The sequence below is a fragment of the Mesocricetus auratus genome, unplaced genomic scaffold (genome assembly GCF_017639785.1).
Source record: "Mesocricetus auratus isolate SY011 unplaced genomic scaffold, BCM_Maur_2.0 Super-Scaffold_100014, whole genome shotgun sequence".
In the NCBI taxonomy this organism is placed as follows: domain Eukaryota; kingdom Metazoa; phylum Chordata; class Mammalia; order Rodentia; family Cricetidae; genus Mesocricetus; species Mesocricetus auratus.
The window spans coordinates 23,291,557-23,430,873 of record NW_024429197.1 but is presented as its reverse complement, the minus strand read 5'-3'; the positions used below and the strand labels follow the sequence as shown (position 1 = coordinate 23,430,873).

The following is a 139,317-nucleotide window of genomic DNA, read 5'->3' as shown; positions in this document are numbered from 1 at the left end:
CACACAAAGATGATCTCAGCACCTGGGATCACAAGCACTAGAAGGGTATAAAGGATAGGAGCAGGGTCTTCAGTAGTCAGTATCAGGCATTCATTCTCCAGCCACACTGAGGATTGGAAGACATTGAAGTCTCAGGATTCTCCAGTCACACTGAGGAGAGGCTTCAGTCTGAGGTTTGGGAGAGTTGGTCGGTCAGCCATTTCAGTCTGAGGGAGAGTGAGAGCCAGTGCCCAGCTGCTTTGCTTTTCTGATCTTCAACTCGAAGCTTGAACACCAATATCAGTCTTTGGGTCATTTATTTTTCATGTTACAATCAAGTAATTGTCTATCAGGCTGGTCTGTGGGCATGCCTGTAAGGGATTGTCTTGATTATTGATTGGTGTAGGAAGACCCAGTCCACTACGGGTGAGTGGAGGTGCCACTCCCTGGCATTCTGCAGGATTTCTGCTTCAGGTTGTTACATGAGTTCTGGTCTCAACTTCCTTCAACCCTGGGCCATGACTGGGAAGTATAAGATGAAAATAAATGCTTTCCTCCCAGGGCTACATTTGGTCATAGAGTCTGTCACAGCCACAGAAGAGAACAGTGGTCAGTAGAGCTATGAAGCAAGGCAGTAGGAATAAGTCCAAACACATCAGTAATTACAATAAAACATTATCTGCAAATGAAGCATTGGCTCTTCTAAAAAAGAAAGATAATCAACTGTAAAACTATTAAAATCATGACAAATGGTGCCAGGAATGAGACCAACTTGCTAAAATCAATAGCTTTTCTATTTGTCTGCAGTAATCGGTTTACAACTACAACATCAAAATACCTCGGCATAAACTTAAAACAACACGTGTGGGATAACGATGTGACGAACTACCCAATAGAAAAATAAGCAAGGATTATGAATCATCAGCTCACAGGAGAAGAAAAACAACCAATAAACATGAAAAAACGTGCTCAACCTTGCTTGTAATCAGGGGTATGGAAACTGAAATGATATTAATATCAACAGTGAAAAATGATTCTTACTATTTAGTGATGGTGACAGAATGAGGAAGCGGACATTCTCAAGGGAATAAAATTCAGGAAAGCACTTTTGGAAGGCAATTTGAAGATGTTTTATATTCAAATGCATATGTTTTTTGACCTAACCATTCTGCTTTCAAGAATCTATTCTACAGAAATATCTTGTACCCATGCCAAGGCATTCGCTGCAGAATTATTTATAATAATAAAAAAGGAGGGAAACAAATATCCCAAAGTGGAGGAACAATCAATTAAATTACAGCGCATCCATATGTAGAGCGCCGAGGAGCTGCCCCTGTCTCTGCTTGGGTGTGTTTAATATCTCCCCTTGAAGCTGCCCTCCTCCACTGAGGAAGGGCAAGGCCGGTGCTATCCATTATTCATGGCAGCTGTTGTTAGGTAGGCGTCCCTTGTCCTAAGAGAAGGGTGAAAAGAAAGCTTTGCGGCTTCATAAAAGCAAAGACTCTTACATAACTCTTTGATGGGGAGGCTTGGGTCTTTGAGCAGAAGGTGAACTGATTTGCAAAGAAGCCCAAGGCCTGCTGGGAGGAAAGGGATGGTCATCTCAACCCTACTTCCTTGGTAGTTGAAGTTCCCAGACTCCTGATCCAGATTTAGAGCTGCTGGCAGGAAACACACTATGGTTTCCAGTGAACAGAGTGCCAGGAAGGAAAGAAGAGCCTGGGTCATAGGGGAAGCGGTGTCTTCTCTCAGGTGGTACTGTGTTCAGGGAACGACAGCTGACTCTCCTAAGAAAGAAACAGGCTGGGGGCTGGAGAGAGGGGCTCAGAATGTGTATCGTTCTTTCAAAGGACTTGGGTTCAATTCCCAGCGCCCATGTCAGGCAGCCCATCACTGCCTGTAACTCAAGCTCCAGGGAATTCAACATCTGGCTTCCATAGGTACCCACAAACATGGAATTTACTCACAGAGACACACATAACATGATTAAAAATAAAATCTAAAGAAAGAAAGAATGGAAGGAAGGAAGGAAGGAAGGAAGGAAGGAAGGAAGGAAGGAAGGAAGAAAAGACCTGGGGCAGGCAGGAGTGCTTTCTGCTCTTTCAGAGGACCGGGCTGTCGTTCTCAGCACCAGAGAATGGCTCACAATTGCCTGTAACTCCAGCTCCAGGGAATCTGAAGCCCTCTTAGAGCATCAGGTATGCATGTGGTATGCATACATATATGTAGGAATAATACTCATATACATAAAAATAAGTGAAGTCTCAGTATTTTGGTGGTCAGCTAATCTTTGGTAAGAATAGAGTTTCTAGGTTCTAGTTATTTAAGGGAACTTCTGACCAAACATTAGCTGATCATTGAAATAACTGAATAGAGACATCATGATAATGAATTCAGATTTAGACAATTAGTTCAGAGAACCCACTAAATAATTGACTAGTAAACAGCAGTAACTCTGACAGCAGCAAGAGAGAAGGAATCTTATTTCTAGGCTACCATATTATAGTATAAAAAAGTCCATTTTTCACCCCAAAATTATGAGAGAAGCAAAAAAATGAGAAAGTATTTATCAAAATAAAGGAATAAATAGAAATTGTCTCTGAGGAAGCCCAGATGATGGGTTTGCTAGGCAAAGACCTTAACTTGTTGATTTAAAGTATTATTCAAAGAAGCCACATCTAGAAACTAAAGGAAAGTGTGAAATGTTGTATTGCCATCCATAGAACATCAATAAAGAAGTAGACATTTTTTGTAAAACCCCACTAAATTCTTAAACTGAAAAATATAACAATCTGAATAAAAATTCACTAGAGGACACAAACCAGAAACTTGGCAGAAGAAATAGCTAGTGACACTGAAGACAATTTCAAACTCAAACAGAAAAACTGACAATTAGATGGAAAATCAGTAAAGAAATAGATTAAGCAATGCTATAAACAAACTTGACCTAATAGATGTCTATCAAACACTCCATCCAACACACCACATTTTTTTGAGTGTACATGGACTCAGGCTAGACCATATGACAGGCCATAAAACAAGTCTTAATAAGTTTGCAAGGATTGAGCTCACACCACAGATGTTCTCTGTCCATGGAGATGGAGTTAGAACTCATAAAGAGAAGGGATGTGTGGTTTCACACACATAGAGTGTGAAGGACACACTCATAGCTAACCAAGGGACCAAAGAAGAAATCAAAGGGGAAGCTGTAAAATGCTTTGTGGGAAATGAAAAACAACATTAACAACACAACAATTTAAGGATTAGAAAGAAAAAGAGTCTTGGCTAGAGATGGTTTAGTGCTTAGAGCATGGGCTGCTCTTGCAGAGGACCCATCCATAAAAAAAAAAACAAATAAATCTTTAAGAAACAGGCCTTTTATATTAAAGAAGGAAAATAATCTTCTTTGGAAAATTTGTACCTTTTTCCTTTCTTTTTTAAATTTTTGGTTGTTTGTTTTTGTTTTTAGAGACAGAGTTTCTCTGTGTAACAGCTTTGGATGTCTTGGAACTTGCTCTGTAGACCAGGCTGGCCTTGAACTCACAGAGATCCACCTGCCTCTGCCTCCTGATTGCAGAATTACACCCAGTTTAAATTTTTTTTATTGATTTTTATTTTATGTACATTGGTGTTTTGCCTTCATGTGTGTCTGTGTGAGGGTGTAAGATTCCCTGAAACTGGAGCTACAGTTGTGAGCTACCATGTGGGTGCTGGGAATTGAACCCAGGTCCTCTGTAGAAATAGCCAGTGCTCTTAACTGCTGAGCTATCTCTCCAGCCCCCTTCTAAAATTTTTTTTGAGACAAGCATTCACTATGTATACCTGGCTGGTCTAGAACTCTCTATGTAGACCAGGTTTGCCTAGAGATCTGCCTCCCTCTGTCTCCTGAGTGTAAAATTTATTATTTAAAAGTATACATTAAATAAGAAGAAAGATCAGAAATTAATACCACAAACCTCTATCCTTTAAACAAATCTGTAAAAAGAAGATAAAATTAAAACCAAAGCTGCAGAAAAAATGATAAAAATTAAAGCAGAAATAAAATACTTAACAGAAAAATAATACACATGCACTAAATAAATAATAAATATGTATATAATTTGGGGGCTGCAGAGGTGACTCCACAGTTAAGAGTACTTAATGCTCTTGAAGAGAACCAGGTTCTATTCCCAGCACCTGCATGGCAGCTTTGTAATTCCAATTCTAGGGGAATCTGATGCCCCCTTCTGATCCCCTGGTGCATTAGGCATATATATAGCACACAGACATATATGTAGGTAAAACACCCATACATGTAAAACTATTTAAACCCCCAACAAATAAATAAATAATTTTAAAATTAAAGATAAAAAGATCAATAAAATTGAGCCAGGAAGGAAGGAAGGAAGGAAGGAAGGAAGGAAGGAAGGAAGGAAGGAAGGAAGAAAGGAAGGAAGAAGAATAGGGCCTGGAGAGATGGCTCAGAGGTTAAGAGCACTGGCTGCTTTTCCAGAGGTCCTGAGTTCAATTCCCAGCAACCACACGGTGGCTCACAACCATCCGTAATGAGATCTGGTGCCCTCTTCTGGCCTGCAGGCAGACATGCATCCAGAACACGGTCGGTATAACAAATCAATCAATTAAAAAAAAATTCAAATTACTGGCCGGGCGTTGGTGGCGCACGCCTTTAATCCCAGCACTCGGGAGGCAGAGGCAGGCGGATCTCTGTGAGTTCGAGGCCAGCCTGGTCTACAGAGAGAGTTCCAGGACAGCCTCCAAAGCCACAGAGAAACCCTGTCTCGAAAAACCAAAAAAAAAAAAAAATTCAAATTACTAAAATCGGGTATGAAAGTGTAATGAACAGAAGTGAAAACATTATAATGGAATTCTGTAGACAATTGTATCTCCACAAATGTGATGGCCTATTGTGGGTGTGTAGCTCAGGGACAGCGTGAGGACCTCCACAAGAGGGAGAGAAAGGAAAGGAGGGAAGAAGGGAAGCTCAGACCCAGGTGGCTTGACTAGTAAATTCCGTCAGATGCCATCTCTTCCTTGAGATTTTACCTGCACGTGTGCAGTGCCCACTGAGGCCATCGGACCCCTTGGAACTGGAGTTGGAAGTTGTCATGCAGGTGCTAGGAACGCCACTTGAGTTCTCTGCCAGAGCAGTACATGCTCTTAACCGCTGAGCCATCTCCCCAGATCCATGGAAATGCAATGGATCCCAATTCTAGGGGTTGGAGAGATGGCTCAGTGGTTAAGAGCACTTGAGGACCTCGGTTAGATTCCCAACACCCACATGGTGGCTCACAGCCATTTGTAACTCCAGTTCCAGGGAGGCTGACAACCTCTCCCAGCCTCTGTGGGCTCTAGGCACACATGTGGTGCACATACATACAAGAAGGCAAAACACCCTACACACATAAAACATGTATCAAAAACACCCTATACACCTATATCAAAAACACCCTATCCACATAAAACATGTATCAAAATAAACACAACTTAAAAAAGCAAAACTTTATATTTGCAGCAGCATCAAAGTGAATAAAATTCATATAATTTTTTTCAAGACAGGGTTTTTCTGTGTAGCCCTGGCTGTCCTGAAACTTGCTCTGTAGACCAGGCTGACCTTGAACTCAGAGATCCACCTGCCTCTGCCTACCAAGTGCTGGGATTAAAGGAATGCACCACCTGGTAAATTCACATAAATTTAATAAAGACATATGAGACTTCTATGCTGACAAAATTTTGTTGAGAGAAAGACATTCGAACCTTTGGGAAGATATCCTGCTTCTATGGTTGGAAATACCCAATATTAAAATTTCATTTGCCTCTAAATTTAATACATACAATCCCTATCAAAATTCTAAGCATCTCTTCTGCTGAAATTGATAAGATTATCCTAAAATTTATATGGAAATGCAATGGATCCCAATAACCAATCATCTTGGGGAAGAACCAAGTTGGAGGGTTCCCACTTTGTGATTTCAGAATACTCAGCAAAAGCTCTCTGTGGGCTTCCTGGCCACTCTGAAGTAAGCTGCTTTGCCACACGCATGTACACATGTTCTCGCATCCTGGTGATCAGCCTTGCCTCAGGTCCAAAGCAATGGAGCCAGCAACTGTGAACAGAAAGAACGGCGACTGACAACTTTCCTTTGCATATTTAACTTCTCTCCATGCACCCCTCTCCCCCTCCCTCCCTCCCTCCCTCCTTCCCTCCCTCCCTCCCTCCCTCCCTCCCTCCCTCCCTCCCTCCCTCCCTCCCTCCCTCCCTCCCTCCTTCTTTCTTCTTTGTTTACCAGCAGTGAAACCCAGGGTCTCATGCATGCTGGCCAAGTGCTCTACCACTGAGCTAGGACCCCAGCCCTCTTTCATTGATTCTCAAGATTGTTTTGCTATAAAGTGGTTAAAAAGTCTCTAAGAAGCCATATGCCAGGGCCTCTGGGAATACTGATGCTTTATTCCAGTGTGCTGATGGGGGTGGGGTGGGGGATGGGAGTGGGGGATGGGGGGTGGGGAGGTGGAGGGGTGGAGGGTGTTAATACTCTTTTTCCTGTTACTGTCAGAAGAGCCAACAGACAGACGGAGCCAATGGTCCACTCCTCTTACTGTAGAAAACTGGGTCCCTTGGGTCTGGAGTGGCCCAAGAAGAGCATTTCCAGGAATGTTTCAGACTTGATTATAATTCAGCCTCTTCTCCCCTCTGCTGTGAGGACCATGAAGGATACAACAGAAACAGGAACATGGGCTGTGTGTGTGTGTGTGTGTGTGTGTGTGTGTGTGTGTGTGTGTGTGTGTTCAGCCTTCTTGACTGATGACCTCTGCGCCTTAGAAAACTAGTGTCTACCAGCAGAAGCCATCGAGGCAGCGTCATTTAGGCTGTGTAGCCAAATGCCCTCATCATACCTCAGGTCGAGTTTTCTAACTGTCTCTATAGGGGAGTCCTTCATCCTTCTGGGTCCTGGATGTCTTCCCTGTATGGTGGGAAGTTGTAAGGATCAAGCTGTAGGACATTCAAGCTATTGCAATATTGAGGATTTCTAGAGGTACGTGAAACAGTGAGGCACATCCCTTGCCATTAAAAACACAGGGTTAGGGCAAGCCAGACGGGTCAGCCAGCAAAGGTGCTCTGAAGCTATTGACCAAAGTTCTGATGAAAGAAGAATTCCTGAAATCTGTCCTCTGACCTCCACACTTCCATTCTCTCTCTCTCTCTCTCTCTCTCTCTCTCTCTCTCTCTCTCTCTCTCTCTCTCTCTCTCTCTGTCTCTGTCTCTCTGTCTCTCTCTCTCTCTGTCTGTCTGTCTCTCTGTCTGTCTGTCTGTCTCTCACACACAGACACACACACAAATAATAAATAAAATAATAAAATAAAGCTGGGCGGTGGTGGCGCACGCCTTTAATCCCAGCACTCGGGAGGCAGAGGCAGGCGGATCGCTGTGAGTTCGAGGCCGGGCTGGAGCGACAGCCTCCAAAACAATACAGAGAAACCCTGTCTCGTAAAAACCAAAATAAATAAATAAATAAAATAAAAGCAAAGATAAAGGAACTCATCTGTAGCTGTATAGACCCTGCCTTTCCTTGACCACATCTGCAGCGCTATGGACTAGAAGCAGCATACGGGTGGTTCAGTGGCTCTCTGGTCTTGGGTCATCTTGTTCCTACTATTGGACCTGCAGGACGGAAGCCCCTGTGTGCTATCAGACAGTTTATCTTTGCTGTCAGTCCTTACACCTTCGGGGAGAAGCTTTTCCAGGATTCCAGTAGCCTTTAGGCTAAGAAGCAAGCCATCTTGGGGTAAAAAACAATCTTGGGCTAAGAAGGATCTTGGGCTGAGAGCTGTTCTACTGGAAATGTTAGCTCTGATCTGTAAACGTGACATGCGAGCATTTCCATGTCTTGTTTCTTGGCCCAAGGGTTTTGTTGTGGTTAATACTGTGGTCTGTCTATTTTATGCTTCATCTTCTCGGAACCAGTAAAATGTTTAGCTGTCACACATTCCTGGCTCTCGCTTTGCCTGGGGCCAGCTGTGTCACTTTGAGCAACACAATGGAATCATGGGACTTTAGACCAGAGAGAGCTGATCCGACCCCTTCACTGAAGGGAAATGAGGCAGTGAAAGAGGTGAGGAAAAGAGAGATTGAACCACACAAATGTCAAGATGGCCCTTTCCAAGGTCATCTGTGTTCATCTCTGCAGAGTCTGCCTTTCCAGTGTGTAAAGGAAGCCTTAGAGTAGAGGTCCACAGGTTACTCTTAGACACACATGTTCACAACTCTTTTTCTACATGTAAGTCAACTGTGTTATTTAACTCTTTATAGAGATTTCCCCTGGGCAAGCATTGCTATTGAATTTTGTTGTTAGCATAGACAGACATATTTGTGTCCTTTCATGGTGTCAAAATTTACTAAATAGTTGTAAAACAAGCTTTGTTTAAAAAAAAAAGGAAACCAAAATATGCTAGAAAGCTATAGTAATTGACACAGTATGGCACCAGTATAAAGGTAGTCAGGTAAATGATAGAATAAAATGGAGGGTCTCTGGTCATTGATTTTTCAGCAAAGATGATGAGACTATTTAGTAAGGGAAAACAATAGTCTTTTTGACAAACAATGGTGGGCAATTCCTGCAAAGAAATGAATTGGGACCTCAACTCAAAATGGACCAAAGATTTTAATGTAAGAATTAAAACTATAGAACACTTAAAAGAAAATATGGAACTAAGTCTTTATGACCTTGGATTAAACCAGAGCTTATTACATACATATAACATCTAAAGCAAAAGCAACCACCAAATTATAAGATTTTGGTTGGGGAGATGATTTATTGGGTAAAGCATTTGTCATACAAACATGAAGACCTGAGCTGGAGTCCCCAGAACCTATGTAAAAGGTAGATGGGGTAGCATAGCACCTATAATCCCAGTGCTGATGGGTTTCAGGGTAGTGGCAAAGACAGGCAGATCCCAGAGGTTTGACGGCCGGCAGTCTAGCTGAGATGATAAGCCTGGGTCGGTAAGAGATCTTGCCTCAAAAAATATGATAGGGGGGCTAAAGAGATTGCTCAGTGGTTAGAACACTGGCTGCCATTCCAGACGACCTGGGTTTGGTTCCCAGCACCCACATGGCGGCTCACTAATGTTTGTAAGTCCAGTCCCAGAGGTCTCATGACCTGTTCTGAGCTCCTTGGTCATTTCATGAATATAATGCACTGACATACATGCAGGCAAAACACCTATACCCATAAAATAAAAATAAAGGAAATAAAAAGTTGGATGTGTGCATGTGGACAACTCCGGAGCTATGAGGGGTGAAGACAGGAGGACCTTGGTAAGTTGCGGGCCGCCATCCTAGCTCCAGGTTCACCAGAGGTCCCATCTCCAGTGAATAAGTGACAGAGCTGGCACCCATGTGTACATCCCATCCCATGCATCACCCCTACCCTCTGACCCCATAAAAGCAGCCGTGGAGGAGCTGTTGCTGCTGTTGCGCAATGCTGATGGGGAAGAGAAAATAAAAAAGTTTTGGGGTGACAGAAAGCAGGTTGAAAATGACTACTAAGGGATGTGGCTTCAAGATGGTGGATGTCCTGGAGGTATACAATGATGGCTGTTTCAGTCTTAACTAATACTGTAGATAACTGAACTTTGCACTTTAGAAAAGTTGGATTTTATAGTCTGTGAACTATTAAGAACAAACAAATTAACCTGGATGGGCATGACTGTATTCTCAGCATTTAGAAGACTGAGGCACAGAGGATCAGGAGTCTAAGGTTATCTTTGACCACACAGCTTCAGGTCAGCCGAGGCTACAGGACACCTCGTCTCAAAAACAAGACAAAATAGGGTCTGGCGAGTTGGTTTATCAGTTAAGAGCACTGGTCCAGGATTTGATTCCCAGCACCCATATGATAACTCATAACCATCTATAACTCCAGTTCCAGGGCATTGGATACCCTAATCCTGGCTTTCATGAGCGCTAGGCATGCAAATGGCACACAGTCATACATGCAGGCAAACACACACACACACACACACACACACACACAGGAGGGCAGTGTGTTCAGTTTGCAGTCACATTCAGCACAGGATCACCCCTTTTGGTATGAACCTTGGTAGAGTTAAGAACAGCTGACTGCTTTGCTTCTTTGATCTTTCAGCTTCCCCCCTACTATCTGTCTCTGGGTTTTTATTATTCATGCTACGGGAGGGGCGTGGAGAGATGCTGGTTAATGAGCACAGGGACGCAGGTGGATAAGAAGAAAAATATCCAATGTCCTGAAGCACATTAGAATCACTATGATGGACAAATGGTTAGATTTCAAGTGTTCTTAACAAATAAATGACAGGTTTGGCTTTTTTTGTTTTGTGTTTTGGTTTTTTGAGACAGGGTTTCTCTGTGGCTTTTGAGGCTGTCCTGGAACTAGCTCTTGTAGACCAGGTTGATCTCGAACTCTCAGAGATTCTTCTTCCTCTGCCTCCCAAGTGCTGGAATTAAAAGTGTGGGCCACCACTGCCTGGCAACAAGTCCTTGAGGAAATAGATCAAACACCCTGATCTGATCATTGCATGGTGAATGCATGTATTCAAATGTTAAGTGAACTTCACAAATATGTCCAATCTCTTTGAATCTATTAGAATCAGTATGAAAACTAAGTATATTAGATGCATTAAATAAAAGATTATGGAACATATAAACACTCATCTGATCTAAACTGAAGCAGGGAGGGCAGAAGGAAGGAAAAACAGAGGTAATGGCCCATCAGCAATTTGTGTGCTAGGGTCAAGAGGTGACAACCATGTAGCTGGAACCCATAGGAAAAGAGAAACAAAATGTGACAGAAAACATCTGATTCTTATTTAAAGAAAGCTCTGCCTGGAAAATGTTCCACATTTGATTTTAATTTTATGCCAACCCCAGATCCACTTACCTCAGAAACTTTCAAGCTGGATAAATGCAAAGACAATCATATCTGTGTACATGAAAGTCAAACTGGGAGCCAGACAGTGGTGGCGCACGCCTTTAATTCTAGTACTCAGGAGGCAGAGACAGATGGATCTCTGTGAGTTCGAGGCCAGAATGGTCTATACGGTAAATTTCAGGACAGCCAGAGCTACATAGTGAGACCCTGTCTCAAAAACTAGCAAACAAACAAACAAACAAAAAACCCCGTTGAACTTCCCAAGTAAAGAAACATCTTCAAGGGAGGGAGAGAAAAAGGCTCACCGTATGTAGGAGGATACGGTAAGAACTTTCGTCAGCGTCTCATCAGAAACAACAGGATCCAGGAGATAGTGCAATGACGGGGCTCAACCTGCACGGCAGGCGCTTTGCCCACCGTACCATCTCCTCAGCAGCAGCGCCTGCTTTCGCGTGACACTGAGTCAGGTGAGCATGGTTAGCCCTAACACGGGACTTCAAATATGCTGGACAAGTCCTGTATCCCTGAGCTATACCTTGAGCCTCAGACTAAACGAAACAAAACAAACAAACAAACAAACAAACAAGGAACTGGAGAGATGACTCAGTGGTTAAGAGCACTGGCTACTCTTCCAGAGGGCACAGGTTCAAGTCCAGCACCCACACAGCAGCTCTTAAGTATTGTAACTCCAATTCCAGGAGATCCAACACCATCTTCTGGCCTTCACAGACAATGCATGTGTGTGATGCATAGATATACATGCAAGCATCCATACATGTACAATAAAAATAAATAAAAATGAAAAAGAATGGCCTGTTAAAAGCAAATAAATTAATTTTTAGTTAAAAATTTTATTTTATGTGTATGGGTTTGTTGCTTGTATGCTATGTGTGTGCCTGTTGCCCAAGGAGATCAGAAGAGGACATCTATTATTATTATTATTATTATTATTATGAGGTAAGATCTCTCTGTTCCATAGCCCTGGGTGTCTGCTGTCCTGAAACTTGCTATGTGGTCCAGACTGACCTTGTTCTTACAGAGATCTGCCTGCTACTGCTTCCCAATTTTTTCTCATTTTCAAGGGCTATAAAAGAGAAGAAGGAAGAGGAGGAGGGGAAGTGAGAGTAATTAACCATGCCTGACCTATGCACGAGGCCTGAAATATTTCCTAACGCCCTTCCTTGATTTCCAGTGTAAACGCTAGATGAAGCCAGGCTGGGATGTTGGATGTCAGTCATGGTCACTGCTAGCTGCAGGGGTGGGGAGTGTCTTGGATAGAGCATGAGCAAACTTTCTTGTGTGGTAGAAGTATTTAAAAATGAAAACAAAAATGAGACAGGGTTTCACTATATAGTCCTGGAGCTCTACATGTATCAGGTTGGCAATGAACTCACAGAGATCCACCTGCTTCTGCCTCCCAGTGCTGGGATCAAAGGCGTGCGCCACCACACCTAGTTTAATATATTATGACAATTACCAGAATGTATGTTCTTTTCAAATTCATTGAAGTTTAAATATTCTATTCTCTATAAATTTTACTATAAAAGAAGAACTGGAAAGTCTTTTCCCTCAAGAGTTTAATTCACTGACTAAAGTAAAAGAAAAAATTATCTTAAAAAATATGTTTAACTTTTTCCCATAGCTTTCCTTCTGGGTGAGACCGATTTGTTGGATAAGGAGTTTACTTCTCGGGTCTTCTTTGGTATTTTTAGCTTGATTGAGAGCTAATCAAATAAAAAACAGAATTTATAGGGCTTTGGAAATTATTGTTTCCCTGACCGTGCTTTCCAAGTAACAATTTAACATGATTGAAAATAGAAATTTATGTTAGGAAAAATCACAACAGATATTTTCCTTCAGTGTTTGTCTATCTGTATCTGAATGGGGTGAGCAGTATATAATTCACTCTATACTAAAACTTTTGAAAAACCCATGGTGAATTACTTTTGCAACAAGCTTTTTTGCTTCAGTGTGAATTTGGTTAATGCACAGTTGACTTGGTTCTTAAACTGTTCCTATGCTCTGGGACAGTACGACTTTAGGTTTTACGAATCCAAAGTTATGCAGGGCTGGGGAGGGGTGAAGTGATTGCTGTGTGTGTCTGAGGATCGGAGCTGAGATCCCCACAAACAGCTGGGAGTTGTGGCGCATGCCTTTAATCCTAGAGCTGGGGAGCCTAAGAAAGGAGGGCTCTGGGGATCCTTGGCCGGCAGGTCCCGTTGAATCAGTGGGCTCCAAGTTCAATGAGAGACTGCCTCAAAAAATAAGGTGGCAAGGTGGACAGTGATAGAAAAGACACCTGATGCTGACCTCTCTAACACACACACACACACACACACACACACACACACACACACACACACACACACACACACACGAACCCAGAGCTGTGGATGCTTTCTTCTCCCAGAGTTTAATGCAGAATGCTGTTGCCTATATTTATCCATGTGCAGATCAGGAGACATCTTGTCCCCTTCCACCTCTGACCAAATGGGATCGCTAGAAAAGGAACTTTGCTGTACAGATTTTGAATGCTTATGAATTGAGTTATAAAGCAATATAGAAAAGTAAAGAACTGAGAGCTACCAAACTGGCCAAAAATGTTATTTTAGGGATACTTCATTTCCAGACAAGTTTGATTATTGTTTTAGATATCCAGATGGCAATAAGGGTGAAATGCATAGAGGGATGGACTGGCCAGTTCTGTGTGTCAACTTGGCACAAGCTCGAGTCATCAGAGAGGAAGGAGCCTCAGTTGAGGAGATGCCTCCATGGGATGCAGCTATAAGGCATATTCTCAATTAGTGGTCAATGGGGGAAGGCCAAGTCCATGGTGGGTAATATCACCCCTGGGCTAGTGGTCCTGGGCTCTGTAAGAAAGCCATGGGAAGTAAGTCAGTAGGCAGCACCCCTCCATGGCCTCTGCATCAACTCCGCATCCAGGAGCCTGCATTGTTTGAGCTCCTGCCCTGACTTCCTTCAGTGATGGACTACAGTGTGGAAGTGTAAGCTAAATAAACCCTTTCCTCCCAACTTGCTTTTTGGTCATGGTGTTTCATTGCAGCAAGAGAAACCCTGACTAAGACAGGGAAAATATTTTAAAAGCTGACTTAAAGTGTCACTTCTGAGGAAAAGGAAGGAATAAAAATAGTAGCAGGACTCTGAGGGCTGTGCCTCATACATTAAAGACAAATTCCAGGTGCTAGGGAGAAGCCTCTCGGTTAAGAGCTCCTGCTGCTCTTACAGAGGACCTGAATTCAGTTCCTAGTGTGCATATTGGGCGACTTATAATGGTCTGTAACTCCAGCTCCAGGGAAATTTGACCCTTTTGGGTTTTTCAGGTACCTGCTCTCATGTACATATGCCTCCCCACAAATACTTAATAATCTAAATAAATAGTAAGTGTTGTGGTTTGAATGAAAATGGCCCCCATAGGCTCATAGGGAGTGGCACTATTAGGTCTGGATTTGTTGGAATAGGTCTGGTCTTATTGGAGGAAGTGTGTTGCTGGGGGCAGACTTTGACATTTCAGATGCTCAAACCAAGCCCAGTGTCATTCTCTCGTCCTGCTGCCTGCTGATCCAGATGTAGAACTCCAGCACCATGTATGCCTGTGCGCCATCATGCTTCCTGCCATGATGACAAGGAACTAAACCTCTGAACTGTAAGTCAGCCCCAATTAAACGCTTCCCTTTATAAAATTGCCATAGCTATTGTGTCTCTTCACAGCAGTGAGCCTAACTAAGATAGTAAGTAAATAAAGACAAATTCCAGACAAGTAACATGACTCAGTGGGTAAAAATGCTTGCCTGATGACCTGAGCTCCCCTCACTTAATCTGTGTAAAAACCATGGATGTGGTGGCACACAGCTGTAATCCCAGCCTTCCAATGATGAAAGAGGAGGAGGCAGGAGAATAGAAGGCTTGCTAGCCCACTGCCCTTAAGCGTATAGGATGGCAGAAACAGCAAGAGAGACTCTGCTTCAAAAAACAAAACAAAACAACAGGGCTGGAGAGATGGCTCAGTACTTTAGAGTTCTTGTTGCTCTTGCAGAGGACTGGGACTTGATTTCCAGAGCCCACATGGTGTTTCATAACCATCTGTAACTCTAGTTCTGGGAGATTTGATGTCCTCTTCTGGCCTCCTCTGGCACCAGGCATTCAGGCAAAAACACTTATACACATAAAATTTAAAAATCTAAAAACAAAACAAGCAAAGCACCCCCCCAAAAACAAAAAACAAACCAAACAAACAAAAATATCAAAACAGAAAACAAGGTGAATATAGAAAACTTCTTTTGAAAGCTGTCCTTTGATCTCTGTATGTATCTGGTGACCTCAATACACCCACTCAGACAGACATACAGACAGACAGACACACACACACACACAGACAGACAGACAGACACTCTCTCTCTCTCTCTCTCTCTCTCTCTCTCATAAAGCAAATCCCAAGTAGGTTAAAGCAACAGCAACAACACACAAATGTAGTTAGCCCTCCCAAACTGCATGTATGGCTTCAAGCACCCTGGGATTACAGTACTTAGGAAGGAGATATGCCTGCCCCAACATCTCTTCTTGTCTTTGCTCTCTAAGCAGTATTTTATAACAACTGTTCATGCAGTACTTACATTGTAATAGGGATTATAAGTAATTTGGAGATGAATTAAAGTATGTGTAGGTTATATGCAAATACTATGCCATTTATATAAGGGGCTTGAGCATCCGTGGATTTTGGCACCCTTAGGTGGTCTCAGAGCCAATCTCTCACGAAGGCTGACTGTAGTCTATTTCTAGCGATAGCTGTCTGTAGAACCTCTCCCAGTATAGAGTACTTAAAATGCTGGATGAGATACAAAAAGCATCTTTCTTTTTAAAGGCATGGCAATGTTGTCAGGAAAGGAAGGGAAATTATCAGAAACAAGGAGAGAGTTCTATACCAGGAAAATTCCAGCTGGAGCTGGAGTTGCCAAGTGACACCTGCCAGTCTCTGTGGTCAAGCAAAATGCAGAGAGCAGAGTTGAAATTTGAGTCCTCTCAGGGTAGGGAGGTTGGGTTGGAACTCATTCAAGAAGCTGGCTGAGGATAAACTAGAGAAGTGAGGAGGCTAGAGAAGTCCCAACAGCAGAAAAGGCAGCGAAGATCCTGTCTCCCAGCCACAGGCCTGCACTCACTTGCAAATGACGGCGTATTACTGCGCTTTTGTAATGCCTTAAGCCTAAAATTTAACATGATTCTGGGTTTGTAGTGCCCCCAATTGCCAGCAAAATAAAACAGATTTTCCACAGAAGAACATCTTTTTCATAGAGACCTCGGTTCCCACTGACAAACTTCCAAAGAATATGAGTTCATGCACATTTCAAAAATACGTTTATTTTTTTAAGCGGTCAGCACAAGCAATGGCATTTTAAAACAATTTTTATTCAGTTAAGTTTTGAACTGAGTATCATCTTTGACATTTTTGTACACATATGCAATGTGCTTGGATTCACCCTGTTCCCCTCTCGTCACCACCCCCACCCTTCCTGACCCCATCCTTCCTAACCAGTCCCTCTCCACACACATCCTCTTTTCCTTTCGGACTCACTCAGTTTAATTAGAGTTGCTTATATGAGTATGAGTAGGGGGTTATTTATTGGAGCGTGGGACAGCTTAACAATGGCCTCAGCACTGAAGAAAATGGCCTACCTCCCTTACCCTGGCAACCATTAGCAGCTGAGCTCCTCAGGGAGGGGCGGGGCCTCATGACACCTCCTTCCACCCCCATCTATGAAAGGATGTTTAAGACCTCCGTTTTGGGCAGGTCTTGTACAGGTAGGTAACCATAGTTACACGATGCACATTTGAAATATTTTTGTACTTTTATTTATTTCTGTGTGTGTGTGTGTGTGTGTGTGTGTGTGTGTGTGTGTGTGACAGAACAGGCCATGCTTAGGCACATCAAACTGATGAGAATAAAAAAAAAATCTCTTCCAGGGTCCGAGAGATGGACTAGTGGTTAGGAGCCCTTGCTGCTCTTCTAGAGGCAGAGGACTGGGGTTCAGTTGGAGAACCCAGATCAGTCTGATCACATCTGCTTGTGATTCTAGCACTGGGGGATCCTACGCCCGCCCTCTTCTGAACTCTGTGGGCACCGACTCATATGTGGTGGGCTCGATCGCACGGGCGCGCGCACACACACACACACACACACACACACACACACACACACACACACAGACGACATACACATAAATAAAAATAAAATCTTAAAAAAGAAAGGAAAGCGTCTTCCTAATGGCTGAAGAAGGGAAGGGACATGTGATTGTCACGTGGCAATATGGAGGCTCATGACTGATTCTTCAACAGAAACTGTGGATGGCAGAGACAACTGAAAGCTTCCAATCCCAAATCTAAATCCAGTGAACCACTCTTGAGAAACTAAAGTAAAATAGAGGCGTTTCCCGACAAACAAAAGCTTAGCGAACTTGTTATTATGAGCTTTCCCACAAAACGATTAAGGGAAGTTTCAATCTGGGCTTGGCGGCACATGTTTGCCCTCCCGTGCTATTCAGGGCTTGAGGCAGGAGGATTGCTTGAGCTCAGGAATCCAAGGCTTGTTTAGGCAACTGAAACATATTAGTGAGGGGAGAAGGAAGTGTGGGCGAGACAGAGAGAGGTACAGTGGCAGAGAGAGATAGAGAGACCGAGGAGAGACAGAGAGGGAGAGAGAGGAAGGAAAGAAGGGAGGCTTAACGTAAAGTAAAAAGAATTCTAGACTGAAGCATAATGACGCAGGGGAAAATGTAAGGGACTAGGTGGGATGAGGAGAAATGCATACAGATTTCTGCTCATATATATATGTATGTATGTATATATACTATGAAAATATATGTTATTATATATGAATTCTTATATATAGTGTGAACATATATACATGTATATATGTTCATGCACTTATTTAGCACGTGTGTGTGTGTGTGGTGTGTGTGTGTGTTTAAATACAGAAAGCCAGTACTGAAGATGTAGTTCAGTTGACAGAGTACTCACCTAGTAGGTATGAGGCCCTGACTCTGATTCCCAGCAGGGCCTAAACTGGTTGTCATGGTGTGTGACTATAACCCAAGCACTCAGGAGGCAGAGGCAGGAGGATCATAAGCTTGGCCTACATAGGGAGTTCCAGACTGCAGCCAGGGCTGCATCATGAGAAAAATCTCAGAAAAAAATCTAAATCAGGACTGGCAAGTCCACTTAGTCAGTAAATGTGTTGGCTGTGCAAGCCTGGCGACCTGAGTTCAATCCTTGGAGTCCACATAAAAGAAGGAGAGAACTGATTTCACAAACCTGTCTCCTGGCTGCCATACGCACACCTTCACCCACTATAGCAATATCCAAAAATTAAAACAAACAAATAAATCAATAAATAGTGCTTTATGGAATTTAAAATAGACATAGAATAGTTGACAAGAATTATACAGAGAGCAGTTGGGAGAGAAATGGAAGTAAATGACTGTCAATCCCCTTTATTGTTTGAGATGTAATAAAAATGCTAATCTAAGGCAGTGAGTCCAGCAGTCATATATCCTTTAAAATATTATTTTAATTGCAGAATAGTTTTAGAATTGCAGAGAAGCTGAGGGGACAGCATGGAACGCTCCCAAAGGTCCCACAATGAGTTTTCCTCCATCAACATCTTGCATTTTACTACAATTCTGCCATGATTAATGAATCGACATTTTTGGTTTTTCAAGACAGGGTTTCTCTCTGGCTTTGGAGGCTGTCCTGGAACTAGCTCAGTAGACCAGGTTGGTCTTGAACTCACAGAGATCCACTTGCCTCTGCCTCCCAAGTGCTGGGATTAAAGGCGTGCGCCACCAATGTCTGGCTAAGTATTTCTACATCAAATCCAGTTATCAATCAAAGTTAACCATCACACCCATCATTTTTACATTTCCTTATTCAGTGGTTTCTATAGACATAAATGACTACATATAGAAATACATATGAATACACATACCTGACATACATTCATATGTGTATGTACAGGCTAAAGTACATACATACTTTTTTCTTATTCTGCCAACTAGAAGAAATGACACAATAATGTTAGTGCCCACATCTAATGCAATTCTCAAAGAAAACAAGGCTCCTTGAAGAATGGATGACACATGAGACCCTGTCTCCAAAAATCAAAAGAACAGCAGGCAAACAAACAAAAAAAGCCACTCTGAACATGGGGGTGCCTACTACTTTTCTATAGTGCATTACAGCAAAGAATACCTTAAAGCGAAGCTAGGCTTGACAGCACACACCTTTAATCCTAGCACTTGGGAGGCAGAGGCAGGTGGATCATGGCTGTCCATGCCTATCATCTCAATACTTGGGACACTGAGGCAAAAGGCTGGCCAGCCTGGGATGCACAGTTATAAACCAAGGTATAAAAGAAATCATCATGATAGAAATGAATAAGTAAAACCATCAAGTGGGAAAGAAGTCTCTCTTGCACACCAGTTCTGAATGATTCATGTAGATGCTGTGCCCCTAAGGAGGCACAACGCGATTCTGCCCGTGTAAGTATAGCCTGACCACCATGACTCTTTCAAAAGAATGCCACGAGGGAAAGAGGAATAATCTCATAGTGAAGCACCCTGGCAATTCTACCTCAGACCAAGTGAGCATCAACAGAGTAGGTTAGGAGGTGTTCCCCTTCATGTTCCGTGATGAAATTGGAACTTTAACACTTTGATCTTCCCCTCAGACACAGATCATCTGTGCATGCAGGGGAAAAATCCATATGATTCCAATCTAGTCTCGAAAAAAATATCAGATAAATCTGGACTGAAGGACAGCCTACAAAACATGCCACCAGTGCTCCTCAGGACTTCTAAGGATGTAAAAATGAGGAAAGCTAGCTGGGCGTTGATGGTGCACACCTTTAATCCCAGCACTTGGGAGATAGAGGCAGGCAGATCTCTGTGAGTCTAAGACCAGCCTGTCTACAGAGTGAGTTCCAGGATAGGCTCCAAACAAGAAACACTCTGTCTCGAAAAACCAAAAAAAAAAAAAAAAAAAAAAAAAATAATAATAATAATAATAATAATAATAAGAAGAAGAAGAAGAAGAAGAAGAAGAAATAAAAAGAAAGAAAAGAAAAGAAAAAAAGGAAAGCTGGTCTGGAGAGAAGGCAACACTGTTTGCTCTTCCAGAGGACCTGGGTTCAATTCCCAGTACCCACATAGCAGCTCGCAACTGTCTGTAACTTTGGTTTTAGGGGATCTGACCAATACCAATGCAAATAAAATAAAGTTAATGTTGTGCCCAAGTTTCAAAGACCCCCAGAAACTACCAAGGAGGCAGACTCACCAAACTCCAAACTCAAGGCTTTATTGTTTAATCCTACTGGTAGGGACTCCATCTAGCAGGCTGACACAGCAGTCTCCAGAGGGAGAAAAGCACTTCACCTATTGTCAGTATTTAAGGGGAAAAAAAATCACAGAATTACACCAGTAGGTATGGGTTGGATCCTGATTGATTGACATTTGGGGAGCAATTAGGGGAGTTTCCCAGAGTCAGGGCAACTGGTTTCTTAGTATTTTTGATTGGTTGGCTATAGCTGGGAGTATTGGTGGTTTCTTTTCTTCTTCTCCTTTTTCTTCTTCTTTTTTTTTTTTTTTTTTTTTTGAGACAGGGTTTCTCTGTATTGTTTTAGAGGCTGTCCTGGAGCTCACTCTGCAGACCAGGCTGGCCTCGAACTCCCAGAGATCTGCCTGCCTCTGCCTCCCCAGTGCTGGAATTAAAGGTGTGCACCACCAACGCCGGGCACATTAGTGGTTTCTATGGCTTTGTCTGTTACTTGCAGGTAGCCTGTTCTCATTGGTTGGTGCTGGAAGAGAGAATTCTGTAGTTCTCTCTCTCTTGGAGGTGGTTTGTTATCAAACACAGCATCCAAGTACTTGCTAAGTCTAAGAGGAAGGCTGTCGTGGAGTTTTGCTCAAAACGCAAGAACTAGAGGCTAGTGGACTGGATTTGTTCTGAAGGCTTTTCCGTAACCTTTACATTTATATAGTTTCTCTCTAGTATGAATAATAAGAGTTGAATGGGAACTTGAGGTTTTGCCACATTTATACAATTTCTCTCCAGTGTGATTTATTAGAAGTGAAGCCTTTAAGTTTAGTCCACCGCTTTCAGTTAAATAAATTATTTTTTAAAAATGAAGAAAGCTTAAAAAGACACAAATAAATGTACTAGAATATCTTAGGCCAGATCCACAACAGGAAAAGATGTTAGATAAGAATTAAACAAATATAAATCTTTAGTTATCAGTGTATCAGTGCCTGCAATCACACCACTATGGAGGTGGAGGCAGGAAGATCAGTAATTGAAAGACATTCTCAGTGACATGACCAGACTGGGACACATAATGCCTTGTCACACAAACAAATATAAGGAAGGGGGCTAAAGAGATAGATCAATGGTTAAGAACACTTACTGGTCTTGCACAGGACCCAGGTTCAACTCCTAACATCTATGTCAGCTGATGCTTCAGGGGGTTTGATGCCTCTGACCTCCAAGGGTATAGGTACTCATGTACACATACTCACACATATACAAATAAGTAAAACTAAGCCGGGTGGTGGCGACACGACACACACCTTCAATCCCAGCATTCAGTTGGCAGAGGCAGGTAGCTCTCTGTGAGTTCGAGGCCAGCCTGGTCTACAGAGAAAGTTCCAGGACATCCAGAACTATATAGTGAGATCCTATCTGAAAAGAAAAAGTGTCCATGATATTCAGTTTTATTCCAGGCCCATATTGTCGCCACCTGACCAGCTACTAAAAAAGTACATGAGCTCGTGAGCCAAAACAAACTTTCTCTTGTAAGCCATTTCCCCCCCTCAGGTTTTTGTCACTGCTGTAAAAAGTGTGACAAGCACAACAGAGGGGAATAATGGAATAACGAAAAACAACTAGTCTCAACGAAGACAGGGATAGAGAAACAATGGGACAAAAACTAGCAAAACTAGGCAAGACAATGGACAGCAAAGAGCTAGGTGGTGGTAGACCTAAATGTAAAGGGAATGAACAGTAAGTGTGTCAGAAGGAACTAGGCCGGTCACCACTCAAATCTACCCTCTACCTTCTCCATCCTGTTCTACCCTCTACATTTTCCTACCCTGTGTGGACTGGGCCAAAGCGTTCCATTTCTTGCCTATGACTCGTCTCTTGGCTCAACAGGACAGATTCACTCAGAGTCCACATGGGCTGGCCAAAAGCACTGCTTCTTTCTAATTGGTTGGCTCTACAGATATTTCCATGTGGATTTTGAAAACTGTTCACTCCTCTTCATCCCTTCAGGCCTAGGAGTATTAATAATGCTTTGGTTATTAGCTCTGAGTAACTGCACAATGCCCTGTGGGTTCCCTGTACCCTGTGCAAGCCTTCACAGTCTCTTCGTAAATCCTTCCATGAGTTGTAGTAATTTCCATGTTGTATCATCTTTTTTTTTCTTGTTTGGACTCAGACTGACGTTATAATTGTGGAATCTGGAAATTTTCCTTCAAGATGGGATTCCAGCTGATGTATTTGAGGAAGGCAGTCCTACTGCTGGGGAACAATTGGGAAATGGGTCCTCTGCTTGGGTAGCATGTGTTAGCACACTGTGGGATCTCTGCTTAGCAGTGGTGGGGGCATGTGACGAAATGCACCCGAGGGAGAGGGCCTCAGTATAGTGAGCAGCAGCAACCTGCTCTGGTAACCACTGTGGGGACAGAATGGTAGAACCCGAAGACTTCCTCTTACCACCCTACCAAGTTCACACAGGGAAAGTTGCCATGGCGGGTGAGAGAGGAAGAGTGAAGGCCAGAATGCTTGGTGGCAGCAGCTTTGATTTCTGGCGATTGCAGGTAGATAAATATGGCTGTAAACCAAGGGTAGGGGCTGTTTGTTGGGGCTGTGGACTTGTAATATCTAGAAAATAAATAGCCCCCATCAAGCCCCTTACATCAAGACAAGATTGTTGGTAGGAAGAGTGAGTTTCTGGGATATAGGGAGGGAGTACAGGATGCTCCCAAAAAAGGTGTGGAGATGTAATGGGGCTGAGGACTTTGAACTTCTTCTGATGGAACCAGTTCTCCTCTGGATAGAAGCCATAGGATAGCCGGGCGTTGGGCCTTTAATCCCAGCACTTGGGAGGCAGAGGCAGGTGGATCTTTGTGAGTTTGAGGCCAGCTTGGTCTACAAGAGCTAGTTCCAGGACAGCCTCCAAAGCCACAGAGAAACTGTGTCTCAGAAAAAAAAAAACCAAAAAAAAAAAGAAGAAGAAGAAGAAGAAGAAGAAGAAGAAGAAGAAGAAGAAGAAGAAGAAGAAGAAGAAGAAGAAGAAGAAGAAGAAGAAACCATAAGATAATGGGATAATGGCACTGGATACAGTTGCCTAACAAGCTGAGGCTACTTCTCAGGTCCCATCCCGTTATCTCTTGTCACTATCAGGACCACACTGAGGACCATGTGTGGAAGTACAGGGTGTGCTCTGGAAAGACACTACCAGCAGTATACTTAGAAGTGTTCAAACCTGGGCAGACGAGATGCCTCCGTTGGCTAAGCGGCCGCACATAGCACAAGGACCTGAGTGTGGCTCTCCGCCACCCCTGCTAGTTCAGTTTGTGTGTCATCCCCAGGACTTTGAGAACAGAGATAGACAGATTCCAGCAACTTATTGGCCAGCCAGTGGTCTGAACAGACATGCTCCAGGGTTCAGTGAGGGACCTTGTTTCAAAACTAAGATGGAAAGGGTCAGTGAGACAATTCAGCAGGTTAAAATGCTTTCATTCAAGCTCGATGACGGAAGTCTGATTCCTGGACCCCAAGTGGTGGAAGAGAACCAGTTCCTGTATGGTTTCTCCCAATCTCCATATACGAACCATGACATGCACCCCTCCACGCTAAATAAGTACATAGTTAAATAAATGTAATAATAATAATAACAATAATAACAACAACAACAATAATAAATACTATGGAGAGTGATTGAGGAAGACTCCCAACATTGCCCTCTGGTCTTCACATGCATGTGCACACACCTGAATGTGTGCTTGTACCAGGTGTGTCATCAAGTACCGAGGACAAAAGGTGTGTGTGATGCTTGACAGTTGGCTGTAGTGGCATCTTGTCTTGCCAGGGAACTTGTAGTGGTGGCCACACCTTTTGAGCATGGTTTCAGGTGCAGACGTGACCTCTTATGAGGTAGAGGAGGGGCTGGCTCCAGCTCTCTTGAGTTGCAGAGAGCAGAGAGCATCAGAAGAGCAGAGACTGCATCTTCTGGAGCAGGAAGATCTCAGCAGTTATTTATTCTTATTTGTGTAAGCCCTTCCCTAATAAACACCTATTTATCATGTATCTTGGGTCTGGTGAACTCATTTGAACCCCACCTTCAGCTGGCTCTCCAGGTGTGGTCCCTGGACCAACAGTGGCAGTATCTTTTTTTCTTTTTTTCCAAGACAGGGTTTCTCTGTATTGTTTTGGAGGCTGTCCTGGAACTCACTCTGTAGACTAGGCTGGCCTTGAACTCACAGAGATCCGCCTGCCTCTGCCTCCCGAGTGCTGGGATTAAAGGCGTGTGCCACCAACGCCCGGCCAGTATCTTAAGATTTTTTAGACATGCTGAGTCTCAGCCTCCCATGAGTTCTATGGCATCTGAAACTGAGGGGGTGCTGCCCAGAAATCTACATTTTAGCAAACCTTACAGGTGATCTGGTTCATACCAAAATTTGAGAACCATAGACATGATCGATTGTTTGCTTCCATTTTCTTGAACCTTTAGACAGCTCCTCTTTACTGTCATACTAAGCACAGAAAGACTGACAGCTTTAGAACTAACTAGAAAATGCAGAATCTTGGGTCCATCCCCGGCTCGCTGAACAAATCTACATTTATAAACCTCCCCAGGTGATCCAAGCATGCCTTGCAGTTAGAAGAGCCCTGCCCTGATGCAGTGGTTTGCAAGTTTTAGCAAATTAGAATCAGTACTCCTGGGGGCTGGAGAGATGGCTCAAAGGTTAAGAGCATTGGCTGTTCTTCCAGAGGACCTGAGTTCAATTCCCAGAAACCACATGGTGGCTCTGTAATGAGATCTGGCACCCTCTTCTGGCCTGCAGGCATACAGACAAACGCTGTATACATACTAAATAAATAAATAAATAAATAAATCTGAAAAAAAAGTTTAAAAAAGAGAGAGAAAGAAACAGCACCCTTTGGAGCCACTGTGCAGGGTAAACTTACTACATCTCTCTCTAACCACAGCGCACAGGAAGGCATGGGTGACCGCTTCATGAAAGTAGCTGTTGAGTAGCCAGTGAAGATGCTGTTTGAAACACAGATGGGAAAATCCTAGATTCAGGGTTGATCACCAACTTGGGCCTTGTTACCAGCAATATAACAGGTACGGTGTCATTTTGTTGCCTGCCTCTTGCATTTGTTTCCGATGCTGTCTAACAAATAATCATCCATTTAGCACCTTTAAGCAACAGGCCGGCATAGATATCTGGATTCTCTGCTCAGGGTCTCAAAAGAGTGACCAACCAACTAACCAATCAACCAATCAACCAACCAACTGAGGTTTTGGATGAGCTGCATTCCCAGCCACAGCTCAGAGTCTTCTTCCAAGCTCAAATGGTGTGACAGAATTCAATTCCCTGTGGCTAGGAGACTGGAGTTCCTCATGGCTTTGCAGTTTTCTGACAGCTCTTAGACTCCGCCCACATTCCTTGCCACATGGCTCCTCCATTTTCACAACCACCAATGGAGAATTGTTCATGTATTCCCCCCACCCCCTTCAAATCCCTCTCTCCAGGAAGATCCTGGTTTTCGTCGAGGACTTAGCTTTTTACCTTGGGACTACCGGATTCATCTTCCTGTGACTGACTTGGGACCTTTCTTATTTTTATAACAATCTTATTTTACATAACAATCCCAGTTCCTTCTCCCCCATGCCCTTCCATTCCCCTCATCCCCTCCCCCATCCACTCCTCAGAGAGGGTGAGGCCTCCCATGGGGAATCATCAGAGTCTGTCTCATCATTTGGGGTAGGACCAAGACCCTCCCCCTTTATCTAGGCTGAGCAAGGTATCTCTCCATGGGGATGGGCTCCAAAAAGCCAGTTCATGCGCTAGGGATAAACACTGGCTCCACTGCCAGCGGCCCCCATAAACTCCCCAAGCCCCTCATCTGTCACCCACATTCAGGGGGCCTAATTCAGAATTATGCAAGTTCTCTAGCTGTCAGACTGGAGTCAGTGAGGTCCTATTTGCTCAGGTCAGCAGTTTCTGTGGGTTTTACCAACATGGTCTTGACCCCTTTACTCACATTATTGCTCCTCCCTTTCTACAACTGGACTCCAGGGGTTTGGCCCAGTGCTTAGCTGTGGATCTCTGCATCTGCTTCCATCACTTAATGGATGAAGGCTCTATGATGGCAATTAATGTATCATCCATCTGATTATAGGGGAAGGGCAGTTCAAGCACCCTCTCCACTATTGCTTAGATTCTTAGTGGAGGTCATTTTTGTGGATTCCTGGGAATTTCCCTAGTGCTAGGTTTCTCATTAACCCCATAATGGCTCCCTCTATCAAAGTCTCTCTTTCCTTTCTCTCCCTCTCTGTCCTTTCTCCAACTCAACCTTCCAGATCCCTCATCTTCTCTCAGATACCATTTTACACCAGTCAGAATGGCTAAGATCAAAACACTAATGAAAGCTTATGCCGGAGAGGATGTGGAAAAAGGGGAACATTCCTCCACTGCTGGTGGTGGGAGTGCAAACTTGTACAGCCACTTTGGAAATCAGCGTGGTGGTTTCAGAAAACTGGGAATCAGTCTACCTCAAGACCTAGCACTACCACTCTTGGGTATATACCCAAAGGATGCACATTCACACCACAAGGACATTTGTTCCACTTTGTTCATAGCAGCATTATTTGTAATAGCCAGAACCTGGAAGCAACCTAGATGCCCCTCAACCAAAGAATGGGTAAAGAAAGTGTGGAACACATACACAATGGAGTACTACTCAGCAGTAAAAAACAATGGCATCTTGAAATTCTCAGGCAAATGGATGGAACTAGAAGAAACCATCCTGAGTGATGTAACCCAGACACATGGTATTCATAAGTGGATCTTAGTCATAGAGCAAAGGATAATCAGCCGCAGCCCACAACCCCAAAGAAGCCAGGAAACAAGGATCTTAAGAGAGTCATGCATGTATTCCCCTGAGTAAATTGGGAGCATGAGGGGAGGGAGGAGAGTAGCAGGAGAGTGTGAAGGGAAGTGGGGAGGAGAACAAGAGGAACGTTTCTTATGTGGGCAAAAGTTCCTTCACCGAGGCCACCTATGTAGTGCTTGACTGAGCAACGGAGAGAAGGTGTGGCCGTTCAGGGAAGAGACTGCGGGAAGATCTCTCAGAGTCCTATTTGCCACATCTCTCCTCACTTCCTCATTTGAGGGACAATGTTTCTGCCTGAGGTTTCAGGAGTGGCTCTGCCAGATTGAGAGAATTCTGACCAGCACATTCTGTCTAGGTCTCATGCCCCTGTCTGTCCATGTTTTTGAGTTGGTACCATCAATAAGTTTTCTTTCTTTAAAAATTATGTGTGTATGCAAGTTTCTGTGTGTATGAACAACTGTGAATGCAAGTGCCCACAGAATCTAGAAAAGGGTGCCTGATTCCCTGGAGCTGGAGTTATAGGTAATTGTGAGGGACCTACTATGGGTGCTAAAAAAACTCAGGTCCTAGCCGGGCGTTGGTGGAACATTCCTTTAATCCCGAGCACTCGGGAGGCAGAGGCAGGCGGATCTCTGTGAGTTTGAGACCAGCTTGGTCTACAAGAGCTAGTTCCAGGACAGCCTCCAAAGCCACAGAGAAACCCTGTCTCGAAAACAAACAAACAAGCAAAAAAACCAAAAACCAAAAACCAAAACCAAAACCAAAACCAAAAAAACCTCAGGTCCTATGCAAGACCAGAAAGTGCTCTCCCAACCCCCATCAAGAGGTTTTCTTAACCTTTGTTCTGTTGGGGTATCTAACTGGGAGGAAGTGGGTTCACACTTGAAGGACCTGAGGCTTGGTGGTCTTGACATTACTCAGCTGTCAGTTTCCCAGTAACCACGATGCTCGCAAACACGGTCCTCATTGGCCACTGTTGTGCAGCAGTGACACTTTCCTCTTAACTGGTAGGACTCATCAGCCCAGGCCAGAAGAATTCTTTCCCTCTCCTTGTCCAGGCTTCATCTCGGTAGGCTTGCCTCTAGGCCCCCGTGTCCTTAGCCTGAGGGTCTCTTGTCTTAGCTATTCATACAGGATTTTTCCTCCTGGATTTCATCACTACCTTTGGCACCTCTTAGGGCCCAGAGGCCCTAGCTTGCTACAGTGTCTCGTGTATACTCCTCTGCTCCAGCCCACACCTTCCCAAATAGTCCCATTATGAAACCTTGGGAAGGATCCTAATTTGAATATGCCATCTGTTTTCTGTTTGGGCTCTGACTGCTACAAGAACCTATTAGGAGACAGACACAGGGCCACAGCAGACGGAGGTGCAAATATTCCTTATTTTACCATCAAAACTGATACTGGACAATATGGCCTAGGTCTGGTAGTAAGCATGTTTGCTAACACGTCACTCCAAGGTCATCCCTGAAAGGCCTTGTTCCGGTAACACCCGTGGTGTGAAGAAATGACATAGGATTCCCATTTCTCACTGAGGGAAAGATCCAACTGAATGGAGCAACTCCATTCTTTGAAAAGATATGTTTATTTTACATGTATGTGCACTCCGTTTGGATCTGGTGCCCATGGAGGTCAGAAGAGGGCATCAGATCCAGACCGTTGTAAGCCACTATGTGGGTGCTGGGGATGAACCTGGGCTTCTGCAAGAACAACCAAGTACTCTTAACCACTGAGACACAGCTTCAGCCCTGCAACTCTACGCCAAATTACCAGCAGCCAGTTCAACCAGTCTTAACCCCAGGGCAAGGACAAGGAGAGGAGCCAAGAGGCCGAAGACTTAATCTGTGCTGAATAGTTTTATGTCAACTTGACATAAGCTAGAGTCACTGGAGAGGAGGGACCCTCAGTTGAGGAAATGCCTCCATAAGATTGTGCTGTAGACAAGCCTGTAGGGCATTTTCTTAATTAGTGATTGATGGGGAAAGAAGCAGCCCATTGTGGGTGGTGCCATTTCTGTACTGGTGACCTTGGGTTCTGTAAGAAAGCAGGCTGAGCAAGCCATGATGAGCAAGCCAGTAAGCAGCACCCTCCATGGCTTCTGCATCAGCTCCTGCCTCCAAGTTCCTTGCCTTGCCTGAGTTCCTGTCCTAACTTCCTTCAATGATGGAGTATGATGTAGAAGTGTAATCCCAATAAACCTTTCTTTATTGGCTTTTGGTTAGGGTGTGCAGCACCAGCATCTTGAACAGTGAAAGACATTTTAAAGAGTAAGAGGAGCCCACCACAGCAGTGTTCAACTATAGTTCCAGCATGTGGGAATTTGAGGTAGGAGATCACTTAAGTCTAGGAGTTCAAAACTAGCTTGGGTAATATAACAAGACTCTGAGTCAGAAAACAAAGGGGTGTGTGTTAGAGAAAGCAAAAACAAGCAAAGGTTCTTAAGTACTCAGATTCTTCATCATTTAGAGCCGCGAATTGCTTAATTAAAGCACTAATAATCCCACTGAAAAGTAGACAAAAACTGAAAATGAGTATTTCACATAAAAGGAATTCAGGTTTGGTTTGGTTTTGAAATGCTGGAAATCAAACTCGGGGTCTTACACATGCTAGGCAAATACTGAAAATACTAATGGCTTAAAAAAAGTGGAATGATGCAGTTATTTAACTCCAGTAATAATTAAAGATCTGACTTAAAAAGAAGTTTCTGGGGGTGGGAGGATCTGGTTCAGTCAGTAAAGTGAACTTGGATCCCCAGCATTCACATGTAATATGAGGGTTCTCAGCCTGGCAGCTCCCATCACCATTCTCTGCCCCAAAGAAGCACACAGATACTATATTAATTATGAAACTGTTGGCCTGTGGCTTCTCCTTCTTCTTCTTCTTTTTTTTCGGTTTTTTGAGACAGGGTTTCTCTGTATTGTTTTGAAGGCTGTCCTGGAACTCGCTCTGTAGACCAGGCTGTCCTCGAACTCACAGAGATCCGCCTGCCTCTGCCTCCCGAGTGCTGGGATTAAAGGCATGCGCCACCAGTGCCCGGCTCAGCTTGTGGCTTCTTATTGGCTAGCTCTGTCTTAATTTTTAACCCATAACTACTAATATATGTATTTCCATGTGGTCTTGGCTTACTGGGAATGCTGGACCTGCAACTCCTTTGCCTGCTACATCGTGACTGTTCAGCATCTCCCAAGAGAAAAGAAGAGAGCGATTTCCTGTTTGTCCCTGCTTATATCTTGTTTCTGCCCAGCTACGTTACTTCCTACCTGTCTGTACAGACCTCCAGACCTGTATGGTTAACTAGTGGTAGTTTCTGCCCAGTTACATCACTTTCTGGGATCACATGACTATTCCTCTCAGCCTATACTTCCCAGAATCCTCCATGTCTCCTAGCCCTACCTATCATCCTGCCTGGCCAATCAGTGTTTTATTCATCAGCTAATACGACAAACATACACAGAACATTCCCCATCGTCGTGAGTGTCTAGAGTCCTGGGGCTTGGGAGATGGAGACAGGAAGATCCCTGGGGCCTTTGAGCCAGTTAGTCTAGTGGAATCTATGAGATACAGGTTTAGTGAGGGACTATGTCTCAAAATATGAGATGGAGGGGTTGGAGAGATGGCTCAGTGGTTAAGAGCACCGGCTGCTCTTCCGGAGGACCAAGTGTGATTCCTCATGTGACAGCTCACAGCCATCTGTAATCTAGTTACAGGGATCTAATCAGGCATGCAAGTGGTGCGCAGTCATACCTGTGGGCAAACCACCCATGCACATGAATTAAAATAATTTAATAGAAGACTAATAAGCTAGGCATGATGGCACGTAATCCCAGCACTCAGGAGGCAGAGGCAGATGGATCTCTGAGTTTGAGGTCAGTCTTGTCTACAGAGGGAGCTCCAGGACAGAGAAATTCCACCTCAAAAACACCAAGCAAACAAGCAAACAAACAAAAAACCAAACTGACTTCAAAACATCATACCTGTATCCTATTTTAAAACATATGTGCATGAGGGAGGGGTATTGCTGAGTTTAGAGTTTTCACGATGACACCCAATTAGTTAACATTCCATTAGGCTGCCAAGAGCCTTTGTTATTAAGCATGCATATGCAAGAGAGGGAAAGAAGGGTTTCTGGATGCAATCCAGCCACTCAGTAACAGGTTAGAAAGAAAGGATAAAGGACCAGTTACAGGAACTCCCTTTGAAAGAAGAACGCGTGTAACATGGAATAGCAAATATTGTAATATTCTTCTGAGAATATAGATAATTGCTTATGCAAGTGCAAATTTTGTAAAGTGATCCAATTCTGTTTTGTATAATGATGCTATTATTCAATGTATGGTGCATGTGAGATTATTCTGTTTAAATGTGCTGACATTTTAGTTACAGGGTCCCAAATGTAGATGTATCATGGATATTCCTGTATAAATGCTTGGATACAATAGGAGGCTATAAAAGAAGAATTTTACCCAAGATTTACCTTTTTAACGCTGTTACAAGCTGTCATGTATCCGTGTGATATGGACTATTACTGGTAAAATTGAGTATAGTCAGAAAGTTAAATTCCGAAGAGTTAGAAATGTAAGGCTCAATGGTTCAAAAAAATAATAATAGCAGAGTGACACTTGAATGGGGATATTCTCAAATGGAGGCAGCTATAACTGAATACATGGCAGGGTATGGAAATATATAGTATGATGTATGGGCTCTGATTTGAGCATATTGTGTAAAATGATAGGAAGCTAACAGTTCAGAAATAGAAAGTTGAAGAGAAATGAAAACGTTCTTGTACAGGGCAAGACAATAAAGAGCTTAATGAGGAGAGCAAACTAAAAACACTGGCATAATCTTTGTCTTTGAAAGACAAAGATCTCCTGTTAGACATGGGAATTTTTACATCACTCTTGGGTCACCCAGCCTTCCATTGCTAGTTATGTCAATTCCACAGATTCACGAAATGATGTAGATATGTAATCCCAGTAATCCAAGGTTAGATCTTTACATTGCCTAGGTTGTTTTTCTATTGCTGTAGTAAGACACCACGGCCAGGCAACATGTAGAAGAAAGAGTTTATCAGGCTCACAGTTTCAGAGGGAGAGTCCATGACCATCATGGTGAGGAGCACGGCAGCAGGCGGGCAGGCCTGGTACTGGAGCAGTCGCTGAGAGCTCACATCTGCATCCACAAGCATAGAGCAGAGAGAGGATGCTAGGAATGGCTTGAATCTTCTGGAGCCTCAAAGCCAATCCCCAGTGACACACCTCCTCCAACAAGGTCACACCTCCCAAACAGTTCCACCAACTGAGGACCAAGTATCTCATTGAAACCACCACAACGTTGCTTTTTACAGAAAGACTCAGATATTTATTCAAGTGTGCATAGACTGGGAGGGGAAACAGAAGGCTAGTTCTGGGAAACTTGATTTTTGGAAAGAGTTAAGAGAAAACAAGACAGGTAGCCTGATTGATTCCCTAACAGAGGCTCTGTGACAGACACAGTACTTCTTTGTTTTGTCTTGGTTCTGCTCTCTGATGGTACTTAGTCTCCCAGTCTGACTGTCTCTATGAGTGTGGTTTTACTAAGAAGAAGGGAGAGAACAGATTTTGGATGGGCAACCTATATCTATAAGAGATATTATACTGGTCCAGCCTGGGTCAGGAGACTAATTAATGTGACACCCATTGAAGCCTTTGGGCCAAAGAGTTTGTGAGGGTCAGGAACCCAGGTGTGGTTTTAGCTGGCTTTCTCCCACTCAGGGTCTCTTACAAGGCTCTACCCCAGCTGTTGGACACTGGAGGAGGAGCGTCTGTGCTCATGCGATGGCTCTTGGTCATGTTAGACCCTTGCCAGTGTTGGCCCAGTGCATCAACTTGAACCGTGCCATGGTTTGTAATTTATGTGTCTCCTTGCAGATGGCTGACTCATTTGAATCAGAGAGAGAAAACCACTCTGGTTTCTCCGCACCTCTTTTTATAAGGACACTGACCCCATCATGGAATCTTATTTTCACAATCTTATCTACATCTAACTATCACGCAAAGGCCCAGTTCTAAATCCCATCCTGTTGGAAGTAAGAGTTTATGATGGCTAATCTTAGTTACCAACTTGATCATGCTGAGAGAAACATAGGTCATCAGCAAAACACACCTCTGGGTGTGTCTTCCAGGGCATTTCCAGCGTGATTAGGTCCCCAGACTTAATCCAAGGATGGACTCTAACCTGGAATATGAACTGTGAGAGGTGGGGCCTACTTAGAGGAAACAGGCTGCTGGGCTTTGGGTTTGGAGGCTACACAAACCCTCACCTCTTCATTTATTTGTTTATTTTGAGACAGGGTTTCTCTGTGTAGCCCTGTCTGTCCTGGAACCAGATCTGTAGGCACAAACTGACGTTGAGCTCAGAGATCCTGCTGCCTCTGCCTCTGCCTCCTGAGTGCTGGGATTAAAGGTGTGTGCCACACACACCCTTCCCCCTCTTAAGCCTCTCTGCTTCTTGGCTTCTGTGAGGTGAGCAGCCTCTGTTCTGTGCTCCTGTTGTCATATCCCTGCCTTGCTTCTAACCCAAAGCTATGAGTCCAATTAGTTTTGGATCGAAACCTTTGAAACCATGAGACTAAATAAATCTTGTCCCCTTTCTATTGTTTATCTCAGGTGTTTGTCACAATGATAAAATGTCTGACTGACATAGAACTTTGACTTGTGAAAGGGTAGGGGTGCATCTTTGTCATAATAACTACAGATGTCAGAGTTTCTGACATGTAGGCTTTTCTGCAGGGCACTTTACAACATGGCACCTTCCTAAGAGCAGGTGAGCAAGACACCCAAGATAGCTTTTTGTGAGCCACTCTCTGAGGTACCTTTCACCATCTAATTTTTTTGAAGTGAGTCATATATTCAAGGGGAAAAGGGTATCCGGCATCTGGATACCAGTAGGCATAGATCACTGGGTATCATGCTGTAGGATGCTCACTATAGCATCTGAGCAGATAATACACTAAAAAGCCACCATACTGAGCAGTGACAATCTTAAAAACTGCAATCACAGCCCAAACTATACAAATGTTGCAAGGAAGCCGAGGAGACTGTAGCAAAAGCTTGAGATTCTGATGATCCCACAAAGAAAGTGTTAACATAGAAGGTGCTAGCAGGTGGTAAGCATGCATGCAGAAGGTTTTAGCGTTCTGTTTTTATTAAATATGAAACTGATACACAAAATGGGTGCCTATAAAGCATATGCATGTGATAAAGAAGCGTGATGTAATTAGCGTACAGGGTTGTACCACCCAGTCTAAGGGAAGGAAGACAATGACTTTTGAGGTCTCCAGTAGCTTCTATTTCTCTCCCCTCCCAGCACAATCATGCTATGTTTTGTGATTACTATTCAAGTTATTTTTTTAACATAAATTTCCTCATGTGCCACTAGTTTTTCCCTGCCTTGTATAATGGAAGCAGGGCTGGAGAGATGGCTTAGTGAGTGGGTAAGGTGCTTGCTGCTCTAACCTGGTGACCTTGTTCAACTCCAGGATCCCACAATAAAAGAAGAGAATCAAGTTTGGTTTCCAGCACCCATGTCCTGCTCCAGGGAACCTGACAGAGCAGGCACCTGCACTCACACAACCATACTCACACTGACACACACATACACTCACATGCACACACTCACAACACACCCACACCCATACCCATACTCACACTGACACAAACACATACACACTCGCACACGCACACACACACTCTCATGCTCATATACCTACACTCACACACCCATACCCATACTCACACTGACACAAACACATACACACACTGACACACTCACACACCCACACTCACACTTACATGTACATACTAACACTCACACACACTCGCACACACACACACTCTCATGCTCATATACCCACACTTACACACCCATACTCACACCCGCACTCACATGTACACACCTACACACTGACACATACACATAAATCAAATAAGATCTTTAAAATAATAAAACTGGAAGCATACTGTATATACTTCTCTCAAAATTATGTTTCTGATATTTTTATACCATCACAATGTTTTTTTCAGTTTGATCCAAACTTCAACTCCTCAGCTCCACCAAACTTCACATTGCTTCCCTACAAGAGAAACTCAATTTTTCATTTGAGCAACCAGCTTTGTCATCTCTTCTCTGTGCAACACTGTGGGACTTGCTACAACTCATCTACATGTGTCTCAGATGGATGTTTGGCTGGTCTCATTCTTATGTTGTGTAAACTGTGCTGCTGCGAACATCATGGGGCTTGTTCCTGCCACACTGGTGCAAATGGTTCTTCAGGAAATACACCTGGAAGAGGAACTGTTGGATCAAGGGCATATCGGCTTTAAAAGAGCATGCCAAATTGTTTTGCAAAGTAGTTAAAGTGATTTACATTCCTTTCAGCGTCGAGGAAGCATTCCAGTTGTTTTAAACCCTATTGGATATTTGATACTTTCATTTTTGCCAATCTGGATGGTATCAAATGGAATTTCACTGTAGATTTGATTGTATTGTACATAGGCTTGTGAATGTCTCAATACCACACTGGCAGACACTATCATGTGACCAGATGAGACTCTGAACTCTGAACTCTACACTCAAGTTTTAGCTGTCATCCATTAACATTTACAGGTTGTGGATACCGTGATGAAACACCACTCCTGTGCAAATTCACTGGGTAAAAGTTAGACACAGTCGAAACTTGGAATAATAATTTAGTACAACCCCCATGTTGCAGAGTGCTAGAAACTATAGATGACCAAGTTATGAGTGAAGAAAATAATTTGTGGGCTGGGGTGTAGTTCAGTGAAAAAGCACATGCTCCATGGACAGTCGTCTGGGTTCAGTGCCTGGCATGGGAAATAAAAGGGGGGAGGATGATTTTCATGGACATTGTGCTCCTTAAGTATTCATTTTAGTGAATGTTATAAGGGAATTGAGAGGGAAAGAGAGTTGTGTCCATCTAGTTCATAACCCTCTGCCACATGAAGGAGTATGAGAAGGATCACCGTGGGTCCAAGCATTTTGCACGATTCAGAACTTGAGGTGTAGTAGGATTTAAGTAGAATCACCTAGGTGCAGGTGAGGGGTTTACAGTGAAGAGTTGCTAAAGGAACCTCCTAGGTGTCACTCTGGATTGTAAACCTGCTGATTGATTAAAAAGTTAAGCTTAGTTAACTCATCAGACCCCAGTTGAGAAGCAAGCTCCAGAACAAGCCAAAGGTAGTTCAACTGCAAATGGCAAGAAGTCAGTGGAGCTGGGAAGTTTGTCCTGCAGGACAGGCAGAGCTGCAGGAATGGAACCTCCAACCACGTGACTTAAGGATGCGATGGGACTGAGCCTGGTGTCTGTGTGGGCTAGCCTTGGGATGAGGCTGAGCCGAACCGTGGGAGCTGGCTGGGTGCACTTGGAGCTCTCAGAAAGGAGATTGAGATGACTCCTACTTATGGGGGTGTGGGGTATAAATTTCCTTTTTTTTTTTTTTTTTTTGGTTTTACGAGACAGGGTTTCTCTGTACTGTTTTGGAGGCTGTCGGTCCAGCCCAGCCTCAAATTTATAGAGATCCGCCTGCCTTTGCCTCCCGAGTGCTGGGATTAAAGGCGTGTGCCACCGCCGCCCGGCTACATTTACATTTTAAAACTCCTTTCTTTCACTCAGACAAGGTGTTGCTGTGCTGCTCAGACTGGCTTTGAACTCAGTGCCAGTGTCCCCTGTGCCAATCTCCTAAGTACTGGGGATTCTAGGTACACACGATCCTTAAAAGTTTGCCCTTTCAGAAAGTACTCTAGCCAGGTGTTGGTGGTGCACGCCTTTAATCCCAGCACTCGGGAGGCAGAGGCAGGCGGATCTCTGTGAGTTCAAGGCCAGCCTGGTCTACAGAGCGAGTTCCAGGATAGCCTCCAAAACAATACAAAGAAACCCTGTCTCAAAAACAAACAAACAACAAAAAGAAAGAAAGATAGAAAGAAAGCACTCTAGCATAGCTATCAAGAATTTAAGGGGGAGTTGGAAAGATGGCTCAGAGGTTAAGAGCACTGACTACTTTTCCAAAAGTCCTGAGTTCAATTCCCAGCAACCACATGGTGGCTCACACCATCTGTAATGAAATCTCTTCTGGCCTTATGGGGACACATGTAGGCAGAACAACATATGCCTAATAAATAAATGAATCTAAAAAAAAGTAAAAGAATTTAAGGGAGGTTGGGGAAGATGTGCTCTTCTCTGCGACCCAAGTCTAGTTCCCAGCACCTACTTAGCAGCTAATTCTTGAAGATCTGATGCCCTCTTCTGGCTTCCGTCGGTACTGCACGAATATAGTGAACAAACTCACAATAAATTTTAAAAAAGAACTTAAATCGGGCGTTGGTGGTGCACGCCTTTAATCCCAGCATTAGGGAGGCAGAGGCAGGCGGATCTCTGTGAGTTCAAGGCCAGCCTGGTCTACAGAACGAGTTCCAGGACAGCCTCCAAAAACAATAGAGAGAAACCCTGTCTCGAAAAGAATTTAAGCATGTTTTCATTTATGGACTATATAATTCTATATAGTTTTTGTGTGTGAAAGTTTTGTTCCAATTGTTTCAAGAAACACAGGTAGGCTCTGGGCCAGGGAAAGTTCCCAGCTGTGGAGCAGCTGCCCGGGGACAGCGGTTTTCCCGATGCCTTTACTTAAGGACCGTTACACTCTTCTGAGCTCTACTTTTGTTTCACTTTAAGAATTAAGATGATGATGATGATGATGATGATGATGATGTGTTGATGGAATCTTTACTGGCCAGGTTGGCTATCCTTGGCTATCCTCCCATGACCCAATCAGAGGAGAGGAAGATGGCCCTGCCCCCAGTTGCTTACCGCCTTAGGCAGGACTGGCAAGCACTGTAATGGACATGGTTAAAAGAGGAATCTTAGAAGATGGAGACCCAGAGGTGCTTTAAAGTGCGGCTACAGTCCGCGCGTGCGCGCGCACACACACACCCTAACCACAGCGACGTGATGATAATTATGGGTTGTCTAAGTGTGCAATACAACAATAAGCGGCGATTGGCATGACTTCGAAGAGTATTGAAGAACACGAGGGAATGCTAATAGACTGTCGTTTGAAAAAGGATAGGCTATAAAACTATGAACAACATGATCCGAATTTTCTAAGAAAAAAAATTTGCTCATCCAGTAACAGGCTGGCGGTGTGATAGCCGCGGGCATAAAGACCCGAGTGTGGTGGGAGTAGGCTTGTAATCCCATATAAGGAGGCTGAGGCAGGAGGATGGCGGTGGGAGTCCTGAGCCAGCATGTGTGACGCTGTGGTTCTCAAACAGAGCTATTTGCTCACAGCTTTCGTGCGTTACTTAATGAAAAGCTACCTCCTTTTCACCAGGCGATTCGTTCAGAGGTCATCTCCCTTTATTTGAACTGGGCTGGGGCTGCGGTTTCCAAGTGCGCTCCGCCCCCCGCCGGTTGCCTCGCTTCCTGACCCAAGGCCGCGCCCTCGCCTCCGTCTTCCGTCCACATGGCTCCTCTGCGTTTCTCCGCCAACGTTTCCTGGCTGTTCCCGGAGCTCCCCGGGCTCCCCGAGCGGCTGCAGGCCGCGGGCCGCGCGGGCTTCGAGGCGGCCGAGGTGGCCTGGCCGTACGCCGAGCCGCCCCAGGCGCTGGCGAGTGCCGCGCGGGCCGCGGGGCTGCGGCTGGTGCTCATCAACACGCCGCGGGGTGCGCACCGGGGAGGGGAGCGGCAGGGCTGCGGGAGCCAAGCCTGCACTGACGCTGGTTCTCTCCGCAGGAGACCACGAGAAGGGGGAGATGGGACTGGGGGCCGTCCCCGGGAGACAGACGGCCTTCCGAGAGGGGCTGGAGCAGGCTGTGCTGTACGCCAAGGCTCTAGGCTGCCCCAGGTACCCTGCCCTCCCTTGACCACCGGGCCGTGTCGAGAGAAGCTCGGAGGGGAGACACCGTTGTGGGCTAGAACCTTTGCCTGGTCTACAAAGTTGAGTTCAAGGACAGCCTCCAAAGCTACAGAGAAACCCTGTCTCGAAAAACCAAAAAAAAAAAAAAGTCCAGGAGGGAGGAAGTGATGGGAAGAGGCCCCATGGGTGACTGGAAGAGGGCATGGTGCCTGGCCTTGGCTGACACTAATGTGGGCGGCACTGGGCTGCTTGGGTATCGTGCCTTAGATGGTCGGGACAGTAGACCTGGAGAGATGGGTGAGGCTGCTATAGCCAGAGGACATCTAGAAGATAGGTAGGAAATTGAGGGCATGAGCCCCTCCCTACCTCCTTCTCCACAGGATCCACCTGATGGCTGGCCGAGTGCCTCAAGGGGCTGAGCGAGCTGCAGTCCAGGGTGAGATGGAGACAGTTTTTCTGGAGAACCTGAGATATGCAGCTGGGGTTTTGGCTCAGGTAAGAGGTGGAAACACATAGCTAACGTAAGGGACTAAGGTGGTACACAGTGGAGACAGTAGATGAGGTACAAAGCTGAGCGAGAGCACAGGCCAGAGGAACAGAGGAAGCTGCTGATGAGCCCGGGACAGATGTGGGGAGGAGCCCGGGACAGCCTCCATTATGGTTCTAGGAGAACCTCGTGGGACTGCTGGAGCCCATTAACACACGAATCACGGACCCCCGGTACTTCCTGGATACACCCCAGCAGGGTAAGACTCTAGTCCTATGCCATATCCAATTCCTCTTTAAATCACATGTTGCAAAGCCTCATGGCTTTTCCCCTGGCTTTCCCCCCCCAGCGGCAGCCATCTTGCAGAAGGTTGGGAGACCCAATCTTCAATTGCAAATGGTGAGTGGAAGATGGGTGCTTCTTCAGGTCATGTCTTCGGTCTGGGGAGAATTGGGGAGGACACCTGAGGGCTCTGACTGACACTCTCTTCCCCAGGACATATTCCACTGGCAGATCATGGATGGTAATCTGACAGGAAACATCAGGGAGCTCCTGCCCATTGTTGGTGAGGGCTCCCCCTCCCCAAGCTCCTCCTGGTCTCATGCTGGTTCTTATGCTTGTCTCCCTTTCCACTCCTTGTCCCATGTCTCTCTTCATCTGTCCCTAGGGCACGTGCAGGTGGCACAGGTCCCAGACCGAGGGGAGCCAGGCAGTCCTGGAGAGCTGGACTTCCCTTACCTGTTCCAGCTGCTAGAAGATGAAGGCTACCAAGGATTTGTGGGCTGCGAGTATCGGCCTCGAGGTGAGGCTCCTGGTAGCTTGGGGCAGGGGACATTGGAGGGATGGGTGTTGGACAGGGGCTGCCCTTTCCCTTATGGGTCGAGATGGCGTTGCCTCTCTTCTGCAGGAGACACGGTGGAGGGTCTGAGCTGGCTACGTTCATACTGGGACAGACGGGGCCACCCACAGATGGGCCAGTGAGGTTCTACACCTGCATGCTGCTGTGGGGCAGTGGGCAAGGGCCCTGAGGCCCCTCCTCTGAATTAAAGACGCACTGAGTATTTTCATGTGTGTATTTACAGGGGTGGGGGACACACAGTGTCTAATGCTTTTGTCTCTGGGTTAATTCCCTCCTACTGAGAAGGGACACACAGATCAAGCTCAGATCCTCTGGTTGGTGCCAGGGTTGCTGTGGACACAGAGAGCTTCTGAGCTCTCCTTATCTATAGATGAGGAACCAAAGGTCCAGTGGGGGTGGGGGAGGCAAACACTGGTCGCTTGAGAGGTAGGGCCAAGATTAGAACCAGTGTCTTATCAAAAGAGTAAATGTCCAACAGTGATGGCCAAGCAGGAACAAAGACCAGAGGGCCAAGGATGCAGGTGGCAGACAGTGACAAGCTGTGAGCCGGGTCACTAGCAGAGCTCTAAGGGGTGAGTGCTTGCCAGTTCACAGGAAGCCTGGAACTCCACCAGGTGGGCAGGAAGGAGGCTTCTGGATGGGTCCAGGGGCCTAAAGTAGTCCAGGATGCTTAGCAGCTGGGGCGGGCAATCCCTGTTGCCAGCAGCTGCGTCTAGGGAAGGCAGTCCCAGTGGCCAGAGCATAGCAGCAGTTCCTCAGACATAGTCACAATCCTTGGTGTCACTGTATCTGAGGGCTTGGGGGTTCATAAGTGCCTGTCTGTCCTGCCTCAGACAGGCAAGCTTATAGATTCACAATTCAACCAATGAAGCCGCTGGTCCACTTTCTCAGAGGAGGCGAGTCCAGAGGGTGAAACAGGCTGTGTTGATGACTGACTCCAAGTGGTGGTAGGTAGAGACCAGCTGGGCAGGGGGGCTCTCACTGTCCTGGGGCTGCACTGGGAAGGGCTCTCGGAACACCACCGTCAGAGACTGTGGGGAACAAGATGGAGGTGTACTGGTGAGAGATCATGTAGGAAGGACAGGTAGCCCATTCTTAGAAGGCTGAGTGGAGTACTTGGGGAACAGCCTCCATGAAGTCCCATGCCCTTTGTCCTCACCGTCTTTCCCAAGTGGGAATCCAGAAACACTAACACAAAACAGTCGGTGAACTTTTGATTCAGCACCACCTGCAGCAACAGATACAGCAGAAGAGAGAGGGAGACTTGTCTCACCTGAGTGGGTGTAAACCCTCCTGCAGGGCTTCTTACAGAGGCAGGTGGGTGAGGCCTCCTTTTGTTATATCTGATCCTATCTGCGAGCCTGGGTCACTCAGGGTAGTGTTGCCACACTGGGCCTCAATCTGTCTGTCGGAGCCCTGTCAGAAACTTCTAGGGAAGTGAAGGATAGTTCAGACCCTTGGCAGGCCCCCTCCAGCCAGTTCTAGGTCTCCTGCTGCCTCTTGATGTCCCCCGCTCCCTACACTCAGCTCTGGGATCTACCAGAGGTTGTTTCTCCTTGGGGCTACCTACTACCTACTGATGTGACTGTGGCCTATCTCTCTCTTGATCCCGATGGCCACACATCTCATGGATGACAGACTCAACTTGCCCCAAGAACTCAACACTTCCTCTGTCGCAATCCAGCTTTAGCGCTCCCATCGTTGGCACCCCAAATGCCCCTTTGCCTGCCCTCCGGTAGCCTTGGCTTCTCTGGATGACCTGTGGTATACTAGCCAGAGACAAATCCTGTTCCAGGCTCACTACGACTACTCTCTCCCTCACGGTCTTCCTAACCGCAGCTGTGTCCTCAGTTTCCCATGCACACACTCATCCCTGTAGCTCTCTCTCCCTGTCCTTCACAGCTGGGCCTTCATCCCAGCGTGCACAGACCTTCTGGGGATACTGCTGAGACACAGGTCCCCAGACGTGGTGGAGGTGAGCACCTGCCTTCCAGTGGGCTGAGTAGGCATCAAGCCTGGGTGTGTCACTTCTCAGCAATCATGCACTCAGGCTCACTACCCACTACTCAAAAAGGTTTTTTTAGGCTATCATTATGGTCCGACTGCAGCAAGATGACAACGTCAGGCAGAGCTTGTTTGCTAAGCCTGAGCTCCCTGAATGGTTCTGTGGTGTCAGATGGAGAGTGGGGCCAATGGGACTCACCAGGTACTGGGTTCCCAAGTCCGGGCTCTGAAAATGGCGACAGCTTTGGGGGAATCGACTCAGGAGAACCTTGATGAGGCTCTGGTACCAGGAGACGGTCATGGACAGGAAGCAGTCCTGGGGAGGGGCCACAGCCCTGAGCCTACCACTCCAGACTCACCCAAGATGCCTTCCCTCCCACCCCGCCTGCTATGGAACTTCTGGAAGCAATGCTGGCCCTTGTGGAGTCAGTTCTCTTACCAGCTGGGGGTCAATGTCTGCAATGGACTTGGCGTGGACTGCCTCTAGGAGCTCTTCCAGCTCTGCCAGGGCCAGGCGCCCCCCCAGTCTTAGCCGGTCAGGCCCTGGTGGCTCCAGCAAGAAGAGGCGTTTCCAGAGGGTATCCCGCCGGCAGTGACCACCAGCCAGCCTAACCAGCTGAGCCAGTCGGGCCCGGGCCATACCCACTTCTGTGGCCAGTGGTGGGAACAGAGGAGTTGGCCCTGGGGCCAGCATAATTCCTGATGCCTCCCCAGGGCTACCAACCAAGCTCCCAGGAGCCTCTGGCTCAGGGGGAAGCCTAGATGGTTTCCGGAATCTGCGCATGTCAGCAGTGAGCCTTGGGAAGAGTTCTCGTTGGCTGGTAAGCACCACGAAGAACTGAAGCCTGGGGAAGGGAAGGAGCAGGAGAGTGGGAGAGTGTCACACCAATATACTCATGGGTAGGAGTAGAGGGCAATCTGAAAAATGGGTACATTCGAGGTAAGAGATCTGACCTCAGAACATGTCGCTCAGCTTCTCCTTGCTCCTCAAAGGGTGCAGCAGAGTGACAGACAAGCAGAGATACATCAAAGTCATCCTGATGGCGAAGTCCCTCAGAGTCCAGATAGGAGCCAGAGCTGTGTAGTTGGGGTGGGAGAGATGTCAATTCCAAGGGTCTAAAGAAACCAGTCCCAACCTTCGTGCCCAAGAAAACATACACCTTCCTATTGCAAGTGTGGCCCCAACCTCAGCCCTACTAGGTTGTGCTGGAAGCTGCCTCCTAGCCTTACCTGTGCCATGCTGACACCAGGGCGTATTCATTATGTTCTGGGCCACCGGGCCGGGCCATTCGCAATGGCTTCATGTGGTAAGAACTGGCGTGGTCGGCCACATAGTTGTATAGCTGGTGGGCAGCAATGAGTGGGGTGGGGAGCTCCAGTGTCCCTATGAGACAAGTTACAGGAAAAACAGACACTAAGCCTGGGACAAGGAGCCTGAGCTGGGACAGGGGATGGGAATACTAAGGTTTTGCTTCCCTGGGGAATTCCCAAGCTGCTATGGAATGTTGTTGAGATGGGATAAAGAGCTCAGAACAGAGAGCAGGGTAACACAGGCAGGACACAGGCCTTAATTCTGGTATGAAACCTACTGTGAAAAACCTAAGAGACAGTCAAAGACCGAAAGCATGGATGTGGTACAAAGGAAATGAGCCATTCATGGTCCTATCAGGCCAGGCCTGGCCATGTGGCTGCTCTGTTTTAACCTCACTGGCTTGCCCTTCGGCACTGACCTTGGTAAATGTGATTGCGGCCAAAGTGAGGGCCGTCAGGGTGGTGGGCTAGGAAATGCTGCAGGAAGGTGGTGAGGTGGTAGCCATGCCGCAGTACCAGGTGGGCACCGAGCACATGTTGGTGCACAAGGCGCAGGTGGAAGTCGTAGCTGAAGGAGTGCACATGCATCAGGTCCCGGACCTTGTCACACTCCTCTGTGAACAGCATGGACAGCTGTGGGGAAGAGCAGGAGGCGGGGTTAGGGCATGGGAACACAAGCTGTCCAACCCATTCTTCTCTCCTGGGCAGCGAGGACATTTGGCAGCACTTCCTGTTGCTGTGGGCCCAGCAGAACTCCCTCAGCCAGCACAGCTTCCCTGGGGAACCTTCCTATTACACTTTGTAGTACTGTGTTGTGCCTCCGTGTTTATATGGAACTGGGGCCATTTGGGCATTCAAGTCTGATACAGATTTAGCAATGCGGCAAAGGCCTACCATGTATTTTATTTACTAGTAACATTCTAAGAGCAGGGGAACAGACACAATCCCTTGCCTTTAAGAAGTTTACAGTCTAGGCCAGGCGGTGGTGGTGTACACCTTTAATCCCAACACTCGGGAGGCAGAGGCAGCCAGATCTCTGTGAGTTCAAGACCAGCCTGGTCTACAAGAGCTAGTTCCAGGACAGCCTCCAAAGCCACAGAGAAACCCTGTTTCAACCCCCCCCCCAAAAAAAGAAGCTTACAGTCTAGTAGTTGAATATGGAATAATAGGCAACATGTGGAATGAATAATTACAAAGTACTAGAAATTACTGACACAGAACATCAGGCCGAGGTCAAAGATCAGCTGTTCACCTATCAGGAAACGTTCACCTGCCTTTCCCAAGGACAGTACGCTCCTCTGCACTTCATACTGAGAGCCCTCTACCTGGAATGCTCATTTGCCTGACACCAAGCATAACTCTTACTCTTCACTGTAAAACTTCTCTGGAACACCCGGGGCCAGGCCAGTAAGCCTCCTCTGATTGAGTCTATGTGACCACCTGGCTGAATGAACTCGAGGTAGAAGGAAGGCAGTGAGGGAAAGAGGCGGAGATAAGGAGTAAGTCCTTTCTTGATGGCACGCTCCACCAACAGTGCTAACAACGGGGTGTGCTGCCGGAATGGCAGGCTCCATCTAGACACCCGTGGGAGCATTAGGGGTCGACAGAAAACAAACGCTAGAAGAAGCCAGACTAGCTGCGTGGCCATGGTAAGCCAGTCTCTAGGTTTCAGGCTCCTGACCTACTTTGGAGATAATGCAAGATCTCAGTCGGGGCAGTGTGCTGAGATGAACAGACAGTGAGATCAATGTACAGAAACCTAGATTTCAACCAAGTCTTCCACTGACTGAGCTGTGTGTTCCAGGACAAAAGTACTGACCTTCAGGCTCACCACCTGCCTACGAGTAAACTACTTCTCTTCTGCATGGAGTGGGCATTTAATGAACGATGTATCCTGAAGCAGTCTAGACACTTGCACAGGGTCAGCTCTTCCCTACCTCACCCTACCTATGAATCCTAGCGGCTGGGAGGTGGAAATAGGAGGGTAAGGAATACAGAGTCATTTCTGGCTACATAGTGAGTCCAGGACAGCCTGGGCTATGTAAGACCTTTCTCGAAAAACAAAAGAGAAGCCTGAGCAGGGTTAGAGATTAGTGAAGGAGGGATGGAGAGAGCCCAGGCAACTCTGACAATCAGGAAACAGGCTGTCCGAGGAAGTTGGGAGGAAGACTTCCTACCCACAGAAAAGCATGCGTGAGGACCTGCCTAAAGGCAGCTTCCCTTTGAGCACTCTGGTCCAGGTAGGTTCCTGCACGTGAAGACACTATGCTTTTCTAGGTTGTATTATCCTGTGACCTACTGTGGTCAGGTATCTGTGCTGAATGTTCAAAGCAAAGGCAACCATCTGAGTCACTCATGCATTGGAGTTCCCTACAATGGAGAGGAGGCAGTTTTGACAGCACTGAGTCCCATAGATCCTAATCTTTCAGAGGTACATGTGAACTTACAACAAGGTATAGGCCCTGTTGTGACATTTCTGGCAACCTGAAGAGGCAAAGCAAGCAAGTTAGGGCTTCAGGTTGCTGACCTTACTTGCTCCTTGATTAACTGCACGCTCCTGGTTGCTTGGCCCTCCTGGAATCAAGGGCCTGCCTTGAGGCAGACAGACGGGAACATAATAATAATCAAGTGCCAGCGTTGGTGTGTTGGTGACTACACTGACAGTGTCAGCTGTCCCCAGCAGACTAGGTCTTGCATGGCACTGACGTGATGTGTCCGTCACATTATACACTGTGCTGGCCCAGGGCAGGACCATCTCTGTGGTCCTGTAGATCTCTGTTGCTTTTGTACAACAGCTGAATGTAGCTTTGGATTTCCCAGGGTCAGACAGAGTGGTCCAGTCAGCACTTGATCCATCACCTCTATGCCCACCACGTGGGTCATGAAGCTATAGTGCCCACCATATAATGGTGTGGCAACGAGTGTACCTGAGCTCTCTGTCCTCTCACATGACTCTGGCTCCATGACATACCTGAGAGTTGACAGCCTGTCCCATGGGGATTCGGGAACATTCCAGAGCAAACTGTTTGACACAGAAGTAACAGCCCTGAAGAGAGGGTGAGATGAGGTGAGGGGGGCATGAGAGGAAGGGGGAGTTCCTCCCACTCAGGGCTCCCCGCTCTTACCTGGAATGTCAGCTCCATGAGGATGATGCCCCCAGGCAGTGCCCGCTGCAGGTGGTAGGTAGTGACTGGCGTGCCAGTGCTCTGAAGAGAGGAAAAGGGGACGTGTGCTGAAGGCCCGCCAGTCTCGAACCCACACAGCAGAGTCCCTTAGGTTCCTGGCTTTAGTACCGGTAGTCTAGGGTCAGCCAATCAGTGCAATCACTGACGTGGGGTACGGATGGGAGCGCAACTCAGGTTGTTGCTGACTTCACCATTATGTGACAGTGAGTTACCTTAGGGCTCCCCTCAGTCTTGGCTTTAGGGCAGGAAAAGGAGCCACGGCCCTCTGTTCCAAGGATAGCCATAGCCCGTAGCCGGCTGGTGCTGTACAGAAGGAAGAGAGACAAGGTTGAATGAAGCAGGCCAGGGCTGAAGGCTGTGGCATCATTTCACATGGACTTGTTTTACAGGCGAGAGTCAGGCCAGAGGGAGGATGAGCTTGCTTAGAGTTCCCTGGTAAGCATGGCTGGGGCTAGAGTCCAGGTCTAGACTGCAGGGCAGCTGCTGTCTGGCAGGTAAGCTGTGTTCAGGATGGTGTAGGGGTGGCAGTAGACCAGGCATCTTTGTTTGTTACCTGGGAGAGAGGTCTATAGAGGGGAAGGAGAGGATGAGGCATGTTTGAAATCATATTAGGAAATGTCGGATGCCCTGAGGATAGTTCCTCTAAGAGGGAAAAGCGGTTTTCTTTTAATTGGGGAATAGCAACCCCACTGTTCTTGATCTTTTAATTTTTTTTTTTACTTGTGTTTGTGTGTATCTGTGAGTATGTGTGACACGTCTGCACCTGCTTGTGAAGACCACAAGAGCTAGAATTACAGGTGGCTGGAAGTTGTCTGATGTGGGACTGGGAACTAACTACCCTGGGTCCTGTGGAAGGCAGCAAAAACTCCTAACCACTGAGCCATCTCTCCAGCCCCTTCTAGTTAATACTGAACAAGGAGAATGGGAAGCAGGGAAGGACTTTGAAAAGCCTGAAGGAGCTGAGACGACAGACTTGTGCTGGTGGGTGGTAATGGGAGTGCCAATGCTTGAGGAAAGAGAAGGGGGCACATTTTAGGGGCTCACCAGCCTAGAACCATCTTGGGGGGTGATTCCTTTAAGTTCCTGACCTTCATGGTGTCATTTGGGACCAGTGGACTCAGTGCAGCACTCAGAACACTGGCAATTCAGTTACTATTCACTACCTACAGCAGGTACTGCTCAGGGTATCTTTACCATGGAAGTGGCTTTCTGATAGAAGAAATGTTCCATTTAATCCTCAAGGAAGTGCTATTAGACTTAGTGATCACTAAAACTGGTGAGAAAGGGATGCTTAACTTTAAATTATGTTCTAGAAATATTTTTTTTAAAAACTAGCATCATATTTCCTCATTGGCCATCTGAAAGCAAGACAGGTCCCCAGTAGGTGTACTGAAGTCTCTCACGTAAGTTCCCTCAGAGTCCTCACTCTTGCTGTGTACTCCAGCTGCTATGGTCTGATCTGAAAATATCAGCTGAATGTGTGTGGTCAGTGTTTCTGTCAGCACTCAAGGACAACAACTCATTAAATTGAACTAAGTGCCCTTGAATGGATTATCAAGATCTACACAGTGAAAAAACATCATGCTAATCTGGGCGGTGGTGGCGCACGCCTTTAATCCCAGCACTAGGGAGGCAGAGGCAGGCGGATCTATGTGAGTTCGAGGCTAGGCTGGACTCACAGCCTCCAAAATAATACAGAGAAACCCTGTCTCGTAAAACCAAAAACAAAAAAACAAAAAAAAATCATGCTAGTCTTGGTACACACACACACACACACACACACACACACACACACACACACACACACACACACACACAATTAAAACCAAAAGTACAGGCTCTGAATCAGGCCTAAGACAAGAATTGTCAGGTTTAGGTTGATGGATGCAGTAAGAGAGAACTGACGTCTTCCAGGACTCAGGCTGTCGGTACTAGACAGAGAGCTGAGTGTGACTAAGAGTGGTCAGGGTAAAAGTAGGACCACTACAGAGCACCTTGGTGAAAATGGACCAAGGTGAAGAGGTTATATCACAAAGACCAAGACAGGGATCAATAAGACCCACATTCAAAAGCTCAGGGGTGTATGTGAGATCTGCATGAATGGATATATGCAGGCATCTAAACAAATGAGGTGTGGGTAGGCGCAGCTTGGTGGGAATGTGCAGACTGTGTGTGTCCTTGTGAATTTGACAAGCTGCATGAGGTTTGTAGGACATGCAGGAGGGCCCCATGAAACGTGTCTAAGATCTTCACATATGTGTGCCAGTGTGGTGAGCTAGGATGAATATGTAGTATGCCTGAGCTGTCAAAGCAGGGGCCATCTGAAGGAAGGCAGGCTGCAGGGCCTCACTCATGGTGGGTAAGTGGTTAGGAAGAAGGACCAGATTCACCTGCGGGTAGGCGATGGGGGCCGAAGTGGAACCAGCGCAAAGCCGATGCTCTGTAGGTACTGCACGTACTGCTGCAGGAAGGCCAAGCTCAGCTCCTTCAGCCATGGCTCTTCTCGGGCTCCTGGAGGGGCCACCTCCAAGGACTCGCAGCTTGCGGGAACCTCTCGACCTCCAGATCCTGACTCGGGACGTTGTCGCCGCTGCAGGAGTGAAGAATTCAGGCTCTTATCCACTGAAGTGCAGGTCACTGCTGGGGACAGGTCTCTGGGGAGAGAGCTAAGGCTCACCTGCCCCTCAGAGGGTGCAGAAGTCTCTGGGGGTCCATGCAGCCAGGCAGCTGGGTCAAAGAGCAGAGCTGTTGCACAGTAATGCACCAAGCGGGATGACTGCTTCAGGGTCTCCAGCTCCCCAGCCTGGGGACACAGGACAGTGCTCACTGGAACAGTGGCCAAGGAAGGGCCACAGACCTTTAGAGGACGCAGAGGGGGCAACTCACACTGATAGGCATGCTGGCCGGTGCGGAACGCTGCTGCCAGGTTACAAACAGGTTCTCCATCTTCATCTGGCGCTCCAGCTCTGGGGGTGGACGGCATCAGCAGAACCCTTCTCAGCTGACCACTCCCTCCCAGTCTCCCCAGAATTTTCCTTCCCCACTGCCTGGCCCACATTGCTCACCTTTGCGCTCTGTCATCTTGATTTCTAAGAACTGATGCCCATGGTAGGTGACAGGATCTGGAGGTCTGGGCACAGGACCAACTGTGGAGCTGGGGCGAGCAGCTGTGATGTCCCTTAGGGCTTCATCAAAGGGAAATGTATCCAAGGAGAGGGGACCTCCACCACGAGAGGCCCCACTCAGCCGGCCCTGTTCGCGACTCAGTGGGGGGCTTGCATTCCGGATGAGGGTCTCCACTTCCATGGTTGGCAGTAAGAATGGGTTTGGCTCCTGAGAAGGATGGAGAGTCACATCTGGCTCAAGCCCCTTTGACCTTGAACCCTTCCACATCAGGGGTTCCTCTCCTACCACCTGTCCCCAGTCTGTCTCCCATCCCCTGCTTCCTGTAACTGGCACTCAGAGGCCAGAACTAGTGGAGGGAGCTAGGCAGCAGTACCTTCCCATCTCGCATAGGAAAGTCCAGCTGGCCGCAGTGATGGAAGAGTCCAAGCTTCTGGCTGAGCAGGCAGAAGATGAGATGGGCTCGTGCGTTCTGCCACTGTACAAGGCGGATCAGAGCTCGGCCCAATGCTGCACCCAGGTCTGGAGCCCAGTTATAAGTCAGCAGCTGTAGCTAGAGATAGGGGCCGGGGTCAGCGAGGTCACAGAACCCCTCCTCCCACCCCAGTCCTTGAGCGCACACTTACCTTCTTGTCTGTGACCTCTAGCAGCAAGAGCCTTTGCCGGGGAGCACTGCGCCCTGGGCTTCCATCTCCTCCTGACTCAAAGCGCTGCACAGCTTTGGCAGCTACAGGGAGGGGAGGAGGACAGTGGGGAGCTGTGGGTGGAGCCCCAGATCCCACCCTCCCCCTGCAGGGCCAGGGACTACCCAGCAGTCACTGGAGTCCACAATCTCCTCACCCTGCTGGGTTGGTCTCCTCCACTGTGCGAAGTTCCTTCCTAGAAGAAGCAGGTGCCGCTCAGTTGCTGGGCGGGATGCTGGACCCAGCTGCCCTGGGGAACAAGGGCTGAAGATATCTGGCTCAGAACCTCTGTTGGGAGGAAGGAGCGGGTAAGAAGAAACAATTCCTGGCTCCATTCTCTGACCTGTACCTCCTGAGGCCTTGTGCCCACTTCTGCTAACCCAGTCCCTACTGGTTTGGCTTACTGTAGTTGCCAACTTCTGGGACTCTGGGGAAGGAAGGCCATTTCAATGCTACCAGATCTCAAACTCACAAATGCTGCTCAAAGACTCGGACACTGGTGTCTCCAGCCATGGAGATGACTAGAGTGGTGAACTCTGACAGGATGGACGGGAGGAGGAACCGGGACACCATGTGAGTGGAGCTTCTGGACACAGAGGCACAACCTGGAGACAGAGAAGTCACTGCATGGCTGCAGCATGGAAAGTAGGCCAAGGACTGAGGAATGGGAGGGGGACCAGGGTCTCACCAATCTGAACCATGAATCCCATCCAGCGCTGAATGACACGAGCAAACACAGGGTGCAGAGTCCCCACCTCACCCTCCTCCAGCTGTGTTGTCCGGCGTCTGAAAACAGGAGTTAGAATGCCACACTCATAGGGCACACGGTTACCAAGTACCATCCGGGGACTTTACATTGGATATGCCCTAGTACAGACCACACCATACCCACCACTCCAGACCACACCATACACACCACTCCATACCACACCATACACACCACAGACCACACCATACACACCACTCCATACCACACCATACACACCACAGACCACACCATACACACCACTCCATACCACACCATACACACCACAGACCACACCATACCCACCACTCCATACCACACCATACACACCACTCCATACCACACCATACACACCACAGACCACACCATACACACCACTCCATACCACACCATACACACCACAGACCACACCATACACACCACACCATGCCACATCATACACACACAGCACACCCATACCTTTGTCTCTGGGCTCCGGAATCTGGGCCTGGTGCCCGCTCAGATCCACCTGGGGTCCGAACGTTCTCAGTTTTATGACGCCTCCGACCCCGAGTATCTTCTGGCCGGTCCAGGACAATGTCATCAGTTGTTTTGGGGGAACCCAAATCTCCACCTTCTGTTTTACTCTAGCAACAAAGCAGGGAATGAGGATGTGCCATTAGGAAGAGGAGCAGAAATGAGCCTAGAGGGCTTAGAGGCCTGATTCAGGCCCTGATGGCTCAGCCCTGGAGGCTAACTAACCAGCCTGGGTCATTTACTAACTTTCCTGACTCTCATCTTCCTTGTGGGCAAAAGTGCTATTTTAGAGGGTTCCCATTTAGAAACATGAAGGCAGTTGGTAAGCTGGGACTTGTTTTGTTTTGCAAACTCCAATCCAAAGGACAGAGCAGTTTTATCTCAAAAGACAAGTAACAAGGGCGGTAGGGGAGAGGGTTGGAGCAGGTAGGAAACAGTTACAGAGGCCAGCTTCACCACTTCCTCCCATTACCAGCATATCCCAGAAGCTACGGCGGCCAGCTTTGCTGGGTGGGGTCACAGGCTCCCCCGAGACAGGGGCAGAGGGAAAGGTGCCGGCTCTGCAGGCAGGGCTCTTAGTTTCCAATGATCCGCTCCTGAGACTTCCTGTGGACACCAAACATTGCAGGCTCCTGTCACTGATTCCCTTTACAGAAAAGCTCACCCCAAGCCTGGCACAAGTGTCTCAACCCCTACTCTACTGGTGAGTATGACACGCATGGCTGTAGCTGTGCATGCACGTGAGATGAGTCCCTGAGGGTATGTGTGCTGGGGTTAGGGCTGGGGCAGCTGAATGTACACACTTCTGCCACTGCCTCACCTTGAGGGTGTGCAGACAGGTGGTGGGCAAATGAACGTGTATTTCTGATGGGGCTTCTGCTTCTTTCTCTGACCCTCAGTCTGCACCCTTGCCCACCACATGATCCTGCCGTGATTGCTGACTTTCTCTGGATCCAGTATAAGAGTTGGGTTCTTGATTTGCATACCTGGAGGTGTGTCTTCTGCACACAGTGAAGCGGGCAGCAGACGCAGCTCCATGATGGCATCAGCCAGGGCCTGGCGAGCTGCAGCCCGGAGCTTCTCCTCTAGCTGTACAATGCTAATGTTCCCCTTTTCCCACACATCCAGTCGCAGCCTTGGGGACCCATCCTGAGCTGGAGGGGAAAATGGAGGTCACCTGTGGTGGCATTCCACCATGATCACCACTTCTAATTTTTTTTTAAGATTTACTTATTACATATACAGTGTTCTGCCTATATGCCAGAAGAGGACACTGGATTGAATTGTGGATGGTTATGAGTCACCATGTGGTTGCTGGGAATTGAACTCAGGATCCCTGGAAGAGCAGTCAGTGCTCTTAACCTCTGAGCCATCTCTCCAGCCCAGATCACCACTTCTGTCTTCATAGCATTGATGGAACACTCCGTCCCAGCAGGCTGTCTTACCTGAAGAGCTGTCCAGCATGTTTGGGCAGCGAACGACCTGAGTTAGTTGCTCAAATTCCTCCTCTTGTAGTGGGTCCGGAGGCCCCGGAGAAGAAGGGGGCCACATTGCTAGTGAGATGGGTGCCCCTCCTTCTTCCACAAAGGCTAGAGTGATGCAGGCAACTCCTGTGCAGAAACCCATGGGAAGGCTCAGATCTAGTACACGCACACAGCCCCTCCCAGTCCCCTCCTCAGCAGCAAGGTTTCCTAGCCTGAAGGTGAAAAAAGCCTTTCTTACACTTGGTATAGCACAAGGCCTGAGCCCAGCAATTTACCTTTGCCACCGGTGCCCTGTCCCCCAGGTTTGTTATACAAGTAGATATCCAAGTCGGGCAGGCCACCTTGTGGTGGGAGTGGGTGCTGGGGAGGAAACAGCCATGAGCACTAAGATGGAGGTCCATGGCGGGGGAAGAGGGAGCATGTATGCATGGGAGCTCCGGAAGACACAGGCAGGCGGGTGGACCCAGGCCCAAGGGCAAAACCACAGATGGAAGTATCTATAGAAAAGTGACCGTCTGGGTGCAGGGAACAGGGTACTGAGTGTGGAGGGTGAGGGCACTCTCACTTGGAAGTGGTTCCGGCTGTTGCTGTCTGTGTACTTGGGCGAGTGCAGGAAGGTGAGTAAATTCTGACGGAGGTACCAGGCCAGGGCGGGAAGCCAGGGTCTACAGGATGGAGGCAAGGCTAGATGCAGAACTTCCGAGGGGAGACTTCCAGGAGGCTGGATGAACTGCATTAGAAGAACAGAGCTGAAGGTATGGCTGTAGGCTAGACATCCCCGGCACCCATGGCTGGATGCAAAAAGGAGGCTGGTGTCAGAGAGGCAGCTGACCTCTACATCAGCTGGGGTCAGCTTGCAGTTCCGAACCAGCATGACTGTGATGACATCCAGTGTGGCCTCATCTAGGCGCCGACGCAGAACCCTCACCAATTCATCTGTGATTTCAGGACCTTGACCGAGCCATGTTAGAAGGGTGGGGGAACTGTTAGAGCTTTCAGCCATCCTGAGTCTAGGCCTTAAGTCCCTGACCACATGATGGGAATGGACAAAACTATGCATGCCAGCTAGAAGGGAACCAGCACAAAGTTCTTGTTTTTCGGGCTACTCAACATGATTCTGGACACAGACATTTTGTCTAAGGTCCTCAAAGTTCGAATCCAAAAAGCGGTAATTTTAATACCACCAATCCCAGAGTTGTGTTACAACTACTAAAAAAAGAAGTGTCCTAGTTAGCTTTAACTGTCAACTTGATATAGCCTACAGTCATCTGAGAATGAAGTCTCAATTGAGGGACTGCCCAGGCTGACTGGTTTGTAGACTTATCTGTGGGAGATTGTCTTGATTAGTAATTAGCACAGGAGGACCCAGGACACTGTGGCAGCACCACCCTCTGGGCAGGTGGTCACGGGGTGTGGGGGGTGTGGGGTGTGGGGGGTGGGGGTGGAGAGGGGGGGAATTCTAGTTGAGCATGGGCTGGTAAGTGAGCCAGCACCAGCATGCCTTCATGGCTTCAGCTTTAAGTTACTGTTGAGTTCCTGCCCTGATTTCCATTGATGATGTAACCCGTAAGCTGAAAAAAACTCCTAAGTTGCTTTTGGTTAGTGTTTTTTCCACAGCGATACAATGTAACTAGAGCAGCATGTGACAATTTTAGCCTAAGATCTGGTCCACATCACCTGGGCACCTCAGGTTCAATGCAGCTCCAACTGATCCTACCATCTTCACCCAGCCCATCTCTGGTCTCGGGCCAGGGGACCCAGCAGCTATTCTGCGATTGTCTGGCCTCTTCCCATACCACACCTCAATCAGGCTGTCTTGTCTCACCTGGTTCCTACTCAAGGCAAGCCCAGAGCACAGCAAGCACTGGAGGAGAGAGTCCAGGGCAGACTAGGCAGCTGCAAGATAAATACTTCTCAGAATCCTTACCTGCCTGTCCTACACCGTGCACCAGCAGCTGGATATGTCTGTCCACTTGGCCCACAGGGCGAACGGCATCAGGACTGCGGCTGGAAGCCATGTCCAGGGGAGAACGAGGACCCTACAGGGACAACAATGGTCAGGGTCTAGCTCCCAGAAGCAAAGGATGAGGGGTGCATGGGAGCAGCAGGTAGTGGAATGACACATGCCGAGACATCCTCAGAGTAGATGGGTTCTTGGCTTCTGGACAGAGCTAGGGATTGGGGCAGAGAATCCCCTTCCCATGGTCGGTCACTGCAGGATGTCTCCAGAAGTCTAGAAAAGAAAGGCAAGGTCTTTGGGCATATCTCCTCCCATGCCATCCCTGACCCAGCCTTTAACCCATGTCCTCAGGGTACACATACCGAAGGTAGTACACGGCCTTCGTTGCTCGCTCTTGATAAACAAACATATTTTTCCGGTTCACTACAGAGAAGGCGTTGAGCACAGAGCGCAGGGCCTGGATAGCTGGAGGAGTAACATGGGGTGAGGAAACTTCTTTCCCTAGGTCTCCCACTCCTGCCTGCCCTCTCATGCCAATCACATACCCCGAGAGACCCCCATGCTGGGTCCCATCTTGAGGCGTGAATGGACTCGGATCACAGTTCCCCATACAACGTCACAGGAGAAATGGCCTGGGACAAACTGCATCGTGGCTGCTAGGTATCCTCGGGGAGCACAGCTCTCATCAGCAGCGTAATCTGCAGAGGGGGCAGCATAGGTGACAAACAGGATATCCAGGCCTCAGCCTCCTTACCCCAGACTTCTTACTCCTGATCCCTCACCCCTGACATTCTCCCAAGGAAAGGTAAACATGAGTAGCAGAGATGAGCTAGGCACGGACACATCCTGAGGAGGCTATGGTACAGAGGCTTCTAGGACTGTCTTCAGGAGACTGGAAGGAGTTAAGGAGGGACATCAAGAAAGGCAATTCTAAAGGCGAGGCCAAAGGATCCTGGCTTATCACAGCACATGCCAGTGGCCCCGTAAGTACTGTCTTCACCAAAAGCTGTAGCATACCTCATCGAAAGAAACAAGCTATGGATGCCTGTGCATACTAGCTGCAGAGTGAGGGCAGCATTCCTGTGCTTTGAAGGAAAGGCACCCCAGCAGCTGGTATAGTAGTAATCAAGGGCCATGGGCATAGCCCAGCACCATTTCATCCTTGTCATCCTTCCAGGGGAACAAGGAACTTTCTTTAGGATGAAGGAGCAGTTTGATTCCCCAGAAACACTACTGACAGGGGTCAGCAACACACAGACTACCCAAGAGAATTCGGGCTCTCTGGCCCAGAATGCAGCTCCTAAAGGCTTCAGAGAATATATGGAGACTAAAACAAGGAAGAGCTGTGCCTAGGTTCGGACTGGTCTCCCATGCCAGACTGCCCAGAGTCCTGATGTGGAGTGCTTGGTTGTCTTGGCTCAGTCTCAATGTACAGAAATGGCTCTCAAAACCACAGCAGTCTGCTAATTATGGGGTATCTACTTCTATGCAGGGAAACATCCCAGGATATGCTAAGAGAAATACTCCTCTAACAATGGTCAAAAGGGTGGAGAATATTAAAAATAAGGCGTCTCAAACCAGAAGGGACAACTGCAGAGGTCATGACTGGGCTTTTCTTCTGTGGGCTGGCATAAGCACTCATGGGGTGCAAGAGAGGGAAGCCTAAGTGTTGAGACTTTAATTACTACCCCCATTAGTGTGTTCCCTTCCCATAACCAGAAACCTCAAGAAACCCAAAGAAGCCTGGTGCTGCCTGTCTGGAAGGACAGCCAATCAGAAGACTAACTTTGCTATAGTGTCTCAGACTCCTCCCCTCTGTCTCCTCCCTGTGGAACTGGCTGCCAACTTCTTACTCCCCCACACTCTTCACTTGTCTATTTCCCTGTTGGATTAATGGTGTAGAATATTTTTTAATGATGCAAAGATGTGCTGCATTCTTTTATTTGCATCTGTTTAACTCTGCAAAGCTGTGTTACTCTGGGGCTGGAGAATTGGCTCAGTGGTTAAAAGCACTGTTTGCTCTTCCTGAGGTTCCAAGTTCAATTTCCAGCAACCACATGGTGGCTCACAACCATCTATAACAAGAGCTGGTGCCCTCTTCTGGCCTGCAGTCACATATGTAGGCAGAACACTGTAAACATAATACATCTTAAAAAAAAAAAAAGCTGTGTTACTCTGCCTGCCTAAAACACCTGGTTGCTCTAATAAAGAGCTGAAAGGCCAACCCCTAAACAGGAGAGAGAAGCAGATAGGGCTGGGGGCAGAGAAAATAAATAGGAGGGGAAATCCAGGGAAGAGAGGGAGAATGGAGAAAAGGAGAAGAGTATGTCAAGGGCCAGTCACCTAGCCACATAGCCAGTCATGGAGTGAGAAGCAAAGACAATACATAGAATAAAGGGTAAAAAACGTAATTAAAGAGAAATGGGATAATTTAAGTTAGAAAAGCTGGCTAGAATCAAACCAAGCTAAGGCCGGACATTCATAAACTTGAATAAGTGTCCTTGTATTTATTTCGGAGCTGGGTTGCAGGCCCCCAAAGAGTAGAAAAAGAAAAAGAAAAAACAAAACAAAAACCAACTACAGGTTAAGATAAATATTTTGGGTATCAAGGCAAAGCCATGCCATTATGAAATGAGGTCACAGCCTGGTGCTAACCATTTTTTTATCCATTATTCTTCAGCATTCTCCAGGTATGGCTTTCCCCCGACTAAACAGAAGCAAGCTCAGTTCTGAACCTCATTTTGAAGGTCTTTGCTTGCCTCTCCCTTCCTTCAGTCACTATATCCACTTTCTCTGCTGACCTACTTGAAAGAGCAGTTGCTCTCTGCCTCACTCTGCCTTTTCGTCTGGCTTCTAGTCCATCTCTCCACTGAAACTGCTTTCTGTAAAGTCAGTGATGACCTAGCAGCAGCCAAATGCAGGGATCCTTCTCTTTCTAGTCTTGCTTCCCACGAGAGGAATGGGTAAAAGGAAGGGCAGAGACACTGCTTTGTGAGGGAGGCTCCTGGCTGTGATCATACCATCACTGGGCAGGGGTGCCCGCTGACGGGAATGGAAAGGTGTCTCGCTGCGCCATAGATCTTCTTCACTCTCGGCCACCAGAAGGGAGTTACAAACATGACTGTCATGAAGGTCCTGAAGAAGCAGTCGCTAGGAGAAGGAACAAGGTGTCAGAAAACCGAAATATCTTCTACTAAGTGGGTGATGGTCAGGGGTGATGAAAGGCCGCAGAGAATAACCACTTTTACGGAGGTCCAAGGTCAAAAAGAGTATCAAGAGCCCAGCCTGGACTACCTGTAATACACTGTATCAAAAACAAAAGTGAAGTAGCCAAGGACAGTCTGCCTCAATACTGCGTCAGCCTTGCATGCTGCAACCTGGAGAACAGCCTATGTTGGTACTATGAAAGGTTATTTCTAGGCACTGTGGAGTGAAAGCCAAGGAACAGGTTTCTCATCAAGGAGACACTGTCAAATCTGCATGGAGAAAAAGGTGATACAGGCAGCTTGGGGAGTCAAAAATATAATTTTGAAGTGGGAAAAAAAAACAAAGAATGAACCACTCAAAAAAAAACAAAACAAAACAAAAAGCCACCAATGAAGGGTAGCAGTGATGAGGGGGCCATGATGAGAGCAGCAGTAATGAAAGAATAGTGTCCTGCTGGAACAGAGCTCAGGGCTCTGACAGCAAACCCAGCGAACAGTTGTTCCTCATGAGAATCTGGTTACCATCTCTCAGTTCTCAAAAGTGCTTTCTTCAAGAAGTCTTCCCAGATACCCAGGGTCACAGACCCGTCAATGCGCTCCCCTAGCAGCCTCTGCTTCTCTGCTACAGAGTCTTCACAGCTGACATGGAAATCACCCATGGACTTTAGTTGTCCAATGTCTGTCTGGCATTTTCTTTTTTTGGTTTTTACGAGACAGGGTTTCTCTGTATTGTTTTGGAGGCTGTTGGTCCAGCCCGGCCTCGAACTCACAGAGATCCGCCTGCCTCTGCCTCCCGAGTGCTGGGATTAAAGGCGTGCGCCACCACCGCCTGTCTCTGGCATTTTCTACACAAGCACCAGAGTCAGGGTCCCTGTGAGTGGTTCTCACTGACTTCCTAATGCTAGTACATCTAGGAGTCATTGACAGGGAATGAGACCCTTCCAGTTTGTAGGGAATTGGGGGAGTAACAGTTTTCCAGAACTTGGGGTGTCAAAGAAAAGGTCTCTGTCATTGCTTAGCCTGACACAGACCACCAGGTTCTAAAAGTTTGGTTCCTAGAAATTCCTTCCTCTTCTGCTCTGCCTGTGCCTGAGTCCTGCCCCTGGCCGACTTACCTGGTTGACCTCTCTGCAGATCTCCCCAACGCGCCTCACCAGGAGTTGCTGCAGGTGGCGACACTCAGTGCCAGGCCCACCATCCTCCCGAATCAGGCTCCTAAGCAGAGAGGATGGATATGACAGAAAATTGCAGTGGGAGGAAGTCCTAAGTGGGAGGGAAGGTCATGGTGCTGGGGCCAAAGGAAACTCTATAAAGGAGTTAAACGTGGACGTAAGAGGTGAATTTGTGGGAAAGGGGAATCTTGGACATTTCTAGCAGTTTTGGAGGCCTAGATTCTATGCTTGCCTTGCCAGCACCCTCATGGAACTACACTGAAGCTCCCACCATTCAGCATCCCTTGTTTATTCTCAACTTTGGTCAAAATGGTGGCCTTCTCTTGTGCCCCCTCTGAGAACGGTATTTAGTGAGTCCTGGCTGTCACTTACTGTGACTCGGGCAAGTATTCAGTTTTCTGTACTGTTTCCTCACCCACACTATTGGACAATACTATGTAGAGTTCTTATGTAGACTGGATAAGCTGATCCCTGCACATGCTAGACAGGCACTTACATGTTACACACACTTGCTCACTATCAGCCATCACTCTGTTTTTCAAATATCAACTTCTGGAAACTTTATGAACTGTAGATGCTTGTACGGCTCAGGGAGAAGTCATGATCCCCAGCAGCTTTTCAAACCCACTGAGAAAGTCAAGAGTACCAGAGATGGTGGCGCACACCTCTATTTCCAGCACTCAGGAGGCAGTATGGTCTACATAATAGGTTCCAGGTCAGTTCTATCTCAAAAATAAGTGAATAAATAAATATAAATTTAAGAGGGATGTACTTTTCCTAGAAGATGTGGGAAGATCAGGAGTGGGCCTCAGAAGATCCCCCAAAGCTCTCAAGATCCCTGCCCCAAACCCAGACAGGGTTTCACTGTAGCCCTGATGACCTGAAACAATGTAGACCAGACTGACCTCAAACTTGTATAGAGAGCTTCCTAACTCTATCTTCCCAGTGCTGGGATTAAAGGTGTGTGCCACCATGCCTGATCTTAGGGATTTTTACCAACCCGGAGAGAGGTACTGTGTGAATACGCACAAGAGGCTGACAGCATCTGGGAGCCATGGCTTGTACATACCGAGCATGTGCGTACACTTCCACACGATCCTGCAGGATCCTGACGATGAGCCAGAAATCAGGCAGGGAGGGCCCAGGCAGGCCTGAGAGTGAAGGCTGTGGAGGTACTGGTCCAGGTGGAGTCCGAAGTGTGAAGGGGGCTTTCTCACCAAGGGTCTCACTGGGACCCTCACTGTCTGAGCCACTGCTGCCACCATCATAACCTGTGTCAAATGTGCTCACATTTATCCCATCCTTGGCCAAGCCTGAGCCATCTGAATCTCAAGAGCATCAGGCTTGACACTCTTTTAAGTAAGTCCCCTCTGACACACCTTACCTAGACCTATGCAGCCCTAAGCCCAGCTGCCACCAACTTGGGCTCCTCCACCCCCACTCTGAGCTTACCTAGGTGGTCTGAATCCACACTGCCTTGACTGGACATAAGGCTTAGGCCCCGGGTAGGCCCAGGCTGACTTCCTGTATAGAGAGGAGAAATGCCCGGTGTATCTCTGGATCCTGTGGAGGACCTGCCAGCAGACGTGGAAGCTGGGAGAGACAGCTATGGCCCCTAGACTATGCTGCCCATCCTCTTACCTCCCTGTGACAAGCTGGGCAGGCTGATGAGGGGGGCACCTTCAGAATCCTCTAGGGAGCCAGGGACTTGGGGGCTGGCTATCAGGACCTGAAGAACAGAAATCAGAACTGAGGTATAGTGACATGCCAACTGCCACACCTTTGGTCTTCAGGTCAGACTTACCTCCCCTTCAGCGTCTTCAGTCTTGTCTTCATGGCTGTGCCAAGCCCAGGCTGCTGGAGGGGGCTCCCCATGGAGTCCACCTGGCTGTTGGCCAGTTGCCACAAAGAAGAAGCCACTGTCAGGATCCTCAAGGAGAACATGGCCAGGGAGGTGAAGGCGTCGGAACTCCTAGGGAAGGAGTCAAAATCATGGTTTAGGCAGGATTTCTCATTTGACACTTTGACTACCATGGAAGCAGATGGTAGCATCACCACTGCTGAGGTAAGAAAAGAGTAAGTGACTTGACCAAATTCAGCAGGTCCAAAAACAAGGTGGGAAGCTGGTTACTGTCCATGGAATTGGGCTATCAGGCAAATGGGGGAGGAGCAGAAGATATGGCAAGGAGATACAGGAAGGGAAATTCTGTGGATTGAAGTTAAAAAAGGGCCCTTCTTTCTGGGGTTCAAGGAAGGATGATCCCCCAGAGAACCATTGAGTGTTCTGAGAGTGGCTTACCTCCTTGAACTGTGTAAGGGAGCGCTCTGGCCCAAACACGAAGCTCAGAGGAGGAGCTTGGCGAAGGCAGGTAGAGCGTCCCGAAGAGCTATGAATGTGGGTAGCTGCTCGGTGCAGGGCAGGGCTCTGGGGGATGCCCCCTCTTCGGAGTGCCCCTACCATCTCATCTTCTAACAGCCAGCGGATCTACAGACAGAATGCAGGTGCAAGCCCTTGCTTATTGGGACATCACCTCGACCCCAAACCAAAAGATACTCGAAGGTAGTTTGCCTTATAGCCTGAGAGAAGCCTGCCTTAGTGCTAGCATAAAGCAGAGCCTCATCTCTTTTACCTGACTGAAAGGGTGTCGGGTAGAGCACGGAAGGAGAAGGCACTTACCTCACTCATAGTGCTTTCAATAGCCAGTCTGTGGGGTGTGGCCAAATTGGACAGTCCTGGGTGCCTAAGTGGAAGAAAGGTTTATAAACTAGTTTCCCAAGAATGAAACTGAGGGGGAGTGAGAAGCTGAGAGGGAGATAAGGATGTACCTCTCTTCTTCTGGGGGTGGTAGTGGGGGCCCTAGGCCATCATCTGACCTTAAAGATGATGGCTGCCCGGGGGACCGTGGGAATGAAGCACTGCTCTCCGATGTTGACCTAAACAGGGTGGGAGCAAAAGTCAAAGCTCAGGAGCTCCTATCCTCCTAGGGTTTCCCAAGGTCTCCCCACTCCCTGAAAGCCCAGAACCTGCCAGGCTCATAGCTGTACCGGTGGTGCTGAGGGTCCGAGGTTGGGGGTAGTTCCACTTCCAGGGGCAAGGTCAACACAAAGACATCGAGAGTGATACTGAGGTCCCTCAAGGGGACTCGGCCTCCTACTGGGGGTCCCTCTAGACTGGAAAGCACCTGGCCTGTAAGGGAGGTAAAATTAGGGGTTCCTGGGTATCCCTGAAAAATATAGATTCCCAAGTTCTAAGTGATACCAAGTCATTCTCCTAGGTTCTCTATCTCCCCTGTCAAGGGCGGGCAGGGGACCTTTGGCCTTCCTCTTGGCTCCTCCAAACTCACCCAGGCAGGTGGGCAGGCTGCACACAGGCACTGAGCTGTGCTGCCCACGCAACCGCACGGAGCACGTGAGATGTAGGAAGAGGGGTGGCAGGTCATGCATGAGGCTGTCAGGCCCGAGGGGTGAGTCACCCCCTAAGACACTGAAGGAGTCTTCATCGGGGTTCACAGTGTCTGCATCTGACAGTGATGCAGAGTCCAGCCCAGCGGGCCCCAGGTCTGGCTCGCGACTCTCACGGTATTCCACCTCCAGCTCTGGATCGCTTTCGGTGACCACACAGCCGGCAGATGTGTCCCCTAGCAGCACAAGACATGTGGTCAACAGGAGAGGAGAGCAATGGGGACCACTGAATCCTAGCTTGAAACAGCCATCCTACTCTGACCCAGTTACTCACATACCTTCCTCTCCCACGAGCTCAGCCTCTGAAAACTCCAGGTCACTGACTTTTCTGTCGACAGTGTCTCGGGGTCCCTCATCCTGGGGAGGAGAAAAGACAGGTAATCAAAGCAGGACACTTAGGTGTCAGGGAACCAAGATCCAAAAGGACTCAGATAGGCTGGGGGTTCCTGGGGCTCCGGGTTGGGGCCTGAGGAAGGAAAGGAAGAAAGCGTCTCACCTCTCGCCGACTGGATGGAGGGCAATAGAAGAAGTAGTGGGGATTGGAGGGTACCGTGCGGAAGTGGAGACGACTGATCTCCAGGAACTTCTCCTGTTGTGGGTTTAGAAGGAGGCTATGTCAGCCACCCCATACAGGACACTACTCTCTTCACTAGACCAGGATACACGACCATCCTCAACCCACGGAGAAATCTGAGGGCTGCAGAAGCAGGACTCTACCTTCTTCTGCTCTCTCCCAAGTTCCCACCTGGATGAGGCCATGAAGGGCATCGTGTGCCTCTCCTTTAAGCTGGCAGACATCTGTCAGAGAAATCTCCAGGCCAGGGTCTGGATTCCCAGGGACACGGGTGCTCTGAAACTCAGGCTCACTTAGGTCCTCAGTCTCTATGCTGGGATGGGAAGGACCGTATCGTTGTTAAGAATCACCAAGGGCTAGAGCAGTACACATCTGTCTCTCTCAATAGGGTGTCAGAACAATGGCTTGGGGGCTGATGAGGGGAATCAACCCTCTTAGAGTAAGGGTTCCACCCCCTTCTGACTCACATCACTGGGTGGGAGGGTAGTCTCATTCCGCATAAGTGGAGAAGAGGAGAAGCAAAGCTTGTTGGAAGCAAGTGTTCACTTAGAGGGGGCCATGGAAAGTGGGGGGCCTGGGATTCCAGAGCACTCACTGGGGTGGGGTCCTTGGCACCCTCACTATTCTAGTTGTTCTTTCCTCAGCAGCAACGCACTGTAGAAGCTGACACAGCATCAGCCTTCCTGCCTCTGTCCTTCCCTCTAGCCTTCCCTCAGCAAGGACCCATGATGGCCCACTGTGGGGACTCAGTAACCAACACACAGTTTTGTGCTAAACTGATACACTCACATTGGTTGGGGAAATCATGATTAATATGGGAGACATCACTTCTGGGAAGGGGTTAGCTCTAACCCAGCTAATCAGACCTACTAAATTAGGAGAGATGGGATATGCTTGAGAGGAGACTGATGTCAAAGCCAAGGGGACAAAGCTGATGCACTGGAATGAAGCCAGTGACAAGTACACCACCGCTTCTAGGGTGCACCTCTCTAGACTGGAAGGTCTGGCTTGTGGGGACTTGATCAATGTGTCTCCTACAACTCTGCTCAACAGCCTTCAAGAATAATCCTGACCTGGACTCAGAAACTAGAATAGCTCGTTCCCGGGGCTCTGGTCCTTCTTCGATGCTACTGCTGAAGGGTCCTGGACTGAGAGGACCAGGGCTTGGAGGTGCATGAGGCAAACCCCACGGATGGCCACACAGTGCAAGCAGAAAAGAGGTGATGTCTATTTCTTGCAGAATCTCCTCACACGCATCTACAGCTGTCAGCAAATCCTGGCAGGTCACGCTCTGTGCTTGCTGTAAGCTTCGGAACAGCCCTAATGGAAGTGGAATGGGCCACAGGGTCAGCTCGGTCACTGCCCTTCCAGTCCTTGACCCTGTAACCCCCACAATTCCACCCTCAAGAGCCACATTCCTTGTTTGTAGGATATTCCTGCTCACCACGGACATAGCACCGCTGTGCATGCTCCTGCAGCAAGGCACAATGGGTAGCTGCCTCTTTATATCTGGGCTCCATCCAGGCTGAGGATGCGGAGGGGTGGTCCAGGTACTGAGTCCTAGGAACGTGAGGAAAAACAGAGCTTGGCAGACTCCCCTAAGTGATACCTTGGCCTCATCAGTTATTTGAACTCCAGGGTACTGTAGAGACTCTTAGCAAATGCATTCATGATTGGGGGTGTTCTGATGATTTGCTGGAGTTCCTCACTGACCAATGACCTGTCTGTCCACACCTGAGTGTGTACCAAGCCTTGGCTGGAGGAAGCCAAGAATCACAATGGAGTACACTCACCGGAATATGAGATCTCGTGGTGCCTGAGGAGGCTGCAAGCCAACCATTTGTTCCCTCAGTGCCTCCAGGGAACAGCTATAGATGTAGACAGGACACCGGGTCCGGGGTCCATCTGTACACTCTGTCTGGGGAGCCTGGCGCCCGCCGTAAGCTGGTAAGTCTGGGCAGGAGGGTGGGCTTGGCTCTCCTGTGTCCTGGGCACTGTCTGTGAGGAGAGGTATTCATGGTCTTCACATCCTCTACTGGCTTCCCAACCCCAACCTACTTAGCCGACTCCAGGCGGCAGCCTTACCACTAGCAAGTGTCACACTGAGGATGGGGACTTGGGACTGTGTAGCCTTAGCCTCACTTCCTCCTAGGTCTTTCAGGCTGGGAGCTCCGCTCCAATCCCCAGATTTAGGCTTTGTTTCTTCTTGAAAAGAACCCTCCAGGCCATAGGCAGTCAGATGTTGGACATCTGAAGAGGAAAAGAGGGGCACCTCTCAGCGCTCTCTGGTAGGCTTCGGAGGGAGCTCAAGGGTTTGTATCAGTGGGATCAGTAGGAAGGTCGGTCATTGGTACCTGAGAAGGTGGCTGGGAGAAACGTCAGAAACACATGCTGGGGGCTCAGAAGCCTTGCATAGCAGTGCCACTGAGGGGGCTGGGCAGAAGTGGAAGGTCTGAGAATTCCAGGAATGCCTACACTCTGTAAGCGGCAAATAGAAAATAAGAGCAGTTTACAAGGGACTATTCCAAGTTCCATTCCCCTCTGCCACCCTGACCCAGTTCCTCAGGTTTAGTGTGACAGGTCCAGACCAAAGGGGAATGACAGCACTGTCAAAGGTGACAGGAACTGGGCAGAGGTGTGTGGTGATGGAGGGGTGTAAGCATGGTAAGCGCTCAGGGAGAGACAGTAGAGCTCACCAGGGTAGGAAAGGTGAGGTCTCCAGTGGCCTGGGTGCTGTTGCCTGCTTGATCCTTTGGGACCGTGTGGCCCCCCACTAGAGGACCTTCCGGACCTACAATGGGGTAGAGATGGTGGGAAAGGGCAGGACCAGTACAGAGGCAGGGCTCTGAGGTGAAGGGTGGGGAAGGAGCTCAAAGATGGAAAGCACTCTGGGGGAGGGAAAGGCAGGGAAGTGTGGTATTAGGAAAGCGAGCTCACCTGGATCACGGCAGCTCCGCCGCAGGACCTCACTCAAGAAGGCAGCCTGGTCAGCAGGGGTCAGTGGGATCTCCCGGTCACTCAGCTCCTGCCCCAGGCAGCTGTGCAGCAGGCACAGCACCATGTCGTTGGTGGGACAGGGCACCTCGGCGAGAGGCACACCCTCCGGCTCTGCCCGACACACACTCTGCTCAGCAATGCTGCCAGTGTCCCCGGCTCCACCCTGACCAGCAAAGCCCTTCCTGCAGCCTCAGCCTCAGCCGCCCTCTCACTTGCTCACCATTGACCCCTGAGGTGAGGGTGAGTAGCTCCCAAGAGTACCCACCTCTGGAGAGCAGAAGGAAGAACATCTGCAGCTGCTGGCACTGAGGCAACAATCCTAGCAGGTCAAAACGGAAAGGGATCTCATGCACACAGGTGTCTCCTCCTTGGGCCAGTCCTAGGAAGGAACAGGACACAGTGAGAGCCAGATCCCCTATCTGTGGCTGTCTTCCTCCATCTTACTACCCCGCTGCACCCTCTGCACTGACCATCTGAGACCCGAGGCTCTGGGGGCACAGGACCCCACTCCTTGCTCTGGCACAGCTGTATCAGGTATTCGAAGGTCAGCAGGGAGCCTATGCAGGCAGCATCCCGGGGGTGGAGCTAGGGGAGAGACACCAGATGACAGGACTCGTCCCGTCCCAGCTCCCACCTCTGGTCCCAAGGAAGTGCACAGGCTGCAGACTCCAAGCAAGGCATAACCTGGTAGGAGGCAGGGGACAGTTCTGGGGTCACTCACCGCTTGAGGGATCTCAGAGTAGGTCAAGTCCTGCAGGTGTTTCCAGCTTTCGGGGCCAGGTCCCACTCGTCCATACTGAGGCTCCACCCACACCTCGGTGACCAGATTGAGCTCTGAGTCCCCCTCTAGGGCCTCCACCTCCACATCATTGTCATCATCTGTTGAGAAGCTGGAAGAGAAGGGGTTCTAAGCCTGGAAGAAGTCCAGCGACAGCCGGGGGCAGGAGGGATGAGAAGGCAGGCCCGAGGATAGCCGCATGGCCTGTGCAGACAAGCGTCTACTCAGCACAGACCAGCTAAAGCAGCAGCTCTCTGCTCTGGTTTAGGATAGAGGTCATATTAGAGTATGGTGGCCAGACAGTAAGGTGACCTGGGGGAGGGGACTATGCAGAGGTGGTTCCCAGAGGTCTGAGTCTCACCTGTCTTTAGTGGAGGTGGAGTGTGGGGGGAAGAGGATGTACTGGACAACACACGTGTGCTTCTCTTCAGCTGCAGCCTGCCCCAGTGGTTCATTCTGTGGATAAATGGGAGATCCTGGGCAAAACCCTGTCCATGAAGAGGTCTGCCTTGCTTCCCGCTGACTGTGGTCTGAGGCCTTGGTCCCTTGATCTGGTGAGCCAGTTTCTAGCAGTCACCAGCCGGTGGAGAGGCAAGTGTCCCAAGGTTCTGAATGTCCTTGAGGTTAGTTCCCAATGGCAGGCACATACCTGAACTGGAAGCTCCAAAACCATGTTGATGATTCCTTCCCCACTACAGGCAAAGTGGAATCCTTCAGAGAGCCGGACCCTGAAGCCCCCAAAAGGCAGGGCAGAACCAGAAAGATGAGGAAAGAGATTAGTTTAGTGCTCCCAACTGCCCACCTCCCAGGAGCTGTCATGCGACCTAGTCCACTGGAAGCCCGGGCAGATTAGCAGTTCCCTAAAGTGTACAGGTCTAAGTAGGACCGGAGGCCAAACTTAGCAGAGCTGGGGGAGTACAGAGTAGGAAGGCAACAGCGTGAACTCTGTATTCACAATGGTGCTTGCAGATGGGAAGGGTCTGGCTTAGACCACTGTCCCAACCCAGAGCCTACACTTGTTCTCTCCTGCCCTCGACACCCTGCTGGGTTGGAGACATACTCAGTGAGAACAGAGAGGAGCTGGGCGATGGCGCTGAGTGGCAGGGTGGGGGCCAGGCCTGATGGGACACTCCACAGCCAGCGACGATGGTAGAGGTAGCGTGACAGCGATGCGAGGCTAGATGAGGCTGAGCGGCCTGACACCAGGGGCAATGGGCCTGGTGGTTCCAGTGTCAGCAAGAAGGGAGCCCTGTAGTCCAGGGGTAGCTTCTCATACCTGGGAGACAGGGCAGCTTCCCAGTTGGTTTCTGCTCACAGCTTCTCTGTGCTCCAGGCCTCCTCCCTACCCTCTATACTGACCTGATGAGGAGCTTGTCCAGTGGTTTATGGAGGACCACAAGGCAGGGCCGGTCAGACAGGGCCTGCTGTGGCCCCAGTGTAGGGGGTGACTTGGAGGGAGAGTTTCCCCCACCAATGCCCCCCAGCCCTTTTCGTTTCACCTTGGGTGTCGGCTCCTTACTTTGCACCCGGTGAGGGAAACGAAGGCGCAGGATCTCTTCCTGCAGGCCTGACACAATCTGTGGGGAAAATGTAGTCAGATTCCCTTCCTCCCAACCCCTCCAGGTCTGGGGGAAGGGATTCACAGTCAAGGAGAGAACCTTCCGTTTCATGTTCCTCAAGCCTTACTTGGTCTCAGGGTGCCCCTCCTTACTGAGCCAGGAAGGCTGAGGAATCAGTTCATAGACGCCCCCATAACTCAGTCAGATAGTCAGTCAGGGCAGTCAGAGTCTAGATTACCTTATGCCGGGCTTGGGCTGGTGTGCCAATTGGAAACCCCAGACGGAGAACCATGCATGGGGTCTTGGAAACGATGCGGACCATGTAGAAGGAGGACGGGGGCTGGTCTGGGCCGCTGGGGAGAAATGGAGCAAGTGAGCAGTCCTGAGCTGCAGTAGATGAGGTGTGGAGAAGGGTGAGGACATACCACTTAGCCCACCTGGAGAGCAGCTTGACGTAGGAATAGCCCTCGACCAGCACAAAGCTGCTCCAGTCTCGAAGCAGAGAGGTGAGTGAGGAGTGGGAGATTCTGCACTGGATGGTGCTATAGCGCCCATTGCTGCCCGGGGTGTGCAAGTGCTTAGGGAGTGGCCTAGGGACAGGGTGGGAGAGTGAGCTCACACCTGCCAATCTCTTCGAGACCCTGAGGTCATGGAAGCTGATGAGTGGGAAGGCTTGGCCACAGTTGGCACTCTTCCCATCAGCCCCATCTTGTTCCTCCATCAGAGTCATGGCCTGGGCTTGAGGGTACCCACGTGTCATGCTCCAGGATTAGCACCAGGCGATGCATGTGTAGCCATCTCTGCCATGAATTAGCATCCATGGAAAGCACTGGCTTCCAGTAGGCAGCAAACTGGGCATGGGATGAGTCGGAACCGCTATGCTGAAGGGAAAGCACCTGGGGACAGAAAGGCCAGCCCTTGGAAAACATTTGTAGAGAAGCAGAGTACAACCTCTGAGAAGCAAACAGTTACGGTAAACTCAGTTCAGGGGGTGGTCAGCATTGGATTGTGGTTAAAGGACACAACCAGCCTGGGACAAAGGCAAAAACTGGTTTTCAGTCTGAAGGCTATGTTATAGACTGTATAGCCCTTTAAATCTGACCCAGCAGGAGGACAGAACCTGCCTCCCTTATATTGCTGACTTTAGAGGAAAACTGCTGAGAGCTGGCAAGATCTAATGATGAGGCCATTGCACACTCCCATGGTCCATGTGCTCACTGTACCAGGCTATCAGCTGTAGGCTGAGTGGAGAGAGCCCAGAACTGAAGTTGTGATCTTCAGGAAGTACTCAGATCTCATGGCTGGTGGTGGTTGAAAAACAGGTAATGGGTAAATAGGGTTGAAAAACAGGTAACATGGAGATGGGCAAGGGCAATGGCAAGGGCAGCTTGCTAGGATATCATCACCCAAACATCCTGCAGAATGTCCATCTGCTAGGATGGTCTGCTCCTCTTTTTCTATTAGTTTCCTAGGGTCTTAGGATGCAGGAAGAGGAGAGATGCTTTCAAGACCAGAACGGTGGTGGTTCTGGTCTCCAGCCTGGAAGGCAGGAAGGGTCTACAGTTTCAGGACTACTCACTGGGGTTGTGGAGCCAGGAGGAATGTAGAATAGTGGCACGCCACTCTTGGTGCTGTCTGGAAGTGTGAAATGCTCCGGCACTGAGGAGAAGGACTGGAGGTGGGCGAGCATCTGATCTGTCTGGTTAATGCTGCAGAACAAGGACCAAGCCTGAGCTACAGCAAACTGCCGGGGGCTTCAGAGAACCCTGAACAGGAGCCCGGTACACTGGGTCCCTCCCAGCTCCCAGAGCCACAAATGTGTCCTTCCACACAAGTGGAGTGTTGCTCATTAAGCGGTAAACTTACCTCTGTAGTGTGTTCCAAAAACGGCGGATAACATGAGTACGATACAGTGAGCGAATAGGTTGTCTTAGTGCACAGGACACATCATGTAAAATGTCATAGCCACCTTCCATTGTCACTTCTACCCGTGTCACTCGAGGGCCCTCGGGCTCTAGGGGCCAGGGTGCCACAGCCACATACTCAATGCGCATATTGTGTTTCCACAGCAGCACAAGCTTCACCTCCAGCTGGGACCCCCCTGCAGGGGGCAGGAGGACAAGTGAGGGTTAGAGAAGCAGGGCTCCAGCCTGAGTTCTAGCCAAAGCCTCATTTAGCTCATGGAACTGGTCAAAGTTCTAAACACAATTCTATCCATTTCAGAACCGCAGCCTGCCAACCAGTGCAGAGGGAAGTTTGCAGGAGGAATGTGAGAACCAAGCCCAGGACACCATATGCCCTCAGCCGTCTACCCTGGGCAGGAGATGGAACTGGGAACTCCATGCTAAGAGAACTCGGCCTGAAAGTACCTCAGAGCCCCCTGTCTGACATGACCAGCAGAGTGTCTCATGGGGACACTTAAATGACCTACCTGGCAGGTCTGCACACGTAAGTGACCAGAAATCTGTGAAACTGTAGCAGGGTCTAGTGACCCCTACCTTTGGCTAGCGTAACCTCTCGGACACTGTAGCCCTCTCGCAGGCGCACAGACACAGTGCTGACCAAGTCGGCCGGCACCTCTTTCTCGGTGTGCTTCTTTCTTCGCAAGGCCAGGGCAGGGTTGCTGCTTGCAGAGACCAGGTGCTCGTTAAACAAGCGGTGCTGAGAGCCTGGATGAGGATGGGGAAGGAGTCAGTGGTGATCTGTCAGCTATGGATATATGGGGGTGGGCGCTACACTGAAATCACTATGACAAAAAGTCCCAGAGAGGCCAGCCCCAGTTAGACTACCCGTCCTCCCAGAGCCAAGGCCATACTGTCTCCAAGACCATTCTATATACACCCCTTCCCACACCCACAGGCCTGCCTCTTACCGCAGTAGTATTCAGGGTTCAGGGCTTCTCCACTGCGCAGAAAGGAGTAGAGCAGAAACGCCCGGTGGTAGACAGTCAGACCCAGATTGCCTGGCTCAGGGTCAGGACAAGTGGACAGGTAGGAGCCAAATGTTGCCATGGCAATGAACTTCATCAATTCCACATTGGGCACATGGCCAAAACTACAATCGTAAGAGTAAACTCCTCCGACCTGGAGAGAGTGAGCAAGTGAAGACCCTATTCCACCAGAAGACCAAGAAGGGGCAAACAGGAGAGGGAAACTACTGCTCCTGCGTCCCAGACACTGAGAGGCAGTGGGCCACAGTGCTCCCAGGATAGACCACCACCCTCTACCCTTCAATCCTTCCATCTAAACCCATGCCAGATGGCCATACCATCCTCTGCCCTCCTTCCTCCAGGCCAAACACTCTTCTCCTCCCTCCTCTACAGATTTTGGCAACTGCTCTCTGGCTCTCTGTCAGTACACTTCTAACAAAGTGCTTCTTAAACTTTAAGGTGCATAAATCACACGTTGGGGTTTTGTTAAAGCATGTCTGGTGTGGGGCCTGAGAGCCTGCATTGAAAGTAAGCTTTTGGTAATACCAACAACACAGCTGTAGGTCAAACCACCTCTAACCTATAAGCCAAGTCAACCTATTTTTTGTAATGAGGATTTGTGAACAGCTACGCCTATTCACTTTGCATTTTGTCTGTGACCACTTTTACACTACTACAGCAAAGCCAAGCAGCTATGGAACAGAGGGCCCGCAAAACTTACACATTTACTGCCTGAGCTCTGTAGAAAATGTTTGCAGACCTGCTCTACATGACTCATTTAATTCCCTGGCCATTCAGTTCCTAACCTTCATCTCTATTCCACACACCTGCAGCTGTCTACACATTGGTCCTTGGCTTCACTTGGAATGAATTCATCTTTGCAATTATAAATTGCCACATCCCATAGTACAATACCCCTTTAGCTTCCTTCCACCCTCTTCCTGCTGCGCTTTGACCTCATTGAGATTGCCTGCCAGGTCTTTGGCCTCTGCTGTCTGCAAGTCTATCAGCATCAACCCGACCCTCATTTCCCAACCCAGCCTGGGCCCTATGATCAAGCAACTCTGAAAACATCACTGTCAAATATCTGACCCACTATTTTCTTCTGTTCCTACCTCAGAACCCCAACCAGGACCACAATATCTACACTGATGCCTTAGTGAAGGAGACTGTGTAGCCTGCTCCATATCAAAGCACAACACACCACCCAGCTACTTCTTCAGGGCTGTCCTCAAAACAGTCCCTTCTTCCCAAGGCTGGCTCCCCCTCCTGATGCATTTACTGTCACCTCCTATTTCTGAGAGGAAGCAGAATTTGTCTGCACTTTAGCTTCTAAGTTTCAGTCTCCAAGAGAAAAATGACGCTTGTTCATAAAGAATCGTCCCATCTGTTTCTAGAGCAAATGTTTCCCTGTCAGTTTAGGGGACTTTACACTATCAGATCCTTTTTCTGTTTTTTCCCCTAATTCTTAAATTCTTCTCAGACACCATGACCCCTTAGAACTATGAACAAGCAAGCAAAAAAGCGAATTAAAATACACAGAAGTTTTCTCTCTCCCAGTTAGAAAGGCTACCGTTAAGAAAATCTCAAATCCCAGTAAGGACACTGGGAGAAGGGGACCCTTATGCACTATGGAAATCAGCGTGGAAAGTCTTCAAAATCTAAAAGTATAACTTCCATATGACCCAGCTTGACATGGATATGTTCCCCAAGTCAACACACCAGAGACACCTGTGTATCTATGATCACTGCAGCCATATTCACAAAAGCCAAGTGAGACAATCAGCCTAGGTGTCCAATAAAAGATGAATAAAAAAATATGATCTGTATACACAATGGAATTTTTATTTGTTTAATGTACATTGGTGTTTTGCCTGCAGTTATGTCTGTGTGAGGGTGTCAGATTCTCAGGAACTGGAGTTACTGAAAGTTGTGAGCTGTCACGTGGGTGCTGGGAATTGAACCTGGGTCCTCTTAACCACTGCGCCATCTCTCCAGTCCCCACAATGAAGGTTTATTCAATGATAAAGAACTAAATTATGTTGCTTGTAGGAGGAACACTGATCTATCTCAAGGTCATCACAGTAAGTGAAATAAAAAGCCAGACGCAGACAGACAAATATTTCTGTTCTTTCCTGGATGGATCCTGATTTTATGCAGATAAATAAAATCATCTGCATATCTATGATAACATCAAGGAGAAATGACACTGGGGAAACAAAGGGCAAGTGTGAGGTGGGAAAAGGTGAGAGTTCAGGAGTGGATATAGCCATAGTGGATATATGAAACATCTACCTATATGACAATGTCTACGAAACCTATCATGATGCAATGAACACATGTCAATTAGATGAAAGAACCGTAAGTTTCTACCTAAAAAGCAAACTAAACCAAAGAGAAAACACTGTTCTTCTACCTTCCAATTCTTTTTGGCTGTTCCTGTTCCTCACTTCAGCCAAATTTCTCACGTCAACATTTGTCCTCACCTCCTTCTCTTCTGCCCACTGCAATCCACACTTCCTGTAACGCCTCTTCACTGAAATGGCTCTAGAACATTCCATGTGACTTCCTAATCAACAAGTTCAAAGGGCACTTTTCATTCCTCAGTCTACTTGATCTCTCTGCTGCTTCTCACTAAGTTGACTACCCCTTCCTTCCAAACCTGACTTCTCTGACATTACATGGCCCTTCGTACCTTGTTGGTGTTCCCTGGGGCTCTTCTGAGTCCCTTCTCTCTTCTCAATTAGCATCTGTAGCCTGACAAATCTACAATCTCTACATCTCAACTCCTGCTATTTCCTCAGGACCAGAATCTGTGTCCCCCAATGCATCATCTCGCCCATTGGATACTCTCCTTTCGCAGATGAATCCCACCTAGAGAGAAAGCAATTGCCCAATGTCATAGAGCTAATAAGCAATGCCAAGGTTCAACCTGGCAAAGTACCTCACTGCTATGCAGTACTGAACTACAGGCATGTCTAACACCTGCACAGATCTGAGTTTGTCATCTTGTCTTTAATCAACCAAGCAGTAAAATGCCCTTGTAAAACATAAGCCCAACTTTCCTTCCACACAACTTCATCACTCAGTGAATTATACTTTAACTTCTTTACATAGCAGAATCAGTTTTTCACACCCTGGTTATGCCTACCCTCAGGCCTTGCTTCTCATAGCTCTTGCTCTCTGCGCTGCAAGTCCATCCATCTAAATTAGTGGTAGTGTCCTGAGTAGGCCTTCCTTTCCTACTTTGGTTAAGCTAGTATGAGCTGGGTTTTCTGACCCATGTAATAAAGCAATAACTAAGTGGGCAGATGGGATTACACCTCACTCAGATTTCCAAGTTTCCATTCTTTTCCCCACAGTGGTAAGAAAAGGGGACAAATCCTAAGGAAACCCGACAACAATGAGAGTCCTCTCCCACCACTGTCACCTACCCTGCTCTAGACCTGGCACCTTCTCCCCAGGAAACCATGTCATCATCTTCACTTGGGTAATCTCGCCTGTAAAAAAGTAATCAGCCATTCCTGACTTTGAGAGATACCCTGTTTCCCACTCCTCCTTCCTAGAAAGTCCTCACCTGCACAAAGGAACAAGCCACAGTGCCACTGCGGAGCTGGTTCAGTAGCGTCTCGCACACAGCAACATCAGGAACACTGGTGACTCCGTCTGTGATCACGATGATACCTGAGACAGGAAATAACACAGCCCTAGAGACAATGGCTACCCCAGTCGAAGGGAGGCCCAACTGCCAGTGCCCTGAAGACCTCAGTGCCCACCACCAGCACAGCTTACAAACTCCCAGCACCTTCATTCTTGACCTTTCCTCCTGCCCCCCCCCCTTAGGTGCTCCTACACCACAGGTGTCCTGGATGGTCTCCTTCCCCTGGATGGTCTCTAGTAGTGCTGAGGGCACTGGGAATACACATTAGTAAGGACTCGCAGTTTGCAAACAAGGAAACAAAAGTCCGGGGCTCATTAGTTCTGGGGAACCTCAATCTTTGTCAACAACCCTCTACCCTTTCTGAACCCATTTCCCACTTACACCAATATATCTTCTACTGACCTGCACTAGAATTTGAGGGCAGTAACTGCAGCGCCAAGATGCCCTGACGAATCATACTGACCAGCCCAAGATCAGCTGTCACCATGGAGACTCCTACCTTCCGGCCCAAGGACTCCCCTGATTCTGGGGACTGGTCGTCTGCCTGGCCCAAAAGTACAGAAAAGGAATGGGAGAGATGGCACTGTTGCCCCACCTACAGCAAAATTCCATTTCCCTCTCTGTCTCTCTGGTTTGGTGCAGGAGACTGTACCTGGGGCTTCACACGTGCCAGGCATATGATCTACCATTGAGTTTACACCCAGCCCTCAAACTGGAACTCAGAGTCCAGTACTGCCCATGTGAGACAGGTATAATCCTAGGTACCCCAAGTTCTAGACTCTTCAGCTAAGCTCTGCTGTGTCCTCATGCCCGGCATATGCTAAAATGTAGAACCTCAGACGGGAAGGAAGCAAAGCACCCGATCAAATGTCACACTCTACTGAGGCAGTCTCTCCACCTTCCACCAAGAAAGGCCCCCTTCCATATTTCCCCATCACTGTTCTCAAGTATTTCACAACTAGCCAAATACACGCAGTCATCGGATGCTATTTGCACAGCCACTTCTACTCTCCAAAGTAATGAGGCAGAGCACTCCAAAAAGCCTAACAGCTTTACTCTGATTGTGTAAAATGCTAAGAGAGATCAAAGCTGCCCATGATCACGTCCAGATCCAGGACTGGAGAGAAAAGAAAAGAAAAGGCAAACAAACAAAACTCCACAGGCAAATGGCCTTCAACCTTTCTCCCAGCATGTGGTGTGGGCATTATACCTGAGCTGCCTTTCTTCAGCAAGGAGCCGGTCTTGACTGTCACTAGTGCTCTAGCCCTGGCTCACTCTGCTCGTAGCCCCTTTCTGCTCTCTCCCCTCTACTGGGCTTTCGGCTCCTCCTTGCCCTCAGTTCTTTCCTACTTACCTGGCTCTGGGGCTCATACTGCTGCTGCAGCATGGTGGCTACCTTATCCTCAAAGAGGCAGAGCTGCTCATACACCTGCTGCAGGAAGGCCTCCCGCTGGGAAGGGTCCAAAAGGCAGCCCTGCACCAGAACCTGAGAAACACAAGGGCAGGCTGATGGGCTGGGCAGGGAGCTGGGCACTGTATCTCTGTTCTTCTGCACATCTCCCTTCTGGGAGCTCTGACTTCGCACCCCAAGTCTAACTTCACATCCAGAGCCACCTCCTCAGTCCACTCCAGCACCCTGCATGAGGAACACTGCACTCCTGCTCAGGAGCTCAGGTCACTATACCTTAATCTAGGGTCACAATGCCCCTCTGTCTATAGTCTTATACTCTGGGCTTCTTATTCCCCCATTCCTTCCCTAGGATCTTCCAGTACCTTCCATGTTGGGTTACAGAATGCTATCTGTAAACTTCTACTTCCCTGCCTGGCAAAGTCATTCTTGTTCCAATTCATGCCCTCCTACTCCTTTTTCTTCTTGGATATATTTCACACACAAGCTATTCTAGACCACTTCTCTGCTTAAAGTTCAAAATCCTTATTCCCCCTCAATGAAAATCCTTTCCTTCCTTTTACCCTTAGCAGATAATTCCCACTCTTCTGTAGGGAGAAAGGAAGTCAGCTACTAGGAACTCCTACTATAGAGGATGTGCTACTCTCCATGCCTCAGACAGTCACCCTTGGAGGATGCCACAGGTGTACACCTGCCCATGCCCTTGCTTTCTTCCTCAAGGCCCTGAAGAGAGGCTTCCTCTTCCTTCCCCCCCCAAAGCCAATCTCACCACCTTGAACCTTTCATGTCTCATTCATTCTCTGTGGGCTCTTTCTTTCTAGTTCGACCATGAGTAGCTGTCTCTCGCATATGGGCCTGAAGTCCATATGGTGGCCTTCAGCATCCCTTTGCCCTCATGCTTCCCTGCCCTCCTGTCAAATAACTACTTCTGCTTCTTTGTTCCTTGTTCTTGACTGGGACTAGGGGCGGCAGTTCTCCAGGTGTGTGAGCTGGCAAACAGAAGGAGAAATGTCAGGACCTGGAATCATAGAAATATGAGAATGTGCTCCTTCTGTTTAGGACAATAGGAGACTGAAAGACATCTGGACAAAACAGTACATTTTCACAGCTGGAAGAAGTGGTATACACCTATAATCCCAGCAGGAAGACAAGGCAAATTGATCAAAAGTTTGAGGCCAGCCTGGGCTACATGTTGAGCACTGGGTCACCTTGGGCTGAGATCTTGCTCAAAAGATACCCCCTCAAAATAAATAAAGTTGTCATTAAAAATCCTATTTTTTTTAACATGGGATAATGTTCTTATTATAAAACATAGGGCATGAGCCATCTATTTGGAAGGTACATGATGGTTTTTCCTCCTCTTTTGGATGAAGAGATATGAGGAGGGAGGATTAACCCACTTAGACTATAAAGGAAGTCTATAAAACATTAACAATACCTTTTGGGTATTATATTATGGCTAGGTTTTGTTATTCCTCTTAAGGTAACTTTCAAATCACCTTCAGAGGACACATTAGAAATGTGATTTAACTTTTTTTTTTAGTTTATGTATGGGAGGTGTAGTTGCAGAAGCTGGTTCTCTCCTAGCCTATAGGTTCTGGAGATCAAAGTAGGTCTTCAGGCAAGGTAGCAAGAATCATTTAACCAGAGCCACCTCATTGGTCCTTAATGCTTTTTTCTTTTGGAGTATCAGGACTCTGTTTGCAGCAACTAGAGAGAGAAAGACCCTCTCCTTGCCTACGGTTGCTGTCTCTGTTCAGGCCTCACCCTCTTTCCCATACTTCAGCTATCTCCACAGCCTGTTCTCCCCTCTTTCAGGCTCTCCCCCAATCTGCCTTCTATACTGGCCACAGACAAGTGACTTTTCCTTCAGTACAAACCAAAACTTTTGTCGTTCCCTTCTACCTATGGCTAACTGTTTTAACTACTGGTCCCTCTGACTGAAAAGCCCAGTTCTCCTTGTTTGAATCATTAACTTTACTTTTTCCTCGTGCCTCAGTTCGTGTTCCAGGACTCGTGGCTCAGGCTTACAGCCTCAGGTATTTGGAGACTGAGGTAGAAGTAGGACGGCATGAGGTGAGAGGTATACAGCGAATTCACAGCAGGATCGTATACACATATGAGCCAGGAATGGAGGCACATGTCTGTAATCTTAGCACTTGGAAAGCTGAGGCAGAAAATAAGAGTCCCAGGCCAACCAGGTCTATTTAGCAAGATCATATCTCAAAAAAAGACTCAGCTTACATGGGTTTTATCGGATGTTCCCTATTGGTATTCTCACAGTATCTATGCCAAAACCTATCAGTGCCCTTACCACACTCAGTTGAAATTGTCTCATTTAATATGTCTCTCCTCCTAAGCTCTTAACTACTCCATTAGGACAGAGACAGTATCTGGTTTATCTGTGCCCCCAGGACTTAGCCTGGACATGGCATAGCTCAAGCTCTAGTCGGTATTTACCAAGAGGAATAGTATTTAAGTGATTACTTGACTTATCTATAGAGGCTTGCAAAGCCAGGCCTTTATCTGGAGATACGAACTACAACCACCAGTTAACGGCCATGCTAGGACACACCTGAAACTCGGGCAGAGGGCTGGCACTCCTGCCTTGAGACCTGGCAAGTATCAACTGTTCTGTTAATGCTTCAGACCTTTAGGTGCTATTCTTGGCATCTAACTCTCAAAGAAAATCTGACTGCTGAGGGTGACGCTATAGCCATGAGGGACAGTTTCAGTGACTTGAGGGTGGTTACGAGTAGATGAGGGGAAACTAGGCCAGTGTTTATCTAAGCCAAAACCAAGTATTTCAGTAACAGACTTGAACATTTTTGAAAAGGAGTGCTTTGTGACAGGCTGCTCTGCAGGCGGAGAAACCTTTAATTCCTTGTGCAGTAGGCACTGCACCTGACAATGCCCAGGGTCCTTAGAAAATGACCCTTCTCTGTCATTAAAATAAATATGTTTCTGGGGATTGTAACAGCTCAAAAGTCACAAAAGTGTCCTAAAAGACTGTGTCCTGGGCTACTGACAGGAGTCAGCACAACAGAAATCACGTCACAGAACTAAAGGAGCTGTGTGTGGGTGAGGGTTGGGATCCTCACCAGGTGTGTGTGTGTGGGTGGGGTGAAGGCAAAGAAAATAATCAAGGGCCAGATACCAGACATGTACAGGATGGGTAGAGAAGCATGTGTCTAACCATGCCAACTAACCAGAGGAAAGCTCTTCCAAGACCCGAGCAACAAATCTAGGGCAGAGACTTGCAGGAGTAAATATGATGCTTGCCCATGAAGTCTGCAGAGGCTGGAGCTGGTGCTCTACTAAGAAAGCATGCATCAAGCCCTAGGTGGCTCACACCTGTAATCCCAGCATTTGAGAAGTGGAAGCAGAATTCAAGGTCACCTTTGGCTACACAGCAAGCTCAAGGTCACCTTGAATGGCATGGGACTCTGTCAAGGGGGTGGGGAGTGGGAGATGTCTCAGCAGGTAGATACTTGCTACCAAGTCTGAGAACCTGAGTTCCATCCCTGGAACTCACAGGGTAGGAGAAAATTGACTCCCACAAGCTGTCCTGACTTTCACCAGCAAGGTGTAATCACACAGACACACTAAATGTAATGAGAGGGAGAGAGAGAGAGGACAGAAAAACTGAAGACCTGGTATCTGGGTACAAACAGTGAAGACAGGATAGGCTCTGTCTTAATAGGCTACCAGAAATTCAGGCTGCAGGTACAAGCTTGGAGAAAACATACACTACCTGGTGGGACTGCAGGCCAATGATGGAGGAATAGGCCTGGATTGTTACATAGATCTCAGGCTGGAAGTCGATGCAGGATCCAGGCACTCGGAAGGGCCGAAGCAGCCCACCCAGACAACGGGACAGAGCATGGAAAACTTCATCGAACAAGATCTCCCCTGTGGAATCATCCTGAGGGCAAGGAAGAGAGAGATCTGACAGGGGTGTCCAAAGCAGCTCTAAGCAGAGTACAGAAACAAGCAGGTGTCCAGGGCCAGCAGGACCCCTCTCTTATGGTCGACTGTGCCCGTGGACACAGACAGGCTGTTTTTGAATGCCCAACATTCATTCATTTGCTTGTCTTTTCTCCCAGCTCTCTCTCCTCCTCATTCCCATGCTGTCTGTGTTACTATTTCCCTCAAACCACTTACCACAATGCCAGTAGATGGGCTGAGGTCCAGCTCAATAACAAAACGATACTGCCAAGCCAGGAAGGTGACCCGGGTGGAAGGGACAAGAAGGAATGGCCTTGGGACCACTGGTTCATCTGGCTGCCAACCAGGGGGCAAAACACTGAGGACTTCCAACTCCTGCTCAGACTGAAGCTGACAAGATGGAAGGGAAAGAGAGGGTCGTGGGCAGGAGAGATGACAATGGCTCAGTGCTTAAGAAAGCTTTTGCTCTCAAAGAGAGCACCTGAAACCACCTGAAACTCCAGCTCCAGGGCACCCGATGCCCTCTGCTGCTCTCTGTGGGCATCTACACACAAGTGACATACACTCACACACAGACACACATGCGATACATGTGATACATACTCACAGACACATGTGACACACACTCACACAGACACACATGTGACACACACTCACACAGACACACCTGTGACATACACACACACCTGTGACATACTCACACACAGATATACCTGTGACATACATTCACACACAGACACACATGTGACATACACTCACACACAGACACACATGTGACACACACTCACACAGACACACATGTGACAGACACACACATGATACACACACAGACACGCACATGACATACACGCACATGGACACATTAGAAAAAATTTAAAAGAAGAAAGTTGAGAAGAGTTTTCTTTCTTCTCTGAACCCTAGTTTAGCTAGGTCATAGCTGTGAGGCTACAGAAAAAGCACTCAGCCTCTTTAGCATCAGTGCCCTCACCTGTAAAACGAACACAATCCTAGCACCAACCTCAAGTGCTGCCGTGCAGTCCAAGGGAACCCTGAATATGAGTGCTCCCTAGACCTGCCTCCTATATCCAAAGTGACCCTCCACTGGCCCCACCTTCAGTAAACAGCCACACATCCTTTGCCTCACTAGCTAGGAAAAGAATGAACAAATTCCCCATAAGGGCCCACTGCCCCTCCCAGCCTTAGAGCTCTTAGGAAAAAAAGAAGAGAGATCCATCTGGGCCATGCCCTCACCTCCCACCTGTTACCAGGACATACCAGGAACTCTTGGGGTGTGGCCTGAACAGTTTGATGCAGATGATTAAGGAACCAAGCCAGGCGAACATTTCGGGAGATTCGATAATCTTTTTTCATTAACAGAAACACCTGCCCAGCTTCTTCTACCTAATGAGAGAGATAAAAGGGGGGGAAAAAAGAGGACACTAAATTCCCAGTACATACACATCCCATGCAAGTAGCTTACCCAAGGAGCCCACACAGTGACAGGAAAGGTAGCAGAGGTGACATCTATCCTAGTATTATGAAAAGTGCTCCCAACACAGACCCCCACACAGATGAAGGGAACTTACCTTCTTAGTGTGTCCACAAGAGTTTATCTTATGAACCATAAGCTCCCAAAGGTAGCAGAGGTGCTTTGTTCTGCTTTTGTGGCCCTGTGCTTGGCAAACTGATTTACAAGAGACCCAGCAAGTATCCAATCTGGTACAGGAACACTTGCCAGTACCCTGACCCACAGAAGACATTAAAGAAACCTTCATTGAGTTCGTTTAAGGGTCCTGAGTGAATGAAGCCTCCTAGGTGTTATATCAAGCTGCTGTGGGTCACATGCTCCACTCACGCGCCTATCAACTGTCAATGCTTTGGTTCTTTCCCGTGAGCCTTCAGAGGTGGTCAGTTATAGCATCCTCATTTTTCTCCTATACAAACCCCTGCCAAAGATGCCTCGGGACACATTATTTTGTCCACACAAATACGATAGCAGCTGTACTCTAACAGGAAGAAACCTGCCATTTTGTCAAAGCGGGAAATCTGATTAAGCTTGACTTCTTGGTTAGCAGCTTTTCTGTTTTCCCCCAGGTTTTACACCATCCCCACTCCAAGCCTTTATTCCCAATAGACCAACTTACCTATCATTCACAAAAACCCAATAATCACCCTAGTCATTATGCCGTTACAAACCAAATAAGCATGCTAATGGGTAAGAATGTGGTTTTATGACAGCAGGAACAACAGCTACTGCCTGGTCCTGTCTTGGATCTCAGGAGGATGGGATGATGAAGGCCCAGCAGAGCTGGCTACATGTGATGACCCAGATGAAGGGCAGAGACAAGCCACTGCATTACTGAAGGCCTACATTTGAGAACCCAGCTTCACAATGTACAGCTTCCATTTCTTTCCCTTTCTCTTGCTTTCAGTGCCGTTTTGAATGACTGATTTCTCCAAGGCCAAACTGAAGTCTGGCTCACCCGTCAGTTCTTATAGAGTCATCTTGAAAACAGAAATGTTTGCCTAGCTTTCTGGGAAAATTCCCCTTTATCTGTGATTCTCTGATTCAAACATTTCCTAAACCTCCTAAGTTGTCATACATTCCAGATGTTACTTTATCAGAACCAGAAGGCTAGCTTAATATAATGTAAGCATCTGGAATGTTTTTCAAAGTGGGATTCAAGCACCAGCTGCATCAGAATCACCGGAGTTGTTTGTTAAAATGTACATTTGATTCCTGGGTACCATCAGAGATCAAATGAATTAAGAGCTGACAGAGATCAAGAATCTACATCCTAACTAGCTCCCTGGGGGTTTTTCCATATTATTGCTTGAGAATTTTTAATTAGTTATGTTTCACAACATTCACATTCATATGAAGCTCCAAGGCCTTAATCCTAACTTCCCTTGAGTCTGATGTGCCTAACTTTTGAAGCAGTCTGATAAACAAGACAAAGCAGGCTTCTGGATTCAGAGACCCAGATTCTAATGTATTCCATTATAAGTTACCCTTGTGATCTTGCAGGTTACTGAAAATTTTTTCCAGGCTTCAATCTCTTTATTGTAATGGCAAGATAAGGGTATCTTTGTAGGGGTATTGCAGTTAAACAGGGGAGGCAGGTACAATGGCAGAAGAAGGCTATCATTGTTTAGAATATTCATTGAGGCCTACATACCATTTATGACAAGCTGAATAAAGTGCTGCCAGGCAATGCGCTTCCTTTTTTCTGGGTTTTGTACTAGGGTCTTTCAGATTAAGGGCCAAATTATTCTCCGAACCTTTTCTAAACCATGTGCTGTATTCCACAAAATAATGTAGATACCACCCCTCCTATCTGAAGCCCCTCACCATTATAACCTGAACCTGTAGCATGACCTCAAGTTGAACTGTCTCTCTCCCCAGTCTCAGCCCCCTCACCCACCACCACAGTAAAAGCAGGCATTCAAGGGTTAAGAGCACCTTGGACCAAGCACTGTGAGTTTCTTCATTTGTGAACAGAGATAACAAGAGTGACTACTTCATGAGGACTGTCTGCATTATATACTCAGAGAACTTAAACTTCCTGAATTCCCCACAAATGCTTATGGGAGAAGGAAGCTAAGTGCCTTACTAAACCTTAAACATCCTCATTCGCTCCTCTGCAGCTATTACAATCCAACGTCCACTTACTCCTCAAAGCTAAGGAGTGTATCAGCCTCACAGTAGCATGCAGAACAACTTTGGGTTCAGAGCAGCACTCAATTTTCTCTCTTGGGAGCCTAACATCTCCAAATGTCACCGTTTCTTCTTGGTATTGTTTCTACACTACTTGCTGAGTTTTCACGTATGTAGTTTCTTTATCACATTCACAGACATACACATTGTGTACTCATACACATGCGTACATATATGCATACTTTGTGTGTGTACGCACACAAGCACTTGTGTCATACTGCACATGTGCAGGTCAGAGGACAACTTGTTATGTCTAGGGCTAGTCACCCATGTGGGAGTTCTAGCCCTAATACTAGCTGTGCAACTGTGTTTCTTTTAACAGCTGCACCTCAGTTTCCTGGGGGGGGGTAATGGTGTTCACCTTACAGGGTTGAAAACACTGGTAACAGCCATGTGCTCAGAATGATGGCTGGCATGCCGTGAGAACTCAGCAAGTAGCCATGCCTATTTGTATCATTATATATGTCCATCACCCTTCCCTCCTAAGTATTCTTGTGTGGTCCTGGACATTCCAGTCAAATCTAAGGTCTTGTTTCCTTCTCAGGCCCTCGAATTCGGCTAGAATGAGTAGTCCTAAGGTATCTTAGCATAAGGCACCTCGCCCACTGGACTTTTCAGTTTACTGCTCTGCACACGACAATTAAATACTGCCAGATTCCCTACACGAATTCTTCTCAGCTAAGAGGTGCCTTATCTCACTTAACTTGTGATTCCCCAAGCCACACCGCAGAACAAACATTTTTATAAAGAAGGAGACAGGATCTGGGAAGTTAAGACTGCTATGGCGGTTGCAGGACTTTTCCAAAAAGCATGGACTCTAAAGCGAAATCAACTCATGCTATTGATTACATTCCAGTTGACGAGATGCAAAAACCCGCAAAGTCGGTCAGTTTCAGCGTGGCCCAATGAAAATCGCAACTAATAACCCAAACACGAAGTTTGGTCATTACAACTATCTCTAGATCTGTGGGTGAGAGATGAGAACCAGGATGACATCTGAGTAAACAAAACAGCTACGGCCTCCTCGAGGCTCCGGAGGGTGGAGGCCGCTACACGCCTGCCCTCGGGCCTCGGTCCCGCGCCCACCCGCCCCTCACCTCTGGCTCCGGGCGCTCCGAGGCCATCACACAGCCCTCCCGCGCCGGCCCGGGCCAGGGAGGATGCTCCACTCCTGACCTCTGACCCAGCTAGCACTGCACCGGGCAGGAACCGGAAGTCGTAGGGATGGCCGTGTTCTGAGTTTTCTGATTGGTGGGTACAGACGGCAGCGCGAGAAGCCGGAAGAGGAAGTGGTTGCGCCAACCGGGCCGTGGCAATGCAGGTGAGAAGCCGGTTGGGCCTCCCAGCCGCTAGCCACCGGCTGGACGGTGGGCGGGTCGAGGACTCTGGGAAGTTGGAGCTGTGAGGATAGGGCCGAGGCCTCGGCTGTTTGGGGAAAGGCGGCGAAGCGGGAAGGGACCAGGACAGCTGCGGGAGGCGCAGGGATTTAACCCGTTAACGCGAGAGGGTCAGAGGCGGGGGTTAGGGAGGAAAGGCCAGGCCGATTTGCTTGACTGTGTGAAAGGATCGAATTGGCATTTGGGAAGGCTCGAGAAAGAAGTGGGCTGGGACCAGTCCTCGACCTAGACTGTTGGACACAGGCGTAACAAGGCTTCAGAAGGCTAAAGGGATTGTGGGCTTCCAAGGACGAAAACTACTAAGCTTTTTGTAATCCGAGGCTGTGGGTGGAACTTAGTATCCAACCTCATCATTCACATTCTCGGGTTTGCAAATCAGCTTTGCAAATCATTCTTCCCGGCTTGTAACCAATTGCTTAGGGCGCAGAAGTGGAGTAAATAGACCACAGATGATCAAACGGAAACCCTCTGCAAGTCAGCATTTAAAATTGTCTAATGTCCAGAAACAATGTGTTGGTTTCCTCGCCTTTGTCTTTCATTCCTCAGCGTGTTGCACCTGGCAGTCCTACAGTGAGTGTTTATGGGTCACCCGAGTTTACGAAAGAGACACTGGAAAACTGGCACACAGATACATGAGTACACATTGACTCAGCAAATGTTAAGGATAAAGGACCAGTTGGGGAGGGGAACTACAGAGCTGGTATTCAGAGACAGCCTCAGATTCAGGCAAAATGTGACACTCTCCAGAGTGTGTTGAGAGTAGCTGCACTTACACGGCAGAGAATAATGGTGTGCATGTACTACAGAGGCTCCCATGAGATAGAGAACATCAATCAAGTATGCCTTCTGGCCTTATATGCTGACAACAGCGCCCCTGTTAGCGTGGCAAACCTTTCTAACATGTACTGAACTTTCTGAAAGAAATGTGGCAATACTAACTCCACAGAGTGACACAATACACGAATACTCTATATGCCCAAGGGAAGCAGAGTTAGGACATCAAGCAGCAGTGTGGTAGGGAGACTGTCTATTTTCCAGAAAAGGCTAGACTTAACAAAGAAGATTGTGCTTTGGCTTGAGCATCTGAAGATCTAAGAGAATGTTGACTTTTAAGAGAGGCAAGGCTGGGCGGTGGTGGCACACGCCTTTAATCCCAGCACTCGGGAGGCAGAGGCAGGCGGATCTCTGTGAGTTTGAGGCCGGGCTGGACCGACAGCCTCCAAAACAATACAGAGAAACCCTGCCTCGTAAAAAAAAAAGAGAGAGGCAAGCCTTTTGAGCTGGAGAGGGAAGAGAATGGAGGTGAAAAGATAAAGGGCTAAGTGATACAGTTCTAAGCCAGTTTTGTTATGAAGACAAAATCGTGAGGTCATAAGCAGAAGGGAATTAGGTCTGGTGCAATGTTCTTATTGAAGGATCATAGTGTAGGAGGATGATAAAAAGAATCAGTTGGTAGGAGGACTTCAGGCCAGGTGAACAGGTTGAAAGATCTAAGGGTTGATGCTGTCTGTAACCCAAATACCAAGATAGAAAACAATTTAGCTTTTCTGTATATGTCACCTCACTCGTATCTGAGTAACCACACACACTGTTGATGCAGAGGGAGGAGAAGCAGCTTGAGGCATCGTTAGACGCACTGCTGAATCAAGTGGCTGATCTGAAGAACTCACTGGGGAGTTTCATTTACAAGTTGGAAAACGAGTATGACCGGCTGACCTGGTAAGGATTGCTAGGGCAAGCCAGGGAGGGAATCCATGGGTGGTGGGGCCAAGCCCCCTGGCTGACAGGACATCTCCAGTGATGTAACTATTTATCAGTTTGCAAATATCCTTCTTGATTTGGCAAGAACTAGGTTGCACAACATTGACAAGTATAGTTTGGCGTGAAGCCTCCATGGCACGGAAGTAGAGAACTGCCCAGTTTCCCAATGTAGGCTGTTTCGAGGTTTTAATCCTTATGCTTTGACTTTGTGAGGAGGTGTTCCCCAAGTGGAGGACCATTAAAGCTACATTCGTGCTGGATCTCCTTCCACAAATGTGGCTGAGTCTGAGATCCACCCTACTCTGGAATGATGGATTCTGTTAACTAGCTAGAAAGGACGCTTTTATCCCACTTAAACAATTTTTAGTTACCACAGTGTAACCGCAGTTTCTGTTTTCCACTACTTCCAATCCTAGTCAAACAATGAGTTGCGCCTGGCAGTGGTGGCGCACACCTTTAATCCCAGCACTCCGGAGGCAGAGGCAGGTGGATCTCTGTGATTTTGAGGCCATTCTGGTCTATAGAGTGAGTTCCAGGACATCCAGGGCTACACAGAGAAACACTGTCTCCATAAAAAGATAGAGTTGCTTTTTTTCTGTCTGTGTCAGAAATTGAAAGTGTGTTCCTCTTTCCCAACTCCATGATCTCTGCTAGCAAATCTGGTTCTTGCCTAGGCTAGTCATAGTGCTGTGAGTCTTCTGGGGGTGAGTCTGGGTGTTCCAGCATTAGAACTTCAGAGATTACTTTATAGGGAAAAGTAGTTCTGATGACTTCCTACCACCCCCAGGCCCTCTGTTCTGGACAGTTTTGCATTGCTCTCTGGACAGTTGAACACTCTGAACAAGGTCTTAAAGCATGAGAAGACACCACTGTTCCGTAACCAGGTCATCATCCCTTTGGTGCTGTCCCCAGACCGAGATGAAGACCTCATGGTAAGTAGGAAGGATTGAACCGGGGAAATCAGGTCCTTAAACGAAAGTCTGGTATACAGTTGTTGATTGAACCCTGTGTATAGCAATAAATGTAAGGGCTGCCATTTGGAAGACTTGCTTTTTTGTCCTTCTGGTGACAGGAATCACTCTTTCTTTTTTTTTTTTTTTTTTTTTTTTTTGAGGCTATCGGTCTAGCCCGGCCTCGAACTCACAGAGATCCACCTGCCTCTGCCTCCCGAGTGCTGGGATTAAAGGTGTGTGCCACCACCGCCCGGCAGGACTCACTCTTAAATAATGTTGTGAAAACGAAGGCCATGTCAACTAAGTCCATGACCTTTCTTTTCCAAAAAAAAGTCAGTTCTGCCTGCCTGTGACTTTGTTCAACCAGTCTTTAAAATGTGGGGTTGGGAATTTAGCTCAGTGGTGGAACAAAGCCCTGGTTTGGTCCCCAGAATGGGGATGGGGAATCACAAAAGACCAGAACAAAACAGAAACAACAATAAGAAAGTTGCAGTGTGGTTGTGGAGAGTGAAATTTATTTTGCCCTATTCTGATAGAGTGTATCTGAAAAGACAATGCCACAGAAGGATACATTTGTGTCTCAGGTTGTATTGTCTCTGAAAATGCACTTTCCTGTGGAAGGGAAACGGTTAGAATCAGCTTACTTGGATAGCACAATAGGATCAATACAATCTGTGTTACAGCGGCAGACTGAAGGACGAGTGCCTGTTTTCAGCCATGAGGTCGTCCCTGACCATTTGAGAACCAAGCCTGACCCTGAAGTTGAAGAGCAGGAGAAACAGCTGACAACGGATGCTGCCAGAATCGGTGCTGATGTAGCTCAGGTTGGACTGAGTCACTGCCCTGCTGCCCCATCCCCATCTCTTCATAAGAAGCAAGACTTTACCAAGCCTGTGTAGTAGGAGTATGTGGTTGGTTACAGCTAGGCTGCCTCTGGAAGGGCACAAGGAAGATGCTTCCCCAGAGTCATTACTAATCACTACATCAATCCCTGTGTGTTACAGAAGCAGATTCAGAGCTTGAATAAAATGTGCTCAAATCTTTTGGAGAAAATTAGCAAAGAGGAACGAGAATCAGAGAGTGGAGGTAAGGAGGGATGGTTGGCAAAACAGAGTGAGCACTGTATAAGATCACTAGAATAGCAATGATTGTCTAATAAGTGAAGTAAGAATGAAGTGCTGGGACTGGCAAGGTGGCTCAGTGGGCAAACACACCTCCTGCCAGGCCTGACCTAAGTTTAATCCCTGGGGTCTATATGGTGGAGGGAAGTACCAACAAGTTGTCCTCTGACCATCACACACAAAATAAGTAAATACGATTTTAAAAAAGAAGAATGAACTGGCAAGGAAAGGGTCTGTATCCTGTTAGTGTTTTGTGTTTAAGACTAGCCTTAAAGCAAATGGAAGAATTAGACAAAGTGAAAATTAAAGATAGGTATGGAGACTTTGAGCTCTTTGATGGGGCTGGAGGGATTCTAGGTGTTTCTGCAGTCACAACTGTAAATCCTGGTGGTCATCACTGACCTCCCAGCTGCTGGGTTTGGTCCAGAGTGGAATACACACTTCAGGGTTCTTGCTTTTTTTTTTTCAGGCCTCCGACCAAACAAGCAGACTTTCAACCCTGCAGACACCAATGCCTTAGTGGCAGCTGTTGCCTTTGGGAAGGGGCTGTCTAATTGGAGACCTTCAGGTAGCAGTGGTCCTGGCCAACCTGGCCAGCCAGGAGCTGGTACAATCCTTGCAGGAGCCTCAGGATTACAGCAAGTTCAGATGGCAGGTGCTCCAAACCAGCAACAGACAATGCTTAGTGGAGTCCAGATGGCTCAAGCAGGTCAACCAGGTAGGGTGACATGGGCTGACTGCACGAGTGTGGGAATGAGCTAGATTAAGCCTCCTTCAACTCCAGCCTTGGAGACTTTCCTCCTTGCATTGTCACTCAGAAGACATTTAGAAGCTCTTCAACAGGTACTAGAGAGTGAAGAAGAACCTTGAATAGCAGAAACTGGTGTGGCCTTTACTTCCATCTCAGACTTTTGTCTCAACTGTCCTATTTATTCTGGATGTTAGTGTGTGTCTCTTAGGTAGAGAAATAAGTGGCCAGACCTTGATCAAGACCATTCCGTAGGTAATCACGGATCAGTACCTGGCAGTTTTCTGGGATTCTTTCCTTGCACCCTGTCTCTTGGTCTTGACTTCCTACCATCACTTATGCTCATTTTTACTTACTGTGAGAGCAGTCTGGAGGACTGCAAGGAGCAGCTGCAAAGGTGTCTCTGCAGGCTGTCTAGGGAAAAGGACAACAGAGAACACAGTACTCTTTACCTGTGACATTGAACAGGGGCCGCATAGACCACATGTCTGTCTTTTCCAGAAGTAGATGAGTAGAAGCCCATGGGGGAGGGGGGCTTTTCAGACCCCTTCTCTCTTCTTTCACATCACCCCTTCCCTCCTAGATACCTTCAGTGAGGGAGCTGGCTGAAGAGCCACAGCCTGCAATCTGCCATCCAATCAGAAGCTGCAGAGGTTCTGAGATATAGGAGTTGACAGGAATCTGAGAAGCTGCATTTACGATTTGTTGTGAAAGTTTACCTTGCTTCAGATGCCTTTCTTTGTGTTACTTTTAGGGAAAATGCCGAGTGGAATAAAAACCAACATCAAGTCAGCTTCAATGCATCCCTACCAGCGGTGAGTGTGGACAGCAGCCTCCACTCTCAGGTGATCTGTGCTGAATTGGGCAATGAAATTACTTTTGCTCAAGGCTTACCTAGATGGGTACAATAAAAAGAACACAGGCTTTCAGCAACAGACAAATCTCAGCTCCACTGTGAATAGCTGTGCGACCTTGGGAAAGTGACCTAATTTTTCTGAACCCGTGTTCTCATTTGTAAATGGTGATAATACCTACCTCATAGGGTTGTTGTGAGGATTAAAATGAGAAAATGATTGTAAAACACTTAGCATGGTATATGAAATACTGGGTCTTGAATAAATGATAGTTTCTTACTTTTCCATCCTGCTATTCACTGTCCTGCAAACAGAATTTACTGTGATTTATACAGCTCCATGACATTGGCAAGCTAATGGATACAGGATCAAGTCATCTGGGAATCAGGGCAGCCTGTATATTTTGGAGGTGTATTGTTTCTGTAGCCTCTGCTGTCTAGGTTCCATCCTGCTGGCTCCATCCAAGCTGCAGGCAAAGAGGTTTCTGGGCTGTGACACTGTCCACCTACAAGTCTGATGAAATCAGTTCAGCTTTTACCTGGGAAATAGGTAAAAGTACCCATCTTTTACCCTGCTCTGCTTATGAAGATGTCTAGGGACCAATAGGTGGGAGATTTCTTAGGAGGTGGCCCTGTCAGGCAACAGCACACATAAAATACCATCTGCCACCTTTGAGAGGAATTGGGCTTCACACTGTCATTCATCAGAGTTTGTTCGTCCTCACAGTAACAGCTTCTCCCTGTTTCTGTTCTCTTCTATTTTACTAAACGTGTGGCTCAGATAAGTTCCAGATTGAAAGTGGGAAGGGCAACAGCCCCATTCACCTTGCCTGCTTTTGTAGAGTTGAACTGAAGTTTTGAACAGGCAGCCATGTTGCCTTTCTCAGCGTTCTTTTGTGGGCAAGGGCAGGGATTGAGTCAGCAGAAGTGGACCAAAGGGTTTCTTTGTTCAATAAAGTTATTTAAATTGATTTTCACTGGCTCAGGGTTGTCTGACTGAAATTTATGAATGATCTACCAGGCAATTCTAATTTGTTCTCCTTAACGTATTCCCTTATCTTTAATTTTTCTTGTATTTAAAACACGAAGACTTCCTTCCAGCTGCACTGTTTGTGCTCTCTCCTGTCACACACTAGTGCTCTTGTCTTTGGTCTTTGTTAACAGATTCTACCAGGCTGTGGCAGCAAAGGCCTGGAAAAGTGGTCATCTGTTGCTGGTCTATGGAGACATGAGTGGTGTTGTCAAAGCTAATTGACCACAACACCCTGCACCAGGGAAGTCCTGTTAACTGCTCTGAGGCAATGCGAAACCTTTTTCCCACTTAAATTGGCTGGCCCATTAGCCCATCCAGGTGTTGTTTATCTTCTCATCTTTTCCCTTCCCACTAAACATCAAAGTAACTGGAGTATTGAATAGAATTTAACTGGACATTTCCAGACTCCTCAGAGTATCTTGGTGCCTGCTAGCCTTTACTCCACCTGTAACCAACCCTGGGAGTCTTCATTGACCCAGCTGAACTGACTTCATTCCCAACATGCTATTGAAATGGCTTTCTTGTCCTCCAAGAACAGCAATATCTTCCTGCTGCAGGAGGAACATTCAGGTCTCACCTACACCTCATGCCCTTAAGCAAACGCTTCGGTGGTGGAGGCATCCATACCTCTGTGGTTAGCTCAGGTAGCACAGGCTGTCATTTCCACCACCTCCTCCCTTCAGAGCTCCAGACATCTCAGCATATAGACATGCTGATCTCCCACTTTGGGGCTCATATACCAGTTTACCCCACAATGGAAAGAATGTCTGGAGTCCCTACTTCTTGGTCTCTCAGGAGGAAGTATGTGGAGTTACCCATGAAAAAGACAAAACTGTTTACTTGCTCAGACTTGGGTTTTGTAGATGATTTGCACTACTCTAGCATTCCTATTTCTGACCATTGTCTCTGCTTGGGGAATACTTTCTGCTGCATTTGGGGCCTTTGGACAAGGAGATGAGATGGACAGAGGTCTGCTCCATTGTCTCCCAGGTTTGTTATGGGATGGAGAAAGCAGCAGCAGGTGTGAAACGTTGTCTCCCCACAGCAGTTTGTCCCACTGAAGGTGGAAGCTTATAGAATCAATGTTAAGCCCTAGGAGGTTGCCTAAGACCTCTCTCTCTAGTTCTGCCCTGAGGCTGGGATTCAGCTATTGCTGATTGCCCTGGTCACCTGTTTTTTCTGTTCTTCCAGTGTGAACTGCAGTCCTACTTAACTGCCTCACCATACTCAACTGTGCTAAGATAGCCAGATGTTCCTTGTAACTCTGTAGAGTGCCAGCACTAGCTAGGTACAGGCTAGAGAGGATGTGGTTGTCCACCTCTGACCCTGCTGCTGAAAGGAAGAAGCTGAACTCAGCAGGAATGCCCCGATGTGAGGCCGAGCTCTTTTCCACCCCCTCTACACCTCCCCCAAGCAGCTGGAAACAACTTCTCCCTTTGTCTGAGTTTCTTGTACAGAATAATCCTCCTTATGGACAATGTATTCTCTGTGTCCTGTGGACACAGAAGCCGTGTACGCTGATCCCAGCACTAGGCAGGACGGAGGCTGAAGTCTTCCAAACACCCACCCTGCTCAGCTCCATTGATGTTCAGTGGAACTACTAAGGGTTGGACATTTTTTCCTATGTGCTCCAGATTGGAGTCGCAGCAGAGCCTTTTGTGCTTGTCACTGGCTAGTAGAATGACCAGGAGTTGTGCCCTAACGTGTTAAGCACCAACGTGTAGAGAAAGTTTTGATGTGATTTCTTTCCTAAAGTCTGGAATGCACAGAGGCTAGCACTTAGAAAATGACTGATGTGACTTGCCTGGCAGGCTCTGGTGCTCCATCGTGCCACATGGACATCAACATGTACTCTTCCAACAGGACACACTTCTTTAACAGTCTCTCTTGTTCCTGTCTCCCAGTGTCACTGAGGCAGAGCCTGGGTTCCTCTAATGTGGTCTCTTGTTATGACTCACATATCCTCAGATTGTGAGCCACTACTTGGACACTTACACTTACATGGCATAGACCAAGACTGCTGAGTTCCTTGGGCCTCCCTTACCTCACCTGAACGACCCCTGTGATCTTTCTAGTCTGGCAGTCTGATGTCGACTCATCAAGGCCACCCCTGTGGGCTTTGTCTTTTGTTTTATTTTCCTTACTGCATAGCTATGTTACTTGAATAGGGCCAATTTCCTAAATTCCTCAAACCTCCTAACGTTCTCTGTCATGAACCTTCTTCTGGAGCAGCGGTTTCCAACCTTCCTAATGATGTGACCCTCTAATACAGTCCCTCATGTTTCGGTGACCCAAACCATAAAAATCTTTTTGTTGCTACATCGTAACTCATTTTGCTAGTGTTAAGAATCATGTAAACATCTGTTTTCTAATGGTCTTAAGTGACCCCTGTGAAAGACTTGTTTGACCCCCTAAAGGGGTCTTGACCCACCACAGGTTGAGAACTGCTGCTCTAGACCATGTCCCTGGCACTGTTTTCTAGCTTTCATGCCTTTCTCGTGGAGATGAATCAAAGAGGTAGCGAGGTAGCCAAGCGTAGTAGCACATGTCTTTAATCCTAGGCAGGCGGATCTCTATGACTTTGAGTCTAGCCTGGTCTACATAGTAAGTTTTAGGATAGCCAGAGCTACATAGTGAGACCCTGTCTTGGAACAGACAAACAAACAAAAGAGGTGGTGAGGTGGCTGTGGATTTGAAGTTACCTCTCACTCTCAAAACATCTGTCTCCTTTGAAAAAGATAAATGTATGGAAATTATACTTTGTGTAACTCTGAAATCCCTGCCTATGCGGCCCATAGTTACTATAGCTTCTGGATGTCTAAACCTAGTCATCCTTCCTTTCATACCTGTTCTCTAGTTTTCCTGGAAATAATCTAAGCCAGGAATATGGTAGCATCCTAACTATTTTTCTTATACGTTCCCAGCTACCTCCCCTATATCCACTGCCAAGCTCTGTTAGTTTGCCCAACACCTAACCCATCTGCACTAAGTTGCACCTTTGGCCACCCTCAGTGAAAATATTATTCAGACAATATCTCTACATCTACATCTGGAAACTCCAGCTTCTCTTCCCAAAAGCTGCCAGATCTTTCTAGACTGCAGATCTGATCCTATTACTCCCTTGCTTAAAATATTTTTGACAGTTCACTCCCTATATTTCTCAAACTGGGGTTCACTAGGGAGTTAGTAGGGACAGTGTTCCAGGCATAAAAGCCATAGGATTTTCATTTTACTTGAGGGTAATTGAAATGCAAATATGCAAATCCAGTACGTGTGTGTGTGTGTGTGTGTGTGTGTGTGTTTGAGAGAGACAGACAGACAGACAGACAGACAGACAGACAGACAGACACAGAAACACTAGGAATTGAGCTCAGGGCCTCATGCATAATAGGCAAGTGTTCTATGGTGATTTACATTCCCAGTCCTCTTTTTGGATTAAGTAGGTAGCAAATCAACAAGATAAGCCAGAAGACAGGCAACTAGGCCAAACAGACTTACTTGCCTTTCCATAAAATACAAGCCTCTTTTAAGTAGTTCTCTCAGGCCTCCATTTTTTTCCTGCTACTTTGCTTTATCATCCTGTCTGATAAAAAGTCAACCATATTTCTCTTGGAGGAGGGGGTTAAACAGGTTCTTATCTAATCTAGGCTGGCTTAGAACTCTTAGCAGTCCTCTTGCCTCAGCCTCCTAATCACCATGCCAAACTCCCAATCAATTTTAAAATCTGAGCTCCCATGTTACCTCTCTGTGAGGCCTTCCAGCATCCCAGCCTGTCCACAATTCAGTGCCACTCCCATCAAGAAAGGCCAGCTGCCTCCTCTTTTATGCTCCCCGTCTGTACCTTGTACAAATGTCTTCCAGCTCCTGCTGCACTTTATTGCCCTTCAAGTTCAAGCACCCTGAATTTGTCACAGTTTTTTCATGTGAGAATGTGTGGTCTTTGGGAAGATAATGTATTTCTGGCATCCCATAGCATGTGACCCATCATAAACACTACCTATGGAAGTGTTGCTATTATTTCTATTCGTTTTTTGGAGTGGTAATATGAAATAACTTTGGGGTGCATGCTAATAATTATAGCACTTGGGAGGTAGAGGTAGGAGGATTGCTGTAAATTGTAGGCCATCCAGGACTACAAAGCAAGACTGTCTTAAACAAACAAACAAATAAGAACTACATATATACATGTATAAATATTTGTGCATGTGTATATATTTGTAATGCCATGTTGCTTGGATTTAATCCTAGCCTAGCACCTTACTAGCTATAAAGTACTGGGACATCAAAATATTTGTGCTCCATTTCCTTATTCCCATAGATATTCTAGAGGGTTGTTTAAAACAGTGCCTGACAATAGGAGAACCTTGATACATGTTTGCTGTTCCTAGCTAGAAATCTGCTCCCTGAAGCTACTTGAATAAATGATTGACCAATCCCTCTAGGAGGCCATAAACTCTTCCTCCTGCCACTCCCCTATGTTTATGCCTGGAGAGCTGCCCTCAGAGACGCCCGTTGTATGAGTTTCATTTCCAGGGTCTTCTTAGCAACTGTACAGAGCTAGCAATGGACATTTTTTTACACTAAGTTGCCTGATACTGTGAATCAATTTTTATCGTTTTGTGATTTATTTCTCCCACCTGTTGCTTATGCTCTTTTCCTTTTTTTTTTTCTTTTTGGTTTTTTGAGACAGGGTCTCTCTGTATTGTTTTGGAGGCTGTCCTGAAACTCACTCTGTAGACCAGCTGTCTTCGAACTCACAGAGATCTGCCTGCCTCTGCCTCTCTGCCCCTCTGCCCCTCTGCCTCTCTGCCTCTCTGCCTCCGGAGTGCTGATTTAAAGGTGTGTGCCACCAATGCCTGGCTATATGCTCTTTTCTTAAGCTCCAGTTTGGCCTTAAATTGTATCATTGGAAAAGCTCTCTCACCTAAGATGTCCTTTTTCATTGTTTCTAAATGGGGTCTCCTCCCTGTCCTAACCAGCTGTCTGTGCTTCTGAAACGCAGGTTGGACTGTGTTTTACTGTGTGTCAGAGCCAGAGCTCCACAGTTCTTGCTTCCCCTCCCTTCACACTGCCCCTGTTCCTTCAGACTGCAGTTCATGCATCCTCTACCATTCACACCGCTTTGCTGTGAATGCTCTCAGCTGCAGCCATCAGGGAACTGGGAGTGGGCGCTGCCCCCATGGCTTAACATGCTCTGCTCATTCAGAATGCCATCCTCCTTCCTGCTCCACTCCTTGTTCACTCAATGGACAATTCATCCTTGCAGTTCAAGTGTCACCAGTCCTGAAAGTTCTTAGTGTGTCCTCCCTGAACATCTGACCATCCTTAAGTAGCCTCTCCTGTATTCTCTACACAATTCCATGAGAGCAATTTTTTTTAAAGATTTATTTATTTATTATGTATACATACAGCGTTCTGCCTGCATGTATGTCTGAACACCAGAAGAAGGCACCAGATCTCATTACAGATGGTTGTGAGCCACCGTGTGGGTGCTGGGAATTGAACTCAGAGTCTCTCGAAGGGCAAGCAGTGAGTGCCTTTAACCTCTGAGCCATCTCTCCAGCCCCATGAGAGCAATTTTTATTTTAATACAATTTATTCTTTTAAGTTCAAATCCTGGCCTAGATACTTGGTCCTTGTATAATTTTAGACAACTTATTTCATTTTGAAGAAACTCAGTTGCCACTTCTGTAAATAGGAACTAATTTCAGGATACTTTCAGCCAACTATATTTAAGTTAACCCTTTAAGGAGCTATAATTTTCAACAGGATGCAGGCCGAGCTTCTTACAAGTGCATACAAACTCTTTAAGCAAATAGCACTCAAATGCTATTATTCTCTTATTCTCACTCCTAAGAAGTCAATGTTACCTAACTAGACAATTCTGATTACAACATTGCAATTAAGCTATTTTAACTTAAGAAGAAGAGAGGGGGGGGGACATAACTCAGTGAATAAAGTGGGCAGAGTGCTAGCTAGCTGTGCAAACATGAGGATGTGAGTTTGGATTTCCGATGTCTATAGTCACCTGTGATATCAAGGTTGTGAGGTGAACATAAGAAGGTCTCTGGAAGGGCTGTAGAGATGGCTGAGAGGTTAAGAGCACTGGCTGCTCTTCCAGAAGTCCTGAGTTCAATTCCCAGCACCCACATGGTGGCCCACAACCATCTGCAACTCAGTCTGGTGCCCTCTTCTGGTGTGTAGACAGAACACTGTATATATAATAAATAAATCTTTAAAAAAAAAAAAGGTCTCTGGAGCTTGCTAGTTAGCCAATTTAGTCCTTCAGTGAGCTCCAGGTTCAGTGAGATACCCTCCCCCAAAAGTAAGGTAGAGGACTAGAGAGTTGGCTCATGGTTAAGAGCACTTGTTGCTTTTGCAGAGGACCTGGGTTGAATTCCTGGTACCCATACAGCATCTCACAATTATCTATAACTCAGTCCCAGGGATCTGCACATAGATCCCATACATATGTACAAGCAACAACACACACAGTCAGAAAATAGAGAGCCATGGCAGAACATACCAGACCTTGACCTCTTGCCTCCACATGTTCACCCACAGGACCATGCACCCGCATATGTGCATACACATGTAAACACACAAACCCACAAAAAGAAAAGAAAGGAGACCCACCTGTACTTGGGCTGTGTGTGGTTTTTAGATGGGCTTAGGGTCTGCCAATTTGATCTCTGCCTCTCTCCATTCTGTTTCATTAGGATTCCCCTTGTGGAAAAACTCTGGGTTTTCTGGATTAAATGCTATTAGAGGCTTGGGTCTGGGGTTTGTAAGGGAAGGCATGGAAGTAGTAGGTGAGGAATGCCTTGAGAGAAGTGAAAGCAGGGATAGCCCCAAACTGGAGCTGCCATTGTTTGCTTTCTGTGGTGCCACCTCTATAGAGAGACCTTGGGCCTTGTTCTTCTGCATTCACAGTACTAGGCTTCAGATTGCCTGTGCTGTGTGTCTTTTCACCTCAGCCTTGGAATGTCCCAAACTGCATTCATGTTCCATTCACTCCACCCATGTTATAGAGCTTTCATCAGGCCTGCATTCTCTCTGTTCTCTCCACCACTGATGTAGGTCAGACATGTGCCACATCTGTGCTTCTGAATGGGTCCCTGTCTGGCCTCCCTTTTTCTGCTTTCTTTTTAATAATACACTTACTGTGGCAGGATGTCCATCAAAGTACTAGATGGATCATGTCAGCCTTCCACTCAAAAATCTTCGAGGGCATCTCTACATAAATAACTCTTCATTTTATTTTTAAATCCCAAACACTTCATGACTTCTGGCAAACCTCCTTTCTAACCTATGTCATATGAAGACCTTCTGCTCAACATCTTTTAGACAAAAAGTGTCCCTTGTAGCCCCCTATGCCTGTCCTGTGCTTTCCTAGGTTCATTCCTTTGTGTGTTTTCCCCAGCCATGCTCACTGCACAACCTTGAGCTGTGTCTTCAGCCTCTCTGATTTCCCATTTCCATCTAAGAGTGGATGGTGGTGCCAACATTACAGGAAATCAACCATAGGAGCACAGGAAAAGCACCTGGCCTCCGGCTGTCCAGAGAAAACACTGGATGAAAAGGAAATTTCTCTTTGCCATTCTGGATCCTTCTCACAAATATTGCTAATTCTTTTTCTTCCATCCTAATAGCCTGCTTGATTTGCTCCCTACTAGAAAGCCCCTCCTTCCTCCTCAGTGTTCTTCTCCTCTTCAGTCTCTTCAGTTCCATGCACACTGAATGATACCCACAGTGCACGTCACTGGCTGCCCATTTAGAGATCAGACCTCACCCCTGACCTCAGGGCCTCAAACATGCTTTCAGATTATACATGAAGATGAGTGTTTGCATGCAGTCTCTCCCTTTTGTCATCCAGATGTTGTTCTAGTCTCAGACACCTTAACCATCATTCCAGTTTCCTCTAGAAAGAACCAGAAATCTGGCTGGGGCCCAGGGGGCCTGCAGAATGATTAACTGGAACAACCTTCACCCGTATCTTTGCACCCGTGTCCTCATGTGTGCAACCCCTCTCTGCTTCTCTGTCTGCTGCTGTATAAGAAGTGCCCGTTGTCTTTCACAAGATGGGATAGGTAGGGGCTTGACACTGCCTTAGAGACATGAGTCCCAGAGTTTTCCTCCACTATTACACTCGCCCGTAAACAAATGGTATACCTTTTCCTGCTCACACTGTCATTCCTGCCCAAACAGCTTGGTAGAATTCATACAGGTGGTGGCTTTCAGGCTGAACCATAAGGAAAACATCGTTGTTTTTTTTCCCCTTTAGGGCAGTGGTCCCCAACCTTCCTAAAGCTGTGACCCTTTAATACACTTCCTCATGCTGCTGTGGTGACTCCAACCAGAAAATTATTTTGTTAGTACTTCAGAACTGTAATTTTGCTAATCTTATGAGTCATAATGTAAATATGTGATATGTGACCCCCAAAGGGGCAATGACACACAGACTGAGGACCACTGCTTTAGGGAAAAAGAACAGAGAACATTCCCGAGTAAGGAGTGAGTCTGTTGGGGTGGGATGGAAAGGGAAGCTGTCGTTTCCCTTCCTGGGTGCCGGAAAGACTCCTTCGAGGAGAAGGCACTATAGCTATTGGACTGGGCAGGCTTCCCCACTCTGTTGGGATTTCCTTCTTAACTATCTTGTGAGTTCACTTCCTCCAGTTTGTCCGTCTACTGCGGGTTTGTTTTCCCTCTCATCCCCAAGGCCTTGCGTGTAGCTTTCCTGCACATCCCAACCTGTCCCGTTTATGTCCACGCTCCTAACCTCCTAAGTTCACTGGGAGCTCATACACACCTGCAGTCTCAGCCCTCAGGAAGCTGAGGCAGGAAAAGAGAGAATTCCAGGCTAAGCCTAGGCTATAAAGTAAGATCCTGCCTTTAAAGGGAGGTGCCTCAGCTGGTAAAGTGTCTGCCACTCAAAAGGACTTGAATTTGATTCCTAGCAACAATGGAATAGATCAGTGTTGTTACCCTACACACACACACACACACACACACACACACACACACACACACACACACACACACACACACACACCTTTATAAGAGAAACAAAACAAAAACCCTAAACCCCGAGTCTCTGATAAAGAACACCACCATGCATGGTCTCCAATGGGTGGGGTCATCATCTGTGCCCAAGAAGCCTGCCCAATGCCTGCAGTTTTACCAGACTTTTATCATTTCCTAAAATATCTAATCTTATTGCCACTTATGCTTACTGAATGCCTCGCCTTCTGCTGAAGGGAAAATAGGCTCCTTTAAGAAACTCCCTCACTCAATTTCATCCCAATCTATTGACAGACTGCATTTCAGTCTGTGAGGTGTTTTTCTTAGCCAACCCCAGTCGTGTGTGTGTGTGTGTGTGTGTGTGTGTGTGTGTGTTCCTGGTGGGTCCCATTGTCTCTTTCCGTACAGTCTATAAACAAATTCCAGCCCTTTCCTAATAAAAACAACCATTAGTATCAATTTAGAAGCGAGAGACAGGCTCCTCCAGGTGATTCCTGTGTGCAGCCAGGGCCAAAAATTATAAACAGAGGCTGGGGATGGCCACACATGCCTGTAATCTTAGCGATGGGAAGATTGAGGCTGGGACAGGAGGACCTGGCATTTGGGAGCCTGGGCTGCATAGTGAGAGTCTGTCTCAAAATGTGTGCGAGTATACACACACACACACACACACACACACACACACACACACACACACACACGGGTGGGTAGCATAGGGGTGGCTGGAGCCATACCAAACTACTTAAGCATTTCCAACACCTGCCACATGTTTTGTTTCTAGACCATTACACACTTCTCTGTGTCTCAAAGGCTCTCCCAGGCTGCTAGTAAGTGTTCCTTAGTGTTCAACTCAAGTATCAATTCTGAGAAGCCTTTAAGAACTGCCACCCCTCCCCACCTTTTGACTAAGTTCTCCTCTCCCCAGAGCTTTCATAAGGCACTGGGTCTCTCTCTTTGGGAAGATTCACAAGCTACTATGTGTTGTTCATTTTTATGTATGTCTACTCTCCTAGGCTGGAGGCTTTGCAAGAATCCACTGGCCAAGGAGATGCCATTTGGTAGACAAGGACTGTATCAGATACTGGAAGATGCTTTCCTGTCAGGAACAGGCTAAGAACTGAGTCTTTGAATTCGTTCATTCATGTAGTCAGCCAACATTTATTGAGACATTACTTTACCCATTTATCAATGTGACCCAAATAAATACGTGCACATTTGAAGTTTCCTGTTTGTTTGACTTTGGAACAATGTCATCATCTTCCTATTGCGGTTTCATAATGGATATGTAGTTCCAAATCTCTTAGTAGAACTTTCAGAGAACCTTATGTATTTGTACATTGTTTAGGAAAGACCTGTTAAAGGAGCACTCGTTAATTCACATACAAACACATATTTGGCTGCTGTGTTGGACTGCTTTTTACCTTGTCTATCAGTGGTAAGATAGAGTGCTGAGCACTTTACATGGGTTATCTCCTTTAACCTAGCTGGTAATTCTATCAGTTAGGTACTATTTGTTCTAATTTTTAGGAGGTGCCACCATGTATCCACAATCACACACATATTAACTGGGACATTTAAACTCAGCTTCAGAGTCAGGTGCAGCCTTAAAGCTGTTCAAGTACATATGAAAGACATTAGGGCTTCAATAAATATTAGCTCAACAACACTGCTCTCAAGGGAAATGTAAAGATGTAGATTCTTACTATTCCTCCTCTCTTGACTCTGGGTCTTTTGGTTTCTCCCTCTTCCCTTCCATTGTTCTGCTCATTTTAACATCCAATCAACACACGGTGTAAGAGCAACTAACTGAATGGCAGGCAATAGGCCCATTTATGGAGATAGAGACATGACTAAACTACGAGCTCCTGTTGAAAAGAGCTTGGAGTTGGGAGAGGTACAGAAAACTGCATGATAGTAAACCAGAGGCAGGAGTAATTGCTGCCTGGAGATCTGACTGTATGTTGCGCTGAGCCAAGGGAAAGGCTTGAGAGTTGGAGGCAGTCCCATAGATCAATATATGTTTGTATGTGAATTTGTGAACATTTATTTATCAAGTCTTTCCTAAGCATACATGCAAAGCATCATTCTGAATGCTCCACTGGGAGGTCTTGGGTAAGATCCATCATGGATGTTGACTGGAAGGATGCTGACATAATTTGATGGCTAAAGTGCAGGCTGTGGCTTGAGAACGACATAGGTAGATTAAGACGACCAGGGAGATTAGGGGTTTAGGGTACAGTGCTTAAGGAGACTGGACTTGGAAGTAAATTCTTTGCTGTTCTTGTCAAGAGTAGGTACTAACAGATAATCTAAGGTATGCTCAAAACTGTACTCTGGCTTTTGCCTCTTACCAAGCTCTAAGATGACCTTGCCTAGGTAGTTACATCCACCAGTTATCAATGTATTACCCTTCTTAGTCACTGCCTTTCCTGAATCCCCCAACTTGATACTTATTTATAGCATCCAGTTGTCCAGGCTGTAATTGGATCATTATAGGCAAAACAGATTTCCTATCACTGAAACCTAGTCTAGTAACTTGGGCTACCTGGTGAGGAGTCAGGTAGTGTTGAATTGACAACTAAATAGAAACCCCAACATCTGTCTTCCCGAATCCCATCACGTTCCCGTTCAGGTCCAGGTTTTCTCTCACCTGATCTCTTTCTAGTACCTTGTACCAGGACTGTAAATTATGTTAAGTGCAGAACCAGAGCTTAATGTGGTTTTGTACACTGTAGATGGAAGGTAAATGTCTGACGAAAGAGATGAGCCGCCTCAAAAATCTTGTGTTCTTCTGCTTCTAGAATAAAAGCCAGCCTCATGTGGCCTCCAGGATCTACTACGTTGAACTACATCAATTTCACTTGCCTTCCCCTCACCCCCACCCACTACCTTGAAGGCTAGTTTAGACAATGATTCACAGTTTTTGCCTGGGGCCACTTGTATTCTCCCATCTCCATTCCAGGAAATCCTCTCCGAGGCTCCTAAAGCTAGGACTCATCCAAGTTTATAGGCTCTGAGAGGCATGCTGGTGGCAAGCTGCTGCCTCCCGCTAAGGCCTCCCGCCACCCCAATCAGCCCTAAACAGGCACAGCTGGCCCTTCTCTGCCCCTGCTGGAGAAGCCTTGAGGACATGGTTGAACCCTGGAATTTCCCCCGAGTCTTAAGCCGCGCCTGTCGCAGACAGCAGATGAGTGTGTCCTCGTGCTGGGCTGGACAGAGCACCGCGAATGAGACCATGCAGGCTGGACGTCAAGGAGGAGCTGGGTGCGGGCCAAGCCAGTCATCAGCGGGGCAGGCTAGGAGATGCGAAGGAAGGGGTGGAGAGCTGGGGCTGGGTGTGCTTCCTGCCCGGGGATCTGGCGACCCGCCCCTACTCCCGCCCTGGCGGCCAGGCGGGTGCTGGACGGCCCCTCCTGCCTCGGCCAGCCGCCCAATCAGCAGGCGCCCCCCCGCCCGGCCCGCCCCCTCCCCCTCTGGTGACAGAAAGTCGGCCCAGCAGATGAGGAAGTGGCCGGCAAGCGGCCCTGGGGATCTCTCTCCGGCCCTGATCCCTCCGAACCCTCCGCTGCTACCTGCCTGGTTCCCACTGGTGAGTGTGGACGTTCCATGGCTCCCCACGTGCCAGCGCCCCCTACCTGGCTGGCCGGGCTAGCCCTGCCCTGCCCGCCCTGCCCTGCCCTGCCCAGGCTGTGGGCGAGGCTGTTCTTGGGGCGAGTGGGTGGGAGGTCCCAGCTACTGGGGCTGGGCCAGCCCAGCATGCTCCCTCCCACGACACCTTGGCCCCTGACCCCCATTTGCTCACACCTGGTTCTTTTCCAGGCCCTCCTGGTCTTGCCCCCTCCTCTCCTTTTCCTTCCTTCCCTTTGCCGGTGCCTTTTTTCATTTCCATCCCTCTTAAAGGAACTGGCCGCGTTCTACCGTGGGGGGGGACACACCCGGGTTTCCCTCAAGCCTAGGGAGAAATCCTTCCAAGAAGTCTGCCTCCCTCCTGTCCTCCAGGGTTCCTGTGTGCTATGGTGTATGTGGTGATGAGGGGGGTTACTGGAGGAGGTGGTTGCGGGAGATAAGAACTGGCAAGCTCACATGTGTCAGAGAGGAACTGTGTGTGAGAGCACATGCCTAAGTGCTAGGCCCCACTCCAACCTAAGCCACAACAAAAGTGTGACTATGTGTGCAGAAATGATTAGTGTCGCTCTGTGTGAAGGAGGGAGGTGTGGGTGAGGCTGTGCTCTCTCCCCTCCATGTGTCTGTGCCTGGTGAAGTGAGTGCCGCTGTGAATGCAGTCCCTGCCAGGTGTGACACTTAGGAGCCTGGCATGCCATAGTTCAGTTGGGAGGCTTGTTTTGGTTGTGTAGTCAGCAAGCTATGCATGGATTGTCTGTGGATGTGTGCTAGCACCTGGGATAGCGTGTATGTGTCAGGGGTGGCTGAGAACGGTGTGAGGCAAGTGTGTATAAGTGTGAGGGTACAGATGTGAGGGTAGTTTGAGCCCTGAGAAAGAGTGATGGAGGGCACCTGGAGCACTTGGATTGTGGAGCAATTGCCTGATCCCTCCGGGACAGAGTCCTAGATCTTTCCTGGATCTAGGCTGTTTCTGTATTTAAGCCTTCCTCTGACATTCCTTCCAACTTTGAGGAGGTGGCCTGGCCTATGAGGATCCCTCCCAGAGGAGGGAGGATTCCTGAGACCTCCCCCACTCTTCCACCTCCTCACATACCACTGGTGTCCTTACCCCTCCCTGGAAGGGAGGGTGATGCCCATTCTCAAGTAGGACAAACAGAATTTGTGGCTGGTTTGGGAGAGAATGCTGGGTGTGGATTTTTAGCAATTCCTCTGGCCAAAGTCCTGGCTAGAAGTTTCCGGAGAACGTACAACAGCTTATCTAAGTGACGAGTTTGGGGCCATTCTTGGCTTTCTCAATTCTGGTGGGTCCTGCTCCTCTAGGCATTGACCTGTGGCCTGGACCCACCCTCCACCCCAAGCCCAATGTAGCGGGGGCGGGCAGAGGGCGGGGCTGCTGCAAGATCTAGTCAGACAGGTGGAGCCGCCAGGGCAGGAGTCTCAAAGAGCCAGGCTCCTGGAGTGGAAGAGAGACAGGAGAGAGCACTGGAGGTGAGAGACTGGAAGGCAGGGGGAGGCTGGAGGTGAGAGCCCGGAAGGCAGAGGGCATGCCTGGGGAGACTTGCATTTAGCTAGGGACGAGTGGAACCCCAGGCTTGTTCAGGTACTGGACAGAAAAGACCGACCTTGGAGGCGGGCGTCCTGGTAGGGGACAGAGGGGAGATGGGAGCCTTGGGAAGGAACCAGAAGGACTTTACTTGGGAGAAGGGAGAGTAAGAGAGGAGAGGCTGAAGGGAGAGTCGCTGGAGAGGAGGACTGCTTGCCAGGAAGCATGAGGAGGTTCACTGGGAAGATGAGCTGCGCTGCGAAGATAAAGGCTCCAGCAGGTCTCATTACCCGGAATTCAGAGTTCCCGCATAGAGGAAGGGAGGGAGCCAGAGAGGAGGGGAAGGTGTGGAGAGGAAGGGTGGGACAGCTCTCCCGAGACAGACAGGATGCTTGGGGAGCAGATGCTCTGTCCAGACTGCCTTTTCTCTCAGTATGTCCCTGCTCCCTGTGGTGGTAGTTGAGCCTTGTGTATGCTAGGCACATGCTCTGACTGAGCTATGTTCACAGTCCTATCCTTCTATCAGGGAGGCATCAAGAATTGTTTGATTCTGTGTCTTGTCTCTGTGGGCCAAGTGTGGGATGGGGGCATGAAGTGATCCCTGTCTGATGCCCTCTCCATCTCTCCTCAGTCCTTAGCCAGGATGGAGGCTGTCACGAACTTGTATCAGGAATTGATGAAGTATGCAGGTAAGCTGCCATCCATAGCCACACCTTCCCAACTTCCCTGGCACCCCCAGGATCTAGGGCTATGTCCTAATGAAGCCTTTATGAACGACTTCACCCTTTTGTGACCTGATCTCATGGCTAGGCCTGGAAAGGCATCTTGAACCCTTCGACCCTAACTCCTTGGGCTTCCTGTTCACAGACCCCTGGATCCAGAACTACCCTCTGATGGGGTCACCTTGCTAATGACATCCTGATCTCATGGCTAGGCCTGGAAAGGCATCTTGAACCCTGCGACCCTAACTCCTTGGGCTTCCTGTTCACAGACCCCCGGATCCAGAACTACCCTCTGATGGGGTCACCCTTGCTAATAACGTCCATCCTTTTGACCTATGTGTACTTTGTCCTCTCACTTGGACCTCGAATCATGGCTAATCGGAAGCCCTTCCAACTTCGTGGCTTCATGATTGTCTACAATTTCTCACTGGTGACACTCTCCCTCTACATTGTCTATGAGGTAGGCTGGAATGCCTAGGTTGTAGTTTGTCTGCAGAGTAAGGGTTAGGGCATAGGGCATGGGCCAGTGCATGGCATGTCTACTTTCCAGAGGTTCATTTAGAGAAGATGTGAGGTTACTGGGAAAGGGGAACTCTGGTCTAATCCATTCTTTTTCTTAGTTCCTAATGTCTGGTTGGCTGAGTACCTACACCTGGCGCTGTGACCCCGTAGACTTTTCCAATAGTCCTGAGGCACTTCGGGTAAGTAGGACCTTAGGGTAAGTCATAAGCAACCTAGATAACGGAGCAGTCAGAAAAGACCTATGTATGGTTGGTCAGTTAAGAGACTTTGGGTATTGTGTAAAAAGTATTAAGACTGGTCTAATTTCTCACAGATGGTTCGAGTGGCCTGGTTCTTCATGCTTTCCAAGGTCATTGAGCTGATGGACACTGTGAGTAGTTAACAGATATGAGAACTTGGGGGTAGAAAGGAAGGCACTGGCACTCAACCTTTCCTCCACTGTTCTCTCAGGTGATATTTATTCTCCGGAAGAAAGATGGGCAGGTGACCTTCCTACATGTCTTCCATCACTCAGTGCTTCCCTGGAGCTGGTGGTGGGGAATAAAGATTGCTCCAGGTGAGCAGTAAAGGCCACTGGAGAGGAGGGTGGGCCACTGGGAGCAGAGGATCATCTCCTGACCCTGTTTTCTCTTCGCCTTAGGAGGAATGGGCTCTTTCCACGCCATGATAAACTCCTCTGTACATGTTGTCATGTACCTGTATTATGGATTGTCTGCCCTTGGTCCTGTGGCTCAGCCCTACCTTTGGTGGAAAAAGCATATGACAGCCATCCAGCTGGTGAGGGGCCTGGTGGGCCTAAAACCAAACCACCAATATTTCTTACTTCTTTTATCCAACCAGTCTCACCCCATCCTTCCCTTTAAAGCCTTTATCTGTTTCTATCCTCCCGCCTCCCAAACCTGTTCATAACCCTTTTCTTTTTCTATCCCAGATCCAGTTTGTCCTGGTCTCGCTGCACATCAGTCAATACTACTTCATGCCCAGCTGCAACTACCAGTATCCTATCATTATCCACCTCATCTGGATGTATGGCACCATCTTCTTCGTGCTGTTCTCCAATTTCTGGTATCACTCTTACACTAAGGGAAAGCGGCTGCCCCGTGCTCTTCAGCAAAATGGAACTCCGGCTATCACCAAGGTCAAGGCCAACTGAGACGCATGACCTAGATATTGCCCACCTAAGTGCCTCAGGACTGCACCTTGGGCAGCACCCACCAGTGTCCTCTCCACCTACACCTATGACCAGGACTCACGTGGTCAGGACTGAGTAGGAGGACTGGCTCTCCCCTCCCACAGCTGGTCTACAGGGACCACTGTTCCCATCCCTTCTCCCAGTCAGCTCCAGGGATGTGGCCTCACTGCTGTCTGCCACCAGAACTGGAGGCTGAAAGGGCTGGACACTTACTTCCCCCTCCCTGCCTTAAACTTGGGAGAGGAACACTCAGGGCTGGCCCCCACCAGGGTCTTGTGGCCTTTCTCCTCACACTGAAGAGGTCAGCAATAATCTGTCACAATGGACTCAGGCTCCTTTTCACTCCACACTGAAGCATGAGCTTCTGGGCCCAAAGGTCAGGATGGGCAGCAGGCCTGGCAATACAGGCTGTGTACTCATTTGTGTCTTAATTAAAGTGACAGAGGAAACCACTGAGATTGTGTGTATGCATAAATGGAGGTGGGGCGCACAGCTTATTAGAAGGGATGGTGGTGCAGGCAGTAATTCTAGCTGTTGAGGATTGCTGAAGCAGGAATCGCACAAGTTCAAGGTTAGTCTAGATCCTGTCTCAAAATAAAAATGAAGCTCAGTGGTAAGGTTCTGGGTTCAATCCCCAGTACCACAACATGTTCCCACAGACTTCTAGCTCTAATTAGAGTAGGGGCAGCGCCTAGGAAGGATGCTTGGGACACAAGAAAGGAAGAAATAGCTTTATTAGAAAAACAATAAAACAAAAACAAAGAGGGGTCTGTTTTCAACGGATTCCTTGATGGATAAGGCTACTTTTAGCTACACTGGCTTTCTCCCTCTCCTTACGCAGGGCAGGGTCCAACTCAAAGCAACGCCACAGCCGTAGAGTCTCATCAGCTGCTGCTGATGCCACTGTGGCCCCATCTGGACTCATGGTAAGACTCAGGACTCGGGCTGTGTGACCTAGGGTAAGAGCAGTGCATGAGTAGAGACACACAGCCCTCTACTTTTGTTACTCACCTTGAAATAAAATTTGAATACCATAAACTCACCCTCTTAAATAATTCTGTGGTTTTATTGTATTTATATGGCTGTGTATCGTTTCAACTAGTACCATGACATTCTAAATCATATTTCCCATCCTTTCCAAAGCCACTAGCAAATCCAGTCTCTACATTTACCCATTTCATATAAATAAAATCATACACTACGTAGCCTTTGCCACATACCTTTGAGCTCAGCCACCTTGGCCATGGTTGGGTACTTCCAAATAACCAGCTGGTTCTGGGCAAAGCCATGGCCTGAGATAAGTTCCTTATAGTGGGAAGACCAGAGGATGGAACACACCTGTGGAAAAAGAGTTGTCATGGGCATGACATACAGCCTGGGCTACTCAGAACTGAGTCCACTCTAGCATTAGGAACCCTACCCGGTGCTACAGATTCAAACTTAATGGCTCACAGTCATTAAAAAAGCCCCTTAAGACAAATACACCTATTTTATGGAAGATAAATCCACCAGTAGAAGTTCATAAGCTGCCCAAAAGTAACTCCAACTATGTGACTTTAGAGCCCATGCCTGCAGTGAAGGCTGAGTATGAGGGATTTAAATGAACAGAGGGGAAGCTGGAGTTTATACAGCAAGGCACACACCAACAGCAAGAGCCTCAAATGTTCTAATGGATTTGGATCATGTAGGTTGTGGGAGTCAACAGGTTCTGGCTTTTTTTTTAAGACAGGGTTTCTCTGTATTGTTTTGGAGGCTGTCCTGGAACTTGCTCTGTAGACCAGGCTGTCCTCGAACTCACAGAGATCTGCCTGCCTCAGCCTCCCGAGTGCTTGGATTAAAGGAGTGCACCACCAATACCTGGCAGGAGTCACAGTTTTAAGAACAGTAAGATACCATTCAGACTGAAATACTTGGGAGACTGGAAATGCTTGGGAGCCTGGGCGTGGTGGTGCACTTATCATCTCAACACTTGGGATGCTGAAGCAGGAAGATCACTGCAAGTCTGAGGCTACCCAGGGCAAGACTGTCTCAAAAAAAAAAAAAAAAAAAAAAAAAAAGATGAGACCCAATGATGAGGGGACAGATATGAATGATATTCCAAGATACAATTGTTCTCTTGAGGAAGATGAACAATTCTAGGAGGTTCTAAGTAGGATCTGCCATTATGAAGCAATACAAGAGGAACAATAATACACTTCAGAAAGGCAAGTGAACTGATAAGCTTAATTTGGGACGTATGGAGGAGGTGATATTTGGAGGACCTAGAGTTGGAGATAGGTCAAACTTGGAAAATGGTAACTGGAGAAAGAGGATTGAGTTAGAAATTCAGAAATCATTATATATAGAGATGGAACGGAATTGGTTGTTCAGAAAGGTCACATAGAACATACCTGGAAACAGAGGTTAGAAAAAGTTACATCAATAATCACCACAAAAACTACCTGGGAATGGGCATCCACAGCACTCAGACAGGCCCCAGAGCAGACGTTCCAAATGCGAATGTGTCGGTCACTGGTGCCTCCTCCTGTTGCCAGAATATTGGACTGCCAGGGACACCACGCAACAGCCTAGGTGGGACGGACAAAAGCTGGGTCAAGAAGCTTTGTTAAACCCAGCCTTATCCCTACCATGTCACCTCCCCTTAACAGTCCCTAGTTGATAGCTGAGTTTTCAGAGACCTCAGAGCTCAAATGCTTTCTTACCTTGACAGCACCTTGGTGTTGAGTGAATGTTTGCAGGGGAGCCCAGCCACTTTCTCCAGGACCGCTCGGCCACACATTGACCACGTTATCATTGCCACCACTTGCCAAATGTCGCCCATCGGGAGCCCAGCGCAACCCACATACTTCCTGGCTATGGCCACTCAGTGTGGCAACATGGTGCTCTGCTACCCGGACATCGTGGTGGTGAATGTGGCCAGAACGTGAACCGCTGAAAGAAGGAAAGAGATTTAGTTCTGAGGCAGCACAAAAGTCATGTCAGAGCCACTTCAGATCTGGATGTGCCCTCAACGGCAAGAGGTAGGCAGAAACCAGTTGGCTACACACTAGCATATATTACTGACCTGGACAGAATATAGCTGTTCCAACTCAGAGAGCTTACTCGAGCAGAGTGACTGGTCATGTTCCGAAGCCGTTTCTGCTGCTGTACATCCCACAGCTACAGAGGCAGGGTCACAGGATCAGGGATTGGAGCTAGGCATCAACATCCTTCCAGCTGGGCTACCTCCTCCCTGGGACTGATGACAACAGAGCCCTAAAACAGGTACCGGTCTCACCTGCACTTCAGCGTTACTGGTGCCCACAGCTAGGTAGTTGCCCTCTTTGATCCAGGCCACAGAGGATATGTAGTCCCCAGGCTGCTCCATTTGCAACAGCTGCAGGATTTCACCAGAACCAGCATTCCATAAGTACACACTGTTGTCCAGTGCCACCGCCAGTACATTTCCAGAGCTCCAATCCACAAGGTTCAGGTCTGCCGGAGGCAGAAAGAAAGGAACATGAGGTCCTTTGTTGGACCGGCCCATTCCCAGGCCATCTTTCTCCATCCACAAAGACAATGATGCACTTACAGTAGTCATTTCGGATTTCAGGGGCATCAAGTATCCTGTCTGGCAGGGAAGGAATATATCGGCAAGTCTTCCGGCTGGAGCCCGGCGTGGCTTTCTGGCTGTAGAGTACTTTCAGTCTGTTCTGGTAGCCTATGGCAACACAGTGGGTCTAGACCTTCAAACTGATAACACCCTTGCCCTTGACTTTATGAAGGAGAAGCAGGCACATGTCTCCCTTAGGAGGGGCTGACACCAACCTTCTGGGGCATTCTGAGGTTTTCCACTGAGCCTGAGGATCTTGGCTTCCTCTACATCAAAACCGTTCAGGTTCAGAGCCCAGGCTTTCTGATGCTCCTGGCATAGAGAGGTGGTGGTGAGGCAAACCACTATCATTCCAGGGACACATAAGGTCTCATGACCCCTGTGGAATCCTACCTTCTTGGTGGGCGTCTCCCCGTCTTCAGGCTGGTTCTCCTTGCTCAAGAGGAAGCTGGCCACCTCCATTTGAGACGCACTGCGATGGGGGATATAGCGGTCACCTCCAGGTTTGCTAGGGGTGGTCTGAACCTTGGAATTAGATTTGCCTGGATCAGGGAGAGAGCAGACAGTCTGTCGAGACTCCTGGAGGGAGCTCCAAAGCCGACTCTCAGAGAGTCTATCTCCCTCTCCCAGCCCCCAACTCACCAGGAGTTCGGCCCGGGGTCCGGCCGGCGCTGTGAGATCTGTTGGCGGCCCGCATGGGCGAGGGGGCTGGGCCGGTGGCTTCCTTGGCTTTGCGCTGCCAGCGCGCAACGGGTGCATTGGGGATGGGCGCGTCCAGTTTAAGGAGAGAGTGCAAGTCGCTCTCGAACACGAACTGCGCCATGACAGTGTCTACAGGGGCGAGAGGCGACCAAGTTCGGGACTGGGCTGGGCTTCTGGACTCCGCCGGCCACAGTTCCCACCAGTCGGGCACCTCCCGGTACGCGGCCTTCCCGGGCAAAAACCCCGGCTCCTTACAGTTCGTCCGCGAGTCTGCCGAATGCCTCCTTTTCCCGACCAGCTAATGGCACGCCGGGCTGTTGTTCTTAAACTCTCCGCTGCGAGCAATCATTGGCTCCTTCAAAACTCAACCGTCTTAACCGTCGTCCTCGCCCATTGGTCGCTACGCTGGAAAGGGGCGAGTCTTCCGGGGGCAAATCTCACGAGAGTGTGGCGGCCCAGCATTGGGAGTAAATCCCGAACCCACCTCCCGGAGCTCAAGTCCTATCCCCAAGCGGAGCGCGTGGGCGGGGCCTGCGCTGCCTGTCAGTCCTCGGCTTCTGCTTGACGTCTCCTTGACGTCTCTCCGGCTGGGACCAAGCAGTTGGGGGCTCTGAGAGCCTGAGAAAAGTCACATCGAAGCCTGCGTGTGGGTGGTACTTAGGTTATATATACAAGGGTAAACTCGACGCTGAGAACCCGAGTGGTTAGAGACCCGGGGCAGGTGGCAGTCTGAATGGGGAGGCGGGGAACTTGTAGGGTGCAGCCCGATAGCCAGAAACCCTGCTAGGAAGGAAGTATGCGTTTGTGCGTGCGTGTGTGGTGCTTCACAAAACACAAAGTGAGGCTTGTAAACATTTCGCCAGATCGAATGTGATGAACAGGGATGGATTATGGCACTTGGGAGCCAAGGAATACCACAGGTCACAGTAATCTTAGCAGCTTACAGCCTTGCTTCAGGGAAAGGTTTCCCCACTGTGTCAGCTCTGCTCCTGCAGGAGAGGGTTTCCCAGCTGGGGATGTTTTCCCAGTTTTGCTCCGGCAGGAAAGGGTTTCCCAGGCGAAGTTGCTACAGTTCAGCTCTGCTCTTGGGAGAGTGGAGAGCGAAGTGGCGAAAGAAGGTCTCACCCAAACCTCATTCAAGAGATTTATTGGGAGGGAAGAATCCAGGAGAGTGTCCACTGCGGCAGAGGACAGCCAGGCAGCACGAACAGTTAGTTACAAGCTGAACAGACACAGGGTTTATATACAGCTTCTTGGGTTTAGGATGGCTAGATCTCCTGCTCAGGGATTGGTTAGTTTTCTGCACAGGGTTAGGGTCAGATTTGGCTCTGGTTTTAGGGCCAAAGTGTGTTTCTTTCTCTGGTCCTTTTTAGCCCTTTGGCTCTAGATTTAGGGTCAGGGTGCCTTTCTGTCACTGACTCTGATGCCAAGGACAAAGTGTGTTTCTTTGGCACTGGTTTCAGGGTCAGGGTGCGTTTCTTTAGTTCTGGTTGCAGGGCCAAAGTGTTTTTCTTTGGTTGGAACCTTTTCCCTACAAGGCTGATGGAGGGGAAGTGTGTGTGTGTGTGTGTGTGTGTGTGTGTGTGTGTGTGTGTGTGTGTGTGTGTAGTGTTTAAAAAATATCGGAATTCCATCCTTTCTGTCATGAAGATTAGGTTAGACTGCTCTTGGGGACATCCTATGGCTGACTCTCGTGAGGCTTTGGATTCTTGAGAATCTTAGAGATTCTGTCTTACTTGGGTTGCATGCTACCTGCCAGTGAGCAACAACCATTTCGTTTGTTTGAGACCAGGGTCTCACTATGCAATCCAGGCCTGGAACTCAGATTCCCTGGATTTAAGGCGTGTGCCACCACACCTGGTTCAGAACCAGGTTATGTTGATATAAAAACTAAGGCCCAAGGCAAGGAATTTGCCCAAGGACATGAAAAGAGGTTGGCAAGAATCCAGATCTGGGACCTGGAGAGGTGGCTCAGGGACTAAGAGCTACTTTGCTGCTCTTCCATACCACCAGAATTTGGTTTGTCAAGCAGCACACAACTTCCTGTAACTCCAGCTCCAGAGCATCCACCTCGCTCTTCTGGGCTCCATGGGAACTCAGCTCACAGGTGGCATATACTCATGTAGACACACAGACACACACATGCATAAAAATAAAATCTTTTAAGGGAGGAGGGAGACTAGAGAGATGGCTTAGCTGATAAGAACATTGAGTGCTCTTCCAGAGGACCCAGGTTTCAGTTCCCAGCACCCATATAGCAGTTCACAACCATCTATAACTCTAGTCCCAGGGGATGCAATGTCCTCTTCTGGCCTCCACCAGCACAGGCATGCACGAGGTGCACAAACATCCATGCAGACAAAACACCTATACACATTTTAAAAAAGATGTCTTCAGATCTCCAAACCCATGCCATCGTGCATCTCTTTCCTCCAGTAATAATCTAAAAAAAATATTTTAAAAAATCCAGGCTAAGCTGGGCAGTGGTGGCGCACGCCTTTAATCCCATCACTCGGGAGGCAGAGGCAGTCGGATCTCTGTGAGTTTGAGGCCAGGCTGGACCGACAGCCTCCAAAACAATACAGAGAAACCCTCTCTCGTAAAAACCAAAAAAAAAAAAAATCCAGGCTAGGCAGTGGTGGAACACGCCTATAATCCCAGCACCTGGGAGGCAGAGGCAGACAGATCTCTGTGAGTTGGAGGCCAGCCTGGTCTACAGAGCTAGTTCCAGGACAGTCAGAGCAACACAGGAAACCCTGTCTCTAAAACCAAACAAAAAATCCAGGATCCAGCCGGGCGTTGGTGGCGCACGCCTTTAATCCCAGCACTCGGGAGGCAGAGGCAGGCGAATCTCTGTGAGTTCGAGACCAGCCTGGACTACCAAGCGAGTTCCAGGACAGCCTCCAAAGCCACAGAGAAACCCTGTCTCGAAAAACCAAAAAAAAAAAAAATCCAGGATCCAAGTCTGGCTTCCAATTAGTTCAGGGCTCTAATGAATGGATATGCTCAGAGGTAAAACAGCATTAATACAAATAATAATGAATGCCACTGATTGAGCATCTGCTAATTGTTGCATTAAAGCAGTTTACATACTTTTTTTTGGAAACCATGTTATCATATATCCCAGGGTGGCCTTGAACTCCATGTAGCTAAGAATGGCCTTGGACTCCCATTTCCCCACTTCCCCCACACAAGGTTCTTTGTAGCCTTGACTGTCCTGTAACTCACTCTAAACCAGGCTGGTATCAAATTCAGATGCCTCTGCCTCTGGAGTACTGGGATTAAAGGCATGTGCCCCCACATCTGGCAAATACTCTGAGCTCTTAAGGCAGATAAATAAACTGTCTTTATTTTATATATAAAAAATTAGGCCAGAGAGTCAGGCATGGTGGCACATACCTTTTACACGTGAATCCCAGCACTTAGAAGCAGAGACAGGTGGCTCTCTGTGAGTTCCAGGACAGGTAGGGTTAGGTAATAGACTCTGTCTCCAAAAAACAAAGGGAAAGAAATTAAGTGAGAATGAAGTAAGAGATGTTAACAAAGACACCCCTTTGCAATCCCAGCAACATGCTGCCCAAACGAAGGAGTCAGAAAAGACAGTTTGGTCCATAGGCTAAGGTCACCCTGATGATGGCAGAAGAATCTTCAGCTGTTAGTCTAAGCTCACTGTTGTTTCTAGCTCTAAAGCACTTGTTTTTCTCTTTCTAATTACCATGGAAAACTAGAGATTTAATGCCCTAAAGTTCCGAATGGTGAGTTCCTGAACCTCAAAAAACGTAGAAAAGGTGGCCTAAACCGGGAGGTGATGCATGCATTTAATCCCAGGACTCAGGAGGCAGAGGCAGGCAGATCTCTGTGAGTTGGAGGCCAGCCTGGTCTACAGAGTGAATTCTGGGACAGCCAGGGCTACACAGAGAGAGCCTTTCTTGAAAAAACAAAACAAAACAAAACAAAAAACAAACAAACCCATGAACCTTACAATTATGATATAAACTAGTTGAGGGAAAGGTATGGCCACTTGAGAAGCAAGCCACTGGAGATTCTGGGGAGAAGGGAAGGGAAGCGAGTGCTTGGGGTCTGTTTAAAAGAGACTGCAGGCTGGGCGTTGGTGGCGCACACCTTTAATCCCAGCACTCGGGAGGCAGAGGCAGGTGGATCTCTGTGAGTTCGAGACCAGCCTGGATTACCAAGTGAGTTCCAGGACAGCCTCCAAAGCCACAGAGAAACCCTGTCTCGAAAAACCAAAAAAAATAAAATAAAATAAAATAAAAGAGACTGCAGAAAACAAGGCAGACTGTGAAGTCTGCAGGCTCAGCCCAGCCTCTGAGTGTGCTACAATTTCCATAACAGACTACTACAAATAAGTCTTAGATGACTTAATACCTCACACTTCTGAGGCTAGAAGTGCCAGGCCAAAATGTTGGCAGGAATGGTTTCTTTGGAGGACTCTGAGGAAGAATCTGTCTTGCGTCTCTCCTGGCTTCTGGTGATTTGATGGTGTTTTTTGGAGTTCTTGCCATTTTCTCTCAACTTTCTCCTTTCACTATGTCTAAATTCCTCCCCACCCAGAGTACCAACCATACTGACTAATTTTTAACTAATTTTGTGTGTAATAAGCATGTTTGAAAAAAAATCACATTTGAGATACTTAGGTTTGAAACTTCAATATCTGGATTTTGGAGACAGGGGATACAATTTACCAATATCCTTCCATAGAACCCAGACAGAGACCAAAGCTCTGGGAAATCATCCGATACATACTCTGTGAAACAGCTCTGTGGATCAAGGTAGAAAAGGATGAAGTTGTGGCAAACGGTGGAATACAGTATATTCATAATTCATCCCCCTGCCACTTGCAACGAATCTCTATTCCAAGAGAATCAAAACTAAGCGTTTGAACTCTTTACTCCTCTGCTTCCTCCTACCAAAGGCAGACTGGTCTTGTAGTTATTCCCTCTCGATCTGATGTCTAGGGTGGTGCCAGCGTTGTTATTAGCCCCATGGTACAAGGGACTATTCCTTGATGGTTCTCTTGTATTAAGCTTGTCAAATTGACTGGGAGTGGTGGCACACACTTTTAATCCCAGCTTTGGGGAGGCAGAAGTAGGAATCTCCAATCCAGCCTGGTCTACAAATTGAGTTTCAGGACAGTCAGGGTTGTTACATAGAGAAACCTGTCTTGAAAACACAAAACCAAAAAGCAAAAACAAAACAACAACAACAACAACAACAAAAAACACAAAAAAACCAAAAAGTAAATCTGGTGCATGATTTTGATTCCAGAACTCAGGAGGCAGAGGTAGGCAGATGTGATTTTGAGGCCAGCCTGTTCTACAGAGAGAGTTCCAAGATAGGCTCCAAAGCTACACAGAAAACCCTGTTTTGAAAAAAAAAAACAACAAACCCAAGATTAAATAAGCTTGCCAAATTACCCAATTTGTCTATCTGTCTCTGCCAAGATCCTGACTAACAAATTGGATATATTTGGAGCTAGCAAAGACCCAAACATGATAATAGTTGATTGAGAAATGAATGGCTTAGAGGAATCCGAAGCTTTAGTGGTTTGAGTTTATTTACCATTGTATAGAAATGACTTTAAATATGAAGCAAGTTGGCATGGAATTAAGACAACATCATTCAGAAAGATTTCATTAATTTAGATAACATTTATTGAAGGTCTATTACCTATCATGCTCCAAACAGTATTCAAGGTGCCAGGGAAAAGAACAAATCCTTGCCCTCATGGCTCACTATTCAGTAGCAAGAAATATATATGTAAAAAGTCACACAAAACCTGATGGGTGCTATAGTAGAAATGTGGGCTGGAGACAAACTTTCTAATGGTCATCATATAATAAAGGCCAGAATAGGATATTGAGAAGAAATAACTAGGATGCTAGTTGAGGTACATTAAACATATATCTTTCCCAATGTGGCTATTGTCCATGTTCTGTAGATGAGAGGGAAGGGCTCAAAGGCTTTCCGCTATTTGCTTAAGTTTGCATAGCTAGCAGGTGTGAAAGGTAGGCATACAACCTGGTTCTATCTAACTCCAGAGTTGGTTCTACTGCTGGTATGCTCAGAGAGGCAGGAGCAGAACCAGGGAGGAGGAAAATGCTGACAGATCAAATAAATAGATGATTAACAAGACCCTATGGATCTCATAATTAAAAGGCTTGAAGTGAACTTGGTCTGCAGTTTCATTAGCAGCATAAAGGGTCAATAGGAGATGGGGAAGTAGAAACTTTTTCCCCAAAGAGGGATTGCAGGGCTTGGAAACTTTAGTTCCAGCAGGCAGATCTCTGTGAGTTTGGGGCCAGTTTTTTTCTATATAGTTATAGACCATCAGGACTATATAATAAAACCGTGTCTCAAGAAAAAAAAAGGCAGTGGAGCCTTATATAGTGGCTGTGGAAATGGTCTCTGGATTTGTCAATGGCCGTATAGAAAGATCAGTGTTATAGAGCCCAAGGAGATGGGTAAACAGAATGGATGGTGTTGGTGTTAAGGATGGACAAGGTAGTATGTCGGGAGCCCTAGATCTGTGGTAGCAAGAGGCTGTTTTCAGGGCTGCTGCCAATAGCTTAGTGGCAGGTAGGAATGGTTGGCAATATGGGTGGTGCAGCAGGACTCCGGTTCAGCCACGGGTGGACACATAGTCAGGGGCATGGTTCTCAGGCAAGGCTGCAGTCCTCGGTAGTCCATCTGAGGCTGGGAGGGACACAAGGGCAAAGGCGTCCTCTCTGAGGACTTAGGTAGGATTTCCAGGAGGCTGGGTTCCACTTCTTCACAGGTATTAGTAACTGTGGCTTTAGGCTGAGAGAGATGAGCAAAAGGAGCTAGTTTAACCAAACATGGCGCAGGCCTTTAATCCCAGCACATTTACAAAGGGGAGGGCTGGAGGCAGAGGCAGAAGGATCTCTGTGAGTTTGAGGCTAGCTTGGTCTAAATATCAAGTTCTGGGAGACCCAGGGCCACACAGAGAGACCCTATCTCAACAAAACAAAACAAAACAAAAAGCAAAACCAGAAGAGCTGAGTTGCTGGATTGTATAATAATAATTAGGCTAAGGAGTAACACCTAGGGATAGTAAATGTCTAGGCGAAGACCATGAACAAGTTGCATTGTGGGAACAAGAGTCATTGGTGGTGGAGTGACTGGGGGAGGGGAGGGGTGGGGTGTACTCACAGGACTTAGGGCTGCAGTGTCTCTTAGGTACTGGCCTAGGACCCGGTGTAGGTCTGGAAGGGAGGGCCACACAGCATGCCTCAGTCTTCTATCAGAGAAGGAGAGAGAGGAATATGACATCGAATTGGGAGTGATGAGAGGGCCACCGAAGTGGGACAGCGGGGGAGGCAGTGAGACAGAGGTAAGTTCCAAGAGTCAGGGGCATAGTCAAAGCATGCTGGCCTTCTCTGAGCAATGCCCACAAGAGTGCCACCTTCCTTCCCCATCATCCTGTATTTCAGGTCTGTTGCTTTTTATTCACTGAATATTCATTGTATTGCTATGTCCATTTGTTCTTGTCTCACTCCACCAGAACACAGGCTTTGTGAGAGCTTGAAGACTGCCTGTTTCTACTTCTCTATCCCCAGCCTTGAGCCCACAGTTGGTGCTTAAGAAATTGCAAGACTGAAGGAAGAAAAACAGCAGAGCTTATTACTATGCTACTGCGGAAGATGGTCTGGGAAGAGTACAAATCAAGGTGTATTGGGGAAACATCCAACTCTGTGGCCCCGGATTTTCATGTTAAAGTGCTTCAGCCAAAGGTGTCTGCATTTTCCATGACCTTCACCCCCATCTCCTGGGAGGAGAACAAGCTTTCTGATCTCAGAAAATAACCCTGAATGCCTGTTAGCAATACTACTTCCTCTTCTCCACATTTTTTATTTTTTTATTTTTTTGCGTGTCAGATATGGCTACCTTGAATAGAGGCTCCATTCCAGTTTGCTCTTACATAAAGGCAGATTAAAAGTTCAAAGAAAGTCAGGCATGATGGTTCATGCCTGTAATCCTATGACTCAGGGTGGGGCAGGGTTGAGGGGGGGTGAGTTGAGGTACAAGGATTGCAATGAGCTTGAGGTTGCCCTGGACTATATAGTCAGTTCCAGGACAGCCTGGGATACAAGTAAGATCCTGTCAAAAAAAAAAAAAAAGGCGCATTCAAAGTGAGGTCTGGAGTCCAGGAATAAAAAGAATCAGCAGATAATACCAACTGAATGACTGAGGTGGTACGGATTTTATCTTTAGGTTTATAATTTCTCCTCAGCCCTCACATAAATGAGTCATTCATTATGACATTTATTTAAGGGCCTTCTACTTGGCAGGCACCATGCTGAGGATTTACAAATGACCAAGTAAGGTATGGTGGGGAAGACATGTAAAGAAATAAAGGCTGGGCTGTGAGTATAGGACAAGGACAAAGCACGTGCTTAGCATGTGTGAGCCCTGGGTTCAACACTTACACCAAAACATAATGAATGCAGGGAAACACCATGGGAGCACAAAGGAGCAGCCCATGAGGGGAGGTCAGGAAAGGGTAAGAGTTAGTGAAGAAAGGCATTTAAAGCGGGTAGTCAGTCAAAGAGGATATTCCAGGCAGCAGGACCATTGTGTGCAAGGGCATTGAGCAATAAAACAACCTAACTGTGGATACGTCAGGGCTTTGGCAAGGCTTCTTATACAGCATAAACGACTGTGGAATGAACTTAGAGCCTTGCTGGATTCTATTCTGGGGAGCTACTGAAGGAGTTAGGCAGGTCACCATGGTTTTACATGCTTTTAGACACGTTTGTGAGGAAGAGGAGAGAAGCACTGTTTCAATGAGTCAGGTAATGTGCGGGGCCAGAGAAAGAGAGCATTGTTCGAGCCTTTCCTGAGGTGGGATGACCAGACCTCAAGGTCAATTGGATGGGGTGGGGATGGGAAGATGCGCACGCAAGAATTCTGATTTGTGCTAAGTGAGCATCCAGGAGGTGGGGCTGTTGGAGGTGTCCACCAAGTGGGCAGGCTAGAGTGTCAGGAGAAGGTGCCACTCCCAGAGGAGTGCAGGAAGCAGCTGAAGTGGTAGGTGTGGATGTTCCATGGACCCTGGAATACTTGTTCAGAGGCCACTGGCCTTGCAGAGACCACACCCCATCACCCTCTTGGCTGGGGCGGTACCTGTAGTGCGCAGGAAACTGCCACTTCAGCAGCAGCAGGCCGAGGAGGACACTGAGGCACAGTACCAGGAACAGAGCGGTCACCAAGGAGATCCAAGCTAGGAGGCGAAAAGCTTATGACTTCAGCCGATCCTCGGCCCCGCCCGGGGGCGTGCCGACCCCAGCCCTGGCTCCACCCTCAGTCTTCCAAGCACCCAACAAAGCACTGAGACACAGGGGGCTCCGAGGCCCGCCCATCGTCCCTCCCATAACAAAACCACGCCCTTTAGGCAGCGTTGACCGGCTTCGGCCCTGCCCATCCTCACCAGTCTCGGAGCCGGTGTCCACCCTAGCTGGGGGGGACCAGGCGCTCCAGGGTCCTTGGTAAGTGGGGCCGTTGAGCCTGGCGCGCAGCTGTAAGCTGTAGCGAGCTCGGGGGCGCAACTCCAGGGTCCCTCCCTGGGCCCCGAGAGATGGCTCCAGCACCTGCGAGGAAAAGCGTGGAGGGGTCTGAGCACCCAGTTTGGAGCGGTCCGGGATCTGCACAAAGAGCCTCATCGGCAGAGGTGTGCAGGATCGAAAGCCCTGCCTGAGATCACGCCTGGGAACGAACCCCGGAATTTATAAAGCTGTGTATTCTGCCACAAGATGTGGGGACCCGGCTACAGGCGCTCACCATCCCTACTGGTCAGGCCTTGGATACAAGCTCGAGAACCCTCAGAGCCATAGACCATACCACAAGTACTATAGCGCAAAGGACGCTAGATTTGCGCTAGGTTCTGGGGCTACAAACACTATTTTGTGCAAGCAGGGATACTACTATACACTTAGCAAACATTTGAGTTGCTTAGGATATGCCAAGCATTGAGCTAGACGCTAGAGACAAAAGTAAATGGAACAGTTTCATCTGAAGAATTAGGCAGATAATCAATTAGTGCAAGGCATCATGGGAGCACAATGAAACAATTAATACTGCCTAGTTTAGTGTGCCAAAAGTACGATTGGTCAAAGGGAAAGCTAGAAGTGAGGAGGGTTTAATACTTTGTTCAAATTACTCGTTGATAAATAGGAGAAGGGAAAGTGAAAGGAGGAATTAAGGATGCTTCTGGGTTCAGGTCTTGGATAAGAGGCAGAGCCACTGTCAAAGAGATGAAAGAAATAAGCTTGAAAATAAAAATAGCATATAAACTTTATAAAGTTTAAGTACAGTCAAAGGAGTAATGCCAAGATAGTGGTCAGCTTTGGTTACTATGCAGGGCGACTGTAGGAGGCATAAGGATTTAATGGAGTTTTGTGAATGCTATATGTAGATCTGGGTAATTGACAATTTGGCTACATGTATGGCATATACATGAAAATTGATGCTATACTCACTCAAGGTTTGTGTATATTATTGTATATGAGCTATATCTGGTAAAAACAGTACAACTGAGGAGGAAAATGAATTTAGCTTTGGCTACATTGCATCTGATCTTCTGGGGACGAAGCTGTTTACCAGAGTTGTCCGATAGGAAAATATACATGTACATGTATATATGTACACGTTAACTGATAATACAACAATTTTTGTGTATGGGGTACCTTTCTGTATGTCTGGAATTTACATATTAAAATTTAGATTTATGTGTATGAATGTTTTGTCTTGGTATGTGCATCAGATGTGTACCTGATGTTCTCAAATTCCCTGAGGAGAAACTGGAGTTAGGGATGGTTGTAAACTACTGTGTGGGTGCTGGGAACTGACCCTGGGTTCTCTGCAGAAACAAGTACTGCTAACTTCTGAGCCATCTCTCCAGCCCTTATACTTAATTTTTACCCAACTCTAAGGCAGGTAGCTTTCTCCCCATCTCACTAAGGAGACTTCAAAAATTTAGGTAATTTGCATGTGGAGCTTAGCCCTCTTTCAGTGTGGCCTCTAGAATGATAAAATTGGGGTTGTTAATGTGTAGTTAGTGTATAGTCCTTAAAACCGTAGGGCTGAACTACTCACCTAGGCAGAGCAGATGTATTTATCAAGGAGAGAGTGTTTTGCATGGGATGCTAGTAAGAACAACATCTCACGAAAGAGTTGGGAAGGAGGAGCCAGGGAAGAAGAGATAAAACTCAACGAGAGAGGTAGGTAGGAGATGAGGGAAGCTGCTATCTCACAGGCAAAGGAAAAAAATTAATTTAATGGCTCTGGGATGGAACTAGGGCTGCTTGCATGCTGTGCCACTGAGATACATCTCCAGCACAGAGAGAGAACTGTATGAATGGAGTAGCCCATGGTGCCACATGCCCAAGAGGGATTTAGATACCAGTTGAATCAGATAAGCACAGGTGTACATGTCTAGATACTGAGACAGAGGCAGTGTTGGCATGGGGAATGCCATGTGCAGCGGCGTCTGTTACTTTATGGTACCTTCCAGTCCTCATGGCCTTCTCCAGTGTATCGGAGCTGGTAGCAGGTCTCTTGTGCTGCCCAGGATGACTGGTGCTGCCACTCCAATTCCAGCCTCCCACTGGAGACCTCCCTCCAGTGCAGACTTGGGGTGGGGAGGAGCACTGCAGGGGGTTTCAACAGGAACGGCTAAGCCCTTTCGTGCATTAGGAATCATGTCATCAGGGCCATGGGTCAGAAATGTCAGAGCTGACATAATAATAATAATAATAATAATAATAATAATAATAACAATAAAGACACAAGCAAAGATGGAAGAACATAGTCTATAGAGTTCAAGTCTTAGCCTATCAGATTTGGTGAAGGTGGGAATCGTATGTGAATACAGGAAGGAAGGTTCTTACCAGCCTGGTGGATCCAGAAAGGTGAGCCCAGGTAGCTGTGAATGTCACCTTGAGCTGTGGTCACCTCTACAAGGATGTGAATAACACTGTCATTTTGTGACGGGAAGTGACATCGGGAGAAGAGAGCAGACTGTGACCCTGGGCCTGTTTCCTCTTCCTCTTCACATTTTTCCCAGGTGGGATCCCTAAAAATCAACTCAAGAGAGTCATTAAAGCAGGCTCGCCCCAGATACCACTCCTCAGTCTTCCCAACACACAGGCACTGTGACCTGCATGGGTTGTAAGTGAAGTCCTCCCTCTGTGCTTCGGGCCTCTAGGACTCTCTCTGCCTTTATTTCATGAGGTCTAGTCTCTTTCTCTTGAGTAAAGGGCAGACACTCGGGAGGCAGAGGCAGGCGAATCTCTGTGAGTTCAGTATCAGCCTGGCCTACTGAGCTAGTTCCAGGACAGCCAGAGCTGTTACACAGAGAAACCCTGTCTTGAAAAACAAACAAAACAAAACAAAATCTTGAAGGAGCCCTCACGTCAATGGGCAAATACAAAAAACAAGGGCCATATTTTTCTGCGTTGAGCACAGGTTGACTGGAGAGATCATAGCAGAGTTGCTAGCTGGGAGGGAGGGTCAAGGAATGCTTCCTGGCAGAGATAGGGTTTACACTGAGGCTATAAATAGGTTAGGTAGAGGAACAACTTATTCCAGGCACATGCTGTGCAGACATAAAGGGAGTAGTATTGTGCTATGGGGGAAAATTCTCTTTATTTTTGTTTTCTTAAACTTATTTTTTGCCTTTTAAGACGGGTTTTCACTGTGTAACCTTGGCTGTCCTGAAATTCATTCTGTAAACCAGGGATCCACCTGCCTCTGCCTCCCCAGTGCTGGGATTAAAGGCATGCGTTTCTACCCCTGGCTCCGATTTGATTTTGTCACCTTAATGCACACATGGATTACACCTCCACGTTATGAAAATCTGTGAAGTCATGTGTAACAGTCGGGCATTCTAAAACTTACGACACTACAGTAGATTTCATTAAGATTAGTGGGAACTTATTAAGGGTTTTCAAGCAGGGGGTGTTCTGTTCATTTCCAAACTTCTAGATCTCTCCAGTTCCTGTGTGAAGAACTCTTTTTAGAGAACAAGTGGGAGATGATATCTTCCCATACTGGGAATTGAACCCAGGACCTTATGCATGTCAGGCAAGCCCTCTCTTTACCAGATAATCTATCTCCCCAATATGATGGATTGTAACAGGGCAATGGCAGCGGCACAACTTTGGGCAGATAATAGGCACACTTAGTGTGTAAAATGAGCAACATGGTAACAGACTGAATTCAGAAAAGATGAAGGATCAGGGAGGTGGGTTTTGTTCAGATTTACTAGATCACAGATCACAGGACATTGAAGTACATATATAAGTAGTAGGATGTCATGACCAACCAGTTTCACAAATATCTTGCAATCATGGGGAACAAACTGAAGGTGAATAGAATTGCCAAGGGTGTTCAACCTTTTGATAGTACACATAAAGTTTGTGTTACATATAAAGTTCAAACGTGACACCACACAACTGGGTTACAAAAAACTGCATGTTTTAATAAAAGTAAGTTTATGATACTGTGTTGGGCCACAGTCATAGCTGTCCTGGGCCACATGCAGCCTTTGTGCCCTACCAATGTTGGACATGCCTGCTAGGCTGTCTCAAGCATCCAGATGAGGTGATTAAGTCTGAAGGAACTAAGCCATTCCCTGCAGAAATTAAGAGAGGGTGGGACAATAAAAACACTCATTGAAGAATGAAAGAACAGAGACAGGGCCTGGAGAGGATAATGTAGGCGAGTGAAGAGGACCCGCAGCGGTGCTGACCTTCTGCAGGTTCAGACTCAACCAACAGTTCAAGTCTTTTCTTTTTTTTATTTTTTTTTGAGACAGGGTTTCTCTGTATGGCTTTGGAGGTTGTCCTGGAACTCTCTCTGTAGACCAGAGATCCTCCTGCCTCTGCCTCCAGAGTGCTGGATTAAAGGCATGAGCCACCAACACCCGGCCGACAGTTCAAGTCTTACCTGTCTGTGGGGCAGCACCGTGTCCTGCTGTGGTGGAAGAAGCCTTTGGAGCTAGTGTGGTCTTGATGCTGCCACTGGCAGACAACCTTCTTTAGATCCAAGGTAAAACACTGAAGTCCAATTGCCACTGCAGTCAAAGGAGAGGGCCATGCGTGTTTACGCAGGAGAGTCCTTACATTGTCTCTACACACAGAACAGAACATCCTCACCTATTATTTCTTCTCTTCTGAACATAGTTGTCCTGTGCAATGACAGGTTTGAGGTGACAGCCATGACCATGGTTCCCAGCCTAAGCCTCCGTGGAGATTTTTCTTAACCCCTTCCCTATCTCTTCATTCCTTTACTGACCCACCTGCATCTCTTGGAAGGTCCACAGTCACAGGAAAGGACCAGGGTCCCCAGGAGCCACGAAGGGAGACCCCATCCGGTTGACTGCGTAGCTGGAGCCAGTAGGAGCTGCCAGGCTGGAGCCCGGAGATGAGACAGCGTCCACCCTTCACTGTCAGAGATGGAGCCTGGGGAGAAGAATCCTAGACTTGTTTCTCAGCTAAGATAGCCCACATACCTAGTATTTGAACCACTATGCAAAACTCTACTCCTTGCTGTATAGATACACACACAGAACAGGGGCTGTGTTGACAAATTTTGGGTTGTGTTTAGGGATCTTTACAAAGTCTCAATTTGGAGATCTGAAAGCTTTCAATTATGTTAGTGTGAATGTTCCAATGTGGGAGATCCCTAGATAGGGATCCTGAGTCTACACTGCTAGACTCAAGCTACTCAGGGTCTACACTGGCTCCTCAAAGACCAACCCAGTCCAGGATCCCCTAAGTATGACTTTTCTTTTCCATGTTGGGGTAGGAAATAGAAGGAGGAGTAGAAAGGTAAAATACTTCTCCAGTTGGGAAGGTTTTCATTGGTCCATGGTGTTGGGGTACTGTAGGCTGAACACATGGAGTCTGGTCAAGAGCAGGAACTGGATTCAGCATCCACAACATAGGGCAGCAGGTTTCTGTGGAGAGCAGCTGAGTGACTGAGGGGCCAGTGGAGTTGCTGGGGTCCGTGGGGCCATAGCGGAGTTCATGCCTCAGGAAATCACTGATTTCAGGAGCGGGGGCCTTCCAGTGGATCTGAAGCTCCCCCGGTTGGCTCCCACCCCTGGCCGTGATGATACTGGGGGGAGCTGGCAGGCCTGAGGGCAAGACAAGGCACATCAACTCACTGAGTGCCCGTCTATGGTTCAACCCATGGACTGCAGAGAGGGGCGCTGAAGGCTGAATAGAGCAACCCTGGATTTAAAAAGAAAGACACTGGTTCCCATTTCCAAGGAGGAGCGGGCGGGGGAGGGAGGCTGCCTGTCCTGTTCTCCTATCCTCTTGAGAACAACGAGCTCACTATGGTGCAATGGTTTGTTAGATTTGTGCGTCTTAAGCCAGGGACCTCTTTTCATGTCTGTCTCCTTGTCACCTGGCACACATTGGGTGATCTGACTGTTGAATACGTGAGTAAATGTATATGCTAATGAGAGGAGTAAGGTATTCTTGGTGTGAAATGATTTATGGAAGAAATATAGTTCTGGATGCCAAAGGCTTGGAGGAATAATAAGGGGTTCTGAGATGCTTCTGGGAATCTGATAGAGAAGGGTACCCACAGTGCCCTGAAAGACTACAGGCAGTCTTGATTCTGGGAGCTTTAGCAGGCACAAATGGGGCGGCAGTGTGACAGAGATGCCCTTACCTACACTGTCCACAAAGAGTACCCGCTGGGTCAAAGTCTGGTTGAGGAACACATTCTTCAGCCAGAGGTGCAGCGGAAAGAAGAGGCGAACTTCATCCTGGGCTGGAAACCTGCACACGTATCGGGTTCCAAAGGTAGCCACACTCTGGAAATGCAGGGGACATGCACGGGGCTTCTCTCTGTTGGCACAAGAGAGGTTCTACCGATACAGATATCGTGCTCATCCTTGATGACCCAGGTTGAACCCATGCCCAATTTCTGTCTCCATTATGGTCATTTTCTTCTCACTGCTTGCAGTAGGTGAGATTAGGAATTCTGAAGGGCCTTGAGGTGGGCGATTTATAGTGTGGTTATGTATTGGGCATGTATTTGGAGTAATTCTCTGATAGGGCCAAAGACAGGGAAACTAAGAGTGTGACTCAGCTAAACATAGGGACAGATAAATGGGGCTGGGGCTCAGTCCAGAACCTACCCTGGGTAGGCATACAGCAGCTGGTATGTGCCACTGGGTGCTGCCTCTTCCTCATCCCAGAAGCAAGTGAGGTCCTCAAATGTTTGGGAGAAGCAGTTCAGGGGCTCTGTGCCCAAGGCCAGCAAGAAGACATCTGAGAAACAGTTGGTGAGTTGGGCTCTAGATTCTTTCAATCATGTTTGTGGCTCAGAGTAGGGGACCAGTGGGAGTCTCTTACCCTATATCCCCTCCCAGGGTTCTTCATCCCCTCCCAGGGTTCCCTTGGCCTGAGCATAGATAATCTCCACCCTCTGTACACCTCACCTTGACTGGTAACTTGTGCCTGGTTTGGAGGAGGCAAGAGGAGGCAGGAGGTGACCATGAGGAGGGCCCAAGAGGGCATCTTCTCCGGCACTGTGTGCCTGCCTTAGCCCATCCTCCCTTCAGGAAGCTGGGCCCCAATCCCCTCCCGGGCCAGCCCCTCAGGTTCCTGTCAGATACAGCCCCACGTCCTGTCCCTGTCTCTGCCCCTCTGGGGCCCATTCAGACCACACTGGGGCCAGGGGCCAGAGGAGGGGGAGTGGGCAGAAAGGTTAGAGGAATTTGAAAGAGAAGACATGAGCCTTCTGTTGGTAGAGACATGGTGGTATATATTTGCCTGTGAATCAAAAGGAGACACCGTGTGGGTGTGTGAACTACTGTGGAAGAGTATATGGCCATCAGAACAGTGTTAACCATGCTACAAGTGCTGACTCAATGTCCATACAGCAGTCTTGTTTCCATCAGGAAGATGAGAAAGCTGGCATGCAGCAAGGTTAAAAGGTTACTTAAGGTCACATTACCCAGTAAGATGGAAGGCTCAGAAGATCACACTTCAGAACCCAAGTGCTCAATGGTCATGTCACACTCTTGGGAGGTCAGGAGTGCAGAATCCCAGGTCCTCCCTAGACCTATTCACACAAACCTTACATTTACCAAAATCTCCAGATGATTCAGTACACAGTGAAGCTTAGAAAGCATGGCCTTCAGTATTTCTGTCTGTCTGTCTTGCTCAGAATGAGGAATGCTTGCATCTCAGTTCTTTGGATGTGCCTACTTCATTTCATATTGGGCAGGGTATGTGATCTCTTTATGGGAGTCAGGTCTTCTCCTGATGCTTCCTATACTGGTTCTGAAAGCTCTGGTTCTTGACTGAGGCCAGAGATGGATTGGAGGGGAGGAGCCTGTGTGACTATGTTAATACCCACATTAATCTCTTCCCCTCCATTGGGGCTCCCAAACTGAGTGCTTTCAGTGTCACCTTCTTTTCTTCTTCCTAGTAAATTAATTTTATCAAGCAGAATGTTAGGAGTTGGGCATGGGAAGACATAAATCTTTCAGAGTTTCTCTACAGTCCTCTTTTTTTTCTGGCACTATTTCCTTGTTAGTTGTACTGAGTCAGTTAGTCATCCCTTAGTCCTACTAGCTCCCAGGTCACAAAGGTCAGAAGTTACATTCTAAGTGCCCTCTATCCTCTTCCCAAATATAGAGCTACCCAATCTCAATCAAGTCACGTGAGAAGGGACACACACAGATTTCTGTGTTCACACTGTCTCAGAATTTGGGTAAGAGGTAGACGCTTATGACTGACTTCAAAGTTAGCTATGACTTCACTCTTTGGCTCCAGATTTGGGTAGCCAACTGCTTATTTGGCTTCTTCTCTGCTTGTGTGTCTATAATATTTAATATGCCCAAGCTGTGATGTATGCCTATAAGTCCAACTCACAGAAGGTGGAAGCAGTAGGATTGTGAGTTTGAGGCCAGCCTAGACTGCATAAGGAATTCCAGATCAGTCTTGACTGCCCAAGGAGACCCTATCTCTAAAAGCCAAACAAATGGCCAGGCTTTGTGTGGTTGCTTGCCAATAATCCCAGTTACTTGGGAGACTGAAGAGGGAGAATCACTTGAGCCCATGAGTTTGAGACTAGCCTTGGCAACATAGTGAAAGAAACTTTATCGGGGTCAGGAAAGCCTGGTGTAGTAGTACACATCTCTAATTCCACAACTTGGGAGACAGAAACAGGTGGATTTCTGTGAGTTGAAGACCAATCAATCTGTTCTATAAGTAAATTTGAAGCCAATCAGGGCTACATAGAGAGACCCTGTCTTGAATGGAAGGAAGGAAGGAAAGAAGGGAAGGAAAGAAGGGAGAAAAGAAGGAGGGAAGGAAGAAAGGAATGGAGGAAGGAAGGAAGGAGAGAAGGAAGGAAGGAAGGAAGAAGGGAAGGAAGGAAGGAGTAAGGTCTGGATTCTTGTTCCTATCCCCAAACCTATGCCTCCCCCTCACCATCTTGCCATCTTTGTAAATGGCATCACCTACTCAGTGTTCAAACCCTAAACATTAGTACTTGATTTTTTCCTACATCCAGTTAATTAGCAAGTGCTGTGACCTGAATCGGCACACTTTTACCCCTTCCAGCCCTCTTATTCTATCCTCTATTTGGCTCACCGCACTGGCTTCCATTAACTCCTTGGTTCTAGTGGTCTACCTTCTTTCCTGTATACCCTGCACAACAGGCAGTTGCTGTCATGAGAATAAACAAAATAAAAAAAGAATTTTTGTTTTGTTTTATTATTAGCATGTGAGTGTGAAATGTGTGTGTCACACATAGTATGTATGTGGAGGACAGATGATAACTTTTGAAAGTGGGTCTCACCTTTTAACATAGGATCTGGTGTTTGAAGTCAGGTCATTACTTTTCCAAGGCAAGTGGAACTATCTCACTGGACCCAGAGTGGTATGTTTAACATTGCTATCCTGTATCTTCACTCCCCTATTAAAATCCCTGGACAAGCTCCCATAGCATTTAGAATATGTTTCAAGTGCCTCCTGATGGCCCACGAGGTCTTGACTGAATGGGCACATGCAGACTTGACCTTCACCTCCCTGCACTGCCTTCTTCATTCCCGGCAGCTGCCGTAACCTCATTGTGGCTCTCACCCTAAACTCATTCCATCCCAAACTGTTTGCATCACTCGATATTTCTCCTTTTGGTCCACGGTGTCAGCTTCTCTTGGTTCCCTCCTGCCTTCTGTAGCAGTCTTCCTGCATTCTCCGGTTCCTTCTTTTTCTCTTAAGTCTTGCTGTCCCTACACATCCTTGCTTGGCTCTTTGTGTTGTCTGAGTGATCACACTGCTTCCACTCTTTCTAGAAAGCAGCAACTCCCAAGACCTCATCAATCTTAGTTGCTATTAAACATCTCTGTTCTTCCTGGAACTTCAAACCCATCACGGAGAGGAGGGAGTCCTGTTCATACCACCTGCTGCTTTTTGTGGCACAAATCCTTCCACCACAGGCCGTTTGAGGCTCCCAGATAAGATGCCATTGAACAGAGGGGTTGGGGAGAGAATTGGCTCTTGTGAACCTGAACCTGTGTTCTTGTTCTCTATCTCCCTATCGACACAGATTTCCCAACCGCTGTCAGTTTTACCAAATCAGAAAGTCTAGGTTTAGGTAACTCGAGGCTCTAGGATTCTCTATCTCTCCATCTCTTTCTCAACATTATCAAACATCGTTCTGAAATGATTCCATTTATATCAGCACATCAGAACACTGTTTTTTCTCTCTCCTTGATCAATGTTATCTTATTTATTTAAAGTTGCTTGCGTATCTGTGTGTGTGTATGCATGTTCCTATGCGTATGGTTACATATGTGTGCATGTAGAGGCTCAGATTTGATGTTGGGTATCTACCTTGGCCACCCTCATTTTATTGAGGCAAAATCTCTAGATAAACTCCATCATGTCAATTTCAGCTAGTCCAGCTAGCCAGCTTTCCCCAGGGATCCCTTGTCTCTGTTTCTTAAATGCTGGGACTACAATGACCACACCTGCCCAGGGTCTTACATGGGTTTTGGAGATCTGACCTCTGGTTCTCAGCAAGGGTTTTATCCACGGAGCCACCGCCCTACCCTGTCATTGTCATTTTAAGTTTGCCATTCTGATAATCTACAAATGGTATCTTCTTACACCATGTCTTTTCTGAGGTTCAAATATTCTTAGATTATTTCCTTGCTTAAGATCTTTTCAGAGCTCCCCAGGTCTTTATGCTTGTCCTTCCATGCCAGAACCCAGACCCTTCTCACCATTGCATCAGCCATAATTTGGATCTTTCCCTCCTAATGTGCTATTTTCTGGTCCCTAAGTCCGGTCCAAACTGAGGATTCTTCCCATTGTCACGGCTTCCCCAGGCACAGAACCTCCCCCACTCAACAGCTTATAGGGACTTTCTTTGTGTTTTCAGACTTGTTCTCAAGTTCTACCTCTTGGGAGACTTTTCTCATCTTCCAACAACTTGAAATGAGGGGGCAGGCTAACTAAAAAGGAGGGAAACAAGATGGCTCAATTAAAGGCACTTGCCACAAGTCTGAGGACCTGGATTAGATCCCTAGGACTCCCATGGTGGAAGGAGAGAACAGACTCCCACACACTGCTCTCTGACATCCACATGAAAGCACACACACAAACAAATGCTTTTTAAAAGGATGTGTGTGTGGAGAGACGGCTCAGCAGTTAAGAGCACTAGTTGCTCTTGCAGAGGACCAGGGTTAGGATTGTACCACCCACATGGTAAGTAGCAACCATCTATAGTTCCAGGGGACCTGGTATTCTCTTCTGGTCTCTGACATAACCCCCAGACCCCGCGCTCCTACATACAAATGAATGAAAACAAAACAGAAATTCAAGTTCACACTTCTTTCAGAGGCCTCCTTTTCTGTGTGGTCAGGAGCAATGTTATGGGTCTCATTTTCAAATGAGGAGGGCATGGTTTTGATAAGAGGCCGTAAGAGAGATAAGTTTACCAAACCAGGGGGGCCAGAGGAGTGGGAGAACCAGGCTGAGGAGGAAGGCCAGTAGTGAGACATTCCAGTCGAAGCCCTGATCTTCAAAACAGTGGTGCCCACTCCTGAGATTTGAGTTCACTCTACTCTGTGGATGCTGACTTTCTTACAGCATGTCCAGTGAGAGCATCCTGTGCCCAGAATCTTACATCCTCAGCAGCCTGGCAACAACAGAATAGACGTCACAGCACCTGTGGAGCTGAGAGTAGACAGCAGCCATGGAAACTTTAGCAAGGGCATCAGACGAGGACGTGAACCTCGGGTTGGTCTCCGGTAAAAGCAGAGGGACAGGGAGTGATACCTCACACAGGTCATCCCAAGTGCTCAGGAGACTCAAGTGGGAAAATCTTGACTTTGGAGGCCAGTCTGGATTACATAACATGTTTGAGGCTAGCCTGTCTATATAAGGAGTAACAAATTTAAAACGATTTTTGCATTTTTAAAATTTTTATTTATGTATATGTATGTATGTGTGCCCATGAAGTCCAGAAGAGTATGTCAGATCCCATGGAACTAGAGTTATAGGCAGTTGAAAGCCACCAGATATGGATGCTAGCAACCAAACTTGGGTCCTCTATGAGAGCAGCAAGTACTCTTAACCACTGAGCCATCGCTACAGCCCTGTATGTAATTGCAAAAGTGACCTGAAAGACTGTGAACTTTGAGAGATTTGAGAACACGTCTTTCCTCTTGTGGGGAAGGGAAGCATGTGCTCCGGGCCTTTTGCTTCTGATTTCAGTCATTTGTCATTAAGATCCAGTGTTCCTTGGCTTTCGCCCCATTGGAGCTTTGCCTGTTGGGGTGTTTTTATATGTGAGTAGCCATACTATGTCTTTATTCTAGCTAGAGGATGTGTGAGTCCCACGAAGGGACTCTCCCGGGGTTAGGGTGGGTGGGAGTGTGCTCATCCTTGTCCTCCATCTTCCAGAAAGAAACACTCTCTGACGCACTATGACTATGGCAATGCAGTATCAGACCACGGCTCCATTGTGGCACCCCATTCTTCTCTTTCCAGATGAGAAGCCAGGCTCAGAAGGAGGAAAGGAGTCATCTACAGTCACCGTGAAAGGGGAGACCTGAGAGTTGAATTGAGATTTCTTTTTCTCTAAAGGCTGTTTTTATTAACAGATATTATTTTTAGTTACATGTGGACCTGTGAGTCTGCATGTAGATATGTGGGCACAGGTGCCCATGGAGACCAGATACATGGAATCCCCTTGGACTGGAATTAAGATCTGCCTGACAGGGATGCTGGGGACAGAATTCTGGTCTTTTGGAAGTGCAACAAGTGCTCTTAACTGCTGATCTATCTTTCCAGCCCCCAAAGGCAATTTAAAAAACTCCTACACAGACATCTTGGCCAAAGATCACCTTGTAGTGCTTTCCTCTGCTCTATTTATTTATCTAGAATTACATGCTGGGCACGGGGGCTTCTTGAAGTTGGAGGCTGAGTCTAATAAAGTCCACCTCGGAAGAGATGTGATGCTAGTAAGTGGGAAAAGGACCAGCAGTTTCCCAAAAGCATCTCCAAGGGAGGTGGCTGGAGGGATGCAACCCAGACAGTTCTCTGTGCTATCTCCCATCTTCCGAGAGACATCCTGGCTCCTGAGCTGCCCTACTTAGGCAGCTGCTCTGTCACCTCTCAATCGAAGGCCCAAATCCAAAGAAAGAGGAGACTGCCCCACTACGGCAGGACAGCTTCGGGTTGCCAATGGAAGAAGGCCTGGGTGAGATAAGAGATACACAGTCCTGCGGAAGGAGCCTGCGCTGCCCAGAAGGCCTTGCAGGAAATCACCCCCTTCCTTGAGGGCTAGAAGGAGGGAATGACTCAGGGCAAAGCGTGTGACTTCCGTATTTTACAGCCAGGACTGTAGTGAGACCCCTGGACCAGGTGCCCACCAGCTTCTCCTTTCCCAGGGGTCTATCTAATAAGACTTTTCTTCTGGCTTTTTCCATTGCTTCTCCAGAATCAAATTAGCACAACTGGCTTGGTCTCTTGTTCTAACTCCTGCCAGGCCATGTCCTAGGGGAACAGGACCAGGAGTGAAGCACAGGGAGATGAGGCTAGGGTGGGTGGGGCAAGTGAGACTGAATTTATGCCTCTGCTCTGTGCTTGTCTTTCACAGAGTCCATAGCGGGAAGGTGGACTCTCCTAAGGAAGAAAGGTGTCTTCTCAACACCTTCACGTACTACAGGCTCAAGGTATTTATGCTGAATTTGTAAATGGACTGGGCCCAGATCAGTCCTCTCTGCATTGCACTGTGGCTGAGGGATGCTCAGGATTCAGGGCCTCCAGTTCAGAATGCCAGCCTTGCCACTTACCGTCAGGTTTTAAGTCAAGTTGCTTAGCCTCTTCTATACAGTAAGGGTAATGATAAGAGCCACCTAGTAGGCGTGTTGACAGCTGGAAGATTTAACGTGTGCAAAGTGCTCGGCACAGGCCCTGGCACAGAAACATCATGCAGCCATCATCTGTTTTTATTTTTTAGCTGTAGACATTGATCCAGTCCTAGACTCTTGCCTCTGCTCCTGTCTCAGGTCCAGTCCCCGCCATCCTGCTTCTGGCTCATTGCCACCACACCCCCATGTCGTCTGCACACTTGGTGTATGCTTTCACTGACTCATTGCTGTCACTCTGTACATTTTTCTGTAATTGCAGTCACTTATTTATTTGTGTGCATACGCTTGCACATGTACCACGGTGAGGCACAGAAGTCAGAGGACAACTTTTAGGAGGCGTTTCCCTCAACCGTGTGAGACCCAGGAATTGATCTCAGGTTGCCAGGCTTTGGTGGCAAATGTCTTTACTCACTGAGCCATCTTATGGGTCTTCTCGACCTTATTTTTTGAGACAGATTCTCGAACTGGACCTAGTGCTCACTAACAAGGCTAGCCTGGCTGGCCATCAAGCACCAGGGGCCATCCTGTCTCTGCCTTTCCAGAAGTGGGATTGTGGTGTACATTGCTACACCTGGGCTTTTATATGGGTGCTGAGTATTGAACTCAGGTCCTCATGTGTATACCGCAAGCCCCCAGGCTCTCTTATTTCTTTACCCTGCCTATCCTTATATCTGTACCACAGTGTCTCAGTTTTTGTTACTTTATGGTTTTGAAATATGAAATTGTGAGCCTTCCAGTTTTGATCCATCTTTTTGTTTTGGCTATTCTGGATTTCTCCCAATTCCATATGGATTCTAGGATATGTCTGTTTATTTCTGTGAAGAAAGCAGCTAAGATTCAGATACAGGATTTTTGAGTCACCAGACACCAGCACTACTTATGCCTTCAGCTTTTAAATCAGCGGTACATTGTTCTTTATTTAGATTTTTAAAAATGGTGCTAGGGGTGCTGAAAATAATTCATTACTAAATTAAAGCCCATTACTTGTTATAGGTCTGTGGTTTATATCTTCCTAGGAAATCTCCTGCTAAGTCTAACATGCATGTGCTCCTTTTCCTGTATAATCCTGTTCTACAGTGCAGCCAGAGTGATGCTTCAAAAAAACAAAAATGTAAAAAATGCCAATCTTGAACCAGCCCGATGGCTCAATGGATAAAAGCACTTGCTATACAACCCAGGCAACCTACATTTCATTCCCAGAACACATGCAAGGTGGAAGGAGAGAACTGACTCCATAAAATTGTCCTCTGACCTTTGTACACTCACTGCGGCACACTGCCCACACACATATCACACACACACACACACATCACACACATCACACACATCTCACACACACACACAATAATAATAATAAAATACAAATCTGATCCAGACACATACCTTTACCCACAGCTTTTAAAGATTTTGTTTTTATGTATATGTGTGTGTAAGCCATGTGTGTGCTTACACAGGCTGTACGAGTGCATTGAATTCCCTGCAACTGGAATTACAGTAGCTTTGAGCTGCCTGTGGGTGTCGGGAATCTGAATTTGGTCCTCCAAGCCATCTCTTGGCATTAATTTACCTTTTGTTTTTTCACTAGCTGCTCTTAGTAATGACCCACGTCCTAAGGCTGCCTCTAAAGCCCAGGATGGCCTGGCCTTTGTCACAAAGTTCATGGATGAATGCTTGCTTTGTTCCAGCTCTGGGAAACTAAGCTTTGATTCTGACCACACCACCAGCCACTGGTGCTGCTCCTGTGCTAGAATCTCTTCCTCTAGGGGACACCTGCTTCCTCTCTGCGCCAGCAAAAGCTTTCCTGGTCCCACCTCTGTTCCGTGTTCCCCAAGTGCCCTCTTCCAGCACGGACCACTCACCAATGACACGTGTCAAAGTGTCCTCATCTATGGGTAAATTTTAAATTATTTTATTTCAGTTTGTTTGTTTATACATCCCAACCAAATTTAGTCAGAGTTTCATGGAGCCCAGGAGGATCTCTGACCAGGATGACCTTGAACTTGTGACTCTCCTACCTCCACCTCTCTAGTGCTCGGATTGCAGGCCTATAATACCATGGCCAGTTTATATAGTGCTGGGAATTGAACCCAGGGGTTTGCGCATGCTGAGCTAGTACTGTTAACTGAACTGCATCCCCAGCCTTGAACAACTTAAAAAATATATTTTATTTTTAAAATTATGCATATGTGTGTGTCTGGGGGTGGGGTGTGTGTGTCATGTGAGGTGCCCGTGGAGGCCAGAATAGAGAGTTGTGTCCTCTGGAGTGGGGGATTATAGTGGTGAAGAGTCTGGTATGGATGCTGGGATCCAAACTCAGATCCTCCGG

General features: G+C 47.5%; 6 protein-coding genes and 1 long non-coding RNA gene across 18 annotated transcripts; 4 read left to right on the top strand and 3 right to left on the bottom strand.

Moving 5' to 3' along the window:
- Positions 1-38,493: 38,493 nt before the first annotated feature.
- On the top strand, positions 38,494-40,531 carry Hyi (hydroxypyruvate isomerase (putative)). Of its 3 annotated transcripts, none has more exons than XM_013123411.3 (8): positions 38,494-38,789; positions 38,860-38,971; positions 39,364-39,478; positions 39,651-39,729; positions 39,820-39,869; positions 39,966-39,993; positions 40,138-40,272; positions 40,378-40,531. In XM_013123411.3, the coding sequence occupies exons 1-8, from the start codon at positions 38,591-38,593 to the stop codon at positions 40,449-40,451; spliced, it is 792 nt and encodes a 263-aa protein (XP_012978865.1). In that variant the 5' UTR covers positions 38,494-38,590; the 3' UTR covers positions 40,452-40,531. The 3 variants fall into 3 exon arrangements, with proteins under 3 accessions (XP_012978865.1, XP_012978864.1, XP_005083936.1); XM_013123410.3 differs by having other exon boundaries at positions 38,497-38,789; positions 39,966-40,035; positions 40,349-40,531; XM_005083879.4 differs by having other exon boundaries at positions 38,533-38,789; positions 39,966-40,035.
- Szt2 (SZT2 subunit of KICSTOR complex) lies at positions 40,530-85,951 on the bottom strand. Of its 4 annotated transcripts, XM_005083877.4 has the most exons (72): positions 85,850-85,951; positions 82,310-82,435; positions 81,251-81,424; positions 80,841-81,011; positions 77,033-77,164; positions 76,081-76,222; positions 75,595-75,701; positions 71,961-72,171; positions 71,587-71,757; positions 70,955-71,189; positions 70,668-70,797; positions 69,842-69,984; positions 69,526-69,678; positions 69,327-69,441; positions 68,889-69,106; positions 68,590-68,805; positions 68,179-68,257; positions 67,891-67,985; positions 67,473-67,641; positions 67,222-67,336; positions 67,017-67,130; positions 66,692-66,862; positions 66,451-66,545; positions 66,109-66,232; positions 65,840-66,004; positions 65,548-65,752; positions 65,199-65,314; positions 64,828-65,074; positions 63,926-64,067; positions 63,677-63,769; positions 63,459-63,537; positions 63,063-63,356; positions 62,764-62,905; positions 62,545-62,652; positions 62,396-62,459; positions 62,018-62,203; positions 61,523-61,690; positions 61,360-61,447; positions 61,171-61,242; positions 60,788-60,989; positions 59,662-59,761; positions 58,361-58,490; positions 55,886-56,038; positions 55,703-55,805; positions 55,508-55,613; positions 55,308-55,419; positions 54,213-54,331; positions 53,946-54,110; positions 53,656-53,740; positions 53,342-53,506; positions 52,883-53,050; positions 52,369-52,502; positions 51,840-52,006; positions 51,324-51,421; positions 51,108-51,240; positions 50,793-50,923; positions 50,579-50,679; positions 50,329-50,505; positions 49,895-50,162; positions 49,716-49,795; positions 49,507-49,632; positions 49,220-49,419; positions 47,042-47,132; positions 46,770-46,850; positions 46,616-46,690; positions 44,064-44,277; positions 43,564-43,717; positions 43,288-43,410; positions 42,773-43,178; positions 42,533-42,649; positions 41,489-41,557; positions 40,530-41,360 (listed from the first exon to the last, which is right to left on the bottom strand). In XM_005083877.4, the coding sequence occupies exons 1-72, from the start codon at positions 85,874-85,876 to the stop codon at positions 41,217-41,219; spliced, it is 10,299 nt and encodes a 3,432-aa protein (XP_005083934.1). In that variant the 5' UTR covers positions 85,877-85,951; the 3' UTR covers positions 40,530-41,216. The 4 variants fall into 4 exon arrangements, with proteins under 4 accessions (XP_005083934.1, XP_040612741.1, XP_012978863.1 ...); XM_040756807.1 differs by lacking the exons at positions 80,841-81,011; positions 81,251-81,424; positions 82,310-82,435; positions 85,850-85,951 and having other exon boundaries at positions 76,081-76,218; positions 77,033-77,135; XM_013123409.3 differs by lacking the exons at positions 75,595-75,701; positions 76,081-76,222; positions 77,033-77,164; ... (2 more) ...; positions 82,310-82,435; positions 85,850-85,951 and adding an exon at positions 75,452-75,491.
- Positions 71,130-73,873, top strand: LOC121143967. Its single transcript, XR_005881291.1, has 3 exons — positions 71,130-71,216; positions 71,312-71,536; positions 73,578-73,873. It is a non-coding gene; the product is annotated as an uncharacterized LOC121143967 (long non-coding RNA).
- Positions 85,952-86,037: 86 nt separating the features above from the next.
- On the top strand, positions 86,038-104,583 carry Med8 (mediator complex subunit 8). Of its 4 annotated transcripts, none has more exons than XM_005083874.4 (8): positions 86,038-86,073; positions 87,750-87,868; positions 88,698-88,842; positions 89,547-89,687; positions 89,868-89,949; positions 90,454-90,702; positions 91,487-91,547; positions 104,441-104,577. In XM_005083874.4, exons 1-8 carry the CDS (start codon positions 86,068-86,070, stop codon positions 104,538-104,540), a joined length of 903 nt encoding a protein of 300 aa, XP_005083931.2. In that variant the 5' UTR covers positions 86,038-86,067; the 3' UTR covers positions 104,541-104,577. The 4 variants fall into 4 exon arrangements, with proteins under 4 accessions (XP_005083931.2, XP_012978874.1, XP_012978875.1 ...); XM_013123420.3 differs by lacking the exon at positions 86,038-86,073 and adding an exon at positions 86,080-86,719 and having other exon boundaries at positions 104,441-104,583; XM_013123421.3 differs by lacking the exons at positions 86,038-86,073; positions 104,441-104,577 and adding exons at positions 86,080-86,719; positions 102,653-102,859.
- A 492-nt stretch (positions 104,584-105,075) lies between these two features.
- Positions 105,076-109,694, top strand: Elovl1 (ELOVL fatty acid elongase 1). 2 transcript variants are annotated; one of them, XM_005083872.4, is made up of 8 exons: positions 105,076-105,228; positions 107,438-107,495; positions 107,798-107,988; positions 108,149-108,229; positions 108,364-108,420; positions 108,501-108,606; positions 108,691-108,827; positions 108,982-109,694. In XM_005083872.4, the coding sequence occupies exons 1-8, from the start codon at positions 105,139-105,141 to the stop codon at positions 109,201-109,203; spliced, it is 942 nt and encodes a 313-aa protein (XP_005083929.2). In that variant the 5' UTR covers positions 105,076-105,138; the 3' UTR covers positions 109,204-109,694. The 2 variants fall into 2 exon arrangements, with proteins under 2 accessions (XP_005083929.2, XP_012978873.1); XM_013123419.3 differs by lacking the exon at positions 105,076-105,228 and adding an exon at positions 106,650-106,751.
- Positions 109,695-109,958: 264 nt separating this feature from the next.
- Cdc20 (cell division cycle 20) lies at positions 109,959-113,946 on the bottom strand. 2 transcript variants are annotated; one of them, XM_013123418.3, is made up of 11 exons: positions 113,792-113,946; positions 113,477-113,665; positions 113,228-113,376; positions 113,050-113,146; positions 112,814-112,942; positions 112,520-112,716; positions 112,307-112,401; positions 111,945-112,173; positions 111,684-111,809; positions 110,463-110,580; positions 109,959-110,196 (listed from the first exon to the last, which is right to left on the bottom strand). In XM_013123418.3, exons 2-11 carry the CDS (start codon positions 113,655-113,657, stop codon positions 110,018-110,020), a joined length of 1,500 nt encoding a protein of 499 aa, XP_012978872.1. In that variant the 5' UTR covers positions 113,658-113,665; positions 113,792-113,946; the 3' UTR covers positions 109,959-110,017. The 2 variants fall into 2 exon arrangements, with proteins under 2 accessions (XP_012978872.1, XP_040612742.1); XM_040756808.1 differs by lacking the exon at positions 113,792-113,946 and having other exon boundaries at positions 113,477-113,778.
- Positions 113,947-119,190: 5,244 nt separating this feature from the next.
- Mpl (MPL proto-oncogene, thrombopoietin receptor) lies at positions 119,191-130,113 on the bottom strand. Of its 2 annotated transcripts, none has more exons than XM_040756805.1 (12): positions 130,035-130,113; positions 129,732-129,864; positions 129,260-129,438; positions 128,416-128,714; positions 127,875-128,037; positions 127,523-127,649; positions 125,464-125,648; positions 125,081-125,223; positions 123,006-123,165; positions 122,702-122,798; positions 120,728-120,815; positions 119,191-120,355 (listed from the first exon to the last, which is right to left on the bottom strand). In XM_040756805.1, the coding sequence occupies exons 1-12, from the start codon at positions 130,111-130,113 to the stop codon at positions 120,104-120,106; spliced, it is 1,905 nt and encodes a 634-aa protein (XP_040612739.1). In that variant the 3' UTR covers positions 119,191-120,103. The 2 variants fall into 2 exon arrangements, with proteins under 2 accessions (XP_040612739.1, XP_040612740.1); XM_040756806.1 differs by having other exon boundaries at positions 128,416-128,534.
- Positions 130,114-139,317: the final 9,204 nt, after the last annotated feature.

Excerpts from the sequence above, each read along its gene's own strand:
- Elovl1 (XM_005083872.4), top strand. The coding sequence starts at position 105,139 with ATGAGGAAGTGGCCGGCAAGCGGCCCTGGGGATCTCTCTCCGGCCCTG. Across the intron at positions 107,496-107,797 it reads GGAATTGATGAAGTATGCAG|ACCCCCGGATCCAGAACTAC; the intron begins GTAAGCTGCCAT and ends TCCTGTTCACAG. Across the intron at positions 108,607-108,690 it reads GGGAATAAAGATTGCTCCAG|GAGGAATGGGCTCTTTCCAC; the intron begins GTGAGCAGTAAA and ends TCTTCGCCTTAG.
- Hyi (XM_005083879.4), top strand. The coding sequence starts at position 38,591 with ATGGCTCCTCTGCGTTTCTCCGCCAACGTTTCCTGGCTGTTCCCGGAG. Across the intron at positions 38,972-39,363 it reads AAGGCTCTAGGCTGCCCCAG|GATCCACCTGATGGCTGGCC; the intron begins GTACCCTGCCCT and ends CCTTCTCCACAG. Across the intron at positions 40,036-40,137 it reads GGAGCTCCTGCCCATTGTTG|GGCACGTGCAGGTGGCACAG; the intron begins GTGAGGGCTCCC and ends ATCTGTCCCTAG.
- Szt2 (XM_005083877.4), bottom strand. The coding sequence starts at position 85,876 with ATGGCCTCGGAGCGCCCGGAGCCAGAG. Across the intron at positions 65,753-65,839 it reads CAGTGTGACACTTGCTAGTG|ACAGTGCCCAGGACACAGGA; the intron begins GTAAGGCTGCCG and ends CTCTCCTCACAG. Across the intron at positions 41,361-41,488 it reads ATTCCCACTTGGGAAAGACG|TCTCTGACGGTGGTGTTCCG; the intron begins GTGAGGACAAAG and ends TGTTCCCCACAG.
- Cdc20 (XM_013123418.3), bottom strand. The coding sequence starts at position 113,657 with ATGGCGCAGTTCGTGTTCGAGAGCGACTTGCACTCTCTCCTTAAACTG. Across the intron at positions 113,147-113,227 it reads GGGAGACGCCCACCAAGAAG|GAGCATCAGAAAGCCTGGGC; the intron begins GTAGGATTCCAC and ends TCTCTATGCCAG. Across the intron at positions 112,717-112,813 it reads TGAAATCCGAAATGACTACT|ACCTGAACCTTGTGGATTGG; the intron begins GTAAGTGCATCA and ends TGCCTCCGGCAG.
- Mpl (XM_040756805.1), bottom strand. The coding sequence starts at position 130,113 with ATGCCCTCTTGGGCCCTCCTCATGGTCACCTCCTGCCTCCTCTTGCCT. Across the intron at positions 127,650-127,874 it reads GGACCTTCCAAGAGATGCAG|TGGCAATTGGACTTCAGTGT; the intron begins GTGGGTCAGTAA and ends CTTTGACTGCAG. Across the intron at positions 122,799-123,005 it reads GGACACCGGCTCCGAGACTG|CTTGGATCTCCTTGGTGACC; the intron begins GTGAGGATGGGC and ends TTCGCCTCCTAG.
- Med8 (XM_013123420.3), top strand. The coding sequence starts at position 86,645 with ATGTCCAGAAACAATGTGTTGGTTTCCTCGCCTTTGTCTTTCATTCCT. Across the intron at positions 87,869-88,697 it reads GAGTATGACCGGCTGACCTG|GCCCTCTGTTCTGGACAGTT; the intron begins GTAAGGATTGCT and ends TACCACCCCCAG. Across the intron at positions 90,703-91,486 it reads GGCTCAAGCAGGTCAACCAG|GGAAAATGCCGAGTGGAATA; the intron begins GTAGGGTGACAT and ends TGTTACTTTTAG.